This window comes from Haemaphysalis longicornis, unplaced genomic scaffold (genome assembly GCF_048455015.1).
Source record: "Haemaphysalis longicornis isolate Haplotype H1 unplaced genomic scaffold, Haemaphysalis longicornis Haplotype H1 scaffold_28, whole genome shotgun sequence".
Taxonomy (NCBI): domain Eukaryota; kingdom Metazoa; phylum Arthropoda; class Arachnida; order Ixodida; family Ixodidae; genus Haemaphysalis; species Haemaphysalis longicornis.
Window position 1 is genome coordinate 66,193 of NW_027526329.1, and position 144,179 is coordinate 210,371.

Consider the following 144,179-nt stretch of genomic DNA (forward strand, 5'->3'; position numbering starts at 1 on the left):
ACATCCCCCTCGATTTAAGGACGCACATCGAAGTGGCAAGCGTCCTACGAAAGATGCACCCCGTCTACCACAAGAATCGTCGCAAAGCCACAGCGAAAGCACTCCAGAGACCCTACAGAAACGATCAAAACTCAAGATACGTCGACGCGGCAGTGTATCCAACCCAAATAAATAAACGAGCCCATACAATAAGTGTTGTAGACTTCAAACGTTCCCACCTATCATCGGCAACGAACAAGACGGGAGACACGGACTCGGCGGAGAAGGCAGCAGTTGCGCTTGCCGTCACCACACCGCCGGAAACCAAACAGCGAATCACAGTGCTCACGGACTCGCAAGCAGTCTGCAGGAATTACCAAAAACGACGAATTTATAAAACAGCGCTTCGAATATCATGTAAGACTTTCCAAGCACGCCAAAACCCAATAGACATATACATCGTGTGGACACCGGGGCACGAGTCCCTAGAAGGTAACGCAGCGGCCGACGCCGTAGCCCGAGACCTCTCACTCCGGGCAGTTGCCTTGACGGGAACACACGTCTTGTCCGGGATGCCACACAGCCATCCAATCGCCAAACGAAGCAAATAAATCTTCAAACACCTCAGGCTTACAAGAAGAAAATACCACCTCCACATCCAAAGCTCACCAGCGAAGAATCAACACAACTACGAAGACTTCAGGCAAATTCCTTCCCACATGCCACACAATTGCATATGATGTACCCCACATTATACAGCTTCGAATGCCACTTCTGCAGCGGAACGCCCAACAGCCTACACCACATGGTGTGGGAGTGTAAGGGCGTCAAGGAACTACCGGAGGTCCTGGCGCCATCACCGGAGCACTGGGAGGCCGTGCTGACCAGCGCGGTCCTGGAGAACCAGCACGGTCTGGTGAACCGGGCTCTTCGTGCTGGGGTAGGCCATGGCATTCCAGACTAGGGACGCCAACCAAAGGGGGTGATCACCTCAAGACCAACGCAGGAGATCATCCTCCGCTCCTTTACCATTTGTAGCAAATAAACGTTTATGCTACTACTACTACCTTAACTTAAGCGGCGAAGAAGCCTAAGATTGTCGTCAGGGCCACCTCTAGAATAACTCCTCTCTTAATAGCTCCGTGAATATGTTTTCGAATAAGCATTCCGAAAATTCGCTTTAGTCGACCACAGCGCCTCACGGTAAGCCGAAACAGAAACAGGTTCACAGCACCAGCACCATGTTCACAGAGCACCAGCACCAGAACGACCACCAGGGGAACCAGCACCAGGTTCACAGAGGCAAAGTGTGTGCTGCACTGTGCCGTCGTGGTTTATTAATATGGTGTCCAATCGTGCTCACATGTACAAATTTCTATTATGTTGTGACATCAACAGCTTCATTGTTGTTTTTACGCCAGACTCTCCTGCCTTTCTGTAGTGTAGGAGGCTTTATTTACTGTACCATTCTCGTCACACGAGTGTTTGAAAAACAACTTATAGGGCTAAGCTTTCGTAAATTTTTCACGTCTGAAGGCGAAACCTCCCGAGACTACACCTGTATATGAATTCCAGAGACGTACTGTAGCGTTAAGAGTTGGAAAAGGGACGTCCTGGTGTGTTTTTACTAGCAAGCGGGCACCACCGAAGTTGCGCGCCGTTCAAAACCGGTATTGTTCCTGAACTTATACCCCTCATTACCACCCGCATCAGATATCAAGCCCCTTACATAAACCTCACCAAAACATTAGAAAATCGGCTGGATACACTAATCAGGAAAGCAACAAAACTTTCCCTAGGAATTCCCTTCAGCGCCAGCACAACGAAGCTTCTCAGCACAGGGACTCTCCATACCACCGAAGAAATTATAACCACGCAGCGTCACAACCAACTAATACGGCTAAACAGCACTCACTCGGGACGAGCTATACTCACAGAACTCGGATACCAACCAAGCCCCACCCAGGTCACTACAACCCCCATCAAGCAAGACATCCTCAAGCACATACAGGTGGCACCCATCCCACGGCACATGGACAAAGAAAGGAATCCATCTCGACGACAAATTAGAGCGGCATTTTATTCAAAGAAGGTTGTCAGAGATCCCCACCAAAAACACATATTTACGGATGCAGCCAAGAGAGGATCTATGTGTGGAATAGCCTATACGAACCTCAAAGAAGACGAATGCTCGATGCACACCAGCTGTACCACTCCGGAAGAAGCTGAAATGCTAGCCATAGCACTCGCAAGTGGCCAAACGACGACACCCACAACACTTACAAATATTTACACGGACTCCAAGAAGGCATGTCACCTACTTGCAAGCGGAATCACCTTTCCATCTGCACTGCAACTTTTAGCCACAGGAAGAGGACCGGCCAGAATTCACTGGGTACCTGGGCACACGGGATTAGCTGGGAACGAACGAGCCAATCAACTCGCCCGTGAAGCACTCATCCGGGCTCCCGCTGACCATGTATGTACCCTGAAATCTCACCCCCAACGTCGTATCAAAATGAGACAGTACCTCCACGAGAGGATGGAGTATCCACCCCCACATCCTTTGTTGGACAGAGAAGAACAAACACTACTCAGACAAGCACAAACAAACACACTACAAACTCCGGCATGGTTACACCGCCTAAGGCATGGCACCACCAGCCCACCCCCCCCAGTGCAGCCACTGCAACGCCACACTTAACCAAGAACATATATTGTGGGAATGCACTAACACCTCAGCACTCAGAACACATCACACTAAGGAGTGGCTGGCTACCGCCTGCAATCACCAAGATCAACGGGACCTGGTGGCCTTCATCCGAAGTGCTACCAGCAGCTGCCTGGACGGAGGCGGCTGACGGATGCCACCCCAACCACTGCGATAATAGACAAAAATAAAGTTTTCTCTCTCATCACTTTAATATGCATCGTAAGTAGGTTATGTAACAATGGGCACCATGGGCGCTATTTCCGAAATCAACACATCACTTTGACCTTACGCTCACATGTCATGGCACTTGCATATGCACATTGAGCATGTTTGCAGTTTGGGAATTGTGGAAAACCCGCGATCCCGACTCGGTACGCGATCAGTGCTCCGAGACCCGCGCGGCCTTTCGCGATGGCGGGGCTTGCGCAATAGCGTGGTAACTACGGCGGGCTTCGCTGGCGCCCCGGAAGGTGGCGCCGGCGCCACTTCGGCGCGCGTAGAAGCGGGGAGATCGAGGGGGCTTCTGCTGAACAGTTCTGCTCTGAAAGCGGGGAATTACTGCTGCGGCGGTCGGCGCCGCCGGGCTGCCGCTCCTAGCGAGGACGTCACGGCGTGCGGCGGGGGAGCGACCAGCGACTTCCCCTCCACCCTAGACCGACCATAGTCCACCGGTAGCGGCGGAATCGAACTACTCCGGCCGCTCGAGCAACGTATTACCCGTCGACGGCATAGAAGACGGGAGTGCTAGGGTGGTTGCCTTTGTCACCTGCCTTTCACGCCGGCGCCTTCTCCACACGGCAGCCGCGTGTGGAGAATCGTCCGAGTCAGACCTACCCACAGAGTTTTTCGTAAGGATGACAGCAAAAGCCTGCCGCAAGAAACTGCGCTAGCTCGCATCTCATTTCTGAAATTACCTTTGTTGGTCAGCATAAACTGAAATCGTAAAGCCGTAAGGCAGGAGTTCTGACAGACCACAATTAATTCTCTCTAAGCATCATAAATTGCTAGCCGTCAAAGTTTGTTTGGTACCCAAAACGGATTTATTGCCTGCTAGTGCCTAAATAGGAATCTTTCGCTCGTCGTGCAAAGGGCGCAAACGTTATTTTTCTTTTTCTCCGTACACCCCGAAGCGGGCAGAAGTAACCAACAGAGCCACGCTCACACCTTCACAGAAAAGATAGCATGCGCGCCACTGGCAAAAAGGATTTGCTACGCTCTATGAAACGGCATACATATGCCAATAGTGTTCACATGTTTTTCCCATAGCTTCGCAGTTTTTTTTTATTCTCCCATCGCCACTACCTCGCCGGCTCTCATCAAGCCGGATTAATCTAGAAAAAACGTTTCAACAAATACCCTGAATTCAATACATAATTATGGGGCGGTTTCTTCTGCGTCGAAATAAAATCCGGAGTTGTGGAGCAGTGTATTTCGTTGTATAAAACCACCAAAATTATATTCAACGAAAGGACCTTGGCATGTTTTTTGTATAAAGCACCTAGCAATATTTTCAAGGCAAGAATTGCGGCAGCTGGTTACGATTCCCGGCTCGGAACCCGCACCGCTCGGGTTCAGGCTGGCACTGGTGAAAGTGGGTGTTGAGTTTCAAATCCGTGCTAATCTTCTCCATGCAAGCGCAGAGATTCAAGCACGCAGGCGCAAGACTTTCGAGAGAGACAGAGTCAGCGAGAGAGAGAAAGACTTTAATGAGCTCTTCGTTACTCTATCGCACGCGTCATAGGCTCTGGTCCTTCTGTCGACGGCTGCTCAGGAAAAGAAAGGGTAAACAGGGGGCGCTGGTTGTTCACGCTTTCCAGGAGTGTATGTTGTTGGGTACTTATTTCTGGCCAAACGGTCGTTGAGCCTTGTAGTGTGTGGGAAAAAAAATAATTTATTTAGACTGAATATTCTTTCCCGCCTGCTTGTATTTGTCGCAGTATGATTTCCTGATTTTTTTCAGGGTTGGGTGAGGGCTGGTGAATGTTTCATAAGCGGTGCGGTAAAATTGAGTTATGTCGGAGGTGACGGAGCTGCAGTGACCTGGCGGGCTCGGTCGGTCAGCCCGCAAGCAGTTGATGGGCGAAATTGCTTCCTGTTGTAGGGCATGGGCAGGTGTCCTCACGATTGCATCTCAGCGAGTTGAATGGTAGTGTTGAAGTAGAAGGGGTGTCGTTGGTGCCACCTGCTGGACAGGAAACTACAGAATCTGCTTGAGAATCACTGATTATGACTTTGCTGGAAAAATTGCGCATTCTTCGGCGTCTGAACAGGAGGTCGCCGGATCGATGGGCATGCAAAAATTTTGACACGAGTTGAGGACTGCTACAGGCACTTTGTGCCTATAATGAGTTAATGTCACATACGGACAACGCAAATATTGTACAATGTATTGTAGTGTACTTGGTTGCACTGACCCGCTTGTCTCTGCCACAGGAACGCCATCACGGGTTGCTTCGTCGTAGCTTCTCGGTGAGTGCTAAACACGACAGAGACTGCTGCGTATTAGCGTGTTGGAGCCGTCACAACATTCCGTACGTGGTTTTTGTTAGGACAGAAACAAAAACGTGAGAATACACTAGTTCTAGAAATACAAACACTCAATTACGCAAACAACACAAGCCTTCAAAAAAAGGTAATTGCCTTTCAAATAGCACAAATGGCATTGAAAACGTGGTCTCCATAACGCGCGTAATGCACAGATTGTTGCAAAGTGTTCATAAACGACATCACAACATTTCTGGAAATCGCCCTTTTATTTTGATCGTAATTGACAAGTTCTATCAAATTTTAGAAGCAAAGCCGTGCCTCTCAATATTCAGGTACACACAGCCCGCTTGTTGTTGTGGTCCTCATCTCCAACTCACGGCTGCCCAAGAGAACGATGGTTGCAGTTTGCTTCCATTGCCGACGGGAAGCCTTTCGGGAACTTTCCTGGATATTACATTTATAACAGTCCTTGGGAATCGCGTTGGCCAAAGCTGCTAACCGTACGCACGCCGAGAAGGAAGATCTTTAAGTCTCTCAGGTTGTTCCTTGGTTGACGCCACCCACAGTAAGCTACTTTTAGTTCTCATTTTCTTCGTTAAGCAGAACATCAGGAAGACACGAATACGTTCGTGTAGGTCGTCAGCATGAACATGACCAGGGCGCCCACGAAGGATCCACCCTGCGTGGCGACGCCGTACCAGAGGAGTGAGCGGGCTCCGCCGTGCGCCATCAAGCCGGCCGCCAGGCGACTTTTGACGAACGTTGTCAGGAACACGAACATCACCCACGCCGTCACCTGAAAACATGACATTGGACCAACTGTTTGCGTGGACGGTACAAGAAATAGAGAGCAAGAGCAAGCATTAGACGTAACCGTAGCCATATAAAGCCAGGATGATGCCGAAAAAGAAATTATAGTCCTATGCACGCAGAAAACCGCTCCCGTACGCCCTCATGCGCATGCGCCAGAGAACCACGTTGGAGCTGAGTTAGAGGTAAGGAAGAAGGACCGAAAAAGAATCTTTTTCGCAGCCCGGTGCGCGCGCAGCTAGCTACTGAGTAAAGCACAGCTGAAACTATAACAGAGGGAAGGGGCTGCGGCGGTGCTGATGGAGGGGAGGGCAATGGCAAACACCGTCCGCACGTTACTTGGAATTCCTAGACCAAGCGTCATACGTACTCAGCTTACGATAAGCGCCGTCCCCAACCCAAACGGGAATGAGCGCTTCTAGGCTGTGGTGATGCCTCATCCCGGGCACAAAGCCTCAATACCACTGGCCGGGTCTACATTTTATAAGCTTCACGTCCACTTAATCTTCGTATTATCAGTATAAATTTCATAATTACATTGCATCTTCTCACGCACGAAGGTCATCACGCGTGTTTTTCTGTCCCTTTCTGTCCGTGTCCTTTTCGGCCCACACGGGAAAATGAGAAATCACCCAGCAAAACCAGAGCCAGGACGGAGTAGGCTGAAAGAAAACAGCGCCGCGTAGGACCTAGAAGATGATAAAGAAACACCAGATGACTTCTGCACCCAAATTCCGAAGCACTGTTTCAATTACGAGAAGCAGACATCACAAAGTATCAAAAGCATAGACAGCGCAAAACAACGAACACAGGAAGAAGGGCAGAAGGAGAAACTGGTCTGTTCATACCCTTCGTGTGTTTCAGTACTCTCTTTTTTGCCCTTCTGTTGTTTTGCTGTTTTCAATGTGTATGCTTTGGATAATGAACTAAGTATCCCATTCTGCCGTTTGTAACAAACTATCGCTTTGGAAATGAGCGGACTACCTAGTCAGTAGCAAAAATAACGCTCTTTCACCCACAAGATTTTGTTTTGCTGAGCGTAGCAAGTGAACCTTACATGAGAATCTTGTTGTAGCCGTAGTTGGAAATGCAAATCAACTGTTCATGTGATGCAATATTTCATATAAACACTTATGCATCTCAACCTACACGCATTTTATAACATAAAACTCTGCCAGCTGCTTGACAAATTTAAACTTTATACCCAAAGCATATTTTGTGCGTGCAAGGAAAAATAACTGGAGCCGTAGGAGGACATTTTAACAGCCACTGAGCGGATGTGGTTGAGTTTTATTGCGAATAAAGAGAGTCAGCATGCAAATGATTCTTCTGAAAAGTTCAGTAACATCTTCGTTTGCATTAAAAATTACAAAATCAAAATAAAGACAGCAGCAAATATAAAATCCCTAAGAAGCGGTGTACCTGCGAATGTATTTTAAATCCATGCAGCTAACCAAGTAAAACGAAAAAAACACCTACCCGTCGAAGTGCTTAAAGTTTGCCTAAGCAAATGGTAATCTGCCAAATTTAAATTAAATGAGGGACATATAGGTGACTTGCGAAGAAGCTTAAGGTATAAGTTGCATCACGCCTAATCAACCACCGAAGTAAAGCCGTCCACAGGCGTAGCTGGAGTATCAGATTCGACTTTAGCGTAGAATATCTCAAAACCTTCTACAAAAACATTTTTCAAGAGAACGTGGAAGACTTAGGTGCCCCCTTAAACTTGACAGAAATGCAGAAGTTTTGACTAAATTACCTTACACAAAAGCAGGAGGACACGATAAGTCGGTAAAGCGTTGCTCCAGGTAAGCCCGTAGACGGCTGTACAAGTTTGCAACAATCTAGGAATGGCGTGTTAAAATTTTTCCAGTTTACGTTTATTTCGTAAATAAGAGTCTGAATTTTAGCTCCTCTACCATCAATAAGCCTATTTCAGAGCTTTTGTTTGCCCTGCATTTTGGGGGGTGTTCGGGAGGGGGCGGTGTCGTCTGACGGCCACTGAAAACTCGAGCTTGCTGTCTTCTAACGCACTATGTGGGCACATGCGGCCCCATAATTCACCGTCTTTGATATGTAGCCACCAAGAAACGCACGTACCATAAGTGCTGCTCCGGCCAATGTTCCAACGAGTACGGGTGTGGGGCTCTCCAAGGCTAGGGTCAAAATGTAGGCGGCGCACACGAGGCCCGCAGCCGTCAGGGACACGAGACCGGTGAGGCTCTTGAGAGGAACCACGCTGGCAACGGCACACGCGATCGGATTGGCGATCACTGCCAGGTTTGTGGCGAGATGGTACGGCACCTGGCCGTACGGGAGGCTCGAGTACGTCTGCGCACAACACAGATCTTTCGTGAGCAACCCTCGAGGAGGTAAGCTTCAAGATTAGTCAATTTATCGCTTTCCGAGCGATAACATTGTAATTATCTATTTTGATCTGTTGTCACTACTATGGCGTGCAGATCTGTGTATAGCTAAGAAAAATGTGGTACTCTCGGAAGTAACCTAACCCCACTAACAGCTGCCACATATCATGGGTCTCTGCTCGACACCTAACGTTTCCCCGAATCTCAATCCCTACTCTATCGAAAAGGTATTTGCAGTTCACTTGTAAAGCGTAGCAAATATTAATAAAATAATTAGCTATGAGAATTGCGTTCACTGAATGCGGAAATTTGCCATGAAATACACATGATTTTGGTGATATAATTTTCCAAACACCCATATGGCTCAATGAGAATGCGCCAGCGTACGTTGGAAAGCGGCATATTGAGCTTGAAAGCGCGTCTTATCATCAAGACATATTTGATTACCGATTTCAGGGTAGTCACAATCAGAAATAGCAATTAGGAATGGCTGTAGAATGAAGATCATGGGCGGAATTCTTAGCTTTGTTCGTTTCATATCCGTTTTAAAGTGTTCACTCTGGACGAGCCCTGATTGACTGAAAGCAGGCGACCGGATGGGACCCAGCACAAGCAAGGAGATGTCATTGGTCAGAGGCCTTGCAAGTGCACTTACGTCATGAAATAAAGGGACGCGAAGTAAATTTTTGAAACAGACACAACTCAGAACTACGCACCATGGGTTGCGATTTTGGTTGCGTAACTCTACGTGCGCATACAATATTAACGGCCGGGATTAGGTTCATTATGCGTAAAAAATGCGTACCATGGGAACGTTTGCAAGTTGATGAGCTCTATGGGGCGGTATTGGCAAACATTTTATTTACCTGTCTTTTGTTTGAGACCTTTAATAAAAGTTTTATCCCGACCACCGGGAGTACAGCTATGCAGTGCTTTGAAATCGGCCCGGTATTCATGAATTTGAAACCCTTATTTCTTCGTCATACCTGAATGGCTAGAAGCACACCATTCCCGAGGCAGGCGATGGTGCCTTGTAGGAAGAGCGCCAGCCACCACTGCCAGCGCTTCAGTCGGTTCTGACGCTGGGCGCTCAGCGTTGAGTCCTCCCCCGAGGCACTGTTCACCGAGCTCTGACGTCGTCGTGTTGGGGTATCGGGGTCGCCATTTTTATTAGCGACGATGACAGCAGGCACCGTTCCAGAATGGCCGCCATCCTCGGTCACATATCCCCCATTTTCAGCCGCACCGTACCTTCGGCCCTTCTGGCCTCTCTTGTCGGGCACCTGCGGTTGTTCCACAAAACGGGCCACTACGTCAGTCATTTCAATAGGCTGTAGAGTTAACCAGTGACCGAGTCAATCGTCACCTGTTCTTTGGGCAAACATAACCTTACTTGAGGTGGTGGTGTTTCCATTTTGTTTCCTATATAAACTTTCTGTAGGAAAAATTTCTTAAGGGGCTGCTGATGTAGAACACACGAACGAATACCCCAACAGCATTCCCTGCATTCGTATTTTGGCGGCCATGACAAAGGCGAGCAAAACGGTCTTATTGTTATTGCGGGAACAATAGATGGTGCACACGGGAAAGATTGCACGTTGCCGCTCTGTGGCATCGCTCTGTAAAGATGCCGCTCTGTAATAGGGCGACGGAAATCTTGGAATGATTGAGTGGAGAGAGCGGGTGGAGAGAGGTGCCTTCGGGAGTACAGATAGCCAACGTTGCCAAAGAGACGTTAGTCCACGCGCGGTCCTGCACTTACCTTTACCGACACACCGGTTCGGTCGCGCGGTGTGTAGACAGCTTCCGCGACTGCCAGTGCGGGCGGAAAATGTTGAGAGAATTGGAATGACGGTGACGAAAAAGCAACGCTGGTGGGAAACAAAAGGAGCGACAGGCAGCCAATTCCGCAGCAAAAGCCAGCAAGCAGACCACTGAGACGGTTAGAGTGCTACACGCAGCTGCAACGGTGTGAGAGGGACGTGCGAGAAACACCACGGAGCTGAGCGTGCCCATTAATCCGAGCCTGAAGTTCGCAAAGAAGAGGTGCAAGATGCTCACGTGCTCCTAGAGTTCCACTAAGACATCTTCAAATAATGATCCTGTTCAATGTTTTCATTACAGGAGTCGACCGTTGCACGACATACAGTCTGGTTAGGTAGCATAATACAAAATATGAAAAACAGGGTTTTTAGGTGGCGTACCCGTAGTGTATTGAAAACGTCATTGTTATTCTTGACTTCGTCGGTGACCTGTTTTTCATCTTTGATTTCATTACAACGTTCGACAACAGGATAAAAACGACGCCCCATCGTGACGCTATTATTAGTTCTGCTGAAAACGACAAAATATTCCTTCTTTGGTTACTTCGAGGCTTACTTCAATGTTTTAAAGGATACATATGACAATTACATCGGCTCTATAGTTACAAATAAATGACAAACATGCTCTGGGATTTTGGGGATCGCCGCTCCGACAAAAAAGTGCTGTCACAGGAATTGCTTACTCCTGCTTACAGGGGACGAGGAAATATAGTGGCGCCGGAACAAACATCGCAAAACACCGTCAGCACGTCCGAGTTTATTATTAATATTCACCCTGCGCATCGCGTTATTGGCCCTCGTATATGACCGCATATTCCGTACCTTAAAGATAAAGTTCCTGTATTTATTTTGCCATTACTGACCGATCTTTTCGGTCTAACGAACGTCGAGTTGCTCACCGAGAAATATTTCAGCAGAGTGCGTTTTCTGTGCGCTACGCAGTAAAATGTCCATGGGGTGGTATGGGTTTGCGGGGTTCAGGCCAAAAGAATATTTTATAATTAATATGTCTATCGAAAGCTGCAGAGAAGCTGTCTTTGTAGCATGTATCTGGCCTCAACGATGACCACATGTTTTTTTTTTTCCCAAAACAAAAATTCTTTACAGTCCTAAATAGGATATATATGCTCCATCGCATAAGGTAGTTTCTATGAATGATTTTTTGCAATGTTCTTAATTCAGCGAATGTTACGGATATTTCGAGCATATTACAGAATATTCCACACGTTTCAGCAAATGTCGCATTTTTGTGTTTACTTTGTTTAACATCAAGAACGGAGGCGGCACTTACGTGCTTCTATAAAAAATGAATAAAAGCAATATTCCCCTCTGGGAAAGGCACTGGCTGTTTTGGGGTGGACGGCCACTTTCGAACTGCGGCACCACTGGGGCACCTAGAACAAAACACACAATGTCAGTTCGTAGGGAATCCCGCAGTTTGTTTCGGATAGCACAGGAGGGGCCGCAGTTCCAAGGCAGTAAGTCACACTAGGGCCCAAAAATGGCCAACGGCGTCAGGTGCGAAAGGGGCCACGAAGACAAAAAAAAACTTAGTTTAAATTGAAAGAGCTAGCCTTTGATAACACACTCAGCTCCGTTCCATACACGGAAGATGGTTTTTCAACCAAGGAAACGTGAGATACATAGAAAAACGTTGAAAAGTTGCGCTACAGTTACTTAATACGGGAAGGGTGAAGTAATTATGGCAGCAATAAAACATTTTTATTTGTGTGTTAATATCCCGCTCGCCGTCATGTGACATCGTTAAACGAAAGTAGACGCCCGAGTGCGATGGGCCAGTCATGTTCCATGGCGGTGACTTAGGTCGGCCGCCGCCAATCACACAAACATGATTTTGTGACGCCATCGAAACATTGCCGGAAAGTCGCTTGGGAATCGTCATTGCTTCTTATGTTTACTAAATATCTAGATTATTTGAAGTTTCCGATAAAATTGGTATTATTGTCAGGACAAAGTATCCTTTTAATTAACGAAACTTGTATTTTGTTTCATGTCCCCTTTAAATAAAAAAAAAATTAAAACCCGTTTCGCTCAACGTGAAAGCTGTCGGGAGTGCAGAGCAGTGATCCACCATAATGGGCTGGGGCGCAGTTTTTCGTTGCTGCTACCACCCATTACGCGCTTCGCCACCTGTCTTACTGCTCTCCTGACGAATTGAACGGAGGTTTGCCCAACGCATTTTAAATTTCCCGCGTTTGCAGTGCCTGTGCACCCCTGCCTAAATCAGGGCGAGCGGAACTTTTGTTCTTTTAGATGCAGGCATCTCTTGCTCTCGGCTCCGTCGTCCTTCGTCCGTCGTCCGTCTATCCACCGGCCCAGGAAGACAAAGGCAACACTGTCGCTCCAGCATCTCATGGTCGGGGCTATGTCCCTCCCTTGTTGTGGCGCCGTCTACACCCCCAATGCACATACTCGGCTCATCTCCCGCCGGCCTAGGAAGACACCGGTAACACTGTCGCTCCAGGAGCCATTAAAGGGTAAGACACCACCGGGCGTTCAGCAAGCCGAGCATGCGTAGTGGGGGTGTGGACGGCGCAACAACGACAAGGGAGGGACATAGCCCCGTCGCATCTAATAAAATTACACTATCTTCCCGTATGGGAACCCTGAGTAGTATGCGAAACAGCCATGGGCTCAACGCAATTTTCCATAGTTCCGGTAAGTTAAAAGTGTGGTAGTTACCATGGAAACCAAACTGTAAATATAACGGTAGCTACGTACCTCAACCTAACCGAAACGACCAACTTAAAATTAATGGGCACTTGAGTCGTCCCGATGGCTGTATTGCATACTACTCAGGTTCCCCTACGGGAAGATGGTGTCATTTTTTGTGCTTGATTTTCATCCCACACGTGCTGGCGCCTTACTGCGCAGTTTGGAACGCGTCATTTTTTTCTTGGACTGCCACTTTTTCTGATTACTATAGTAAAAACCAACCCAACCAGTGTCCCCAACTAAATGAACGCGGGGGCTGCCGCTTAATTACGTATATTTTTGCCTCAAATATACCTGCCGTTTTCTTTCGGCTAAACAACGGGAAGATGTATGACAAGCGTCAGCGTTTCCCGAGTTTTGAGCGGTTATGACACCTCACGCTTGTTTTTGGAAGCTTGTGTGGGACGCCGTGACGACGGCTACGCCTTGGGGCTCTACTTGGGTCCGTAATCTCGCTTCGCCGCCTGATTCCGGCGGTCGCTTAACATCGGTGAGCGTTACAGCAAGCTAGGACGAGACGGTGAGCCCGTAAAGTGCGCTGCACTTAAAGGCCCGGATATCCGCCCTTCGCTCAAAATATTGGGCGCGAACGGAAAAGAGGTTTCTCGGGGGAAAATTTTAAAGAAACGGTCATTTGTTTTCGCAGCACCTCGAACTACGAACGCAATTAGGTTCACCTGGTAGGCAGTGGCCAGCGGCCAATGGGCGAGGGCGGAGAAGGCCAGCCAGCTGATCGCCAAAATGATGCACAGTAGGGAGAGGAACACCTCGACGCTGAATCGAGGCCCGCTCCGGCTGGAAGGGTCCAAAGTTGGCGCTGCAGCTGCGTCGTCTTCCGCAATCCCGGAGCTATTGAGAGCTAGCGACGAACCGTTACCGCGCAACGCTGTCGCGTTGCCGCCGCCACTGCTGCCGACCCCCTGCACGAGGGCGATGGCAGCTGGCAGTAGACCGCTCAGCCCTTCACCCACCATGTACCTGCGATGACATCGCAATGATGGTCAGGTCAGGGGAATGGAGAAGTACACAGAAGAGAACAAACATCTATTTACATTCGGGAAATGCCGAGGTTCATGGGCATCGGCAGGGGGTGCAAAAGAGGCGCCTACCTACAACCCCCCCCCCTACAAGCCAAACTGGCACTTCCCCCCCCCTCCCCATCCTTTCCCTCTCCCTCGGCGATGAAACGGGCTTGCACCCCTCAAGACAAAATCCTCGAGACGCCCATGCCGAAGATTTTAGCGTCGTTGCTTCGTAACACTTCACGCGCGGCCCCTGTGCATTCGCTGCTCCAGGATGTACAGGTCCGCGAACAAGTAAACGGAGCACAGACCTCAGTGGCTAAGGCGTTGTGCTGCTGAGCACGAGGACGCAGGTTCGATTCCCGGCCGTGGCGGCCGTTTTTATGATGGAGGCGAAAAGCGAAAATGCCCGTGAGTACCAGATAGCGGCGCAAGGTAAAGATTCCCAAGTGGTCGAAATTAATCCATAAGAGCATTCCAGTACGGCACGCCTCATCGCCTACAATCAATCAATTAAACGGAGCATAGGAGCAGTGACCGAACTGCGTAGGTTCGCCGCGCAGGAGCGCTGTCGGTAAATAAGGAGCGACGTTCTGGGGGTACGTTCGCAGTCCTCCTGCCGCCCTATCTGATAAGTTTCATCATCGAAACCCGTCCCCTTCCCCGTGGCCCGCTGTCCTGGCACCGCGCGAGCGATGCGTCGCGTCCAGCCAATGAACACCAACGCACTTGGTAACGTCGCAATACCCAAACTCTCAAAGGCTGACCGGCGGCGACGGCAGTCAAGACGCTTGAAAGGGAGCGTTATTTATAGGGCATCGTACTCAGCGCCGAACAGGGCCAGAAAGCAGCACTACCAGCAGCATCCAATCACGTCCACTTCCCCCACTACCCGTGAGACCTGGTAGGCTGCCCTGCTCGGCTGCTCGACCTTGCAGGGCCAAAGAGCCCTCGTGGCCAGGACGCGCGCAGCAGCGGAAGCCACAGGGGTCCCGGACTAGGGACTCCTCCTAGAGTTTGTACTGGGTGCCCTTAGGGCCGCCCCTATCTCTCACTTGTACATAGTCCTATTAAATGTTTTTCATCACCACCACCACTCCGCGAAACAGGGGAAGAGCCAGTCAAAGCTTGGCTATAGTAATCCATACGAATGCATAGGCCGGATTTCTATAAAAACAAAAACAATTACAGACTTCTACTTTTTGCCCCTTGATAATCTACATGAGCTAAGCTCCTTGAATGAGTAGACTGAAAAGTAAAGAAACGCTTGCGAAAAACAAGCCGTCTTTCAACTCTGCGTTGCTGGCTGCGCATAGTACAACCACATATGCTGCAACGCATTTCTTTCCTCGTATAACGTCACCCTCCCGCTTATTTACCCGACGGTGCATACACTTTGGCGCAATGAAGCTTCAGTAACCTAACTAGCTCCATCATTTTTAGTTTCGTATCAAGTACCTGCCTGCTTAAGAATTCAGTAACTACGCTGTGTTACAACGAAAAATGAGCTACTTCAATTTCTTTTCGGAACTGCTTCCTCATCTGGGCACAGACTTTACATGGTAGTGGTATATTGTAGTTTGTTTTGTCTAAAACCAAAAAGGAAGGTGACACTGTCTGTCCATGAAATTTCAGGTGTGTGACGCACCTTTCGCGTAAATGACGGCTGTGTGCGAGGGGTAAGTGCACGCAGAGAGCGTGGAATGTGAACGGAACAATGCAAATTCCTCTGGGTGCAAACAGTTCTTGCGAAGCCTCAAGCAAGCTTTGAACTATCTTTTTATCCTTCATTCTGAGCTGCATTGATTCGCCTTCTCTCCATTGTAGGAGCCTTTCTTGTATCTAGTGTGCATACCACCGGAACGTTCCATCCTATTGTCCTTAAACGTTGAGCGTGATCCGGAGCCTTTGGCACTCAGACAACCTCATTGCTCGTGCGATCTAGGCTTCACTCGTTGATAAAGAAAATGCATAGGCTTTCAGCCAGGCGCGCTCTTAGCTAGCTAAAAGCATTCGCCCTCCCAAGTCAATCGAACAATTCTCATCGACTTAGTTCGGATCACACTGCTTTGCAGACTTACGTTGTTTATAGGTGTGACCGGAAACAGCAGTTTTTTATCCGTCCCTGCAATTCGTGTAAAAAAGAATATATAACAGTTTCTCCTATGCTTCAACGAGCGTATTCACCACAGCACGCGATGCATACCTGCATCGAAAAGAAAATTTGTCTTTACGGTCCTATTGATACATCCCCATGTACATATACATATACATATACCTACATATACGTATCAGCCAGCTGCCGGTTGAAGCCCTACAGCTGTGAACAGAAAGTGTTGAGCCACATTGAGGAGCTATGTTGCCGCACAGGTTTCTCACAAATTTAATTCATTCCTCTGGTATACTTGAGGAGCCCGTTTCACCTCTTCAGATGAAACGGGCTCAAATATACCTGCCGTTTTCTTTCGGCTAAACAACGGGAAATATTCAGGGAAACATTCTTATGCACGGAGACAAATCGCGACTGCATCGCCGTACCCGCCTTTGTCAGAAACTCGTCGCTGTCAGGAACGTTTCGAATGATGAGGAAAAACCATGTTACATTCACAAAAGCCGGGAGCTCTACCTTCATTTTACTCATGGGCTGACAGTACCCAGCAAAGTGATAAGGAAGAGCTTTGTGACCGCGCCCTGTCATCGCACAACATCCTTCTAAACACGAAATAGCCTAGAATACTCGTCCCTGAAGAAGATGATTTTAATATAAGGTGCACACTTCGTGCTCAGCTGGTGGGTAGTCACTCACAAAGATCGCAGTCCCTTTTATTGCGATAACTTAAAAAAGTTTGTTTCACTGCATACAGAATGCACGAAACAGCCTTCAGGTCTAATGATAGCACCCATTTGCGTCTCCTCGTTTTCCTAGCATGCAGGTCTGTATTCAATCTTTCGGCGTTGCTCGGGTTTGCTTTACTTAGATCTACGAAAGCAGCGTTTGTATTTTGGTAAGTGGGCACATCTTCGAACAAAGCAGCGCGATACACAAGACAGAGTAGAAAATAGTCCACAGTGCTTGTGTACGTATTTTCTTTTCTCGATCCTCTGTTTGGCGCTGTTTTGTTCAAAGCTATATTTGAGATTCACCTTTCATGCCTTCAGGCGCGGTGGCTACACATACCCAAGTGGCGTAATCTAAAATACCTCACTAGAACGTCGCGGTAATGCTACCTAACGCCCCGACAGCAATTTTGAGCAAAATAGTATGTTTCCTGTTAACTGAATCAAGGCATTCCTCATGGGTTTGTATTTGTGCACAGCAAGAAGAAACTTTTAACAGTGATGGTGGCAAAATATGTCGTCCAATTTCCAACGAATTAAGGATGTTAGGCTACGAAGACAGAATCATATCGCTCCGCTTCCAGGCAATACCACCTAATGGCCTGCGCAAAGAAGGAGATCACTTTCTGGGCTGCATGCTTATTCAACTACCTTTTTATGGTCTGCAAGTCTTCCGCAGCAACAACTGCCGGTAATTTTGATCTAGTGAATACTTTACTCGGCGTGCGTGCGGTCGCGGACTTTGCGTAGCAATTTGTACAATACAAGAGTCGGTGCGCATGTGTTGCCTGAAGAGCGGACACCTTTGTCAATTCGCATGTTCTGGGAATCATAATGAGGCTCCCTGCTTCTGAAGCGGGAATAAACACTGTCAGCCGGAAGTAAGTGCTGAAAAAACTCATTACGGTGTTTTCTCTTTAACTCTTGCTGCCTTTTTAAGGCCCAGTATGGGAAGCACTATTCATCACTTGTATACTTCTCCACGAACAAGGAATACCAGCGCGAAGAATGGATGCCTTGGCTCCACCACACCCACGCTCCGGGATACGCAACCCTCAGTCCCAGCGAAATTAGGAACGCATTGATAGAAAACACCTCACTTTCATCTTCGCGGAACTATATCCACAATAACCCGGCATTGCGCGTAATACCGCCGGGGATTTCTCTCCGGTTTAGAAGGACACGTTTAGGCCGTTTGGTGTGAAGTATAAAGTCCGGATAACAGGAGCGTAGCCAGGAAAACATTTCAGTGTCAAAATACACCCATAATTTTCCATGTGCTGCATTTCCTTTCCACCTGCTTTCGGCTGGTTTCTCAATCAGGTCATTTACACAACGCATCGATGTTTTAGAATGGAAGAAAAAAAATGGCTGATAGTTGTGACACGGAAAATCCTTCGGCCTCCAGTGTTAACAGAAATTTTTATCTAGATATTACTGCGAACGGAACAACGTACCCTCCCGCTTCACTAAAGCGAAAAAACGACCAAGATATATCAGGATTTCTTTGTTTTTATTTTGTTACTGCTGGCGCATACAACACCAAGAAAAACATTTCTAGCTACACCAAACAGGATTTTGTATCCAAATCAGTTGTTGCAGACCGCCTCACTTCGTGGTGATCGTATTTGAATTTCCAGTTCGTAACTCTTCGGGAGACAGGAGACAACCGCTTCTCGTGGTTAATGTATTTGCACCGACATAAGTTCCTAGCAATAAGGTAACGTCGCTAGGAACCTCCAGGGAGTCGACCTACTGAAAGAGTTTTACTGGCGTGATGGTTTTGGATTACGGGGTTTAGCAGGCGGAGGCTACACGTGGGCTACGCGGTGCGCCGTTGTGGAGGGTTCAGGACTAATTTCGACCACCAGGGTGTCTTTAACGTGCGCCGATGTCTCGACACGCAGACGGTTTCGCTTTTCGCCTCCATCTGAAACGTGAGCCCCGCGGCCCGGATCCAACCAACGTTCTTCAGCTGAGTAGCATGACGCTTAGCCACTCAGATACCTCGGGGCGTCGTATTATTTTCCCGACTCCTTGCCCGTTATGTCCAGGTAAGCGTCCGCGTATGAAAAAGGACTCAGCACTTTTCACGAGCCACACAGGTGCCACCCACCAGAAAAGAAACTGCGGAGGGTAGCGGGCCATGAAGGGCATGTAGAGGACCGAGCTGGTGCAGTCGACGAGCGACATGAAGAAGGCCAGCGCGATGAAGGCCACGCTGTGGTCGCCCACCGTCTTCCTCCACAGGAACACCAGCAGCACGCTCGAGGTGAGACCCACGAACAGCGTCGCGTGAACGGAAGATAGGATCTGCGACAAGCGCAAAGCTTTCAATGGCACCAAGGCCGTCTCTATAAGTTTGCTCGAGTGTACATAATACCACGGACAACGAGACATACGAAGCATAACTACCGCACAAAATCAGTAATTTTGATCTGAAAAGCTATAGATACATGTGAATGTTTCATATAACCGAATCAGTGAATGTTTTCTTTCGCTGCTGTTGCTCCAACTTTACCTCCATGGCTGAAGACATTCTATGATATCGTACACCTTCAAATCTACCCAGCAACATGCCACTCTACACTGCAACTAACCTTAACCTGTTCCCTAGTAATTACCCTTTGAGGCTGTGACCAGTCCAGATATGAGGATCCTGTGGTTTGCTTGTGTGCTTGCGTCACTAAAGGTCTAAGCTAGCTCTGAATTCTGCGCGTATAATTGCACAGTAGACGTGACGATCGTACATGGGGGCCCAAAACTGAGCTATCATGCACTAGAATAGAGTACTATGCGGACAGGTGCAGAAACACAAAGAAGCACACACATTGAGACATGTATGTTTGTAGCATAACGACGCGTTAGGTCAACGCTCGTCCATGTGGTTCACCTGGAGAATTACTCCGCTGCGCAATACAGTTTCCATTGTTTTAAAAACTGTTTCGTTTTAGCATTCAGTCGGTGCACTCTTACAAGCAATCAAGCTGCGAACCATGCAATGGAATTCGCTTATTTAATGTTTGGGTGCTGATGCTTCCCCGTACCGGGCTACATCATACTGTGCTTGAAAAGAAGCGTCCACGTAGTTTTTTAAGTGCAATACACTTCTTAAGCGACCCTGAACCTGCGTCCACCGGCGATGTCCGCGCACGTGGAGATGGGCGCGCGCAGCCTGGCCGCTGACATGGCACATACCCACGTGGGGGATTGGCCAGGAATCTCCTCGTCTTCCTTGGCAACGGGCGGAGATGGGCGCGCGCTGCCTGGCCGCTGACGTGGGACATACCCACTTGGGGGATTGGCCAAGAATCGGGCATGAGAAGGGCTAATGCACCTGCTTAAAGGAGTACTGACACGAAATTTCAAAGCTGAGATACGCTCTAGCAATCAAGTACAACGACAACACAAATAGGTGTCTGTGAATAAATGCATCTTTCTTTCTTTGTAGTTGTGTGTGTGTGTGTGATCTCTCTTTCGCGAACAGTACCGAACCGCGCAAATTCAACTCTTGCATTCGCACTTTCACATTCTTCCCCTCGGGGAAATGCGGGGAATTTTTTGTTCATTACCCCCCGCTCGCCAATCCTGTTTGAAACCCCGTAACCCTAGAACCACTATATCAGGTTTCAGAGTATCGGCACTCTTTTCTCTCATTGTTGGATCTCGCCAACAGCGAGCATTGGTCGAGCCGCGTCTCGTGACATTTGTTTACCCTTGAAGACCCATGGGCGCCGACATTTTGGTGCCTCTGTGTTGCCGCGGGCGCGCGTCCTTCAACAAATCGTGATTTTCGGAGCGCAGTGTGGCTGTATGACACCTTAGGAGTGAATTTTCAACAACCAGGCAGACTAGCGACGCCGTGCTGCTGAGAACCGGGCTGTTTCGACCGGAAAGGTTGTGGAAAGCGCGTGATTTGCTTCGCGCTGCAAAATAACGACTGTGGCTTAGCGTAACCTACAGCCACTAGTACAGCTCTGAAATTAACAGCGCGAAGGAACGGGACAACAGAGGAGTAGACAAACACAGCGCTGACTAACAACTGAAGTTTTATTGCCTCAACGATCGCCTACGAGAGTACGCGTGCGCTGTACGCAACTCCTCGGGGAGCACGCTTGCCGCGCACGTGGAAAAGTGCGCACACCTGCCTGCATGCCTGCCAGAATTTCAGCAGTGCCACGTGCTGGCTCGTTATCCTGACAGAATGAGGCGAGAAATACAAGAGGCATGGGAAATTCAGAAGCGGGAGCAAGAATGTGTCAGCATACCCTGTGTCAGCATACGTGGCATAAGAATGTGTCAGCATACGTGGCATTTTGTTTTTGTTTGTAAAAAATGTTTTGTAAAGTCTAGCGTCACGTGTCACCCTCCTTTTTTCTATTTATTGCGGCCCAGCGATAATAAAACTTAGTCAGCGCTGTGTTGGTCTACTCCTCTGTTGTCCCGTTCTTTCGCGCTGTTAATCCCAGAAATATGTACCCACTGGCCCGCCTACAATCCGTGTTACTAGTAAAGCGTAGCTTATGTAGTGTCTTGAGTGTAACCTAGAACCACCAAAAAGCTACGCTTCCGTAATCGAGCGTGACGCTGCCGCACCGGCGTCCAGGCTCGAATCCTCAGAAGTAAACACAGCTGTCATGGTTGCCAAGCGACGCCCGGACCAATTCCAGCCGTCAATGACGGCCGCAATAGGTCGAATAAAGCTGGCCACTCTGGCGTTAGGCACCAAAATGGATGGAGCTATGCGTCAGCGTTGTTACTCTTAAGCGCAGCTGATTCAGTGGCTCTACGTAACCCGTTCATCACTAATCTCGTTTCTGTTCCAGGTTTCTTCAACTTGGCTTCACTCGCTTAACTCATTCAGGTAGTGCAGCACTCGCCTTCCCGATTTTTGAATGAAGCGCGTGGCACCTGCACTTTTCTCTTCGGTTTTTGAGTGGTGCAGGAAGCGCAGGAAGGGTTCATGGCTTTTCTTGCCCTCCAAAGAAAGGAGGCGCAGAAGCCGACAAAAAAAGTGCAGGACCAATTTTGAACTGGGGGCACAGGCGCTGAAATAACCGCGAACTGGTTCAGGAAGCGCAGGCGAAATTGACTACACTTTAGGTTGATCCACAATGTTCTCGGTGTGAAACGATAGTTCTAGATAGGATTGTTCTTCAAGGTAAATCCATGCAGATCCAACACCGTGACATTAAGTTAATTGATGCTCGACAGTGCCCGTCCCTTGTTGGACGCTCCTCCGACGTCTGTTCCTGTCTTAATTTTTTTGCGCTGCACAATATGGCTCGCAAAAAATCTAATTCCTACAGCAGCTTGCGGCAATCGTGATCACTTCACACCATTTCGTAGGCAATACGTTCACTTTTGCCGTACGGGAGGGCTTGTAAGTTTACTGATCCTCATTAGAATTTTAGTTTGCAGGTGACCACATCAATGGTCAAATATAATTCGCAGCACGGGTGTATATAGCATCTAAATGAGTTCAGGATAACGTTGTTTAGCTCAGCTCAGCAGTGGAACATATTGCAGAGCGAAGGCTGTCAAAGACTAACGGCACACGGTACAATCGCTGTCCAGTGTGCTTTCCAAGTGTCTTCGTCAGCCCTGTAATGTGTTCGCCGTCTGAGCGAGCTTCTCACAGAAGATCAACACATGCATCAGAAAAAGCAACTGCCCAAAACCGTGTTCGCAAACTGCATGTGAAACGTACCCCGAGCCTGTTTCTTGCTAGCGTGTAGGCGAGCGGCCCCACGTTGGCCACCTGGATGACGATGACCAGGAGGGAACCGAGGTTCCAGCCTTCCGGAAGGCTGGGCACCAGCAGGGGCATCTGGACCCACAGCCCGTTCACGCTCACCCACGCACTGACGCCGAACAGCAGGGAGCAGGCAGAGATCACGGCTCGCGCCCAGCCGCTGGGGTCCCGCCGCCCTTGGGACGACGGCTGCTTGCCCGTGCCATGCGGGTCCTCCATGGCGACCTCGAGCTCCTCGTCGGTGTCCGGCTCCTGACTCGGCTGGCCACTTGGTTGTACTTGTAGCTTTTTTGGAGCAAGTGGGTCGCTGCAGTCGTAAATGCATCTTAACCCATGCGTCCACAACGTTGAAGGCGATACTTAATGGATCACGCATCAGCTTAACTCCTATGTTCAGTGTGTTGTATAACTGTCTTAGCCCAGTCGTTTCTTAATGTACACGCGGATATACTTTTTTATGAACTTGTTGTGTATCTTCTTATTCTTACTTCGACCGTGTACCGATATTATGGGCGGAGTACCTTAGGACCGCACAATGTCTGTCCGGGTCCATGCGCATAGCTGTTACAATCGCAAAAAAGCACACAGGCACTGCCAGTATTCGAGCCTGTGTCTCGTAGACCAGACAGAGTTCACATCTTTCACATCTTCAACCTTACACTTTGGCCAACGACCGTGAGTTAGTACGCGAGAGTCAAACGGCTTACTTCCTCGCCTGTAACGCTGCGGAGTACCTTATACCTTAAGACCTCCCAATGTCCGTCCGCGTCCATCCGTGCGCACGCCACCACGAAGAAAATTCAAGCGAAATTGTATTTAAGCCGGGAGTTGCAGTTTCATTTAGGGAATAATCAATGTGCAACTCACGGCTCATATCGAATGACAGTCGGGGCGCCAATCGGATGTCACTCGGGGGGCAACTTGGATGTTATTTGGAGTCCCCGTACTCCGCACCCTCGCCATCATCCACGGAGTGGAGACGCTGCCATTTTTTCTTGTTTATTGTTCTTTTCTTGTTTAATATGTTACTGTACGCGATCCACACTTTGTATAAACCCCCCTCCCCTTATTTATAGCCTTCGGGCCTTTAAGGGTCAATAAATGAAATGAAATGAATGTAGTGCTGCTGTTGCCCTTGCCGATTATCATGTTAGAGCCTTCGGTTATGTTCGATATCACCAAAGCGAGGAAGCCTGGATAAAATTGTTTAGAAAGCCGACTAATATCGCCGCTGTCCAAACAATAAAAACGCAGTAGACACATAAAAGTGCTCGCAGCCGTAATCCGACAACAAATTTACCAGTGCAAAGATCCAACCAGTGCCACTAAATTAAAGCGTAGCTTTGTTCTTATTTTCGCCACCCGTGTGACGCAGTTACCTGTGGTACACCATCTTTATAATTGCGATTTCAGCATTTACTACTTGCGTTTATCTGCATGGCAATGTGTTTTCGAGAATACTTGTGTTGAAAATAACCACAAGTTTCCCTACAAATATTCTCTGCGTGCCGATTCATTTCCTGCATCCTTGTGCGATTCCCACTTACACCTTCATATAGCCTGAGCATGTTAATTTCGTTTTTGTCCCAGCAACCTCCCAGCTGAGTTGTTCATAACTCCCTAACGTGTGCCTCCTGAATTGAATACTGTAAGGCTACTAAGGCTACTGCCACGTCAGACACCACGACATCGTACGGCCGTTTCATTTTAAGTGCGAATGCACTTCTTAAGCGAGCCTGAATCGTCCGCCGCCGTCGTCCGCATAGCAACAGCTGCGGGTGCGCGCGCTCCTCGTCTTCCTCCTCGTCTTCCCTAGCAACGGGGGAGATGGGCGCGCGCTACTCTCCTCCTCCTCTCTCCGCTCAGTGACTGCGGGTGTTGGGCGCCTCCTCATGGCACATACCCACGTGAGGGATTGACCAGGAATCGGGCGTGAGAAGGGCTAATGCACCCGCTTAAAGGAGTACTGACACGAAATTTCAAAGCTGAGATAACTATGTAAAACTCTTCTGCCAAGTCCGCACCGTCCTCCAGGACCCTTTTACGGTCCATTACACGGACCACAAAGCGATCCTTCTAGCAATCAAGTACAACGACAACACATCTGTGAATAAATGCATCTTTCTTTTAAGTGCGAATGCAACCGTGCATTCGCACTTACACACTCTCCCCCTCGGGGAAGTGCGAGGGAATTTTTTTGCTTTCGACGTTGAATCACCCCTCGGAAATTTTCAGCCAGAGCAATACCCCTGATACGAGCCACATCTAGTCTTGTCAGCGCAGTGAAAACTTACGTGAGCGTTGTTTGCAAAGCAGCGTTGCTTCCATTGTACTGAATAAAGTGACAGAAGGGAAACGCGCGTATTCCCTTACGTTCAGTTGAAGTGTAGCCATAGAGCTACGGCCACAAATTCGTAAACAGAACAGGTAGTTACGCTACGTGGATGCTGCGCTGCACTCGTTAGACTCAATAAATTTAAAACACCGTCTCCTTCCATGCCTGGAATGATGGCGCAAGAATGGCTGAAAAAAAGTGTGCTATTTTTGGCATTCCGATGACGCTTGTATAGCCATCCACTTTGCTCAACGCGGACATTAAGGGTCCTAACTTCAAAGAGGACATGGATCCTGATGGTACATACAGCAAAATCTACGGATTCGCATGCAGTCGGACGTCTTGACTTGTGGTGTTTGTTCGATCTTAGATAAGCAAACGCATACTTTCTTAGTGCGCTCTTCTGTTTTCGCGCCGTCCCTTCACACCTGTCATCATCCCTCGTTGATATACCTATCTTTAGCCTCGCTATAGGCTGTCGGGAAATTAAGCGGTGCCCTCCTGATCCTTCATTCAGAAGCCAGATACTTCTCGCATGTTCTTGCATGTTCCCGATCAACCCTAGGGCGTGAAAGGCTCGTAATTCCTTACTGTAAAATAAACCTCAGGATGGTGACTACACAATGTTCGCACCCAGCGGGAGTGTTCAGGCTTAAAAAATGAAAAATTCACCCCGCCATTTCCCGCTTTTACGAGAAGCGAAGGACGCTTCATTTAGGCTGGGTGAAGAAGTTTAACGGGAAGCCACAATCATTAATTGTGCATATAAAAACGCACGGCGTCTTCAGAATATAAATCAGGAACAGCTGAAATGGTCAAGGGTATCCATGGCTACTGTTTGTTTTAAATATGGCCTGTTTTTCTGTCCGTCTACAAAACCCTGCAGTCTTGAGAACCTACCTGTTGGTAACGCCGAGGTTCATGATACACGCCTGTTCTTCTGTTCCAACAAAATTCGGACCTCGCTTCTTGCTGCGCTCACGTTGTTTACCTCCAGCATTTGCCAAAAGTGTTGCCACATGTCTTCGTGAGTGGGACATACCCCTCAAAGGAAATGGTTGCAATGCGCCGTTATGTTTGAATTTTCGCAAAATTGTGTTTGCATGTCGCAGCCAGTTGCAGCCAGCTTTATGAGGCTTTCCTCGAGCCAGTACGTTTATCGCCATCGGTGCCGGTCATGATTATAGTTGTTCCAACTTGACTTGAGTTCCTCGCTGAGCATTGCATGAATATTTTCGCTTTCCACGACACCCAACACTCTGACCGTGTGGCTACGTACCCATTAAGCGGTCCTGCGTACTATAACCTCTCGATATAGGCTTTCGAAAAGTTATCCCCGCTTTCTGAACACAACTTCTGCTCCCAGCGCCTGCATCATCCTGTGTTTGTTAGCAGTAGAGTTGCTGTGGCCGACCGATCTCTACCAGCGTTTGAAGTCATCACCCTCTGGCCTCGTTACCTAATCGACCCTGCGGCATTGAGTTACTGCAAACGGTACTTCGAGTACGGATTGCCAAAGGAACGTCATTTGGGCAAGTTGGTATTGGTTAGGCATCTTGAACAGCAGTGTGGTAGACACAAACATTAGATAAATAAGATGACAGGACGACGCTGTCATCTTCTATATCTCCTGTATGAGTGTACTACCTTGCTGTTCTATATTTTAAGAGATTTTGAACAATGAAAGTTGGTCGCTTAAACAACTATTGCTTTACTAGGCTAGGTGTAATCCTTAGTTACTGGCATTATAACTTTTACAAGACTCACGTTTTGACAGCCACAACTGTTAAAAGATCATGATCAGGAGTACTTTCGCTCCCCCCCCCCCCCCGGTGTGCGGGGATGTGGTGGTTCCCGTATGTCTATGACCAGTTGACCTGTAGCTGATGATGAGGATAGTGACGACCACAACGATCGTCACGATGACGACGACGAATACGATGACAATAACGATGATGATATTTGGTTACCTATAGCTTGGCCTACGGCCGTCGTCTTCATTGCTACCACACCGCATGCACACCGAGCAAAATACAACAAAAAGTATTTTGATAGTTCCGAAGTTTCGAGGTCATATGTTAAGTCCACGAGCCACTCGAGCACCAGTAGTTTTCTGTTGTCGATGTTATAAAATGTAGGGTTGAAAGCTGTGAACTGGTCTGCTTCCCTCAGAACCAGTACATTCATTGACGCCAGACTTAAACATCAGACACACACATGTGCCTAGAGAAGATGCAAGACCTTCTGGTGCTACAAGGGAGCCGCTAGTTCAATGTGCAAACGCGCCCACTGCTACCGAAAAATAGACATTGCACGTTAAGGATGCGCAGTATCGCGATAAATATTACGACACTTCCGCCGGCCAGGCAGTGCCATGAGTGGCACAGAAGAAGTTTGGCACAAAGGGAAGGCTCTATTATTTTCAATTGCATTTCCAGATATTTTAACAGCAGGGATGTTTAAGCCGACCGTTATACATCCGTCGCCCCAAAAAACCTCGCGGAGCGATGACGTCACCTCACGTTTACATAGCGTCGCGCTCGCTTGAATAGCCTAGTGTCACCGGCGCCCGTCAAGCCGTGACGTTAAAGGAGCCATGAAGACAAAATACAAGTTGGGTTTATTAGAAAGACTGCTTAGTCCCGATAACAATGATACCAATATCATCGCAATGTTCGAACAAATAACGGAGATATTAAAGAAAACGTGTGAAGCAGTCGCGACCCCCTAGCCAATTCCCCGCAACTTTTCTATGACGTCACGGAACCTTGTTTGTGCGATTGGCGGCCGCCTAACTTACCTGTCGCGACGACAGATGACTGGACGTCTGTAATAAGGTCTCTAGTTCCATTTGACCGCATCACTTGAATGCTAACGTGCAGTTAACGCACTGAAAATTATATTTTATTGTTGGCCCGTATGACGTCACTCTTGCTCATAACACGCCACTGTGGCGCAAAATTTGAAAGTTTTTAAAGACTTCTTGCTTTTTTTTTGTTAAAAAACATCTTTTGTGGCTCTAATGGAGCTGAGTGAGATACCGAATCCTAGTTCTTTCAAATTAAACGAAGTTGTATTTTCTCTTCATGGCTCCTTTAAGGCTCGAGTAGAGACTAGAGATGTAAGTGTTCATGAAATATTGGAGTACGTGAAAAAAACGTTTTTTTTTCGTGTTTCTTTTTCAGAAAAATATTGGAAATTGAACAAAGATGATTCCGCACAGATCTTAAAAAATTCGACATACTTAGATCTCTCATCAAACGCGAAAAGTGACCATTTTTGCTGGTAATTACGCGAATTATACGAAATTACGGGCGCTGTAAAACGAAAATTAAAACGCTTATACTTCGAAACTTATGTGGGTCTGCATGGTATTTGAACCTGGGTCTTCACGAGCCAACGCATGCAAGTGTAGGAACTACAGTCCCAACCCCGTACCGGCCAAGCAGGAACGAGAAAAAACCGGATTCGTGCCGCGCGACAGGTGAATTTGAAGGCACTACAAAAACGATGCAGCAGAGAAGAGGTCTTCAATAATCGCTGGCTTTTGCCTTCAAATTACTTAAGACACTTAAGTGACCAATAAATTTGTCCTTTAACGCATGAAACAATATAATTGTTACATGCTGCGTCCCAAAAGTTCCAGCAAAGCTTCTGCTCTCAAAATCGGCGTACAAATTTACGTCAAGGCATTGATTTGAGGAAGATCTTTCAGAAAGCAATTTCAGAACTCGTACCGTGTGAAGGACATGAGCTCGTACCATGCCATCTTGTTCGCATGTAGGAATAGTGCGTTCACTATTCAGTTAAGAAAGCCTTTAAGTCACATTGAAAAGGGACCTTGAACGACCTTATCGATGACACGAATGGTACAAAATCCCGTTCAAGATAATATCACGCCACCAACAGAAGGCCAGCAGTAATCCTCAACATGTCGTTCGTGTATATAAGATGTGATTACTGATTACCAAAGTAATTATTGAATTATTAATTATTGATAGCAGTGATTAGTGACCTCAATTAGAGCTGATAAGGGGTAGTAAGATTGGTTAGTGAATATGCAATATAATTGCTAAGGTATTATCAGATGGGATAAATTAGAATAAATGAATATTATGCAGTAAGGTGGATTAAGGTAGAATAACTCAATTCGGGAGGATTAAGTGCGATTTGCACTGAGGTGCTAAGATATATACATGATACAGTAAAATAGACTTCCTGGTTTGCAACCGTTGAGCTGTGTACATAAAATGTACTTAGATGTCCCAATCGGAACTGCGGGTTACGTGCCCTCGACGGGTGACGTAATTAAGTATCACCAGGCTATTGCTTTCAAAGTACAAAGCGCGCAAGCAACTTCATTGCCCAGAGAAATTTTTGCAATCGGTCCACCCTTTTAATTCTTCTATTTCCTAGTCCGTTTGTGACCATCCTCACTTGCTAACCAGTCGCACTACTTTCCTAAACACACGTTATCACCGCCTAGAAATTAATCACGACTGTTGTGATGTTTATGTTTATTGGCTAGGAGTTTAAATGTGCCTCTTGCAGCGTCAGTTTCCACTTGAGCTTTGAGCTATCGTGGCATTCTTTGCTTTGGATGTTCAAGCATGTTTATGTGCATGCACAAATAATGCACAAAGACGATTATACAAGGAATTTGGTGGAACAGTATGTATCCACAACCATTTGTTTGCGTTGCACACACCCGATCTTCTAGAATTCCCCTACAGACATTCGCAATGATGGAGCCCCGAACGACACATGGGCATCCGCATCTTTTTCTATAACATCACGCATGTACTCCAAGTTTGCTTCCCTCTTGAAAAGCTTTCGTTTGCAACAAACGTCTTGTATGCTCAGCCGAAAACGACGACAAGGAAAATTTCTATAATTTGTCGTATTTTCGCTTCTCGTACTGTCGTCTGGTCATACTCTTGTCGTGTCGTAATTCTAATGTTCTGTCGTGTGTCGTATTCCTGTCCTGATTCTGATGTTCCGTGGTGCCGCATTACTGTCTTGTCGCGATCCTGATGTTCCATCTGTACTTTTACATGGTTTCAATGTTACTGCCCGGTATGAAGAGTAGCGTAAATGGCATTTCTGTTGTGACTACATGAATGTTTGTCGTTGAGAAAATTGACTTTCTCCTTGCGACAGAATTGCGTGTATAATAACAAATGGCTTTGTCATAACATGACTTATGTAGTCACAAGAGAGTTTTTCGTCGTACGGCAGGAATTGTTGTTAGGTTTTTGTGGTATTCCTGTGGTGATTTTAGACTGGGTAGGAGCATTTAGTTTCTTTTTTTTTAGTTTCTTCTCGAGAAGTAGAATTATCGAGGCTGAATCGTAAAGCCGGATTACATAAAAAGCCAAACAATGCTGTGCTATAAGCCGTCGCTCTACGAATAAAGGTGAGCGCTCAGTAACACTCACGAAATGGAATGCTTCTCACTTTTCCCTGCGAAGTCAGTTGCGGCCGGGCGCCACGCTTGAAGTCGTATTTCCTCCGGTCCACTACCACCGCATTTTTCCTTCTGCATAAAAAAGAGGAGTGAAACAATCAACAGAAAAATACGTCTCCCTTACTGCTTGGACGAAAAAAGTAAAAACAGCGAGTGGGGAGGGTTTTTTATGAAGCAGATATGCACAGAATGGAAGCATACAACAGTCGCTGTCTTTGTCTGCGATGCTATGCGCGTAGGCTGGAGCCACCGGGTGCCAAAAAACCAATAAAGTCAAAATACCCTCAATAAAATGGCGGCTTTGTCCCGGTAACAATGCTGCCAATTATATCGAAAGTTTCGAAACAAAATTAAATAATTCAAAAAACGTGCCTGCTCCAGTCCCAAAACGACGCATCACTCTGGACTTGGAGCAGGTCTTGGGCCAGGAAAGGGGCAAACCTTGCGTTTTCTATAGTTCGTCGGCCAGCAACAGAGTCCCCGAACCAAGGCATACATGCCCACACGCCTCACTCTAAGCCAATTGTTTTAGAGAATTCAGCTCCTGCTCTTTGTTTTTTGGTGTTAGCCTGCAAGCTTTATTTACGTTTTCTCTGCCATGGCAGTTTAGGTCACCCTGCTGCTGTCTACGGGTATCCCGCCCGACGTTTATGCTGGGATTCGGTGGTCTCTTATGAGGTACTGAAACCGTAACCCTACTCCCGAGAACCGAATATCACATTAACTCACGCCGCCATATTCACTGCCTTCTCAGACTACAACTCCATCAGCGCGTAAATCAATAAAACTGTCGTGTTGCTTTTTTAAAGCGAAGCTTTTGTGTCCTCACTGATGCCGTTGTATGTCAGTACGCCCTGAACGAAAGGCAACTTTCTTTGACGATAATGATAAATGATCGCGGCTGAAGTGAAAGCAAAAATTTGCTGAAATTCAGAGGATTATCTACTCATACGAAGCATTCTTACAGTCCCTTACAATCCCGACGGTATTAAGACAGGCAAAAAGTTCTGTACTAAATTTTCCATGGCAAATCGGGCATAAATAAAAATACGTGCATGGAACAAGTTGTTGCACGTCCGACACGCTCACAACACTTAAAAACACTTGAAGCCTTCTCTTGCACAACGGATACTTTTAACAATTATTTTCTTTTTTAGGACAATTCGCGAGTTTAGTAGGCTGCTAGCCGATATTGTGACTTCCAAGTTTCAAGTGTCTCTTTTTCTCATTCATATGCGTTATTGTCTCTTTTTTATATGGGTCCCTTAAATCTGTACCCCAGTGAAGTGCTTTTATTTGCATGTTCATTTATGTGATGTCATTATTTGTGTGTTGTATCGTAAATAAATAAATAAATAAATAAATAAATAAATAAATAAATAAATAAATAAATAAATAAATAAATAAATAAACAAAAATAACTAAATAAATAAAACTAATGAGTAAATATACATACAACAAACTTCAAGACGAAAGGTATAGAGCACAATCAGGCTGTGCCGCCGCTGCGTCGGATACGATTAACGTCAAAATATTTTTCTAATTCTGCAGATTCTTACGTTCCGAAAGTGCACATGGGTTATGCTGTGACCCGTAAGGGATGGCTCGAGATTAATTTTGTTACCACTTGGTAATCTTTACCGGGAGCCGCAATCTCAATACACACGCGCTTTGCTTTTTTTTGCCACCACAGAAAAAACAGCCGCTGCAGTCAGGATCAAACCTCTTGCGTCCACGAAGGTCACGGAAAGTAGTACCTCCAGCGATTAAGGGCTGGGGCTGTGTAATGCGGCATTTTCGTATCGCTTAAAAATGCGTAGCATTCTTGTGCAGGTACCACGCAGCTTGCTAAAAATAAAAACGCATTAAAACCTGCCAGTCTACGCTGAGGTAGGCTTCGCGTATTTAAAAAATGAAAAAAAAACGAAAGCTGCGTCTGCCGGGAATCGAACCCCGGGTCAACTGCTTGGAAGGCAGCTATGCTAACCACTATACCACCGACTCTTTTTTTTTTTTCTTTATTGACTATACCACCGACTCGGACGCTCCGCTCCACGTGACGTTCGCTGCCGGGATTGTGTCATTGTGGTGTAAGCGGACGTGCGAGGCAAATCCGAAACGAAAGTGGAAACTGAGGCCGGCCAGCTGCTAGTGACATTGTGAATGACGTGGTACGGCTGGCCAGCGGGTCTTCTCAACGGATGAGTCTACGGGCTCTGAAAACGTTTAAAATCGTTTGGGGCTTTACCCAATCTCCTGTTTAATGAAACTTTTGCGTCAGGAGTGCTTTCATTAAATTCGTACCGCGTAACACCGGTTGCGTACGCATTTTAGAGCGACTATTTTAAATTACCTAGGTCGCTGATGCCCGCAGCGCAGGTGCGATTTTTGTTATATATTGGAAGGAAAGTAGTAGTTCTTAAATTTCTCACCGTTACCTTCTGTTTGGTTTGACCGTAAACGTCTAACTACCCTAGATACTTAATTTACCTCTGTCGGTGTGTGAATCCTGTCAATAAAGGTTGAGGAGGGCAAGGGTGCCTTGGCAGCGTCAGGTACACAGAGAACACATAAGGGCGGCAACAGGTCTCAAATATTTTGTACGCATAAAAGTAATCTAAATATATACACATCGAAACGAGAAAAAACAACGAAAGAGGACAATGCAATAAAATTTACTGGGAAGGGTTCAACAATATTAAAAAAGAACGAGGTGGGGAAGGAACTGGATAAAACCGCTACGCAAGTCCCCTTCTGAACGTCATTCCTGAGCAATGCTTTTTATTTCCTTGTTTTTCTGTTGTTGTTTTTTGTTATTCATTTTGTATGGATACGATTATATTCCGTACGGCCCTTGTGTGCTCTTCTCTGCCCATTTTTTTTTTTCGCGCTGTATCGAAGCAAGAATGCAGATAACGTTACCGTACATATGGCGGCTAGCCACTTACATGGAGGTATCTCGAGTTTGTCCAGCGAATCCCATCAATCGCTTTTATTGTCTCGTAAGAGTCACACGGATCATGTGTTTCGGCTGATATCAATAGAAAGCATCGTTCTCCTCGAGCACAACAGCGCAAACGATACCAAACTCGGTTCTGCCGCTTTTCTCCGAAAAACGGGTCAGGCAAGGCAACGTCTTCCTATTCGTTTTTGCTTAGTTAATGAAGTGATCGCGCTAAATTAGCTACGCCTTTGTGAATTCCGTTCTCGTCATTGTGGTACTTGTGAATGTTAATTGGTCCCGCTAGGGCGCTCGGTTGCGCGGACACTTGCATGTAGAACACGCCGGCATGAAAAACGAATAAAAAATGCGTCGGCCGGGAATCGAACCCGGGTCAACTGCTTGGAAGGCAGCTATGCTAACCACTATACCACCGACGCCGACAATGCCAGCGCAGCTCCATGTGACGTTGCTGCGCAGTGCTGCTCATGGGTTGTTTCATTGTTGCGTTCGTGTGGGAACAAGATAACGAAAAAGAAGGCTTCAGCCACCTGCCCAATGCATTGTTGGGAATACCTAAACTGGACTTCTGTGTTTTCCAACGAGGGCGTGCAGCGGCATTGTCTGCAGTCAGATGCTAAATGCGAGCGTGCGGTACCTTGTAAAGGACAATTCGCACGAATCGAAATAGTTATGCACCTGTCCGTGGGACCAATGTAAAAACTGCCACATGAGAAAGGGGTGCGATAGTTCACGACAGTCCACATTTCACAAATTGTTCGGCATGCAAGGCAGCGCCCTCTTCTGCTCATCTTTTTATTTTCCTCCCACTGACTTCCGAGGTATTGGCCCCACTTACAGTACCCAATTCGTGAACTGAGTAGTGAATTGCCCCGCATCATCTCTGAGAAAGTCGTGTTTGCATCAAGTGCAGCTGCTCTTGTCAGATCAGCCCTTTCCTGATGAGGTCTTGGCGTAACCGATGAACCGTGTTCCCAAAAATATTAGGCGCCCCTGGAGTCTCATTGGGCCAAAGGGGGAACAGTATTGCCTCAGTAAATAAAGTGACGATACTTCCCCACACGCACCGTGTAGCCCACAGACTCAAGAAAGTCGCCGGGAGATACAACTTTAAGGTCGCTTTCTCGGCGCTAAATAAGTCTGGTGCTTTTAATGAGGCGGGGAAGTGAATGGAAACATAGAATAATGAGCAGAAAAGTACGGTGTCAGGCATGCTAAAGAACATTTTAAATGTTGAAGAGGGTAAACTATGCGATTCCTTTCTCATGTGGCAGCATTAACATTGGTCATGCGGGCAGTTGCCTCAATATTCGGCTTTGTGAACATTGTTCTTCTTTACAAGGGACCCCATGCTCACATTAGCCTCTCGGTTCAGGCAGTACCACTGCACGCCCTTGTTGGATAAGTTTTAGGTTGTAGCAGCTCAGCCGTGGCAGCCGAGGGAGCTCGTGCCGCCGGAGTAGTGCACCGCATGCCTGCAGATCCTGTCCCGAGCCGCGAGCCACAATGCACGAGTCACCCGGCTGGCAGTTGAAATCGAGACACCGAGCCGACAGCACCGCGCTCGCTCTCTGCCGCGCAGTACCACCACCGGCGCCATTTCTTGCCGTCTCCGCCGCTGTTGGCCTTCTGCTCTTCGCTCGGCACTCCTCAATAAATGAAGGCGGAACGTCTCCTCATGTCCCCGTCAAGGTATTCCCAGCAATGCATTCTGCAGGAGGCGGAAGCTTTTTTTATGTTCAATCAGAATGACACGTGTGTTAGTGTACATTCCGTGACCCTCCTTCAAATAGAGCTGGCCTTTCTTTAAAGAAAATTAAGCGAGGCGGCTATTTAGTGCCTCGGTGAGTGGAACTGATTCTTCACTTGTGTATCAGAAACGCGAAAATTCACGGAGCCCGCTGGTCCTTGCGCGGTGCGTACGCGCCTTCCATTCCCTTTGTGTTCGTTGTTTGTATAGTGCGCCAGGGGCATGGACCATGCTGATGGTTTGGTTGTTTTCGTTTCAGTAATACGAAGTTGGTAGTACGCGCTCGTCTTATGCATTTCTCCTCTCCGTCCTGTGTTCTTTCGGCCCTTTCTTTTGTCAGTATGTTTACGGAATTGCCGTCTGCAATCAATACATCGACACCAACGGCAGGGCTATGTCTGTAACTCCTGTGTAAACAAAACCTTCGCAACACACATTACAGGACAATCGGTTTACTGTGCCGAGTTTTACGAACCTGCCGTCATTATTTCCCGCTAGATGAGTTCGGGCCCATGTTCAGCCAGCATTGTGTGGCGCCTCTGTGTCTCTTGCTAAACAGCTTCGCTGGTCACCACCTTCAGTAAGTGGAGTTGCTTGCGATTCCTTTTTTCACCTTCTTTCAATACCTTGTGCGCTTTCGAACATACTCATATCCGCAACCATGCGCGCACTTAGCCAACAACTGACTGTTATGTTTTTCTAGTGCATATGATATTTCCCCTTTTGCAATTAACTGTCTTTATATCTGTCCGTTTGTACTCGAGTTCGGTACGTACCAGTGTAGGAACCCTTGATTTTTGCTGTTTCGGTTGACTGTTCTGGGGCCCTTTTGTGCTGTTTTGTTACAGATCATGTGCTACAAACATTAATGTACCCGTATTTTGTTGTTTTATACGATGGCTGCACCTTCTTTGCATAAAATGATAGCCCTTCATTGATGTGTCTAAGATTTTTTTATATATTATTTGCATAATTCTGAACTACGGTGATGTTGCTGTGTGTGCCGTGCAGAACTAAAGCATCGGTCCTACGGGCCGAGCCAGGCGATCAATTGTATCTCCTTTTGCCCATGAGCCCCTGCAAAGTGCGCTACGGTTATTAAATTAATTAAAAAAATTACTAAATACAAATAAGCGGCTTCAGTTCTTAGAACACGCGGGCAAGCTCGTGAGAAACTCTATGCAGGTGGGGACGAAACACGAGAAGCCAAATATGACGACACTACGCAGATAACAAAATTTAAAAAAAAAAACAATTATCTCTTTTTACCACGTCATTCAAAATCCTAATGGAAATAAACTTCGCGCTACAAGGACGGGACGAAAGAAGAGGAGTAGCGTGCAGTTTATTTACAATATGTCAGACCAACTATAGCCCGTCAGGATGCTAAGTCCGTGCGTTCATTGTGCGCTTCTGTGACACCGTACAAACGGTATCAACTCTATTGGCGGTCTTTTGCGAGTCGCAGGACTGTACACTCCATCAGCGGTTCATGAAGATCGCTGCAAAAGCTGGGCAGGGAATAAAAAGATCGGTGCCGCGGCCTTCATATCACGACGTTCTGCCCTGAACTAGCCAGAAACCTAGCTAACGCAATTTTTCCATCCGCCAAGGAAAGAAACGGAATGTTTATCAACGCGTCTGCAGGTATATTTTGGGATTCCATTGAAGACTTCAGTAACCACAGCATTTGTTCCCGGGAGGCACTGCCGCCTCTGAGCCACGAGCAAGAAAGGCGCCAAATTTTTGGCGGGCTTTTACGTGCCGAAGCTGCACCTGGGTTGCGGGGTGCTCTGCATGGAAAACGCTTCAGATTAATTTTTGACCACGCGGAATCGTTAACGTCTTCCGAAATCCCGATGCACGCGCGTTTTCTTTTATGGCGTCCTTCAAGAAAGCGGCCCCGCCGCCGAGAGCGAACCTGCGTCCATCCGAGAAAGTCATGGAAACCAAAACTTCCGGCTATTAAGTGGTTGGGTGATTAAACCGATCATTTAACCGGAGTTTCCTCGTGGTTAAATGCCTTAACATCGACAATTCCACAATTTTAAAGACGATAGTCTTTCTCGGGCGACTTAAACACAAAAATTTTGGTCAGTCTGTCTGTCTGTCTGTCTGTCTGTCTGTGACTCGATTCAGCCACCCGGCCAAAGTAAAACAAGGCCTGCGCAATAGTCTTATATAGTCACAGCTAAATCTACCCGTCTAAGTCCGGTGTAATGTTCATACTTGCCAACATTGGTGAAGAAGGACAAGACATTACGCAAATATGAGACAACAAATTAATACAGAAGTGATATTTACAGTTTTCCTTTTTAAAAATATCATTGATGCTTCATTTTTGCGAAAATAAATACTTCATTACCCCAGGAAAAAATTCACTCCGCCGTCGCCTGCTGTCGCCCGCGCCACTGTCGCTTCTGGCGCCATTTGAAGAAATCAACCGGCTACAGTTACGAAAGGTTGCCCTAGATAGGTTCCACGTTCTGCTTGGGCTCGTAGCTAAATCGGTTCCACGTTCTGCTTGGAACGCACGTGCAGTAGGGCAACGTGGTTCTATCAACGTTGAAGGAGGGCGCCTCGATTCGCGCGCGTCTCCGCCGTACGGCAGCGTTTGCATCGAGACACCCGCCGTGGAGCAGTGGAACGCGGTAAATTTAAGATGATTTAATGAAACCTTTGTCATCTTTACCTTGAAAGGAGCGCGACGCAAGAGGAACAACATGAGAGGGGAGCGGGAAAGAGAAGGGAGTCATTTACTTGGCAAAAGTCGATAAAGACTACCGTAATTTGTCGACATTTGCAACGAAAGGAGCAGATACGCGGCCAATTTTTTTTTTCAGTTACAAAGCATTCCGCCGTCAGCGCTGGAGCACTCGGCTAAGAACGCCAATTCCTCAAAGCATACCATGTACAGTAATGTACGTTTTACGTGCAAAAAATGGGCCGCGTATCTGTTCATGTTACGGCCAATATGGTCGAAAGACGATACTCATCTGCCGCCACTGCCAGATAAATGCCGCTCCTCCCTCCAACCCTATAATTATAAACATCTTGGTACAAAAATTGAAACCCCGTCCAGTTGTATCCAGTTGTATCAGTGCGTGCTAGTGTCTTCTTTTCCTTGGAAATTTTTCTTCTAACTTTTTCTTGTACGTTTTATTTGTTTTGTCATACTGTTTGCGGCTAAGGGTGGCGTGGCCTTCGTCAGGCAACTGGTTTGCCTCTAGCCATGTCCCCCAAGGCAATGTTTTGCGATATTGTCTTGAATAAACTTGAATAAACTGAGGGAAAAAAAAAAACTTCCCACGCTAAAAAGGTTTATAGGTTCTTCAAATACAATCTCCTTGGTCGAGGCTCTGGCGCGGCCAATTTTTGTATTTTTTATGCAAAAATTTACTTTTAATGCGTATTTTCAATTTCCTTTGGCAAAAATCAAGCAAAATAAAATAAAGCAAAATAAAGCGGCCATTTATTTTAACTAAAAGAACAGTGCAAATACCACTATGCACTGATGTTTTCCGGCAAATATACCTAATGTTCCCTTTTTGCTGAACAATGGTGACAATACCGGCATGTGCTTCCATATTTCGCCGCTAAGAAAAGAGGTAGCCTCTATAAACTGATCCCTCAAGAATGTTCTTGAAATTTCGTCAGTGTGGCGTTATCGACGGACACACACACAAAAATTTTCGATTACAGTAGCCCAAGAAGGACTATCCTCTTTAAAAAATGCGTCGGCCGGGAATCGAACCCGGGTCAACTGCTTGGAAGGCAGCTATGCTAACCACTATACCACCGACGCAGACGTTCCGGATGCAGCTCCACGCGACAGTGCCGGCGCGGATTGTCTCATTGTTGCGATCGTGAAAGCGCGAGCGAATCAAAACAAAAACAAAATTAGGCTGAGGATTCCGAAAAGCCAGCTGCTCGAGTCATTGTTCTTGTCTTACTACGTCTTGTCCCAGCGGCTCCTCAGCAGATAGCTCTAGAAACTTCGAAAATGTTTTACTACCTCAAATGGCTGAAATTCCGCGATTTACATGACTCAATAAACTCCTTTTGTTAAAGCGTACAGCTACTCTTTCTCCTCTAAATGAATGTCTTGTTTACTTCAAATTTGCGCCAGGAGTGCATTCATTAAAGAAGAAACGCCGTAACTTCGGTTACAAACGAATTTGAGAGAGGCGGTTTAAATTACTTTAGGGCGGTTACATACGCATTTTAGACCGACGGTTTTAAATTAACCGCAGCAAAAACACAACGTGTGCTATATTTCAAAAGAAAGTACTTCTTTCTAACGTGGTTGAGAAACAGCACGAAGGCGTAGGAAACCAACACAGTGAGCCCTGACCAACTCGTACACCAGCTCGCCCGGTTAGCCATAGGTCCCTAGTTCATCCTAAATATTTCACACTGACCTTCAGTTTGGTTTTAGCTTCAACGCCTGTCGTGTGGGATACCGGTCAATCAGAGATGACCGATCGAACCAAATCGACTGTGGCGAGGCAACGTCATTCTGTCGGGGTGTGAAGCCTGTCAATGGGCATGTCAGAGGAAGCAATCCCCTGTCAGCGTCAGATACGGACTCAGAAACACCCAGGAGCAGACGATGGTCTAACAACTATAATTAAACGCAGAAGAGAAATAATATTAGATAATAATATTATGCGTAGGCAAGTAAAACACACACAATTGAGGACAAGGCAATAAAATGAACTGTGCAGGGCTTATTAAATGGAGGACGGTCAAAGGAAAAAGGAAAGAGGGAACTTTATAAAAACGCCAGCAAAGTATTCTTGCCATTGTGCTTTTTCAATTATACACGCCTGCCAAGTTTCACTGTGTTTAACAAAAATGTGAATTGAAGCTTTAATATCGAAAAAATAGAAGTACCTGGCTTTTTGCGCAGGTATGTGCAGATACCACGTATTAAGCTGTTACCGTTGGTGTACACGACCAAGAATGCTTACGGTATAAAACATGCTAGTATACGCAATATAAAGGCTTCGCATTAAAAAAAATCAATGCGTCGGCCGGGAATCGAACCCGGGTCAACTGCTTGGAAGGCAGCTATGCTAACCACTATATCACCGACGCAGACGTTCCGAACTCAGCCACACTCGCCTCTGCCGGCGTGGATTGTTGCTTTGAGGCGCACAAGACGATACGAGGAGAGGAAATGTGAGAAGCAACCAACAACTAAAATAAGCCGACGACCGCATCAGACCGGATCAGCTCGAGGCGTTTCTCGTGATGTACTACGTCTTACGTCAATGAACTCCGGAAATTTTCGCAGCCGTGCGGCTGGCATTGCGGATGCCGATATGGCTCGATCAAGTCCTTTAGTTGAAGCATACGGGTGCTGTTACAAAAGACAGCCTTTCTTGCGAGCGACAGAAAATGACAATTGTCTCTCTCCGCTACTAAGATTAAACCACCCGGCCAAAGTGAAAAAAAAAGCCTAAACTAGAAGCATATACAGGCAGGTCAGTTCCAATGCACTAGCAATGCGGGCGTGACATACATGTCCACATTATTCAGCGTAAGGAAAACCTCGGGCATATTTTAGACAAAATACCTAACGGAGTGTGGGGCAGGGTTGTAAGCAAAAATGCACCTGAATTGGTTTTTACGATAGCAAATAAAAAAGCGTTAAAGCGATGTCCAAGAGCGGCGAAACAAAAGCAAACACTCAAACAATAGCCGCCCTCTAGTCACGTTCAAAACAGAACAAAAACACAAAGACGAAGAAAAAGATGTGCGTGTCCTAACATATGGCGCACGGGCAGTGAGACGCAGGTAATTTGAATTTCTTTGGACTAAACTCGACTTGGAGGAGCGGGAGGGGAAAGCGAAAGAACTTGGTGGGGGAGGGGGCAGAAGGCGAGAAGGTTACGTGGCAGTGGCCTGAGAAATCTATCGTCTCGCGGCAATCGAAGAAGGAGGAAGCAGATACGCCAGCAATTTTTTTTTTCCGTGTGTGTGAAACTTTTTCCATCCGCATTACTTTTAGTGAAGTAGAATTAAAGTTATTGAAGTACAATAAGAATCGCGTCAAACAAGTTCAGTGGCATTTTGGTCGATGGATTTAAATCGTTTAGACAAATTGACGCACCCAACAAAAAGCCAACCATTACTCGATGACGCATGCGGCCGCTCATGCGTGCTAAAAGCAGATCGTTGTAACCGCGTGGTCTCTACTACGAACTTCTCCCCTGCCATCCCTTCACCCAGCACCGCTTATACTTCAGAACTGCCCGCAATGCAGGGCTAAGTGACCACGCTAAGCAGATCGACAGCTATATGCGCAAATGGACTAGGTTCACAGGATGCACAGAAGGTGACGGCATGGAGCTGACGCTAGCGGACATACTATAGCACGGTTACAGCTTACATTCCCTGTCTCGCCATGTTTGTCCAGCGTGCCGCCTCAACCGCGCTCGTCGTCTTGACAAAAGTGTTAGAGAACGTGTGGGCCAATCACTTGATTCCGATGTCCAGCTCGTCGAACAAACAACAGCCAAACAGCCAAATCGAACAAACAATACAGAACAACGGGAAGCTCAACGTGCGTTTGTGGGCCCTAATGTAGTGGCTAGACTCATTCAAGAAACAACTACGACGAAATCTAACCCCTTCTGATGATTACGTGAATGTACAGGCCCTAGTGTGTAGGTAACTTAGTGATACCACCTTTTGCAATGTGACTGACGTTTTCTGTTAAGCGCGCACGGTGGCCACAAACCACGACGCATTGCGAACCTGGTCCTTTTAGAGCTGCCCTGAGGTCATTAAAGCTGCTGAGTTTTATAACAACAAAACAAAAACAAAAAACACAAAAACATCGTTCTGTCCCGGCAGATTGCGCGCGAGCGGTGGGAGCGGGGAAAATTGGATTGAATTGAAGAAATTTGAATTGAATTTACCATGCCACGAACGAGACGGGAGGGGCGGTTCGGGACGGTTTGGAGATGGAGACAAAAGAAATAGTTGCGTGGCAGGAGCGCAAGAAGACAATAGTCCTTGGACGACATTTGCAGGGAGCAAGCAAACATGGCATGAACGTTTAGGGGCTAAGCCCCTTCGGGACTAGGGCTGTCGTCATCTCATGTCGTCATAGTGTCACGTAGTCACAGTACTAAAACACCGGGAGACTCGTTTTCCAATGCCTCGCGCTAGAACGTAACGCGCCCTAAAACAACATACCGGGCACTCGTTTTCCAACGCCATGTAAGAGACGAAACGCGCCTGCTTTAATACATTGGCTTGACTGTTGTGGGTGCAACAAATGCCGCGGCGCCTGTTACTCTGTGGACCCTACCCTATCACCTGCGAACAGGTGCGTGTGGAATGACTATGATCAGCGGCGCTGATGTGGGAACTCGGTGAATTTCTGGAGCAAATTCTCCACCGCAGGGGAAAGGAACAAATGGTGCCGAAGGACACGATTACTACGGCCGGTAGCGTCATTCTGTTTCGTATACGATACAGAACTGAAAGCGCCTAGCATCATCTACCAGTTCACTTAAAATACTAGCGACATTCTTCCGACAAACTGTTAAAGACGGCCCGCCATTCGGTCTTCGTGATTTTGAGGCAGAGCCTTAGTAACAGCCAAGATTCCAACCCCGCAATCCTAGGTGTCTGTTTCTTTTTCTTTTTTGAGGTCAGGACATCTTTGTTAACAAATGTACCATTTTTTAAAGCGAAAGCTTTCTTAGAGGGATCAATGGCGTGCCGTTTGAAAAATAATGCGATTCTCCCGTAGACCGGTTGGTCGACGGAAAATCTCTGATGAGATCTCTGTACACACAGCGCATGCGTGTAACCGGGCTTCCATTGTGTCAAAACGATTACTTGAAAAGCGCGAGAAAGGAAGGAATAAGACAGTACACACATCGATCATGAAGAATGAGGACGATAGCATGCCTTTATCTCACAAACCACGCATTCGTATACATTTAGATGGTTCGTTGATGCGCTTACTTAGTGCGCAAAAATCTACACGTGGGTTCCTTCTTCGTTCGCGATTATGGCCTTTGAAGGTTTGGCTATCGATTGCAGTCACTTTCAGCGAAGGTTGCACGCACTTTCGGCTTTCGCGCTTCTGTGAATTTCCTTTAAAATGGGGTGGTAATTTTTTTTGTGAACAACAAGGTTTCGGCATGTTGTAGATGGCGTTCGGCTTTACGTATCCTATAACCGTGTTTAATTGACGCTTCGCGCCGTGCAGCAAAGCTGGCTGCTGTACGGTTTACGAAGTGCAAAATCGGTGCCGGGCGGCGGCGCTCGCGTCTAAGTGAGCAGAAGTTGAAAGCGAAACTCGACCCTGTTTGTGTGCTAGGTCTCCGGCACCTAGGTGTGCTTCGACCTAGGTATGCTAGGTCTCCGGTTTTAGAGGAATTCATGTCTTTTAAAATTCCCATTGTATGTTCCCTTGAATTGGTGTGCGTTCGAATCCGCATAAATCACAAAGATGTCATTGTTTGTGCATGTTATCGCCCTCCGAATGCGCCATCTAGTTTTTCCAGTGACTTTCATGATGTCTTAAGCAGCTTGCACGTGAGGTTCCCCGCTACATCAATTCTAATTCTAGGCGATTCTAACTTTCCTGTTATTTCGTGGAACAGCTCTCATTTATCGCCTGGCTCTGGCTCCTCTGAAAGCGCCTGTTTCCTTAACACATGCGCGCAATTCAATTTAACGCAGCTTGTTATGTGCCCCACTCGCATTACACATTCAAGCGCTTCAACTTTAGACTTAGTTCTAACTTCTCACCCCGATCTCGTGCAATCGCTTTCTGTTTTGCCAGGCCTCAGTGATCACGAAGCAATCGTTTTCAACCTGCCCTGCGCATCGCCCCGTAAACAAAAATGTAAAAAGCGATTCAGGGACTACAGTAGAGCTGATTACGGAGCCATTAACACCGAACTTGAACATTTCACCTCTGTTTTTCTAGAAGACTTTACCCAAAGATCTGTCAACGATAACTGGATGCTGTTTAAAAATAAAGTTGCCAAACTTGTTAACAAGTACATACCGCTACGCGAAATTGCAAGTAACAGTCAATCACCGTGGTTCACGCCAACATTGAGACGCTTGTCCAACAAAAAGAAGCGTGTTTACCGCCAAGCCAAGCGTTCTAATTCATCTGAAACATGGGAGGTTTACAAAAATGTAGCCGATGAATACGGGCGTGCTTTATCCGCGGCAAAGGAGTCCTTTTTTCAGCAAACGTTACCGTCAATTCTGCAAAACAATCCCCGCAAATTTTGGCAGGTCGTAAACGGGGGTGATAAGAAACAGATTGAACTTACCACCGACACGGACGAAATAATTCCCAGTGAACATGTTTGTACCGCCCTTAACCATGCATTTTCTTCATTCTTTACGAGCACTACTCCGACCGTCCTTCCAGGCGTTCAAGCTCGCGACTTCATTGTGATGAATTCTGTACACATTGAGTGGGCCGGCATACGCAAGTTGATCCAAAATTTAAAAATTTCGTCGTCACCAGGCGTTGATGGTATTTCTTCTAAATTTTTGAAAAACACTGACATTTATTCCTCAATTATACTGTCGAGACTTTTTGATCAGTCATTAGAAGAGGGTGTTCTCCCAGAGGACTGGAAGGTGGGAAAGGTGGTTCCCTTGTTTAAATCAGGAAACACTCATAGTCCCGGGAATTATCGCCCAATTTCACTCACCAGTGTACCATGCAAACTTCTCGAACATGTAATTTACACTCACGTCGTGAGTTTTCTTGAAAGTAACGCCTTCTTTAGCATTCACCAACACGGGTTTAGGAAATCCTATTCATGTGAGACACAGCTCTTGGCATCCACTAACGATTTATTCTCTGCCGCTGATCGTTCATCTACTGTTGATTGTGTCTTCATAGATTTTTCAAAAGCCTTTGATACCGTCTGCCACAAGTTACTTCTTCTGAAACTAAACACGCTAAATATCGATGCTAATGTCTTAAAGTGGATTGAATGTTTCTTATCTAACCGCACCCAGTTCGTAACTGCTAACGACCACTGTTCCCCGACTAGCCCTGTAACGTCCGGCGTTCCGCAAGGTTCAGTTCTTGGTCCCTTACTATTTCTTATTTTCATCAACGATTTACCTAATGACATTTTATCATCTATCAAACTATTTGCCGATGACTGTGTAATTTACCGTGAAATCCGGACTAACGCAGATAAACTTGCCCTTCAGACAGACCTGGATCACATTTCATCATGGTGCGACACATGGTTAATGAAACTAAACGTTACTAAATGCAAGGCTATGCGAATTTCCCGTTGTATTTCTCATAATGTACCGTGCGACTACACACTTAACCAAAGCAATCTCGATCTGGTTTCGTCCTACAAGTACCTTGGCGTGTATATTTCTAACAATCTCTCTTGGAACACACATGTCGACTACATTACAAATAACGCGATACGCACGTTAGGTTATCTGGGCAGAAACTTTTCTTTGGCTCCGACTAACCTTAAACTTTTGCTTTATCAAACATTAGTCCGACCCAAACTCGAGTACGCGTCATCAGTCTGGGACCCACATACTAACTGCCTAGTTGACAGCATCGAGGCGATTCAAAATCGCTCTGCCCGTTTTATCATGTCAAACTTCCATCGCACGTCCAGTGTTACCTCGATGAAAGCCAATCTTCACCTACCCACTCTCTCACTGCGGCGTAAAGTATCTCGCCTTTGCCTGTTCCATAAGATTTTTCATTCCATCCCGTCTCTTAGCAACATTCTTTTCCAGCCGCCATCGTACGTTTCCTCACGCAACGACCATCAGTTTAAAGTGGGTGTTCCCAGCGCCCGCGCGAATTTGTACTTTGAATCATTCATCCCGAAAACTGCAAATGAGTGGAACCACCTTCCAGACCCTATCGCTGCTATCACTGACGTCACTTTGTTTAAAAACTCCCTCTCTAACCATTTCGTGTAAATTCGCCATTTCAGTTACGCTGTGTTTTCTCTTGTTAGCTTTTTTTGTGTGTGTGCGCGTCATTCAAAGACTCAACCATGTTGAACATTGTTCTTACAACCACCCTGCCTCTTTTTTACATCACGCAGTCTTTCTTTTTATGGTTTTAAGACTGCCATTGTGTGCATACAATTTTGATCTGCTGTATTTCTTGATTTTTGTACCATGTATACCCGCTCCTCTCTGTAATGCTTCGGCCTTGAGAGTAAATAAATAAATAAATAAATAAATTATGTTGTTGGCGCATGCACGGGGTTTGCGCCGCGTTCAACTCGGTCGCTTATACTAGCCCGCACGTGCGACTGACACTCAGGGAGGACGGAAAGAGCTGAGCGATGATTCGCATGTTGCAGCTGCTGCTGCCGTACGTTGCTGCTCGAACCTGCCGCAATGTTCGCTCCATAGTTTTCTAATATACTTCGGAACAACTTAAGAATGACCACGGAAGTTTTCCTACGCCTCATCACCACAGCCGCCTGTTACTCCGCGCGGCGTAAAAGCTGCCTTAACGCGAATATTTTGAACGTGACACGGGGCGTTCTCGTGATTTTTCGAATTTAATATTCCTCTAAATTCCTGCAGCGACTGAAAAAAGACTAGGAGTGAAAAAAAAGAGGATGTCACACATTAAGCGCGATCTCGTTTCAAAGCGCGAGCGCGTGTTTACATCCCGGTCCGTCGCTTCGGTGGAGTGATACACTACATGAGCTATTGCCGTTCGTAACTTGCACCCGAGTATAGCACACCCTACAAGGAAGTCTGACGCAGTGCGAAGGGGAGCCGCGTTCGAGCGACCGTGCCGTCATGAACCTTAGAGCAGCGTCCCCTTTCTGCTCTTCATGGCTCGCCATCAGGCTCAAAACTTGCCTGTGGCTGCGAAAGAGACCCAATATTATTAAGAATAATGTTAATGTTATTTGCAGTTTGTTTTATTACGGTATGTTGGAAGTCTAAAATATTTATTTTTGCGATATGATTCAGAAGCTTCATGCCATACGAACAAGAAAGAAATGTTGCCGTGTTTGGTTGATTTTGGCTTCAAGAGTGAAAAGAAGCCTTGTGAGAACTCAAGCCGCGTGAGAGAGATAGGTTGGTAGCACGGAGGAAAGAACGTTTCTTTTCTTCGTGGTTAGAAATGCTTAGCTAGAAAGGTTAGGAATACGCGGAGTCGCAGATGTCCCATTGAAGAGCTATTTGAGTAATAGGGAGCCATTTGCTGAATTTAATGGTGTTTCATCGGACATATTGGAAACAGAACACGGTGTTCCGTAAGGATCAAGGCTGGGACCGCTGTTATTTTTGAAATAGGCGAATGACCTTCCAAAGATACCAGTGCACTCCAGATAGCCACGTATGCAGATTACACGAAAATATTTTTTTCCAGGAGCAGTGTAAGCGAACTCCGGTATGGACGTAAACAGATATTTAGAAATGTTGTCATACTGATTGCACTAAAATAACTAACAACTAAACGCACCGAAGGCTCCCGATGCGATGCGATACTGAACATCAATAAATAACAAGACAGATCCAGGCATTCGTATTGAATATCGGGGCAATATGATAAGCGAAGTCAGAGAACAGAGGTTCTTTAAGGTATGGTTTCATGACGGATTATCCTGGCATCCTCAGATTGAACACTTAGGCAATGAAATGTCAAGAAACATTCGCGTTCTCTATAGATTAATTGGTCTAATACCACCTTGCCTCAAAAACCAGCTTTAAAACACTTTTGTCTATTTTAGGCGTTGCTACGTAATATTAACGCGGGGAACAACAAATAAAACAAATTACCAACGGCTGCTCGCCTTACAAAAAAGATGTGGTTGAGCCTTCTTTCATAGGAATCAGTGCAACACGAAAGTGAAATGTGCTTTCACAGGAGCACTTGAATGTTTATTGTGCAACGATGGGAACATGAACATCGCTATTTATACTTCATCAGCATGGCCCCGTTAGACCAATAGACATTAGACGCCGGATCGTACGCGCCGCAGCATTGCGTAAATTCGACTGAAACCACAGGCGCTTGCAAACCGTGCGAACGAAACCGAACCGGTTGTCATCGAATCGTTTGGTGGTCACCGTACGTTGCAGCGAATGTAGCATGATTTGTAGGTCAGCAGCTGTCTTGTGGGTCTGCTTAGAGACCGAAGCCCTGCAGGCGGGTGACTTCGGCAAAGCTGCGACCACTTCGATAGTGCTCCGCGGCGTGTACGGCAGACGTTTGAGTTGAAACGACCTCAGCTTGTGGAACGCGGGAGGCACAGTTCGCAGCTTGGACTGTGAATGCGTGAACGCGTTTCGCTTCCTCCTGGCGTGTCTCTCGTCGCACTAAGCAGTTATTAGCACGACATTCGCCAGTCGGCGTCGTTGACTTTCTGTCTTACTGGAAGTTTTCTTACGCGGGGCCATCACACCTGCAGAAGTAGCACCAACTACCGGCGCTCATTAGCGTCACAACGCACTACATGGCTTCCCCTCTGCTAGACGACAGCACCACCTGAATGGATAATCCTAGAAGGAAGAATGTAAGGCGCGTTCGTAGAGCTACACAGGCGTGAGTCAGCCTAGCTGGCCGGGCGTTTGACACCTCCCGTTGCGGCCAGAGTGATCGTGGGCTGGAAACCTAGCACCACCGCGTCAGTGGAACGCTTTCTGGCGATGCCATTTCTGTGTCGGATATGACGTCCGTGAGGGCCTGCTGCACCCCGGCATAAAACTATTTCGTGTTAAGATGAGTTGTCCGTATATTCTCCAATTTCGCGGACACTGTGCGTAGTTGAGAGCGGGTCCACTATTTCTTCAGTACAGTATGCTTAAGGCTGACCAAAATTTATTATGTGAAGTTTCTACAAGTTATTTACAAACAAAACCTGCATGGCAAATATAACGACACCAGCACCATATACTCCAGATATCCCAAAATACATACACCGAAATTACGACCAAACTACCGCAGGCAGTCTTTTCTGTTTCAGCACGCCGACGTACTAAACAAAGTTGGAGACCACATTGATTAGGAATGCAGTAGCAACAAATTTCAAACACAAGTGAAACAATACTTATTAAGTGAAAATTTCTGCTTTAATGGCAAGAACTGTGGGTGTTGTTCCGACTTGTAGTTTAATGCACTGGTTTTGTAATTGGTCTATCTTTAAAACGCAATCATATATACCTCTACACTTATTATTCAATTGTACTTTACTTTACTGTTCTCTTATGCACTCTGATGTACGTTATTGTACCTTCCCCTTATTTTTCTTTATTTTCTGGTGCTCTGGTGTTGCTTGTATTTTTTATTATTCAAACATTACATTTTTCAGCTGATCAAATTTGCTTATTCACTATGCTGTACGAAAGGGGGCTGGGGCCTCTGTGAGTCTTTTGTAGCCTTTAGTCCCAGCCTGCCACATCGTACTTCTGAAAAGATGAAATCTGAATCATTGAATCTTATCACGAAACTTTCTGGTTAGCGCTTACAAAGCGACATGTGGGGAGAAGCCAGGCTAGAAACAGCAGCGGCCACTGAAGCCGCGAGTGAAGGCCGTTGTGACATCGTTTACCCATATGCGAAACAATGTTTACAAGAACTTCTATTCGAGTATCAGTCTGACGAACCTTACTCGCACGCTAATTGGGGCACAAATAAGTGCGATAGCTGGGCACGCCTCGAGTTCTGCGAGTCCATAATGCGCGATACGAGGGTTTCGATGATCATCTGCAGTTCAAGGGCGGTGATGGTGTTTTATGTAGTGGGGCGGCGCTACCTTTGTAGGCTAATGCGCTTTGTTTTGAGGGCTAGTGGTTTCTCGCTTTATTATACCAATAACGATACTTTTCACGGATGTAGTCAAGTTATTATTTTATATCGAGCGGGTTGTCGAACGGAGAAAAAATACCTGTGCCGTTGCGGTTTAGGTTCAGGTGAAATAACGTCTTTCCGCTTCAGTTCCCGTTGGACTAAATTACACTCCAAACCGGTTCGCGAACCTGTTCAGCAAGAATAATTAAACCGAACTGCGTAAAAATAAAGCTGTGTTTCAAGGGAACCGTGCCAAAAAAAAATTACGCCATCTTCCCGTGGGGAACACTGATCAGGATGCGAAGCATCGTGCCGGTTCCGTGTGGTTCCATTGTGTTGCCGTTATGTTGAGTGATCTGGTTTTTATTAGCGCCAGAGGGATTTCCGCATCCGGGTCCACACCGGTGGCAAAGGCACGCAAGTGCTGTTGTGTTACGGTGAGTTGGCGGTGGTTCTCGAGGCGCCGAAACTCGTCCATCATGTTCTTGTCGATGTTGTCTCTGTGGTAGAATCGGTACTCTCCATCAGCTTTGGTCAGGTAAAGGTTGTTGACATTGGTGCACCGGCTGAGAGCAATGTACACGCCCTCCTCTTCGCAGCTTTGTCTTCTTGTTCTTGTTCTTCTTCGGCGGTTCCCCTACGGGAAGATGACGACGGTGGTTGAACGCGGAGCTATCTCGTGATGGATTCTTTGGTTGGCCAATCCCTAGGGGCATCCTGCCACAATCAGCATCAGAGGCGCTGCGGACGGGGCTGGTTGAGCTGCAAGGCGCATGGCGCTTCCCGCCACAGCTTTCCCATGGGAAATTCAGCATCCCCCTCTAAAGTTTTCAGTTCGTCGTTTCTGTTGACGTTCAGCTTCGCGTGCCTTCGTTGTATCAGTAGCTTAATGACGTAGTTTGAATGAGTCAAGGACATAAGGCGCGTTCGTAGCACTTGCTCCTGTCCCGGATTCGTAGCGTAGTGGGAAGAGCACCGCGTACCTCCCGTTGCGGCCACAGAGTCGTGGGATCGAAGCCGGGCGCTGCTAACTATTTCTTTTTTTCATAGTGTAGTATCGCGGAGCTGTGGGTGTAAGGAGGAGAGTTGCGCATGCGCAGTGAGCGTGTGAACGGCGCCGCCATCAACGACGGAGGACCCGGCGAGCCTAAGAAATGCTCCGCATTTAAATGCACGTGTGATGCATTTTGTCTTACTCAAGTGCCAGGTAGGTCTACTCGGGACATACGTTTGTGTGCGCAGGCTTGATGCCTTGCACTTACGGGCATTTCCAGCTGCAAACCTCGTTTTTTTATTGCGCGCCTTCAGACAGTGTCAGAGTAAGATCAAACGTCTTGATGGGCACTCAGTAGAGGCACCACTTTAAATTCGTCAAGGGACAGTAGGGCACAGTTGCTCCAAGAAATTTGCCAGGTAAAGCCTACAAGGTGTAGGCCACGTTATGGCTATTTTTGGCCTACGTACGGGCTTTTATTAACTACAAAAACGCGCTCAAAAAGTTCGTTTTATCTTAACACTCGCCATGCAAATTAGCTGACATCACTTCTATAAGGATGCACTAGCAAGTTGGAAAGGGTATATCTAACGGATTCCAAGCATTCCTAATGTGTACAACCTGCTCGCCATAGGGAAAGGTGTCTATTTGATCCGCCAAGTCAGAAAACATCAGTTTTCAGCGCTGAGATAGCACGAAAACACATTTCAAACCATGGTGACGTCTCGTCGTTACTATATGCGCGCTGGTTGAGATCAGCGCATGATTTTGTCACATTAGCAGCCCAACACAGAGAAAATAAGTCAGTAGGCACATTCTAGACGGTCACATAATGGGCTACACTGGTAAAAAAGCTTCATGCAGGCATTAATAAAAACCTAATTTATGTCCGCGGCACTTTTATGGTGAAAGGTACGAAAAATATTGATTGGTTTACTGTAGAGTTTAACGCACCCACGCAGCGCAGGCGATGAGGCGCGCTGTAGAGGAGGGCTCTGTATTATTTTTGACCACCTGGGAGTCTTTAACGTGCGCCGAAATCTTGTACACACGGGCGTTTTTGCTTTTTGCCTCCACTAGAAAAGCGGCCACCGCAATTGGTAGTCGAACCCGCGTCCTCAAGGTACGAAAGATAACTATTTTCTATATCAAAAGGCAAATTTATTTTCCGACAAAGCTCTGCGGAATTCCTGAACAACCAAGGTTGAGCTGAAGATTGTGCATAATGGTACGACTTGGTACCTATACCGCGCTAATAACACGACACAAGAACAGGAGAAGGCAAAAATACAGCGCCGCAGGTGCGCCCTTTCCTGTACTTGTGTAGTGTCATTAGCTTTGTTTTGGTAGCATGCCGTAACATTGCGTACCTATATTGTTTTCTGAAGACAGGCAGCTAATTTTTTTTCTTACCTTAGTTCCTTTAAAGCTCAAAAATTGTACTCAAGCACAACCGGGCCATGAGGTCAAACCCAGAGTTATTTAGCGTAACAAGAGTCTTCCGTCGGTCCAGTGTTCGTCCAAAAGACGACGAATGCGACACTGAAGAGGCAGCAAAAGACGACTCAAAAAGTGTGATTACACGACCAAACGTACCTCTATACAGCAAGACTGGCTTCAGCAACCTGGTTTATCTTTTCCTGGTCGCTGCGATCTTCGCAACCGTAACCCACGTAACAGAGGCAAGGGCTTCCGATCTCAGCTATAGCGCCGGAGCGCGCCAGCGGAATGCGTACGCACTTTTCGTGGTGGACTGAACACCATAAATGGATGCAAGTCACTTCAGGGATTTATGCCTAATCAGCTGCTCAGTGGTTTTATCAGAGTACATGTTCGGGCTGATAAATCATGCGCGTGTTTCTCTCACCACAATTGCCGGTACGCGTCCTCGTCATACAGCAATCAAACGAGAGGTCAAACAATGGAAACAAACGTATTTTGCGTGCTGTGAACAATGGTTTGATGGAAAACGATCCCCGGCGATGCTTGCGGCGCCATCGCCCTTTGCTCCCGGCCGCAAAAAAATTATACCGCACGTTGGAAAACTACTGAACAGTACATCCACAAAGGATAACTCAACTGATGGAACTTCGCAGATTCCAAACATCCGTAGATGCGACAACAGAACTGATGAAACTTTGGACCCATCTACTGCTTTTGGTTTCCCATTTCTTCACCAATGAAACTGCTAACCAGCGCAGTGTGCACAGCAGAACACGTCATACAATGAATAAAGCATCCCAGACGACACTTATCCTGCAGAGCTGATTTCTGGCATGCGCCTTTTCCAACAGCCGTCGCTTGGCCCTTTCCACTTCCGGATACAGGGGGCATAAGCTATTTCTTCAAGGCTGTGCTTGGTCCGACCTCTCGCAGATGCTAAACAAGCTCCGAAAGAGAGAGGGGCCAACGCTGGCATACAACCAGTCTAGCGCATATCAACACGAAGTAAGAGCCCCATTTGGAAGCACTGCGCATAGCTGGAAAGCCAAAAGCCAAATATACGATTTGGGTTACTATACTTGCCATTAAGAAGAACTGCGAGTTGGGCGTGTTGGTAAAGGTTAATGTTGGCAAAAAGCGTGAACAATACTTGGACAAGGAAGAAGACAGGACGGAGGGCTCCGCCGTGTCTTCTTCCTTGTCCAAGTATTCTTCACGCTTTCCCAACATGGTAGTTTTAATTTTAGCACATGGAACTCTCATCAGGGCTTTCCAACGAGTGACGGACAAAAATAAGACCTCAATGTCGCAGGTCTTAGCCTAAGTCTTCGTCAAATAAATTCAACCGAATGGGTGAACAGATGGGACGAATCAGCCGAAATCATTTGTTTGCTAAGAGCAGAAACGCACGCACGTTGCTAATACACCTTGCTTTAAATGCTACATGTTAGCCACATATGACAGAAACTACTCTAAACCACTTCAAAAGCAAGAATCCTGCTCCGAAAAGCCGTCCATTATTTCCGGCCTAGCGAACCCCATTTCCCAACGCTCGAAAAAGGAAGAGAAAGCTTACCATTTTGAACTCGACCTTAGCCGGCAATGTAAGCTAGAAGGAGGCTTGCGCAGGTAAAACCGGATGGTTCGCACGTGCGTCGATCGTCATGGCCAGGAAGGAGAATAACAAGTAGCCTCACAAATATGAATTGCTGTAGTTCTGGATAACTGCCCGCAGAGTAGGCCGCTGCCAGTGCCGCTATCGATAGTGCCACACAGACGTTATCGAGCTGCAACGAAATACTATCGGTGTCTAGCTATTGTTGCTAAAGCGCTCACCGGAAAGTCGGCGTCACAATCGATAAGGAGGCTGACAGTTATTAAGGCTGCGAGGGCGAGCTACGGAAGAGTGTCGGCTGAAAAGCGTATAACGGCATGGTACTCGAGAAGCCATTCTATACCCCCGTTGCACATTGAAAATTAACAAGGGGAGAAGAAAGAGCCTCATTTCCGGTTCTCGTATGCAAATGGTGACTGCTGTCAAGTGTAGGCGGAGCGTTAACGTCCATACAAACAGTTGCGATAACAGGCTCTCAAGACAGATACAATATCCAGATAACAACATGGTCTATGCAGCTTGTCATTATTACAGCGGGATAAAGAAACACGGTACCACAATCCACAAAGAAGTGACGCTTGCGTGTTATTCAGTTCCGAGATAGGTATGGGTGCCGTCAAAGTACTCGCAACACGGTGTCGTAAATTTACAGCAATTTATCCTTCCGGAACCTGCCTGGCTGCATTGGTGGGTGTCTGAATGAGTCCTGCCTAATAGAGAAACTAATCATAAACTGGTAATAGCTGCCGAAAAGCCAGTAACACAAATATTTCGTGATATTCCCAAATAATTGTTCCAATTACTTATGAGGGCCCCTGTACAAGCCAGACGCATTCGGTGGAATGTGAACGTAATTACGTGTGGTGATGTGCCGCGCCCCGCCCATAAACCTACCCAAAAGATACCAAACCAGCCTTATGAAAGCTAAGCTTTCTTTACTTCACTAATGGAGACCACCCCCAATAAAATGCAGTGCAAGAGAGCCAACTTTTTCTGGTGATGATGACGATATATAGGCGAAGTGAAAGATGGTTGAAAAACGAAGCTTTTTTTGCGGAAAGCTAGTGTCTTCAAAGTCCAAATTCGAAGCCCCAAATCGAAGTTGTTACGCGTGAAACGCACTGCAGGAAGGCGACCTGACACAATGGGTTTCCGCAGAGGCCCCTCAAGCGCCTCAAGAAAACAACTCTTCCTGTGGTCGGAATCGCACCTCGGAACCTCGCGTCGTGTAGCCGCCGCCTCGCCGATCACGCCATTTCGATGTGGTCGGATTCCGGCGAAGAAAGTTTTCCGTTTCAGCTATCTTTGTCGTTTCACCAAGAGGCGCTTGATTAACGTGGACAAGTGGGAGTGTTGGTACATAGCCCAAGCAAACCAGCGTACAACAGACAAAGACGGAGAGACACACGACAAGTACAGCGCTTGACTTTTTTAGGAAGAGAATGCGTAGATTTGAGCCGAAAGAAGATTTCAAAGTAAAAAATCGCGGGTCGTGTAAACATTGTGGCACTGCAGGGATTTGAAAACAGTTCATTCTCGCCAGATCCTGGTATTCTATCCAGAAGCTACTGAGGCTTTCATCTTTAGTACATGGTAGTCATAAGAGTTTTATGCGTTTGAAAGGCGCTCTCTAAAAACAGTCTATAAATATTCACAGTTTAAGAAGCGCAACAAGTAAGAAGTGCTAACTGAAAGTCTGGAAGACACACACACGCATGAAGAAGGTAGAGCCATTGTGGGGACTCATTTTGGGCAGCATGGACGGTTCATACCCCCGGATATTCCTCCCGAAGGAGCGATTAGGTTGAACGGGAAGGGTCCGCATGACAGATCTATCATGCGACTTCCACAAACTGAACAGCCCCATAAGTAGGAAGATTTTTTATGTAACTGCACGGTTTCTGTCCACCAGAAGGAATCGCATAGCATACGGGGTGATGTCTATCCTTCTTGAGCGCCCGTTCTAAAATGTCCCGTCAGAAGAACACAGCGTCTCTAGACATCAAAAAACAATGGTCTAGAGTTTCATGCCGACTACACAAATGACAGTACACAGATCATGGTACGAAAATATCTTAGAATATAGCCACGTGCTGGTACGAATCAGCCCGCCGCTGTGCGTTGTTCAATACTCGTCGGCTGTGCGGCGAAGCCTTCACTACGTGCGCCTTTCTAGCAGACCCTCCAACCGTGCCCCCCCCCCCCCCCGTGTCGGTGACTCACACTTGCAGCCGACGATTCCAACAAGCTGCGACGTGTCTGGATCTCTGGCGCCTCGCTATCGGCGCGATTCAAACCGGCGTTGGCGGACGAGGCAGGCTTCAACCTGTCCGAAGGACACGGAAGCCCCGCGCCCGCTGCGGAAACTCCTCTCTCCCCTCTCTCCGACTCAGCGTGTGCCGCTACTACCGACTGCTCACGAAATCTGAAAACGGTGTTGTGTGCGTCTGTGCCGTTCGTTTCGTGTGCAGAATCTAGAGGGAATGCTTGTTTTGACCGTTGGCGGTTTGGGTATAAATAAGACCCCCCAAGCGCTGTAGTTCATTCCTGTTTGAGCAGTGAATCAATACTGTCACTTTGCTCGAGTCCTGTACTGTATGCTCGCCCGTTGGGGCATTGTTCTTTAGCTGCGACTCATCTCTCGCCATGAAGTAAACGAGTTAAGTTTGCATACGGCTTCTGGTCTTCTTCGAGGCAGCAACATTGGCTGGCCGCTCGCTTCACCACGCCACCACACGCATGTCGGGGGCGACGGAGCTCGGCTCGGGTACGCCTACCCGTATGCAGCAACTGGTTGTCAGCGGCGGGATGACAACGTCGCAACCACTGGTTGGCAGCGGTGGGACGGCAACTTCGTAACACCTGTAGCCAGCGGTGCGAGATCCAACACCATGGACGTGAAGGCGGCTTCGGATTTCACAGAATTCAGTGCGGGACTTTTCTTCACTGAATTTTACCAGGCTTCTGAGGATAGCTGGTAGGCCGTGTGTTTTTGCCACGTGGATTATTCGCGCAAAACAATTTTGGAGCAGTGGGAAAGCAGTACTCTAGACCGGCCATAAATTTGAAGGCGCTGAAGAAACCACAATTGTTGGAGCTTGCAAAATAGTTGCGCTTGGATGTTTTGGACGCGCTGAGAAAGCCAGAGCTAATAGAGGCCATACACGCTGTTGGGGCTGACGATGATGAGTTGTCAGAGTGCATTGAGCTGATCATTGACAGGGAGACCGCTAAACGTAAGGCTTCAGAGGCAGAGGGTAAGCGCCGGCGTGAGGAGCTCGAGAGGCAGAAACGGGAACGAGAGCATGGGGAAAAGATGCGAGGGTACGCCCTCGATATCGAGCAAATTCGAAGGGAAAGATAGAAGCTCGAAAAAAAGACTCCAACGGGAGAACAAGAACATAGAGCACAAAATTCAACTCGAGCAGAAAGAACGGAAGCCTGAGTTAGAAGTGTTGCTCGAAAAAGACCTGGTTGTCGAGGAAAGCACCGTGCCAGCGCTGCCAGTAACAGACGCTCGGTAGCGCTAGAGTGAAGTAGAATATTGGAAGAGTGGGAAAAGCAAGGGCATTTTCAATGGGAGACATTGAGGCCGAAAAACCGGAAATCCGCAAGGGGCGCTGCCATCGATTACTAGAGGGTAAATAGTGTAGTGGATACAGTCACCGCCTGCCACTCGTTGCCCGTGGGTTCGAATTCCGGCGGGTGGCCTTTTTTTTCTTTTTTCGAAGCCCATGAACACGAATAAAAGCAACTGCTCTGGGCTAAACACCACCTGATTTAATGCTTGTGGTGATTATTGGGAGCGGAAAAATCAGGAGAAATTCACAGAATTGTCTATTAATGCCTAGCGTTCTTGTTCCACTTGTGTTGAGTGTGAGTTCTTTGCAGCCCAATGTGAGTATAAGTAGCTAAAGTCGTTGGTTAATTTATTAATATTTTAAGTTTTGTTTGTTTCTTTTCTCGTTTAATGCAAATTTAATTTTATAGTGATGAAGCGCCTTATAGTTGGCTGATAATACTTTTTTTCCGAAGGTGCAGGGCGTACTGTAAAGTAAGACCATTTACGCCATTTTTTATTAACATTTCTAACGTTCTTTTGCGGGGTTTTTAGCTTATTCTTCGTTTGTGGGAGTAAATGTATAAGATGCATATTTTTGATTTTGTGAGATAATGTATGTGAAAATTTTATTTTTATTTTCGTATCTTTTGTTTTTTAAAATGCTGTCCGACAAATTATCCCCATTTACGCTATTGGAACAATTAAAGCTGCTTTCTTTTTCGACAAATCTGCATTTTTGTGGAAATGCAGGAGGTTACTGGCTGCGGAGGTACTCAGCAAAGAATGCTATTACATAGTCTTGCTCTCGGCCAAGTGGTTTAGTGGGGCGTAAGCAGGTATGACGGTTGTACGCTTTCCCCAATTGCCAATGCTTCTCTTCCCCTATCAAAGGCGCCTACTTGTAAGAGATCTGGAATATTTGACTGAACTGTTCCCAAGCAGCTTTCGCTTCTCAAAGTTGCGCTCGGAAGAAAATTCATACTCAAGACCTCGTATGACAAGCTCTCATTCGGGATAGCCTACGTTTTCTGTGGCATTCCCAACCTGCCTTCCTTCTCGCGTTGAAACAAAACAGAAGTGGAGGGAAAGGAACATTGGGCCGCGCAGCCTTTGTCGCGGCAATGGTGGCTCAGGGGACACGCGCGTTCAGGCTTTTGAGCTCTTGTGACATCCCATAGCAGACACGAGCATTTGTTTCTTCATAGACAAATACACGTCAAGCGTGATGAGTTCTACCTAATGGAGGAATAGTTTTGCAGGAGTGACGGGTCGCTCTGTTTTCCGAAATTTTTGGTTTCCTCGGTGGTGGATGGAAGAATGGCACGCCCTTCCTTATGATGACCAAGGCCTATTTTTTTTAAAATCGATGCTACAAAAGAGAGCTTAGACTCCTACTTCCACCACAATTTGATCCGTCATCGTACAAAACGTTCTTGTTAGCGGCGCAAAGTATGTGCGCGAAGGAGCGCCAATGAACGAATACGTGTTAAGAAAACATGACTTGAAAAGCACATCGACTGCATAGCGAAGTTTTTTTTCTACGTTTTGAATTGATTTCATTTATAGTTTCGTGTTTTAATTCTGTTTAAAATTATTTCTTATTTTCTGAATCATCGTTAACCGCCCCGAGGTCTCGAAGGTTGCTTCGCGATCTCCTTCCACCTTCCGGTTACAAATGCATTTGATGAGTCTCCTACACCTTATACCACTGCTTGTTTGCTTACGCCACGGCCGGGTTCAAGCGCGTGTTTCAATAAGCTTTGCGCTTCAATGCATTTGGAGCCTCTGAAGTCGCTATAAGCACGCACGCGAACAGAAAATAGGCGCACAGCCATGAAGTTCTCTCCTTTTTTAACGCCTCGCGCATTAAAAACATGCGCATACAGTTGGCTTTGCCGCGTGGCGTCTTGATGTGAGGGCATCGAGGGAGAGAGAGGGAAAATAGGAAGAAGAGGGGGGGGGGCGGATGTTCATGGGGCCGCCGCGACGTGCAGTGCCCGCGACGAAGGGCACCGAAAAATGTATGATATCGTAACGTACTACAGCTACGCTAGGAAAAAGGACATATTATCCTGACCTTAAGTGTGGTTTAGGCATCTTGTTCGTGCGCTCCATGCATATGCAAAAAAAAGCCTAGTTGTCCCGCACCGAGATTCGAACCCATGAATGGTAATTGGAAGGCGGACACTCTATCCACTGCACTACGTCCCGTCCAGTATTCCGCAGCGGCGCCCCCAGCGGATTTCCGCATTTCTGGCTTCAATTTCCCTGTGCCGCTTTTGCCACTATTACAATATTCTAGTTCACTGTATTAGCGCGAGTCGGAAGCGACCGTTGCGGACCAGCAGCGCGACAGGGTTGCTAAGAGAGATAACGAAGGCGCATTAGCTCAGACTGTCCGCACAGGCGACACAGGGCAGTGCGCATCCACTGAGTGCGATAATGTGTCGGCATTTGTTTCGGAGAGCTTGGAAGAGTGTTCGGACGCTTCAAATTCGCGGGAGGCCTTGGGGATGGCTCCCGACTTGAACGTGAACATCTCGAGACATTGTGACGTTTCGCAGGAATGCGTAAACGATGAGATTACCGAGAGTCCGCTCGAGTCCGCTGAAATGGAGGTTGTTCCTTCGGCGGTAGTGCAGAAACGAGCGACGTGGTGGACGTGGTGGCAAAGCCTGCAGCAGAGGCGGCGAATGGTTTGCACGGTTCAGTTGGGAGTAATGACGGTCTCGCCACTGAGCAAGCAGATTTCGCCCAGGCACCAGCTCAGATAGCCGACTACGAGCAACGGCCAGCCGAGCTTGTAGAGATTCAGGTGTCGCGGGCGGCTGAGCCGTCCTTTGAGACAGGGCAGCTTGGATCTAGTGTAGCCTTCACAGCCGCAAAGCAGAACGGGAACACGCTTTGGTCTTCGCATGCTGAGGCTGTCGCTGAAAGCGCGAGGGGCGTCGAAGTAGTGACTGTTGGCAACTACAACGTGTCTAAAGAGCTCCAAGCTGATGCTCCTTACGATAGGCCAACATCGGCTGAGCTAGTTGAGGTTCCGGTGTCACCTGGGGTTGAGCCGTCTTCAGATCACCGCGCCAGCCGTGCCTAGATTGGCCTTGGCAGCCGGAAAGGAGAGCGAAAGCACCCTCTGGTGTTCGCTTACCGATAGTGTCGCGAAAAAGTGCAAGACCTCCCATGTGCGCCTGCCGAGTGGCAGCACCGCACGCACGCTTTGCGCCGGGTCTCAGCGGAGACAGAGAGAGAGAGAGAGAATAAACTTTATTGTTAGAAAAAGGGTTTCGATGGACCTATTTCAGCTCAGTCGGAGTGGTTACTTATTCACAAGTTCCCATATGGTTCCCGAGCCTCCTGGCCCCTGTTGATCAGCCGAAGTTGGTCTTCCAGGGCGGGGCTGGTCAGCAAGATCTCCCATCGCTCATCCTCTACGCTGACGGAGTCAACAAGAATTGGGGGGGGCTTGAGTTTTGTGCATTCTCCGATGGTGTGTTTCAGGGTGCCTGGTTTTGAGCATAGGGGTCATTCTTTTGCGTATCTAATTGGGAACATGCGGTTCAGGAGTAGAGGGTGTGGGAAAGAGGCTGCCTGTATCTGTTGATATATTGATTGTTCTCAGCGGACCTCGGAGCGGCCGAGAACGAAAGCGCATGCCTTGCTGGAGTAGTCAAATTACAGCAGTTTTCTCCGCGCGCTCGAGATACGTCTCGGAAGAAGGCAGATGTTCTCTCGACGGGTCACAGCAGCTTTCAAATAACGGGCGAACCGAAGGTGCGAATAAAAAAGGGGATGCTCAGGGCAATGACGAGAGCTCAAATCGCAGCTCCCAGCGCAAGAAGTGTCCTGTAGACGCCTGAATTTCTCAATTGCATTGTTCTTCCTGGAGCAGGTTTCGCCCTTTATGATTACATTTCTTTATGTGTGGGACATTTCCAATTACGCGAAATGTCACCTTTCAAGTTTATGTCCTTGTCTAAAGCACTGCTTGGCTAAAACATAACTAGATCAGAAAGTCATTAGCGTATTTTATCGCAACTAAAAGCCTGGTGGAGCTTCAGTGTGGATTTGTCTTCGCGCTTGCCGGCGATACGGTTGTGCCTTCCTTTGTTGTTCTGTTGCTTGCCTGACAAAGCCAGAGACGTTCTTGGCGGGTCACTACTCGTCCAGTCACCGGCCCTGCGAAGCTCCAGCACGTTGTCGTACAGCCCAGGCCTGGAGTCAAGCATCTGCCAGGCACTTCTCTTCGAAAGCATCCCTCCGAACAACGGTTGAAGACACTTATCGATCGGGATCTCGGACCCCCGGCGGAGAAGCTGCTACGAATCAGCACGCAACTGTTCTTCGTTCAATACTCCTCGGCTGTGCGGCGAAGCCTCCACTACGTGCGCATTTCAAGCAGCCCCCCGCCACCCCCACTCCCCTGTCGGTGACTCACACTTGCAGGCTACGGCTCCTGGCATTTATGTGCATCAACGCTAGTTTACGACAACCAGTAAACGCTTTGGAAAAACTGTCAATGTCATAATAAGATTTACCGCTTTCCATAAGTGTCATAATGAGAGGGAATTTGTCAAGTTTTCTCTAATACTGCAGTCAGTACTTTCCTGTCCAGAGCCCCAAATGCCACTTTCGGACATAGTTCGCGTTTTTGTGCTTTTTCGCTCTGTCCTTTTCCATCGTTCAAAATTAGAACCTATAGTCACTGCAGCAATAGCACGTACATCCTACTCACACATTGACAAGAAGATGCGTTCGGCCTCCTCCGCGACGCGCCGAAGGTAAGTCGGGCAGTCGCGGGAGGAGAATGCATGGCGCGTGTCAATGTCCCCGCCGCTGTCGTAGTTGTGCTTCTTGCACACCCAGCAGGAGGGAGGCCTGGTGCAGCCTTCGTAGTGGTGGTCGTCGTCGCACCTGGAGCACTTTGAGTCTGATGAGCTGCAGTATTTCTCCAGATGGCCGTAGACTGAACAATTGCTGCAGCGTGGGAGGAATGTGTTATCAAAGAAACGACACCGTGTCCACGAAATGTTCAGATGAGTTTTACCCAGCAGTGCATTATATGCTTTTTTCTTGATTTGCAGTATGACTGTGTTGCCATGTTTTCCTTTCCACGAAGCCTTGACCTTTAGATCCTCCTCCGAGCAGTCGAGGTGGTTTTGCTTGACGAGACGTTGTGGGATGGAGTCTGTCTCGATGTCCTCTTCTATGCCGACTATTTTGATTTCTGGGAGCTTTGCCTTCGGGACTTTTGTCGTAAAGTGTTTTTTCAAGCTGTCATGTGTCTTGATAATTTCGTCAAGTCTGTCTATTCCTGTTTTTCAACTGGAAGAGATGACTACCCCTTCTCTTGACGGCCTGATATTAACATCCTTAAGGCCTATGTCCGCGGAGTCAATGGTCTTCTTAATTTCTTCAATTACCTTCACGGAAGGAAGGTTTGACTGCACTACAAGTGCAGTTTTCGTTTTCTCCCTTGTTACAGGTTTGTCTGGCTCAGACTTTGGGAATTCTTTCTTGGGCCATATGGGAGCTCCTGGGATAATGCCATGCGCCTCCCTGAGACCCTTGACCTCTCCTTGTGCAACTTTAAGCTCTTGGTTTGCTTCAAGCGCCATCGTCTTTACTCTGGTGTATTCTGTAAGTAGAGAGTCCAGGTCTTTGCGGACTTCTTGTTCTTGGCACTTGTTTGAGATCGACATCAAACACTTAAAGAATCTGCGATCGCTCTTCCCGAGCTTGGCCAGAAGAGAATCATCCTTGCCTGGATAATTTGTGAGTGCTTGTTGGAGGCTAGGGAAATCGTCTTCACACTTTTCAGTGCTTTTACGCATTGTCGACTGTTGTACTGGTAAGCCGCATTCAAATGCATAGCCATCTGTTGGGATTGCGTTTGTGAAGGGAAGTTTGCATCCCTGCACTTGTTCCAGGTTTTCTGATTTGTCTGTCTCGGAAAGAAGCACTTCTTTAGAATCCTCTGCAGAGTCCTAGGCAGGATGTGAAGGTTCTTCGCTCATTGTGCCTTCGCTTTTCTTTCTGTGAAGTTTTTTTCTCTGTTTGATACGCGTTTTTCTTGCATTTTTCCTTCGTTCGCGTCATCGTTCATCGGGCTTACTCGGCCTAGTAGGCCTACTGATCGTTAGCAGGTTCCTAGTTTACAGCCAAAATTGGCGGTTCCTTTTTGTTGGGAACCTTGGTTTTAACAATGCTTTGGCTACTGTTTTTGGTCCCGGAAATTTAAATCACGTTTTGAAACGTTTTTGGCAAAATCCGCTAAATTTGGTGCATTTGGTTTTTTCGGTCTATAACCGCTGGGCTGCTGTCCTTATAAAATGACTGCCTACATATAAGGGCCACGTTCTGACGTGGTTTGCACGGTTTTCTTCGTTCGATGTGCAATTTCTACGAGCAGGGCCAGAACAGCAGTTGCCTAGGTGTTGGGTAGAACTTTTTCGAGCTACATGAATGGGTTGTGAGGTGGAGTCACCTACATTCCATCTATTGTTTAGAATTTCCACGGGATGACTTTTCGTTGAGAGACTAGGGTACTTTAGCAGGTTTCGGCCAGCTGACGAAAAGTGTCGTTTTGAGCGGGAGATTTTACTCACTGGAGCTGCCTTGGGTGACAGTGGTCCTCGGTGAACTGAAGATTTTCACGGTTCACGGGCATACAGGCAGTTCTGACTGTTTTTGTGACGCAAAACATAGGCGAAAGGTTGCGGGGTACAGTCCGTTTTGGTTTGGTTGATGGGTTCGTGCGGCTTTTAGTCAATGATATTTCACTCGAGTGGCCTCCAGGTGTTGTTGAGGTTGGTATGTGATCAATTGTAGGGCACACACTTGAGAACACCATAAAAAAGGCACTGTTTCTGGGTGCGCGGACGAGCGCGGGCCAGTGGCTTCGGCTACGGTTGCCGAATGCTCACAATGCTTTAGCATCCGCCACACGGGTATTCCATTTGATCTTCCTTCCTCGTTACGTGATCCGCACCGATGCGCTGGAGAGCAGTGACACCCCTCGGAAATTCACGGTAGGTCTGTCACGACGCACTCGCGAACGCCCGGGCAGCCATGCGGGGAGCAGAAAGGTACGGAAAGTTGCAGGAACGCGCTGCAATGCTTCTCCGCCGCCGCAAAGCCGGCAAAGCCATGAAGTCCCCCGCTGCCCACTGTGCTCACGCCGGCCGGAGGGGAAGGGGTAATCGCTGCATGCGTCAACCGCGAAGACTCCGATGAGGGCCGTCAGCCGTCACACAGCACGGGCAGGCGAAAAACGACGCTACTTTCCAGCGGCCTGCAGTCGTACCGGCTACAATAACAGGCCTATGTCCACAATAAACAGAGGCACACATTCACACCTTTAGGCACGTGGATAAACCGAAGAGGGTAGCACGATTGTCCACGCCAGGACCCCGCACGAGTACAGCCTCGTTCGGCTGCCGGGGTAAGCATCGCACAGCCGTACTCCTCGTCAGGCCTAGTGGAGCCGCGGTCACGTCGAAAATACGAAGTCCGCGAACTTTGGAAAAAAGTCACTCACGAGGTATTCTCCGGTATCCCCAGATGCCGCTCGGAGAAAATAATCACTTGCAGGTGTTCTTGACCATTGTGTGGTGGATTATTCCCGTTTCCCGGCGTGAAAAACCTGGAGCCTGTACATCACCTGTCAGACTCATTCGGCCCCCTAGCGGCCGAGTGGTCGCTTGATTGCATATTTCCCATTTCCCAAGATGTCTCCTGTACGTATATGTAAATAATGGATCTGTTGGGAATCGGTTAAACGTACATGCCGAATAAAAAAAAATCACGTGTGCACATGCATACGAAGTTTTTTAGCATTTTCAATCAACAGATAGAGTGATTTCTGCTTAACTCGAACTGGAAAATCTCGAAATATTCGTTAAATCGAAACTTTTTCTTGCTGTGCCTTATAGCTGCCAGAGGCAACATTTGCCACCCTTTATCTCGAAACGCCTTTTCTGGGGATCACGGATATCTCGAAATGTTGCAAAGAGGACACAATGCAACATCCGCTGCAGGCAGCTGATAGGGTCTCGGTTAGCGCATTAGGTTGAGACGAGGCAAATGAAGAACACAGGTGTTTTCTTTTTCTGTGAGCTGCGGCCGCAATGCGCGTAGCATGCACACCGGGCACTGTCATGGCGGCATCTAGTATTTTCAGGCGATGAAATTGCCCGCTAAATTTTCAGTGAATGCCAACTATGTACAGGACTCACAGTAATGGTCTCACCATGTCACCATTGCGTACCTAATGATATTCTTTCTACCAGTCATATAGAAACAGTTACTGTTAAAATATGTGAAACCCTGGTGGAACAATGGGGGCACTGGGAGCAGGGAAGCTGTACTGTAGTTTTCAAGGTGCGCTTCCAAAGATTCACAACCAGCAGCCGTTTCGCCTACTAATCCACCGTACACTGTCTCTGAAACACCGTCTGGTGTTTTTATAAACGACCACCGTAACCAAGTGTTTCTTTCCAGACCGGCACCATTGAAGTTAATAATTTTATTCTATCCTGCCGCGTTGGCTCAGTGGAAGGAATTGTGCTGCTGATCCCGAGGACGCGAGTTCGATTCCCGGTCGAGGCAACCGATTTTCTTATGAAGGCGAAAATAAAAAAACGCCCGTGTGTACGAGATTTTGGAGCACGTTAAAGATCCCCAAGGTGGTCAAAATTAATCCGGAGCTCTCCACTACGGCACGCCTCATCGCTGCGTTGCGTCGGCGCGTTAAACCGTTCAATAAATTATTCAATCAATCAATCAATCAATCAATCAATCAATCAATCAATCAATCAATCAATCAATCAATCAATCAATCAATCAATCATCTATTTGTAGTGCTGTAAGCATGACGTGCACCAAGGATGGGATGCGTGCGAAGTACGAGTAGACGCATCCCCACGTGTTCACAACCAAGCCTGCTGGAAAACAGTGCAAGGAAGTGGTGAAGCCGAAAACCCCGCTGGACGTAAATTAGAAGAAGGTGTGCGGAGAATCGGCGTGATTAAAAAATTGAACTTTGGTGAAGATTTAAAGGTTCCGGACGGCTACGATCGGATGGCTCACCCTTTTTTTACTAGGCAATTTTTAAGACCACTTTTTTGTTTTAGCAGTCTACGTAAATAAACTGAAGCAACACAGCCGATATTGCGTTCGAAACGGCTCAATTGGTGTGACGACACTTCCCGTGCATGAAACGACATCATTATCGTGATCATCCAAGCCTGTTGCGAACTAATTTGTAGAATCCCCCCCTTCTTTATTCCAGTAGCCTCATTTATAGCCTGCTGCTCAGTTTTATCAGCTTTCAGATTGACGCAGCTTTCCCAGAAATACGGGACTTTGAAGGGAGAGTGTTGGCTGATGGGTACTGTGTCGATTGAATGGCCCGAGGAGAGGACCAATATACATGTTGTATGTCGGTAGAACCACCGCATACGTAACAGCATGGGACGCCCCGGCGGCTGAGTGTTCGGTGTCGGAGAAAGTCGCACGACAGAGTGAGTTTGGGCGCAATTGATGCAGGTTTAACGGCGTGGGAAGTGCGGGGAAGGTGGTTGAGGAATTACGACATTGGGCGGTCAGAATATGTCCAGAGCGTGCCTACAGGGGGAGATTTTTCGTTGCAAACACGTAATGTCGTCCCCTTCCATAGGTACTATGCAGGTGACATTACTAAACAAATCTTCCAGTGCGAGCAAAGCGTGAGGGAAGAAAAGCATTCACGACAAGAGTGTTTTTGTCGCCTGGAGAGTGTGTTTGCATGTTGTCGCACTACATCGAGCTCTTAAAAAGGACTGCTGTTACGTAACCAGAACTGAGGGTTCCGGAATTCTACTGTATTTTTTCCCCGCAGCATCACGTACCAGAAAACGGCTCTAAACCTCGTCACCTGACGTAAGCTAACAACCACATGCACAGACGTGACAAATGTCAATGTTCCCTAAGATGACAGACAGACAGACAATGAACTTTATTAACCCTTAGAGGACGGCATTCTAGACACGGCCCAAGATTTAACATATGCTTCTAAGAGAAGCATTTTTTTTTAATTTTTGGCCGCGTCTAGAGTGCCGTCCGACGGTATTGGAAGCACTCCACTATATCGACGTCCACCGGCGTTTTGCAACAAAATTGCCGCATCTGGCACTACATCACTCTCGATAACCCACAGCTGGGCACCCTTACCTAAACACAACTTAACATGACCCAACGGACACAAATAAATCATTTAAAACACCAAGACTAACCTAATCCATATATATTACACTTGAATTTGAAGATGAAAAACTACCAAAGCAAGAGCCGGGTGTCTTACCACCGTGCTTGGGATAAAGAACCTTGGATCATATCAAGAATAAAACTGATCCTCTACACTACAACGACGGTCACTTTGGCCGATGTTGCGTAGTCTTAAATGCTCGAATGTCGTCGCACGCACTCTAGACACTGCGTTTATCTTTTCCTGACTCTTTGTTGCAATCTCATCTTCGTTTTCCTCTATGCGGCGCGCTGTACTTCACCTAACATGCGACTCACAGTAACGGTCTCGGCATTACGTCCCTCATCCACACCTTCTTTGTTCAATTTATACAGCACCAGATACCGTTACCACTTGGAAGCCCGGATGATGAAAGTTGAAGAAGAGGTGAAAGGAGCATTGCCGCTCTCACGGAATGCTTACAGAGAGGCTCGAGACCTGGCACGCTTCCATTCAAGTGCCAAGCGCCACTGAATGCATCACGTGCATCAGACACAAACTCAGGGTCAGCAAATGTCTCGCACGTGCGAACAAAGAAGCCTGCCGGGCAGCCTTGTGACGACTAACCGATTCGGTGACGTGATGGCGACGTTTGACGATCGCTCCATCCGGGGTTCCAGACGAGTTCCGTCACCGAATTTTTTTAATCGCAGTTTTTATTTCTATTTTTTTTTTCATTTCTTAAATTGGCCACCCTACGTGCATATTCCGGGGCCACGCAGCCGACATTTATACCACGCCGGCTGAACCAGCGTGAGCGTCCTCCTCACGTAGACAATTTCATCGTTATCGTGATTATCCAAACCTTTTCCGAACTAATTTTGGGAACCCTGTCATACGTCAGGAACCCGGTAACCTGGATGCTGCCCTTTATCAGCTCTGCGGTTGACCTTTGTCCAATAATTCCGGTTTTCAGAAGCGGTTAATTTTTCGGCTGGTTGAGCGGATGCGAGATTCCGTTCGTCTTCAGGCAAAGTAGTACGCGAGCCAATGACACCACGTTGTTGGTTCTCCGGCAGAGACCATGATTGACGTACTATCCCGCAGACGGATGAGTGACGACGTGGAAACTGTCGCGGGGTTGACGGCTCTGACACCGCGGACTGCCATGTTAGCTATGCGCGGTGAAGCTCCCTGCGGCCTGGAGGTATATTTGCCACAGCAAACGCTCGAAAACAGGCAAATTGCGAGGACACTTAAGCCCTCCTTCTCATGTAGCAAAAATAGAAGCATCAGTTTCTCCAATTGCTGGACGGATATCTGATACTCATGGCTTTACCACAGCGCACGAGATCGCGCAACTGCTGCGCCGCTGGGAGAGGCAGCGGCGTGAGTGCGAAGCTACATGTAGTGCCTGCGGCAATCATTCTCTTTGATTATCATCATCATCATTGTAATATGTATTCGCGTTCTTTCTTGCCTACATTGGTACGACTAAAAGCCTCGTCCACCCACCCTTCTTACACATATATGATTAGTATTAACGTTAGGTAGACGCCTTGTTAAAACATACAGCATGCCAGCTGACGTCCAATTGATTGTACATCAAGTTCGAGACACCGGTTTACGGTGTTAGAACAGATAACGCAATGTCAGGCCTCGTAGGCAGAACCGGCCTTCGCGTGACGAGACCGACGGCGCGCGCCTTCGAAGTTCCATGATGCCCGTGCCCGAAGGGCCAGGACCGTGAGGAAAGAAGACTCCGGACGGTTGGCTGGTTGGTTGGTTGGTTGGATCCTTCAATATAGGCGCGGGGGATTGGCCAAGAAGCTGCCTGTAACGTTTAGTCTGTGGTTCGGTTTAATTTAGAGAAAATAGAATACAGTAAGAGAAAAAGATTGTGACAAAAGAATAAATCTTGCAGTATAACAGGACACTCAGGAAAAAAATCCCGAATGAAAATGAACTATGTAGCAACGTAGCCGGCCTGTCGCCGCAACAAAGGAGTGAAAGGCGAGCACAGCATTTTGTCGCGAACTCACAGGCCGGAAGCACCCAGGGAAAGAACAACGGTGGAAGATTACGGGTAGACCGATTAAACGCGTATTTAAGGCGCATGCGTCGCATCGAAGAAAAGCGCCAGCAGGCGCCGTTCTGGCGTTCGGGCCTGTTGCCAACCTCACTCTCTTCTTACCAGTAACCACTTACAGCCTAGTAACTGCGATGGTGCTGCTGTAGAATGCTGCTACAGTTTTAAGTCAGGCCGTGCATACCACTATTCTCACCACTCAGAGTTCTCACCACTATTCGCGAAATCTAAAGGACATGGTGGGACGTAGATGACACGTGTTCACAAGGGACCACATTTTAAGCCAATGCCTTTTTTTCCTTCCGCCATAGTGCCACACTTTGATATATAATCATGATTTAGACGTTCACAAGAGCTTCTCTGGTGTTTATAGCGCCTATGTATGTCTATTTTGGCGTTTGTGCCTGAATGCCTACAAGTGCCTGTAAAGGCCAATTTTCAAAAGAATATGAACTCTATATGAACACTATTTACCCTCACTTTTCTCTTCCGAGTGCAGTTTGAGATTGTTATTTATGTTACCTGAACAAACTGACTCTGTTGAACTCAGTCGGGTCCAACCTAGTCCCATCAACTCTCCTGAAACAACACCTATCAGCACTGAAATGTGACGCTCATTCTCAGTCCTGAAGAACAACTATTTTAAATCCGGAAATCTGGAGGTGGTGATAGTTGGCTGTTGTTTAGAAATTAAAGCATGTTGTCGGGCTAGTTGGTTCTTCATACTTAGGCTTAAAACTGCGCACGGAAACAACTGCAGGGCAACTGCACTCGTCTTGTCTCTTCTTTTCCCCGTCCCGTCTGTATGCGCAGTTGTACGCCAATGTATGTTTCTCTTATTTTCACAACAATTCTGACACTACGTCCCGCGTGCTTTGCGAACACATTTCTCTAACCGTGCAGTGGCATCCTGGTTACTGGCAGCATAATCAAATTCTCTATTTTCAACGCATCGGTTGAGCATGCACCACGCCGTTGTTACCAGGTCACTGCAATATTGTCACGGGATGAGGACGATGGAAAATGGCTAATCACCCAGTAAAGTTTGGTTCGTTGAAGTAGGTGAGTGGTGTCGCCCTGCAGGGTGGTGAAGGACCCGATGACGAGACGAGGCCAGTAGGTGAAGGAGGAGAAGTCTATTTACACTTATTAACAGGAGACGACGAAACATAGCACTTGACAAAACGGAAACTGAATTACAATTAAAAGGCACCGCAGCGCACAAAGGGGGGTATCGCGGCGCGATCCCTGACGGGGGCCCGGAGGCCAAAAAAGGTGCCGAACCGCCGCGCGGTTGGCGAGGAATTCGTGGGGCTCTGGCGCCCAGAAACCGCCACGGGAGCAAGTGTTCGTGCGACCGTTCTCAGTCGCAGGTCTAGACCAACTCGTTGAAGCATGCGCAAACTGGGCGCAAGCAATGCCGCCTCCCGCACAGCAGCGCACATGCCAATAAGGATCTTGACCTCCGCTCCCCCCCTAGCCGTCCCCGAAGGTCAGGATGAAAGGAAAGCCTTCCCCGACGCCGCGTAAAAGCCGCCGGCGAGGCCCATACAAAGGGTTGCGACTCGCTGGCGTCGGCGGAGGCCGCCCCAACCTTCCGCCATCGGATGGGGAGACCCAACAAGGCCACGAGAAGGGAAGGGGGTCATCGTCAAGACTGGGTTGATTGGCGCTGTCATCATTACACACCCTTTCTTCCGAGTTGGACAAAGATGTGTGTGGTGCGATTCGGGACTCGACACAGTTCATGGCCAACAAGATGTAAATACAGACTTCACATCCGACTGTCATCGTTCGTGTCATCTTTGCTGTGCCGCCACGTAACACCTTTGGTGGAGAGCCAACGAAATTGAAGAGCCAACGGCGAAGCACCAGTGCACAGCTGAATTCTCTTACGCCTTATATTTCACTCTGCCTAACAGTTCTAAACTACGCTTTTCAATAAAAAATCTCTCCGGCTGCTAAGCACATTTAGAAAAATTCTCTTCAAATGTGTGGAAGTGTGTTTGGCAGTGTTGAGACGTCTTGCCTGTACAATTCGGATAATGTCACTGCACATGAGAAAATTGCCAGATTGTACCTTACAGCCCTCATGGAAGAATATGTTAACTTAATTTATTATTTGTGTCCGCTTTTGTTGTGTCGTAATTTTATTGCGCCAATAAAACATAGACTAGTGCTTTTTTGAGTCAGTATTTCCAGCTTTCAAGACTTATTTTTCATGCATGTCTAACTACACGTGGCGCTCGAGCAACCAACAGTGGTCGTTGAACATGATTGCTGAATTACGCCATTTGACAGCCATTAGTCCAGCGAGCTATAATAGAGGAGGGCTATATTTAACTGTTGTTCAATTCGTGACATCATAAACAGTAATAAAATTTGTTTCCTATTCGTAGATAGGGGTTGCACACGTATCCGTTTGAAAATATTTGTATTCTTGAAAAACTTCATGGTGCCTCTATTTACGACGTTTGAGGCCTAAAACGTTGTTTTGCCTGCCTATTTTGGCTCCTAAAACGTACTTTTTAATGCCTACAAATTTTTTCTTCCTGCATTTGTTGTTGGTAGAGGCATGAAACATAGGTGTGACAAGTTGAGATGCGTGCGTACGATTTCGGTTCCGCACAACTGGTTGAGCCGGTTCCAGTGGATTGCGAAGCTGACTCTATTGAACGCCGTGGTGGTGGTGAGGATTATGGCCTTCTTTGGTAAAGGCCTATTGTTATTTCGGCGAAGGAGAATGCTTGTCGATTTCCGGTTTTTAATCGGGCTTGTGATAGCGGGTAGTGAATTAAGAGGGGGGGGGTGCGATGACTAAAGCATGAGGAGAGAAGCTACGAAGGAGCCTTTTTCGGTTTCGGAGTGGTCCTTGCTTGTGAGCATTAAGGTTACATGTATATATAAATAGTGCATCTTTTGTTACGGATTCTGTGGTGTGGCTTCTACGGTGAACTAAGGTATGGGAGCCTGTCGAGGTCGTGGGATAGCGTAGTACAATTGTCGTTTGCTAGACGTTTTTCACAAGCCGCGGTATTTTTAAAGTGAATCTTTATATGGCCAGGTGAAAGGAAAATCTGGTGGTGGTGTGCAAAGAGAAACCTCCTCCGGAGCAACATCACGCGCATGCGCAAAAAAATACGAGGTGTTGAGGAGGTAAAAGTAAGTGCGCGCGAAGAGTCTCTCTCGAAGTAGAGCACGGGCGCCGCGAGGTATTGCGTGACGTGAAGGGAAAATGCCGCGCACTGGCGCATGCCGGCATCGTCAACATGGCGATGGCAAACACCACCCGCACATTGCTTGGAAGTGGGTAGGCCCCGCGTCACACGCACTCCCGAGAACCATGCACCTCACGATAAGCGACACCGCGAGAGCGAACGGGAACGAGCTCATCTACGCCGTGCCGATGGTGCATAAAAGGCTTAATAGGCTTTATTCGACCATAACGAGTTGCTCATTAAGGGTAACAGAGTGGATTCCTAGAGAAGGCAAGCGTAGCAGGGGGCGGCAGAAAGTTAGATGGGCAGATGAGATCAAGAAGTTTTCAGGGACAAATTGGTCACAGTTGGCACAGGACCGGGGTAATTGGAGAATATTGGGAGAGGACTTTGCCCTGCAGTGGGCGTAGATGGGATGATGATGATGATGATGATGATGAAGCAGTTACTCAAGTGATGCACAATAACATCAGGAGGACCCAGTTGTTTGAGATAGCTGGTTAGGCAGTGGAAGTGGTAACCCGCCGCGGTGGCGCAGTGGCTAAGGCGTTGCGCTACTGAGCACGAGGTCGCGGGTTTGATTCCCCGCCGCGGCGGCCGCTTTTCTGATGGAGGCGAAAAGCAAAAACGCCCGTGTGTACGAGATTTCGGCGCACGATAAAGATCCCCGGGTGGTCAAAATTAATCCGGAGCCCTCCGCTACGGCGCGCCTCATCGCCTGCGTTGCGTCGGCGCGTTAAACCCCCACAATCAATCATCAGTGGAAGTGGTAAGCGAATATATTGTCACGAAGCCAAAGACGACGCAGTTGTGTTCAAGGAAAACACGTTTATTGGAGCGAACTTGCGCTCCCTTAACAACTCAAAGAACACACAGGCGGCGAAGCAGCAGTCAACTAAGTGACGTGTGCGGCGAGCGTCGACGATTCGGATACCGCGTCGTCTGCTCTGCACGCTTTTATCTTTCGGCGCGAGTGTTTCTCGAGCCGTCGATTTACATCCAGAACATTGTAGATCAAGGAAGATTATCCTAGGCTAGTGACGTTAGGGCGAAGGGCTCTCCACATCAGAATGAGATAACCCGTGTGGCATAAAATTAAAGAATGGCGCACGCGCTTCGCTTGAGACACAGATAACACAGCCGGGTGCGGCCGGGATGTAAAAACAAAACATAAACAAACACACGCAATGCCTAGTTCGCGGCATTACTCCCTTACTAAGAGTGCATCGACCCGATGCTAAAATAAAACGGCAGTCCGAATAAACAACAACAAAAAAGTACGTCATCTTGCCCAGTAAGGTTTCAGGCGAACCACGTAAACGACTGCGGGTCGCGTGCCTTGTTCTGATGTGCCGGAATCACCATCGTGGATCACTTCGTAGGTAAGTTGGCCAACATGTCGTAGAATACGGTAGGGTCCACTGATCTCCACTTTGTTGCTGGATGACACTTCGCCGCTGTCGCGGCCGGGCGCGCGCACGGCCACCGGAAGTTCAACGGCTCGTCTCGGAAGTCGGGCGTCTGCTACGCTTCTCAACCGCTGATAAGCGTCCCCATTGGCGCATTTTGGTATTTTTTTCTCACTTTATTGCATTTTGGCTATAAATATCGCTTTCAGATCGCCACTTATGCTATACCGAAACATGCGACGTCGATATGAAGCAGAATTTCATTGCGAAGGAGAACAAAAATGTCACTTGCGTCTTGGTTTGAGAGGAGACAACGCAGCTCCCGCGGGATTTATGCTAGAAATTTATGCTAGGGATTTATGCTAGAAAGAAAACAATGTGGGCACGGCGTCAGGCTGTAGCCGAGTTCGTGCGCCCGTTCTGTCGAAACAGTTTCCAGTAAATTGGTCACTGCAGAGCCTCCTGCCTGGTGTTGAAGCCCATTTGTCCCTTCATAATACCCTATTTACACGGGCACAGTTAACCGCGGTTAAGCGAACCGCGGTTAGACAAAACCGCAGTTTGCTGCGTTACACGACAGACGAAACTGCGGTTACGTCGCTAACCATGGTTAACGCAAACTGAGCTTGGCCACCTCAGTTCGGTCACGCTAACCGCAGTTTCCGCAGCCGCAGTGCTCAAAATTGCACAAGTCAGTTTGGATGCAAGTGGCGGCGCATCAGCGGAGGCGAAAAATTTTTTATATACAAAGAAAGTCATCCATGCATTTTCAAACCAGTCCTATTTTCACATCATCACAATCTTCAAATCCTGGCCAATACCCCAAGTGGGTATGCGCTACAAACTGCGCAGGAGGCCGCCTGGTTCTTGCTGCGGCAGGAAACAAAACATCCCCCTCGCGAGGGGCACGATCAAATACAGAGCATTTCCGGGGGCGCACGACGACAAGTAGTTTGCGTTACGTTAATGTTGTTGCACTTGTTGCTGTTGGTTGTTGTATTGTAATTAAATGAGGAGACGTAATTACGTGGTCACATGACATCATTTATTAGCAGGTGGGTATGACATCATTTATTAGCAGGTAGGTATGATTATTGTGGCGCAATGGGAAGAGCACCATGTACCTCGCGTTCCGCCCACAGGTAGTGAATGCGTTGTATCAGCAGCTTCTTGACGTAGTTTGAATGAGTCAAGGATATAAGGCGCGTTCGTAGCCCTCTATTCTGTGTCGCCTTTGTGGCGCAGTGGGTAGAGCACCATCTACCTTGCGTTCCACCCGCAGGGTCGTGGGATCGAAAGCAGGCGCCGGTAAGTATTATTTTTTATATAGTGTAGGGGGAGGGGTGCGGACGACGATGGACAACTAGAACGGGTGACATCGTGAGTTAAAGAAATGCTCTGCATTTAAAAAAAATCACCCTGCGTTCGGAAGATACTAAGGTTCTCAAATAGCGGGCGCCTCAAAGCTGTCCCCAAGACGTGCTTGCGTTCTCAGCATCGCTCTCGCAATCAGCGCGACTGCCCGTCAGCAGCGGCTCGTTTTCCGATCCGCCCGGTCAACTACGACAAAAGCCGTGCTAAATTTGTAAATTCCGCGCGTCGTCCGCCAAAAATGGATATAGCACGAAATCCTGAAGCGTTTTCAGCACTCAGAAATGATGGGCGTGCGCGTCGGTCGTGCTTGCATACACGCTGGCGCGCCTTCCCGCACGGCACTGCTAGCGGCCCGAACCAGCCCATACCACGGCAGCAACAGCTTATCGCCGCTCTTTGAAAGCAGTCTGATCGCGGAAAAAAACTTCCATTCGCGAGAAAATGGGTGTTAGTGCGGTGAAAAATTATGCTATAGATTGTAATTCGCAGTTGTAGAGATAGCGGTGGTCAAATATCTACCGCGATGCAAAGCCGAAAGTTCCCAACACCGAACTCACCTAAGCAAACCAAGCCGGTTGCGAGCTGTTGGGGAAGCCCCTCTCCTCGCCGCGTTCCGTTTGGGTCGGAAGCGAGTGCTTTAACGATGTTTTTTTTTTTTTGTCTACACTGCTTCTCTTTTGTTTTTTTATAGTGAAGTTAAAAGTGTGGTAATTTATTTTTGTTACGCTCACAATCAAGTGACCGCGGTCACCAAAGTTGCACTTTCGTGTGTAACAGCCAAAACCGCAGTTTGTGATAACCGCGGTTAAAGTTTAGCAACCACGGTTAAACTTAAATGCCACCCAACGCCGGTATAAGTCTGGCTTAGAGCGAGGGAATCTGCGTAACAAGAGCCGCAGCTTAAAAACGACACTGATATGACATTAGCGTTTCGCAGCGTATCACGCACGTCGTGGAGAATATTGTAATACTTCCAAGTGGAACGTCTTCCCAGACGACTTCTCTGGTCTGCTTGTGCAGTTGACGGCGCAACAAGCCCGCATTTTTGGCGGAATGCGCGCGTAACCAGCCCATACGTATCATGCGCTATGCTGGAACGGCAGCCATTTGCCCGACTTCCGGGACGAGCGCTCGAACTTCCGGCGGCCGCGCGCCGGAGAGCTCGAAGCGCCATCCAGCAACTCTAGTGGAGATCAGTGGTAGGGTCCAAAATATCATCGCAGAAGCTTTTCGCTGAGTCCGCGTCATCGGATGGGAGTCCAAACCCACACACTACCCCCTGGGTGGTACTCGGCGTCCAGGCGTTGGAGGTTGTAGCGGCCGGTATCCACCAGCTGCTGGTCCGTTGTACGAGCTCGAGCGAGCTGGCGGGCCTCCTTCCCCCGCTGAAGGTATCCTTGGACGTCAGCGTTGAGGTCGTCGTCTTCTACGCGCGGAAGTATGGCGTCAAGCATCGTGGTCGGCCGTCTTTCGTAGACAAGCTCGAACGGTGTCATCTGCGTAGTTTCTTGGATAGCCATGTTGTACACCAACGTGATATGTGGGAGCACTTTGTCCCAAGTCTTTTGTTGAACGTCGACGTACATGGACACCATCCCTTATGAAAATGAACTTTTCCTTTCTGTTTATTTTGTGTCTCCTGCATGTTGACTGTGTGGCCTTTCTTTTGACTTTTCCTTTGTGTTACCTCTAGGACATAAGCAGGCTGTGTACTTTTTATAGACTGCCGGATAAACAGCCATGATGTTTTACCTTTATATGTACTATGGTAAAGACAAAGTTTAAATTTCTATACGAAGATTTTTTTTCGGATGAGAGGTATAAAACTTTAAAAATGACTTGCTTTCTTCTCTTTCTGAGTTCCGCAATGCTATTGCCCATGTGTGTACTCAAGGCAAAATGAAGTCAAAAGACTTTGGCCTGTTTCCCCTGTGTTGCCTCTAGGACAAAGGCTGTAAGATAGAACTTGAATTTGCTGTCTTAATTCTTCTGTGTGCCGTAATGCTGTTGCTTATGTATGTACTGAAGGCAAAATGAAGTCAAAAGACTGACTTATTTTTCTTATAGGCGTGTGCTTCGTGCGAGGCTTCAGCGGGGAATAGATGCTATCTCAGAATTCCTCGCAGTGCGTGGACTCCAAATCTCGGCAACAAAATCAGCAGTCATCGCTTTTACGAAACGTGATGTCACACGGTACGAGCTCACGGCAATGAGGATACCAATACCTTATGTCACAAATCATAAATTTCTCGGCGTCACATTCGACAGATTGCTGACATGGACACCCCAATTCGCAGTTTGAAAGAAAAGTTCTCGTCATTTTTCAACATATTCCGAATGCTTTCCAGCAACAGTGGTGGCTGCACAGTTTACTCGCTTCTTCGTCTCTACGACGCTCTCTGCGAAGGTCTTTTACGCTACAGCCTTCCTGCGTTGTTTCCCCTCTCAGCTGCAAATCTCAAGGCTTTGGAAAGCATGCAGGCGCGCATACTCCGGGTGTGTATCGGCGTCCCAAAAACAACATCAACCCTGGGAACGTTCATTGAATGCAGACGATTGACGCCGATAGCGCTGCGCAAACAGGAACTGCTTCGGGCATGTTTGCGTTGTGTCACGAGGCAACGTCACCATCCATTGGCTGAGACTTCTGCTTCAGTTCTGCAAGACCTTTTACCGCAACATTACGAGATCCCATCTCTGCCTTCGTACCCGCTATGGTTGTTCCCACCCATAAGCATTCACACAACCATGCCAGGAGTGACGCGAAGAGCAATTGTTCCCGCTCCAGCTCTTAAGTTTTACACTCTGCAACTTCTAGACAGGAAATACATCGGCCATAAACATATATATACTGATGGCTCAGTGACAGAAGGATCTTCCACGATTGGTGTTTGGATACCTGCGTCGTGCACTACGATAACCAAAAAACTCAGTCACAGCACGTCATCAACAGTGACTGAGCTCGCCGCCATCCGTGCTGCTCTTGAATACATCACCACGCAGTCACCCAGCCAATGGGCTATCTTTACGGATTCCCGCGCGGCCCGTCAATGCCTTCAGTCTTTCCCTTCTGACCAGCTGGTTGTGGACATTCGGTTTTTACATCACCAAGCCGTGAATGCTTGCCATTTCGTCGAACTACAGTGGATACCGGCACATTGCGGGGTATCGGGTAATTCAACAGCAGACGCTGTAGCTTCCCAAGCTCACAACTGCCAAGTGCCTACTGCGGCAATACCGTTCTCTAGGAAGGATGCGGCCGCACTTGCGTGTCGTGTTGCGCGGCAGGTACAGCTTTCAATATGGATGGATCCTTCACGTCGCTATACCCAGCTTTATTCTGTCGACCCAGAATGTACTTTCAAGTTGCCCTCTAATCTCACGAAACACGACGCAGCCGTAATACACCGCATACGCCTGAACGTCGCCTACACTCGCCTTTTTCGTTTCAAGCTTCAGCAGACCAGCTCACCCTTCTGTCCGGACTGTAACTGTCCCGAAGATATTTACCATGTCGTATGTGTGTTAACGATATGACGAACCAAGACGCTCCTTGGCAGTGACTTTGGGCAGGCTACCGACATCGTGTCTTGCGTTGAGTTATGTGCTTGGCCCCTGGTCATGCGCAAAGATGGCTTCACGTGCGACGAGGGCCTTCCTAAGCTTCCTTCGCAGTTCAGGCCTAGTTCACAGACTTTAACAGTGCCGAGCATTGATTCGACATGTGCTACAGGACTGTGACCGTTACCTTGGCGCTCTCAAACTCTTAGTGGCGTCCCAGTGAACATTTCGGGGCTGTGTTCACCGTGACTACTAGGTTGGCTGTCAAAGTGTTATGACTGCTCGTGGTCGCTCCGCAGTTTCCTGAACTGTGCTCAAATTCAAAGTGAACCTTCAGCCATTGCGTGTTTACCCCTTCTTTTATTTTTAACCTGACCTTGTGATCTCATGACCACGTGTAGTCGCACCGCGGTTGCCTGAACCCTGCTAAAATTGAAAGCGAACATTTCCCGTCCGTTAGAACATTTCTCTAGTGTGTTTTAACATTTCTTTCATTTTTACCTTGAACTACTGAATTCTGTCTACAAACCGCTTGTCGTTTTTTTTTTTTTTTATTTGTGTCATTATTCACCTGACGTAGCATGTTAGGCTATCTGCTGGACAGACCTCGTCAGTACCATTAAACTGCGTCCTCAAGACTGACTTATATCTTTTGTGTTGCCTCTAGGACACTGGGAGGAAGGATAACTATTTCTTGCCTTACATTCTTTTTCTGAAGATTGTGCTTCCTCAAGTAAACATAAAATCGAGCATGTAAGCCTTAATTATACTCGAAAGGTTAAGTTTTTTGACTTGGCTAGAGATGGTAAGAAACAATGCCGATGGTTTGTGGAAATTCTGCAGCACTGTATACGTTATTTCGTGCTAGTGAGGTCTGATAAATTCGCAGAATTAATATTACCAATTGGTACGTTTGTATGAAACAGTGGCGTAAGAAGGATACATATTGAACGAGGCTGTTCGAAGTGCCTCATCCCTCCCATTACGAAAAAAAAAGTGGGAGGGAGAAGACGCAATCGTCTTGTTCAAACTTTCCGTTAGTCTGCTCGTTTGGGGGTGGTTCGCCGTCGTTCTTCGGTGATCCGTGTTGCTGTAGCGTAAGATGTCTTGCATCAGTATAGTAAAGGCCATTCTGGGGTCCGTGACTAGGTCTTCATGGGCGCCGTGTCGCAGCACAACTTGGTTTGTGAAGAACTTCGCGACTCCTTGTGCAGTCCCCCTCGGAAGAGCGGTGGTCTCTGCGTAGCGCGTCATGTAGTCTGCCGCTACGACAATCCACTTGTCGGATCGTGACATAGGAAACGGCCCCAGAAGGTCCATTCCAATCTGCTGGAAGGGCCTCGACGGGACGGCGATCGGCTGCAGAAGTCCGGCGGGTCTCGTAGGCGGCGTTTTTAGTCGCTGGCGGTCACTGCAGCTCCGGACGTAGTGGTTGATGTTGGAAGTAAGGCGGGGCCAGTAGTACTTCGCCTTGATTTTTTTCCAATTGTGCGAGCTGTGCCGAGATGTGCGGAAGACGAGTCGTCGTGGCACGCTTTCAAAATTTTGTCACGAAGATCTACAGGGATGACAAGAACATAATTCGTTCTCGTTCCGGGGCTTAAATTCTTCTTCACGAGGACGGAGTTTTTCAGGCTGAATGCAGGGAAGTTGTGTTTGAAGGCCCTGGGCACGGCGACGTTGCATCCTTGGAGGTAGTCGATCATGACGCGTAGATCGGGGTCGGCACGTTGCTGGGAGGCCAGGTCGCTCTCAGTCACGACTCCGAATAACGCGCTGTCTTCATCAGAGTCTTGTGGTGGTGGGTCGACGGGGGCGCGGGACAGGCAGTCGGGGTCGGAATGTTTCCTGCGGATTTATAGACGATTGCAACGTCAAACTTTTGCAGGCGCAAGCTCCACCGCCCAAGACGTCCAGAGGGGTCCTTCAAATTTGCGCGCCAACACAGCGCATGTTGGCCTGTCACAACCTTGAATGGTCTACCATACACGTATGGGCAAATTTTTTATATCGCCCATATAATAGCGAGGCACTCTTTCTCATAAGATGAGTAGTTTTTCTCCTCCTTCGACAGACCATGGCTTGCATAGGCAATTACATTCTCGTAACCGCTTTGCTTTTGGACGCGGACGGCACTCAAGCCTACATCACTGGGGGTAATGCCGCGAACTAGGCATTGGGTTTGTTTGTTCCATAGTGTTGGTTGCAGCGTTAATTCTCTTGGGCACTTCTTGCACAAGACAGAACTCGGGCATTAAACTTTGCAGTCGGTGGCTGGTTCTAGTTAGACTGGCTTGGCGGCTTCCAGAGCTCGTAGGGAGCATGAAGGGTGCGCACCCAGCACCTCCACCAGATGTCACAAAGCCAAAGACAACGCAGCTGTCTTGAAGGAAAACACGTTTATTGTAGCTAACTTGTGCTCCCCTTACAACTCAAAGAATACACAGGCGGTGAAGCAGCAGTCAGCGAAGGGACGTGTGCGGGCGAGCGTCGACAATTCGGATACCGCGGCGTCGGTTCTGCAGGCTTTTATCTTTCGGCGCGAGTGTTTCTCGAACCGTCGATGTACATCTAGAACATTGTAGATCAAAGAAGATTATTCGAGGCTAGTGACGTTAGCACGAAACGCTCTCCGTATCAGAATGAGATAACCCGTGCGGCATAAAAATAAAGAATGGAACATGCGCTTCGCTCGGGACACAGCCGGACGCGGCCGGGCAGTAAATACAAGACACAAACAAATAAATCCAATGCCGAGTTCACCGCAGTATCTACTTAGGACAAGTTGTGACCCCGGATCCAAACCGTAGGGCAGATATAATCAGAAGGATAATGATGGGGTAGAGTGCCTTCGGCAGGCATTCTCAAATAATGAATGGCTGCCTACCATTGTGTTTGAAGAGGAAAGTCAATGACAGGTGCATATTGCAAATGAGTTGGCGGATGCAGAAGCACAGCAAGCACACCAAAATAGAACTCTCCTGTCTATACCTAAACAAGGCAGGATGCTAACGCGATACTCTACGGAGCAAGTAAACAAGCTGCAGCCTTGCATTCGTCGTACCCGCAGAATCTCCATGAACGCCTACACAAGCTCGATCCAGAGCGCAAGTTCTGGGTCAGTCATGCTCCTTGTCTTCACCAAAGTCAAGAGACATTGCTACACATGCTGCGTCTTGGAGTAGCATTCACTCGGAAGTATCTTCACACAATCGGACGAGGGGACAGCCCAGACTGCCTTCTATGTGGTTTTCCTGAGACTATCGAACATTTGCTTTGCGCAAGTCCATAGTACTCTAGTGAGCGAAAGAACCTTGCGACAGCTTTACTACGCTTGGACACTCGCCCTCTGTCCGAATAAAAGATTTTGGGCACGTGTGCTAACAGAAAACAAAGCCTAGCCGTTAAAGCCCTGCTTACTTTTCTTGGTGACTCCTCTCTGGATTCTCGGCTCTAGGTTGCGGCAAAATTGAACAGACTGCGAAACAATGTCTGAGCAGTTTTTTTTTTGTCTTTTTCATGGCCGATAGTCATGTGCTGAAAAGTGAACTGTAGTCATCTGATTCGGCGCCCCGTTGTATGTGAGACGTTTATTGGTTTTACTGTTTTTACATAGTTCATTTGTCGCTTCCATTGTCATTTCCCATACCACCCATATTCATTCCGTTCTCTTTCTGTACCCAGTACCCTCCATCCAGAGGGAAGTAGCAGGCCCAAGATCAATTTCTCAGGCCGACCTCTTTTCCTTTTCAATAAATAGTTGCTCTCGCTCTCCCTCTCTCTCCCTCTCGAATCTCTAAATTTTACTCATGTGAATTCATGTATTAAATGTCTGGGCAGTTTTCCATGTCCAAATAAAAGGCGGAGTGAAGTACAACGTTACCTTCCTTATACGTTGAGAAATGGTCCGACATTCAAAAACTGAATATTGATCTGTTTCGGTAAAAACTGAATTTCTGAAAAATAAGTGTTTTTTTTTTCAGATTACATAGAAATCACCGCATCCCAGGTGTACATAGACAAAAAGGGAAACATAGGTAACGGGGATGAGCATTCGATTAATAGACGTCTATTATTTAACAATTGTTCTAAAAAAGAAGCAGTTGGTATAGTTTATGTAGCCTCTGGTCTACCCTCCCCTCCCCTCTCCCCTTGTAGCCATTGAGACACGGCCCCTGGATTCGATCCCTGGGGAAACCCCTCGAAACAACCCAAAAGCAAGCACCTGCTTCTTATTTGTACGTTTTACAGCACCATAGTACTTTACTGATACGGGCAATCAATGGCTTTCTCTAGCGTTCGGGAATCGTTGTCAATAGACGGAGGGGTGCATTTTTTTTTAATTTTCACATCCTTGAAATCCAACCCAAATCCAAACTCCTTCGACCATGACGGAATGGTGCAATCGTATAGACCTCGGCTTCATAACGCCATACATCCGGGTTCGATTCCTGTCACGGGAAGCGTTGGAAGTTTTCTTTAATTGTCGAACAATAAGCATCATCGTCAGAGAAAGTTGGCTTTCCTGCAGTGCGTTTTTGGCGGACGACAGATATCAGCGAAAGGATGAAATCTTCGCTTTGATTGTTTAAGGTAATATCAGAGTTCTTCAATGCCTTTCTGGTCATAAAACTTCGCCATCACGCTATGGGAGAGCTTCGTTCGCTCCCGCGCCGCGGCGCTGGTGTTGATCTGAGGTCAGCCGGGGGCTTGGTCAGAGCGTGTTTGGCAGGGAACGGACAACGGAGTGAGATAAAACAGACACTCGCCGCATTATCAGCAGTGCGCCTTCGCTATATGCGTCGTGGGCCGCTCAAATGGACTTATCATTTTGTGAGTGGCGAAAAATTTGGCGCGAACGGGCATGCTGCTACTGCGGTCCTGCCTGCCGGTCTGCCTACAGAGCAGCGGTGACCGTCCGATGCCCTCCGATCTGCGGTGGCGCCACTCGCGGTAGCCTTTGTCCCCGTTCAAAACTTGACCGGGAGTTTCATGACCAGAGAAGCAGTGAAGGACTCTGGTAATATCCAGGCAGCACAGAAAGTGTGTTCTTCCAAGACCGGCCCGTCTATGGCCGCATTCTGCAGCATGTCCGGCTAGCACCCAGGTTCTGGCCCGCACTGATCATACGTTCAACAGCCAGCATTAGGCCACCACCCCTTCTGTATTTCTCCGGTCGTCTGTGTTCAGGTACACAATGGCAGGTACCCGACTGCCAGATATTCAGTTTACTTACGCCGGCGGTGTTCAGAAAAAGAACGGCCGATGTACGGCTTTAGGGCATCCGTTTTTCCTTCGGGAAGCGGTGTGCAGCCGAAGCACAGCAAACAACCGCCCGCAGAATATTCGTATTCTTGTTGCCGTTGGTGTTCGGAAGGAGACCGCAGGAGTGCGGCTTCCGTGCATTCCGTCTTTCTACAGTGAACCGGGCTCCCGGCGGCCGGAGTACTTACAAAGAAACAATTTCGTTCCCAACGCGCGCGCCACTGTGATACGGTTTTGGCGGACTTGTGTCAGCTTGTGATGTGTTCTTATGTTAGCTAAATCACCGATTTACTTCATTGTAAGTTTTTTTTAAGAAGGATTACCCGATTTGGTGCAAAACTATTTGTATAAAGACGCACTTGAACAATTATCTTGCAATCTTGCTGCCAGCGCTATCACTATCATATGACTTTGCTTCACCACGAAGACCAGCACGGCTAAACCGAATGTCATAAACAGGTACTGTTACTAACCTTGAATCACATTAGATTCACGTGTAACAGGGGCACTAGATTGATGTCACACCGGAGACCAGTCCACCAGCACAAACCCCATGAACTGTTCTCTCCGGTGACCAAATATGCGCACTGAAATCTTCCACAACCGCCAAACGGGCGGCGTTATCACGAGCCCCCAGGTGAATCGTGCTTGCCCAAATCTGTCCAAATTCACACTGTTCTCCTGTCAAAGGTCCACCATTGAACTGTAACTGGAGTGTACGACCTCATGCTCTTATCAGTCCAATACATAAGGACGCGCAGGCACTCTGTCGCGAGCAGAGTCTTGACTATTCTCTAGTTACGAAACTCCGCTTCAGGGTCCGGGCCGTGCAAGCATCCCTGCTTCGTTGAAGCTTGTGGGGTAGTAAGTCTGTTGGCGCGGCACCTAGGGCATTGATTCATCCAAACCTTTATTGTAGGAAAGGAGAGGCCCGGAGGCCGTGCATGGGACAATGGGCAGTGAAAGGATGGGGGTAGCAAAGGTGCCTTTATTTATACCCTAAAAACATTTATACCCTAAAATTGACTTTATAAAATAAAGAAAGCGAGATATATACAGTAAAACCTTGTTTATTCGGATCTCAAGAGAGCGAAAAAAATGTCTGAATTATCAGAATGCCGAATTACCGAATAAATACCAAAATCGCACATTTTCAATTATTTTATTCTATACCTTTACTATGAGAAGAAGTCCGCGATGCCTGTTTGTTTTTTCATTTTTTTTCGGGGGGGGGGGGGGGGGGGGGCAGCTAAGCGGAAAGGACTTGTTCGCAGGCATGCGACATTCTTTAGCGCAAGCGAATAATTGCTTGGAAGATCGTAGCAAAACTGCTCTAGAACGGCGAGAGCGCCCGCGGCTTCCTTAGCGGTACGACGCATCAAGCAAAGCGTAGCACATTGCACAAGTCCTCTTCGTCGGACGCCTCATCCGCCACAGCGAGGGCATCGCTGATGATGTCGTCATCGGTCAACTGGCCGGGGGCGACAACGCCGTCATCAATTTCGACGAAGTCAGCAAACTGCACTTCGGAGGGAAGCAGGCCATCGAATTCCATATCGTCCTCCTCCTCTTCCGACGCTGCAGGCTCCGGGATGCATTCCGGGCTATCAGAAGTCTCGCGCCGCACAAATCCACTGTGACGAAAAGTGTTCGCCACAACTTTTTTTTTTATTATTGTTTATTGTTTATTGTTCAAACGCAAACGCAATACAGGAGGAGGTCCCGAAGTTCCAAAGAACTGTCCGGGGGACCTCCCATGAAAAGATATCAAACATTGCTACATTTGAAAGCAGCGACAATTATACATTGCTGAATAAAGTAACCTGATTAGTACGAAAAAACACTTCATAGACAAATTAGTTTGGACATTGTACAAGAATAATATATGTCATGAAGTTTTGAACAATACAGTCATCAACATACCGAGAGCATAATTGAAAATTCAACTGTCAACTCAAAGCTGAGGCAAAAAACTGCGTACAAACAAGAATAAGGAAGCAATGACGAATCACTCAGAAACTTAGAAAACCTGATATTTGGGGAATCCTGTGAAGTTATCCATCCGTCTGTAATAACCGAAAACTCGAAAACTCGCTTGACTTGCCTCCAGTCCAAATTAACCGGTGCGCGTGCAGTTTTGCGTCGAATTAGCGAATGTTTGTTGCCATAGGGCTAAGCACATTTTTGAATGGAGGGTGCGGGAATTAATAATTATCCGAATTTCTGAATTAACGGGTGCCGAATTAACGATAATGTATATCTTTTATTTTGGCAGGAGAACTCCACGTCGAAACATTAACTTGGGTAAGTTTTGCTCATCTTTCGACGGTTTTTTTCCTTTATACCTTACAAAAGCAACTGCTGGCACTTGGGTACTACTTCACCTTTCTGTCGACAGATCCAACGCTAGTTAATTTGCTCCGCGCCTCTCCGTGTTCTCTTTCAGCGCAGGGGACCAACCGCGCACCGAGTTTTGATAAATTTGGCATATGGGGAGTTTCTCAAATGGTGTATATTGAGTAACTGTGATCGCGATTGGGTGGTCTTGGGGTGGCACACTTTCGATATTCCGCACGCTTGCCAACACAATGCCTTAGCGCAACAATCGATTTCAAATAGCGCATCTGTCCGCGTTTCGGAGGGACGGCACGGGTATCTTTCTGGACGGCATGGATGGTCAGATCGACGCCGATGACATCCATTATCCCGTCGCGCGCCATACGTTGACAGTTGTCTAAACCTGCGGATGGACGATCCGCAACCAAGAACAATATCCTTATTTTTATAGCGTTGGGAGTTATTGCACAAGCACACAAACATTCCAGTGTTCCCTAACCATATACAGGTTTTCTGTATACCATTTCCGAGTAAAACCGATCGTTTTACTCGGCTTAGCTGCTTTGTTTGCACGCGGACTTGGTTTAGGAGTGGCGACATAATGTTATAACTGCGAAGCACTAGCTGAATGCGTGCTTTGAATACCTGGTAGTGACAGAGACGGCAGAAAAATAGACGACGGAGCCAAGAGAACGAAATAAAAGCAGCTGAGTTGGAAGGACATTTTTAATTGCGGCTGTAGATACAGCTCGAATACAAGCCCTCGGGAACAGGATACGAGCAGACACCCAAACGCCACGATGGCTTTAAGATGTAGTCGCATTTTTTGTGTCAAACCTACGACTCGTCGTCATCCATGATCCTGGCTGAGATAAACTTTCTGGCGGTTACATTCACTTTTAAGCAGTCAAATATCACATCTTGTGTTTTTCCATAAAAACACGAGTTACAGCGTTTTATGTAATCAGCCTCCTCCACTACATGCCCATGTATTGATAGCAGACCGGAAGTCACAAGCGTTTCCACCTACACGGTCACTTGCTAATTACGACACGTAAATTAAATTTACCGAAATGAGAGAATCGTCGTGGGGAATAGCGCTATGATTTTCTGCCCAAGATATCTACATCTAAAGAAGAGCTACAGAGATTATAGTTTGATTGTAAACGACATCCTTTTTGAGTTGAGAAGAACAGGCGTCTGATCGCATTAAAGAAGCCAACGTTCCTCTAATCTCAATTTCAGCGCATCCATTATCGGCCAGCTCTACTTACATTTTGTCCTATAACAGTGGTAGTGGTGCCACGCTAAATCAAAATCTGTGCTTTTCCACCACCAGCATATCAGAATCTCATCTCGCGGGGAAGTAGGCTGTACCGCAAGTCGTACTCTGCTGAGGGACCAACGAGAAAATTTCAGGAAAGAGGCATATAGCAATAATACACGCTGAAACTTCTAGTCAATGTGAATTTGTTTTACCTAATTTCTGGCAGCTCTATCATTGAGCCAATTTTCCATTTATTTCTCATTATTCGTTCACAGCAGCGCTGTGAACGTTTCAGAAGTCTCGTCTGATGCGAATACTGGGCTTGTACGGGCTGAGAACGGCTCCTGAAGGCGCACGCACGAAGTCATGGAAACTACAACGGAACACATTATACGACGTTTGACTGTTCAGGCCAAACCGTGGGGAGTTTCATCTCGTCCATTTACCAGGATAATTATCTGTTGCAGTTTTAATACAAATTACATGCAACTACCGCTTGTAAACCACTAGCAACGCCACAATCCCACCACGAAGCCGACCACGCATGTTTGTTGGATAAAACTGCAGTCCTTCCAGATTTCATTAGAGTAAAATAAGAAGTACCGTATTTTCACTCATATAACCCGCACCACAAATGCAAAAATTTCAGTGGCAGAGTCGGAGTGGGGATAATACGCGGAGTTCTTCTTTAGAGCAGCTTCACGGCAATGCGAGTTGCGCCGTGAACCTCCTACACAGTAACACTGACTAAGCTTTCCATGGTAGCGACGGCGCAAAACATACAAGGACAAGGAAGAAAAAACAAGGACGAGTGCCCTCTAACTGAATTTTATTAGTGAATAGTGCCTTTCGCCTTGTAGTCAGCGTGTTATACTTGCTAAAGGTGCAGTAGCATCGGTTCAGCCTTTCCTGTATCAAATGTGCGGGCAATACGAGAGGATTTTTGTCTTTTCTTGCGGGCTGAAAGTGGGGGTGCGGAGTACATGCAGGGGCGGGTTATACACTCAAAATACGGTATGTCAAACAGAAAATTACATGCGGTCGTTTTCTGTCGTGGTTGCGCCCTGATGAATGGGCTCATACGATGGAAAAGCAACTCAAGGAGCATTTGTAATTTATTTTGCAATAGTGTTTCCCTGATTATTTAACGGCGTTGTTGTCTAGTCATTTCAGCGGAGTCCAATGTCAGTTCGCGATTTTTATCGATGATACGCACAACAGCCACTGTGAGCTCCTGGTTCCAGCGTGGAAGCGAACACCAAATGATTTAAATTATTTTTGTATCATCTACTACGCCACGCAGGTGTACCTCCTGCGAGTAAAACCGTGATTTGAAGCTCTACACAGTATTGATTCGGGTTTCTTAATCGTTCGTGAGATTAGAGCGCCTGTTGCGCCAAGTGCGGTCTAAGCACGGTGAACAATAGAAGCGCACCTACCGTTTTGTCAATGTCAACTGCGCAGACGTGCGAATATGGACGCAGAGCGAAAACTTTCAACCGCTTCTGACGCAACCATTTGCTTGTAAAAATGAATAATAAGGGCCCCTACAGAGTCGCAACACTGCCACCTGAAGCCCACCGAGCATATGTCGAAGCGGAGAACGCGGCACGAAACGCCGTTGCCACAGCACACGGAAACGTTGCGGTCTGCGCTCGCGGAAACACCGCTACCCGTCGAAGGCCATCTGCTGGAACCGGCTCCATACGTCGTCGGAAGCAGGCGCCCGGGAGTGGGAGCCGCTGTTGTCGTTGCGGCGTTCAAGTACAGCGAACTTGATTCTAGTTCACTGTAGTTAAGGGTCATCCGCATGCAGCGACGGCGACAAGCGACGCGATAAACGTAACTCAATAGGTACAACGCACAGATGTGTGGGCGACAGCGACAGGCGAAAAAAATCAACACACTGACGCCAATGCCCCCCGTCGTCACCGCTTGTGGCTGCCGCTCCGCTGGCTTGAGGGCTGCTTCTGGCCGACCCAAAGCAAGCGACCGCTACGGCCGTCGCCTGCCGCTGTCGACGCCCCCGGCGGCCTGTGTATGAACTTTTTCGCCTGTCGCTGTCGCCAACTCGACCCGTTTGCTGTACCCATTGTGTTACGTTTTTCTCGTCGCTCGTCGCCACCGCTGCGTGTGGTTACCCCTTTCGAAGTCTGCGGCGTCGTACTCAAATGTGCTCGGAAATTTCGCCAAATAGTCGAGGCCAAGGAGCAGGACGAGATGAGGGTGACCCAAAACGCGTCATTCTGGAAACGCTGACGTACTGCTCCCTGCGCGTTTATCTTTTGCGGATTGTTCTCATAATATAATAGATTTAAAGCTATGGCGTCATGGTTTAAATTGGTTTTCACAGGTTATTCTGAAAATTAGAAGTTTTCTGTAACACCTTGTTTCGCCCGACTGAATCAGAAACGAATCGCAGACGGCAAATGTCATCTAAAGCTCTTTGCTTCAAGAAAAAAAAAGGCAAAAAAAATTGACACTACCTTAGTTTATCCTTTTCTAAGTGTGTTTTACTTTTTATCCATAAAATCACCACTTTTTGTCGTCATACCCGCTGCCTTTTAAGTGTTTTCAAACTAGCTAATTAGTTACAAGTCACGCCAATTACGTCTCCAATGCAAGTCTTCCTTCTTCCCATAACTCCCTCGGACTCAAGAAATGATGATACATGCATTAGCACACTGTTAATAGCACTGCTGAACTGTGAGGCGTGAGGTCCTAATAGAGTGATACTTGCAATGTTTCTTTTATTTTCTTTCTTCTTGTTTGTTAGTTGCGGTAAACCCTGTGTGTTGATTTCCCGTTTGAATAAATCATTGAATCGTTAGTTAACGTTCGCCCTGCGTGTTCACTCTCCAGCACATGACAGGGGAGTGTAGGTTATTCCTAAACACCCGCTACCCTTTCCTCGGCCAACCCCCATCAAGGCCAAACTTACCTTAAACAAAAGATGGAAGATCTTTCTGTCTAGCCCATCCATTAAAGGAGCCATGAAGAGAAAATACAAGTTGGTTTTATTCGAAAGATTTCGTGTTTTATAGTGCCCCCAGCGCTTGTCCGGATACAAACGGTGCTTTATTCACTGAGAAATTAAACTATTTAGGTTAAAATTTTGATTTTCCCGCTCAATCGTGCGTTTTCGTGGTCCCAAGTGACATCACTGAAACCGACCGCTCTGCAGCCTAGAGTACCTTCATTCACGCATCCGCCGTACAGGGTAGAGACACGTATACGCTGGCGCCGCCATTTTTGGTTGCTCGCTCGCCGGCGAAGCAAGTCATTGTGTCAAAACCGCGCTAAAATTATCGCCGCAACGCGGTTTACTGAAGAAGTTTGAATCATATTGTCTGTTTCGCGTTGCTAGGTCTCGTGGGAAACGAAAAGAATAACGCGCTGAGCCCGTTGGCCCAATTGCGGCGGCACGGGACCGTTCGAGGGTTGTCTCCACCCTGTACAGCGGTGTTGGTTTGTTCCCGCGTTTCTTTACGTTCCGTAACCTAGATGGCGCCACCATACCGTGGCAAGCTTTTGGTTTGTTTTTGCCCGCATTTAAACCTGGCTTGTTTTTGTTCTGGGAGAAAATATTCGTTCCCTGAAACAGTGCTCGCTCGACAAATGGGGTCACGTAAGACACCGTTGCTTGCGTCAATCGGCCAGTGTCGTCTGAGACAACCCCAAGCCCCGTAGTGCTGTGCAGCGAAACCAAGCATGCTGTGCGCAGTACGAACAGCAGAACGCATCAGTACTTCTATGTTTACATGTGCTTTCGTAACTTCCACTGTTTGTCCCATCATTCTTATTGCTTTGTAAAGAATGTGCCCTAAATTTAAGCGCAAATCGCTCGTTCGTCTAGTTTGTAAGTTCTACCTAATTTGCGTCTGCTTCTGCCAGCCTCCGCCAATCGCAGAGCTTAGCCCATGTGACGACATAGGTTCTGTTGCGGGAAATGAGCTGGTGGGTCGCATGACCATTCCCGTTTTTCCTAATTATGTAGCTTATTTGAGCGAAGTTTACGTTAAAAGTGGTGTCAGTATGATTAAAACGAGACAATCTTTTGAATGAACCAAACTTGTGTTTTCTCTTCATGGCTCCTTTAAGGAACAGCTACGGCTTATCACCAGGGGCCAGACGGCGGGATCAGTATATGGATTCACGTTGAAGGAACCACCTACATCCAGTGTGGAGTTCGTACTCAAGGCCACCGGAATTAAGTTTACCCTCGCTGTGGGAGTTCGCAAAAGAGCAGGCATAGCCCGAAAGGTTTAAACCTTACAGGAGCCCTGAACCCCCTCCCTAACAATCACCTCTGTTCTAAGGCAACTGGCCACCCTTTCGCCAATTAAAGATTTATACATACACTCTCTCTACCTCTCTCAGCGCCTTGCCCCGTCCTTTCGCGCAGTTAGAAATGGAACTCTCATGGTGACATGAACGGCCTGAAGGCAGTTGCGTAGAAGCTAGCGTCAGATTTCTCTTCAAAGCTGCCTAAATGCCCCTCGATCTACGCACCTCGACCCCTCTGCCAAGCTGTGGCGCCGTTGTGCCATCTGCACCTGCCTGTATTCCTCGCTCATGCCATGTCAGGATTCCGCTATTTCCTCATGGGGATTTTTTGCTTACAGGGCTCCGCTCAGGCTCTCCCTGTTCATCCGGCACTTTCGTCTTTCTTATTATTTTTAGCTTATGGCTTGAGACACGCACCGCATTTTGCATTGTTTAGGATTCCCTGCCGGAAGCAGCAGGTGGAATTGACAAATCCTCCGCTTAATACCGGATGTGCAGTGATGTTGGATGGAGGCGTGAAGAAAAAGCCTGTGTTATAGTTACGTGAGCGCTTACCATGGGAGCCGTACGGAAGGGTTCCCCAGTGTATCATGCGGCAACTTTCACAGTGTATTGCTTTACTTGTTAAACAGTCGCAAGGTCGAACAATGCAGAGCTCAGCTATGAAACTGAGTCATGTAGAGGTTTAAAGTTGTCTGGTCTCATTATATATTTTATTCTGCGCGCATTGATAAGAGTTACGAATACATTCATTTTTGTAATCATGCTAATATGTGCTTGTCGCTAGGTTTGCTGTTTTAACTCACTGATCCTACGTCAACGCACCAAATGTAAACACAACATAGAAAACACCCAAGCCATGAGGTGTAGTTGCTCAGTTCTCATGCCACACGCCCGAAACGCTGGTATCGTAAAATCGGAATTAAGGAAGCCAAGCATCACAGAAGCCGGGGCTGCGATAACAGCCTCTTAACTTCCCCTACGACTATCCCTCGTGTCGCTTTCACCAAATTCTTCTGATAACATGTCTCGCAGGCGCAAAAATCACGCTCAGTGACGATTATGTAGAATTTCACCATTGTGAATATCCGCACCACCGAATTTTGCGGAGAAAATAGTGCAACTAAGCGGAAAAGGTTAGCGCTCTGGTTTTTCTTTGCGTCGAATATGTATTGTCTTCACTACACGCTTTGTTCAGATTTTATGATACCACTGTTAATGACATCTGCAATATGTTGTTCAAACCTTTGCCCATTTTTCCAACGCAGCCTGTATAGTTTCTAAACTGCTCGGTGCTTTGAATTGAATTTTCTAGGTCCCGATGCGATCCACGAATTTCTGTAAATCGTTTTGCTCCCCTGTTTCTTATCGTTAGATTTTTTACGCGCCCCTTCACGCCTTACTTGTGCATCCTGCGGTAAAATTTGCATTGCTATTTGTTTGCGTCTCTCTCTCGATGTCCATCCCAAGGGCATGTAAAGTATTTGTAGATAAGTAATTATCTGTTTTTGCCACACCGATCATGCGGCCTATATCCTTGCACTGAGGCGCTTTGCATTCGAGGAGGCTCTGAGCACATCAACCGGATCTTATTGAGCAACATCGTAGAAATAACCTAGGTGCCCGCCCATTGATTGTTATGATTACGATCGCTGATTTTTTTTATTCAGTATCATTCAATGGGTTTTTTAAAACCTTTGCTAGGAGTCTAGCGGCTTCCTGAGCATGATTGGTGATATTCCGTTGAGTTTCTACATCTGAGCTGAGCTTCAGAGTCTCCGAAATGTCTACTGCACCCACATAAAAAAATGCTCAGGGTAATAAAAGTGAAGTGAAGGATTGTTTCGTACTGCTTGGCGCCAATGCTGCGTCACGTAGGATATTTACGCTGAAATTGCCTGCATACGTTTCAACGCCGCGGCTTCAAACTCGCGCGTAGAAATGCTGACTAATTTTTAAAAGGTACGTGCATTTACCTTAGCACACACACAAAATGCTGATCGCAGCTTTGACGATGTTGCTCAGAAGTAGTGCAGATGAAATGGTTCATACCACAGGGGAGTAGAAATTGATTGCCGCAAACATTACCATCGAACCAGTTGCAGCGTGGTGAGTACCGCGTCGGTTTTTCGTTAAAATAGATCCTGCAGTGATCACGCATCTCAGTTATCACGCCGCGCGGTATTTGAAGCGGTTTTTCATGTATGAAAAGGGGGGTGTCGAACCGGAACCGAACAGATATTTTTGGCGGAACTGAACCCGGACCATTATTTTTCTGGCATGCTGAATCCAAACCGGAATGTAACCGAAAAAATCAATAACCGTTACCGGTTCCATGCAAAATGGTCCCACTATCGGTTCTTGATAATGCGTGGTTCATAGTCATTCAGGTTTCTTAAGCGAAGGTTGTATTGGCTGGCTTGCGCCGTGGCGAACACCTTGCGGCAGAGCCATAAAATTTATCCACGTGCTCTAATGACGATCTGAGCATGATGATGATGCCCGTGAAGCGTTCTGCACATACCCACTCGGGGGGATTGTCCAAGGATAGTGTTGTCTCCACGCGCTCTTCAGACGCAGTTTTCTCTCGACGCTCACAGCTGGCGCGGGCGCGGGCGCACAAGGGACGCTCTGTATCACGACACCATGAAGCCAACCAGTGTTGCGCTCGCATCCCTCGACATCGCAGGTGCGGTCGCTCGCTCTCGTCGGGCAGTTCACTTTCCAGCGCGGCATGGGTAGGCCGCGCGTGGTTAGCTCAGCCATTGAAGGACGCAGACGTTCAGATAATTGCAAAGAATGATCCGCGATAACGTATAGCAAATAATTGCGCTCGGGTAAAGCTGAGCGAAATGATCGATGTTTTTTCGCATTTATTTCGGTCAGTGCCATTGAAGTTTGGCAAAAGTGTTTTTGTTTTCCTTTCGCGGCCATAGGGTTTTCAATTTTCGTCGGTTTTCTTTTCATTGAGGTCAGGCTTTTTGTGCACCCCTGTGTTTGGTGGGAAGGAGTTCGTTAATTTTCTCTCTTTATGTACCATCAACTTCGTAATCTTGCACTGAATATGTGCCCCTCAGATCACTTACAACCCTATGGACCGTTTATTCGGGGTCTCAATTCGAGGAAAGGGATGCGCACAGATATGCAAATCGTATGTTGCTGGTGGTCGCGCTCGGACTAAATATCACACCCTGGGCTGCGTGCAGGCGATATGAATTACGTCGACTTCGTTCTTGCAGGCACAGGCCTCACTGCGCCTACACAAGAATTATTCATTTAACGCAAAAGTAACGTTACTACCGCAAGAACAAATTTTAGGCAATTATCTTGTGTTATAGTTTGTATTAGGCGACTCAAAAACTAAAATTTTAACTTTGGACTTTTGTTAACCCGGTATACTTTGTTTGCACCGCAGTGGTGTCCTGTGAATCAGCACGTTTAATGAATGAAACTGTGCAGGGGCAACCATGACACCAGATTGCAGCACCGCGCTTAAGCGATAAACATCCTAAAAGTGTGTACCTGTGGCATTTTATAATCCACGGGAACTCAGAGGGCTATGTGGGGCTTTCATACCTTGATAAAAAAAAACTGCTTACACTACTTTGGCTAAAATGTTACCCGCCAATGCACTTGTGTAGTGAAGTGAATCTGACTCTAAGAGGCTTGGTATATAAGAGAGGCTGGGAAGTATTTTTACTCGTTACTAGAGAATTGGAAAATTTTCATACACTTTTTTTAAAGCCTTAGTGGAATAAAAATCGAGGTACAATTATGTTTGGTTGGGCCTGAGAGGTCAACAAAGTCACCTAAATTGGCGCCTGGCGCCATTCCTCGGCGTCATCTACTTACACGCCGTAATTGGTACGTGAAAGGGACCATGGAAACAAAATAAAGCGTGAGCTTGCTTTATTTGAAAGAATTATACCTGTGGTAACTCGCTCTACTCTATTCCACCGCAACAGGATGTTATTTTCACGAATAAAGATAAGTATAGCAAAGCCTGCAAGTTTGACTGTACGCCTACCCAGTCGAAGCAGTGGCGTAGTGCGGAAAAGCAGATTTATCAGCGGGTTATCCCTATGTTACCATTTAAGAGGTCTAATCAAACAAAGTCTGGAGGCCCCACCTAATCTCACAGTCCAAATTTTTCGAAATGGCTTTGTTCACCGGCTGACAACCATGTAAATATGTCCCTGTAACGTCACAACGATTGAGCAAGAAAGTGCCCGAAGAACGCCAACGAGATCATCTATTTTCCCCATTATATAGACCAATTGTTTAACGTTTCCACGAAAATTGACATCTTTGTGGTTGCGACAAAGCCATACCTTTTGAATGAATCAAACTTTTATTTTTTGGTCACGGTTTCCTTGACCGACAGCTTTATTTTTACGCAGTTCGGTTTAATTATTCTTGCTGAACAGGTTCGCGAACCGGTTTGGAGTGTAATTTAGTCGAATGGGAACTGAAGCGGAAAGACATTATTTCACCTGCACCCAAACCGCAATGACACAGGTATTTCTTCCCCGTTCGACACCCCGCTCGAAATAAAACATTACCTTGACTACTGATTGGCATAATAAAGTGAGCAACCACTAGCCCTCAAAGCCAAGCGTATTTGCCTACAAAGGTAGCGCCGCCCCACTACATAAAACACCACCACCGCCCTTGAACTGCAGATGATCATCGAAACCCTCGTATCGCGCAATATGGACTCGCAGCACTCGAGGCGTGCCCAGCTATCGCACTTATCGCGACGCCTAATCGAATCCAGGGCAATGGCACCTCCAGGAATCCAAGCTGCACATGACTATGCTGATAAACCACTCACCTGGAAGCTAGCGCGTACCTAGACTCGCTGGCAGGGCATCAACAACAGCTGGTGCTTCTCGCATTCCAGAGCAGACCGCACTGATCCACTTCCAGCGTAACGCGCCTGCACAGTGGCGCCAGTCAGGGTTCGGCGGCGCGGGGCGCACTCGTCGCGATTCAACACTTCGGTGGCACTTTCGTAGCGCTAGAAGTTCTTCAGCGTTGCATTCCACCTCGTTTTCGTCGTTCGGCTAGCACAGGATAAGACGAACACGAGGCGTACAAGCGCTGGCACACGCGGCGAGATTGCTGTCGTAAAAAAGTCACGGACGCGTAGCTGCTGATTCTGCCCAACAGAAGAAAAGAAAGCCTGCGCCTTATCAGTGATAACGTCCAGCACGCGTCTGCTGCCGCTGGTTTTTCGCAGGAAGGTATGAAGGTAAAAAGGCGCTCGTTTCCCCGCCGCTGAATTGCAGCCTCATTGTCGGCTCTGTCGGTAGCCAGGAGCATCAAGAATCCTAAAGGCGATAAGTGGCGACATTGCCTTGTGCTACTTGATATGCTAAGCTTCGAGAGCCAGCTCCGTTCTTCCGTCTTCGGTCCTTACATGGGTACCTTTAGTCTAATAACTGCTCTTTAAATAATTTTGCGCGTCTCTACATAATTTCAATTAATTTCGAATAAATAAAGGCTGACAACTGAGATTACCCATTCACTGTATATTTCTGTATATTTGGCGTCGTGTGCAAAACTATCACTTTTACACTGCTTGGATCACATTTTTAAAAGAAAGTGGAGCTTAGAGAACCTGTAAAGCTCTTTCAATTCAATACATTAACGCAACTACGCATGTGTACAGTTCATGTCTCAAGTAAAAAATATTTGAAAATTGCTGTGACGTCTAGAGTTCGTTCCTACAGCATCTTTTAAGGTTGTTGCCTACCGTCAAAGGTCACCAGGTTGCAAGTTCAGGGTTTTTCGCCACACAAGAAAAGTCTTGATGACAGTTTTTAAGCACTAGTTTTGTATGAGTAATTTTCTCACGACAATGCCAGTTAATGTTTACCAAACATGACGTATTATGGGCGTACACCATAGGTCGGCGTACTCACTCGTGAGTACACTCATCTGTACTCATTTGTACTCAAACTCACGAGTGAGTACGATGATGAGTGATCACACACCCAGAAAAAACAGTGAGTACGATGACGAGTGAGTACAGGGGTAAGTCCACTACTCGTGAGTACAGTACTCATGAGTACACTACTCATGAGTATGAGTACTCAAGAGTACAGTATTCATGAGTATGAGTACTCATGAGTTTGAGTACTAATGAGTATGAGTACTCATGAGTACACAGTACTCATGAGTACAGTACTCATGAGTACACAGTACTCATGAGTATACAGTACTCATGAGTACACAGTACTCATGAGTATACAGTACTCATGAGTACACAGTACTCATGAATACACAGTGCTCATGAGTATACAGTACTCATGAGTATACAGTACTCATGAGTATACAGTACTCATGAGTACACAGCACTCATGAGTACAATACTCATGAATACTGTGTAATCATGAGTACTGTGTATTCATGAGTATATGCACTCCTGAGTACAGTGGGGCAAACAAGTTTTATCACGAGCTCAAGTCCGGACGCGCGTGTACGAGTCGCAAACATTTAGCGGTGCCACTGTGCAGCTTAACTGTCAAGGATGGTAAAATTAGGCAACGAAAACTGCACCTCCCTCCTTTCCCGGTCCCTGTTTGGCGCTGTAAGCGTTTTTCGGCGGTCGCTCGCAAAGGGGTCACGGTGAAGAGGGAAAAAGGAGGGGGTGAGGGCCCGGCGGGAAACGCGGCCGCAGTTGCTCTTCTCTGATGGGACTTGTTGACTGCCGCAGTTGTTTTTGTTGCCGCGGCCTGTGAACGCGTGGCGGCTTCATTGCGCTTGCTCCCTTCCAATTGTTTTAGGGGAGAGGCGGTGGAGGCTGCTAACAACGCACGAACTAGGCGTACTGAAGTCCCTCTTTTTCGGTCTTCAGAAGTTTCCGTAGACGCATGTCACGCTGTGTAGTCGTTTCGTGAGCCGAACCGCTCATTTCAACTGTCGCAGTTAATTTACGTAACTCGCGTCAAACCGACTGCGTGGTTTGTAACGTTCGCTGTGCGTATTCAAGCGACAGTTTGGCTGATGTACGTGCGCCCATATGATTTTATTAGGCTCCCGTTTTGAAACATTTTGCTCAGGTTCGCTAGTAATGTGGTCTCGTGTAGTGCCATTTACAAGTGCCCCACCGTGCACTACGGCGTGCAGGCGCGGTGGTGGAATTTGCCTCAGAGAGAGGATTAATATCATAGCGCCTTAAGCCCACCGAGCGCTGAGGACGGCATACCTGGAGGACCTCCCCCAAGCGTACACTCCCCTAGGTAAGCCCAGGGCACCGGGGCGGGGGTCGCTTGTACCCTGATCAACCGGTGGGTATCCGGCGGTGGGGTTCGAACCCCCACCTCCCGCAGCCGAGACGGGTGCCCTAACCACTTGGCCACGGCTGCGGTATTTTGCCTCAGTAATGGAAATAAAATATCCGAGTACACCTAAGCACGTTTGTGAGTTCTGAATCATCGGACATCATAATATCCAGTTCAACACGTGCGGCGCCTTGTTTATCCTCGCATATTTCGTCGAAGAGCTCTGTCATCTTGCCGCTGGAGGAGCGTTTTGCTTTCGAATGGCTTTACTTTCGAGTGGCAACCCAATTCGCCGCTTCTCGTTTATGCCACTGAGTAATGAGGGCGCTGACGATGATGGCGAATTTCGGTGGTTGTTATTCTCCTACCTTCACTACTGTTTACAGGCGGGGCGACCACCCCTCGCTTGCAAGTTACTATACCGCCGAGTTTAAGCTCGCACTGTGAGAGGCCTCGAGAAGGAATTGTTTCGAATTGATGGACGCCACCGCCAGACGCCGCTTAAGCTCGCTTAAAGGGGCACTGACACAAAATTTTGAAGGCGAGATAACTTCGGAGATAGATTGGTGGGAACACATATACATCATCTGCAAAATATCAGCGGCGAATACAGCCTAGAACATATTTAAAATCAATTTTAAAGTGTGCGAAATGCAACCGAGCAGCCAGCAGAGGACCACGCGCAATCGACATCCCGAGGATATCGTGTAAATAAACAACATCTAAACACGTCACGAGTTTGTGTTTGCCGCTTCCGCACTGCCGGCGTTTTTCGCCGGGCTCGCCCGGCTCGCCGCTCCAATCGGAGGGCCGGAGGGCGGAGCTTCTGCTCTCGAGAACGAACGACCCGATCGTTGGCGGCGGAGGCGCCGTGATTTCGTCAGCTCATCGGGCAGCTCGCCGCGACCAAAGTTCTACAGCGATTCCAGGCGCTCTGTTTCTATTACTGTTTATTACCATTGGATGCGAAAACGCGCCGGAGGCACGAAAAGCTCACTGAGCTAGCCGCACGGTCGCTGTGCAGGCGGCGGCCACGGCCGCGAAGTGGCCCAGGCCGGCGGAGGTAGCCCGAGTGATAGCTTGTTACCGCTGCAGGAAATTGTCCCCAAGTCCCGACCATGGTGGCTTACATGAGAAAGGAGTTAATGATGCGATGGCGGGTTGCATTAAAAATTGTCATCTGCACCGCTTACGAGAGCGGCACTCGAATATCCGCCGCAGTGCTAAGCCGAACACATCTGTAGGCGGACCTGTAGGCAGACCGGCCGGCTGCTCCCAGCGCGCGTCTTGCCACCCACCGTCTCGAGCGTCGCGCGTCGTTCTTTAGCCGCGGTAGCATTTGCACTCGCAGCGCCTGCGTCACATCCACGGTCGCTTTTTAATTAAGCGCCTCACGAGATCAGTACGTGGGGGCATTTGCAGGAACTGCCGTCGATGCGGATTCGACAGTGCTACGGCGGCTCTGCTCTGTGATATCCCTCCGACGGTCACGTGGTCAGCTTTGTTCACACAAAATCCACAAAATCCATCGTTTCGCGGCACTCGCTGAAACCGAAACTGCGACTGGCCGCATTGAAAATGCCTCTAATTAAACAACCGCCGCACGCTGAAGCAAATGAGGTTTCTACAGGTTATAAGTACCTAGGTCACTAGCTACTTATCGCAACAAAAAAAACAAGATGCAAAATTTTTGTGTCAGTGCCCCTTTAAGGTCGCATCTTGGAACGTCTCGTAAAACATGTAGATTGCACATAGTACGACGTCACCGCACTTTTTGATTGATCGCTGTCAGCTTCATCCGCGTTGCTCGAGATAAGAGCTGCAGATTTCCACTGTGCAACCAACCCACCAACACGGCAATACAGTGACGTCAGTGCAAGCTATCACGTCTCCGAAAAACGCGTCTACAAACTTTGTCCTCGAGTACACAAAGCACGGCAGAGCAGTTCTACGCTGCTGTACCGGCACCAACTGAGTGCCCTGCGGCCCTCGACTGCGACCGATACCCTCTCCACCCCCCCCCCCCCCCCCGAACACACACACACACACACTGTTGGAACTGGGCCATTCTAGCTCAGTCACCACTGTTCGATTCACTTCACTTTATTTCCTTAAAGACCCCACAGAGGGGTGTTACATAAGGGGCGCGTTGTACAACATAGATACAAAAGCCACAGGTTAACAATACAGATGCATAGATGTTGCGACGTTGCCCTGCTCAGTCCGCCATCGACGCGGCGCAGAGGAGAGCGATGAAGTTGTCGAGCCGACGGTGATTTTAAGCTGCATTCATATACAATATATACAAAGCTAGCAAGAGCGTTACATGGCTCGCACAAAGGCACTTCTCAACTCAGTGACTCCGATGAAATGCCGCCGCACAGCCGCTGCTTCAGAGCTGGTTTTATACCCCCGGGGTTCCGCCGCAGCCGCGTGCAGTTCGAATCTTTCCAATCAGGACTATCACTGGCCGCAGTTTGAATCCGGCGAATGCAGGCGAAGTGATTGCGTCAGCCGAGCCACGAATGGGAAAGGGGAGGCGACTCAGCGGCGCCGTCTCCAGAGTTGTTGTTGTTGTAGTCCTTTATTAGGCGAGGGAAGGCCATGCGGCCAAAATAGGGGTAGGGGAAGGAGGGGAAGGGAGGAGTAGCCCAGCTAAAAAGATGATACACCTCCCCTGGTTGACAACGCGTCGCCCTCCTTCCTCTGCCCTCGCCTTCAACTTGATCACGGTCTCCAGAGTCTACTCGTCGCTGCGTGTCTTTTGCGGGCCGGTCGTCCCAAGCATGATTTGGTGCGGCCGTCTCGATGGGAAAAGGAGAGTAGACTCGGCGGCGCCGTGTGCCGCCAGTTGCAGCACGTCTGCCGCGGGCTGGCTGACCGAGGCGCGAATCGGGCCCACCGTCGGCGCGTCACCAGGTGCAGCAAATTTGCAGCAAATGGGTGCTCTGGGTAACCGCACACACACGAATAGAAAAATTAGTAAGATCAGACCTGTGTGGGTTTTGGCCTAGCTGTTAACGGAAATAGACACAACGACGCGTAGCGCCCGTCCTGTCCCTTTTTCGCGGCGGGACCTCACTCTTTGGCTTTTCGCGCGCTAGCCGGTTTTCACCTTTCTGTTTATCTCTTAATTTGCGGGCTGGCGGCGGTTGCGAGGGGTACGGTTGCGCAATATTCGCAGAATTCGGAACAGCGGCGGCAGCGTCTCTTTCCAGATGGTTTTAAAGACGATAGTGTTTCTTTGGCCACTTGAGCGCGACAGTGTTGGCCTGTCAGTCTGTCTGTCTGTGTCCGTCATAAAGATAATTCATTATTGCAACTTAATATCACGCCCCGCTGTACACATGGGAGCTACTGGGGTCGCCGTTAAGTAGCTTCATGTACATAATACGCCCTCTCTAGAACTGGCCAACTGCCCCGCGATTCAGCCCCCGATTCAGAACGAGAGTGCGTACGTCCCGTTTCGCTCTCTCCCGTGTACGTGCCTTCGCGCAGTGGGAAGCCCTATGACAATGCACCGTGTAAGACGTTTTCTTCTCGGGCTCCTCTGTCCTGACGTATATGTAATCTCAGTATTTCTAATTAGTTAGACATTTTATTTTTTTCTGTTTAGCCTTTCATTCGAGCCACGACCTAGCTAAGATGTTGCAGTCGACAGGATCATGATTTAAGGCCACGGGAGGACGAACGGACGAACCACCTGGACGGACCGCACCACGCCTACGAGAGTGCAGCACGCAGACATGGGGCACCGACGCACTCCACGCCAGCGGTGGTCGACACAGTGCTGACTTCAACGGAACGCTACGTCCTATGCTCTACGACGAAACAGCAGTTCGTGAGCGCACTACGATTACAAGGTCTACCATGCTCTGGCCGTAAGGACGACATCATCTTGCGTCTTCTAGAGGACAAGGAAGAACGTCGCCATCTCTCCAAACGAACGAATGTGCCAACGCTACTTCAGGCTGCCTCCGACAACAAACGGCAGAGGACCCTGCAAGCGGCGCTGTTTGAGAGCAGAAGGCGGCGTGATGAACGAGAAAGTTTTCTGAGACAACTGGCGATAGTCGGCCGCCCGTTTTCCACCGTGCCTGGACTGCACGAGATCTGAGCACAGGCAGAATGCACAACGCACGCACATGAACGAGACGACGCATGCAAAATTGTAATTGCGTGCTCACCGGACCTTTCCCAGGTAATCGCCACGATTACGGAGACGCATCGAAGGTCAGTGCATTTCTGGCGAGATTACGAACACACGTTGCTCTGCTACATCGCCCACGCGCTGATCATTCCAGCAACGAGACGCGCAACGTACGCAGGGCGCACGAGCCAGAAGGCACCACGTTCCTGGCACCCGCTCTTCCGCTACAGACGTACACGAACGGAACGCTGAGAGCAGGGAACGCAACGGAGCCGGTACGTACATTTTCCGCACGTGCACTCCCGGCGCGGGTCCACGCAACCAACAACATCGCATCCGGATTGGTAGATATGGCCACGACAAGCGAGCAAGACGCACGGCGCCCGAAATGCACCATACGTGGCGAACGACCGCACCCCAATTATAGGGGAGTTTCCTAGATAAAACGAGACGCACAGCGCACGAAACGCACCAGAAGTGACGAACGACATCCAACTTGAACCAGTGGAGCTGACCACGGAGAACGAAATGCACAACGCACGGAACGCCACCAAGCCGCAGCACACACGGAGGAGACTGCTGTTCGCGACATCCTCCGCTCCCACTGCAGGTGCTTTCCTGACTTGGCCAGCGAATGTTACAACCGCAGAAATCACCTGGCCACAAGCAACAAAAGACCCAGCGCACGCGGTTCAACCCTACCGGAAAGTACGAGCTCTCCGACACCCGCGGCTCCCGCCCGAGTCCAGCGGACGAACGACATGACATTCGTGCAAGTAGGTCCGTCAACGAGCAACGACACGGCCAGCGCATGCGGCATGTCCGAGCCAGAATTAACAAGATCACCGGCACCCGCGCTCCGATCGAGACTCACAAGACAAACACCATTTCGTACAAGAGGACGCAACCGCGAGCAAGCGTACTCGCGATAAACGGATCCTGCTTGTATGGGAGACATAGCGATTATAGCATTCTCGAAACAACGGGCAAAAGACGAGGTCTTGAGCCACGACACGGACACGGTAAGAACGGCAACGAATGAACCCGATCCAGACGAAGCATCGAATGCCCTGACGATGAAGCCACGCTTGCGACGCCGAGGAATGTGGGACCGAACGGACGGCACGAACTACGCCCGCTTCCCCACCACAACCGTTTCACTTCCGAAACAACCACGGCGACTGCGAGCACGGAGCCGCAACGACTTTGACCGATCAGCCATGTCACCCTACGAAAACGCCCCGCTACCGCACACTAAACGAAAAGCCAAACGGCTCCCGCACCATACGCAACGCACGCGTCAATTCAAGCAACGTCCTCAACGCGCCGAACCATGCCGTCCCTACACAGCGCAGCTCGCCACCGGACAAACCAGACGTCTACGCCCCCACATGCATCAAGCACGCGACGAGCTACACGAACACAATCGCCGATGGAAGCGGCGCAATCAACGCAACGCCGTAAACACTGTCAAGTTCAGGTCTGACGAAGTGAATCCCACGGCACACACACAATGAAAATCAAGTAGATTTGAAATTCACCGAAACTCAACGAGACGAACACCCTCTTAACGAAGTTTCTAGTATCTGGAACAACAAAAAACAAACGCCAGCATCGAGCATCTGTGAACAAGCGGACAGTGATCTGGATACGAACGGAAGTCAATCTACGCGAACGCTTCATTGTGCCTGGGGGCAGGCGCATTTCGGATTCAGAGCAGGATTAGGATACGTATCAGCGCGCCCGGAAACGAAAACGGACGACAAAAGCTGCCACCCGAAGACACGCAGAAAAACGCAGTTTACGGCCTAGGCCGCACCGACAAGCCCCGAGCTCCCCTGAGCCCGACCCGGCCTGAGAACAAGACGAGACGCCAGGCGCAACGCGAGTGCTTACGTCCCGTTTCGCTTTCTCACATGTACAGTGTACTTGCCTTCGCACAGTAAGTCGCCCAACGACAGTGCACCATGTCAGACGTTTCCTTCCTCTGTCCTGATTTATATGTAACCTGTGTTTTTCTAATCAATTAAACAATTTATTTTTTCTACTTACTTTCATTCGAGCTACGACCTAGCTAACAGTGCAGATAAGTTGATTATTCGTGAGTAATACAAACTGAGTACTCATGAGTACTGATTGAGTACTCATGAGTGCAGAATGAGAGTACTCATGAGTGCAGAATGAGTAGTACTCGTGAGTGCAGAATGAGTAGTACTCGCGAGTGCAGAATGAGTATTACTCATGAGTAGTACTCATGAGCAGTAGTACTCATGAGTACAGAGTGAGTACTCATGAGTGCAGATTCAGTACTCATGAGTACAGACTCAGTACGAATACTCGTGAGGACAAATGAGTTTGAGTACAAGTGAGTATACTCATGAGTACAGATTCAGTACTCATGAGTACAGATTGAGTACGAATACTCGTGAGGACAAATGAGTTTGAGTACAAGTGAGTACGATTACAAATGAGTATTTGATGAGTGAGTACGAGTGATTTTGTGACCAGACGAACTTTTTGAGTCTGAGTTTGATTGAGTACAGCGTAAATAAAAAAAATGTGATTGAGTTTGAGTGAGTTCTTTCTGTTTTGCCGACCTATGGCGTACACTGTACGAACACTAGCCGTGGTGACCCAGCGGCTAACACGTTGTGCTGCTGGTAACTCCGGGAAACCAAGGTACATCATGCATAGCACTTTTTCATGGCCGTATGCAAGACCAAATTAACATTTGCTAAGTCTGCATTTCACAGGACGATTGTACTCTCCTGATCTCAACCCCATAAGCTCAGTGGTGTTGTCTGGACTAAAAATATGCAACGAGCAACACTCTCAAAATGACGTTGCATGTATTTCAGCTTGCTTCGAGGAAACGTTATCGCAAGAATATTTCTTTCATTTTCACTTTTTGTGCTAGAAAGCCTTGCGAGCAGAAGCGATTCGCTAACAATTGGGTTGCAGAGTTCATCAATACCGAATAAAAATTTCAAGTGATGAATGAATGAATAAATGAACGAACGAACGAACGAACGAACGAACGAACGAACGAACGAACGAACGAACGAATGAATGAATGAATGAATGAATGAATGAATGAATGAATGAATGAATGAATGAGTCTCAATGTCCCAGCAAAAATTACAAAAATATGAGGAAGAGGGATTTGGGCAAAAGTGGCTCGTAGGCAACTTTAGCCTCCCAAAAAGCCTCGAGACGCACTGCGGGACGAACAAAAACAATACCATACGGCGTTACCGATTTCAGCGGATTATCCCCCCACCCTTTGCCCTACCCTCCATCACCCTTCCCACACCCCTTAACGAGCGATGGGAGACCTTGCTAACCAGCCCCGCCTTGGAAGACCAGCTCGTCGTGATCTCCAGGGGGCAGGCAGCCGCAGAAGCATATGGGTCCCGTGAAGAGGGAACCACCCCATCCGGCACGTATCGCCGCAATTTTGTGTGGCTAAATGAAGTTGCTCTCTCTCTCTCTCTCAGCGGATTAAAGGATACCACAGGTAAGATATTCACGCAGAGCGCCGGCGAAATCGAAAAAAAATACCTGCAGGAATACACTGACAACCCAAGTGTACGGTATTTCTGAAATCTGAATGCCAATAAGATGGATTGGGAACTGGATTAACATTTTGATAAATACCATAATTTAACAATGTACGTCGTTCGTGGCGTTACATTCAGACTCCGTAATTAGTTCTTGGATGCGGTATTTGCAGAAATCATGTGTTCGTGAGTTGTAACATAGAGGATGACGTTCTATAGCAGCCATAATAAACGTATAATTATGTGAAAGGAGCTAAGTTTACGTACTATTGTCTGCAGGTGCGGTAAGGTACTCCATTTTTCACACGGTGCTCCTCATCCTACGTATCTTAAAAACCAGGAGTAGCCGTCCCCTAAGGCGAAGAGCAGTAAGATACCTTAAAGTAGCGGAGCGAATGATTGAAACAAATGCCAACTTTATGTCTGCTGCTGATTGTATGCCGATCATATGTGTCTGTAATGTGGTATTTGTAGTGACGACACGGAAAAAATGATGTTGATGGCCGACACATCTTCCGGAAAGCCGCTCGTTTGATATAGATAACGATTCCTTCCACAGACACCTGACATTCTATTTTTAGACATGACCCTTTTGCAGTTTTACAAACCCAGATTAGTACAGCTATAGGTCGGGAACAGTCGCACCTTTGAGATGGTTTTAGAGATTTCAAGATCAGGGTAACCTTTACTCCCATGATGAGCAGCGCAGTCTAAAACAGGGCTAGAAGAGTATGAACGACACAAGCGCAGTGTCGTCCATACCCTTCTTGTCCTGTTTTCGCCTACGCTGACCACTATTAATGTACTCCCACTCACCGAATTCTCTTGCTTATTTTAATCTTTGCTCTTTATATTCTGGAAGAGCCGTGCCGCACAGCCATGTTAAGTTGTAATATTCCGGAAGACGCTAGAATGCGTTATGAGAAAGGCGGCAAAGTGGCTCGTAGGTTATGTTTTCATAACATATCAGAAGAGCGCTTGTTGGCATCCAAGGTGGAAGTGTAGAGCTAGTGTCTTGTGAACGCCATGTCAATAAAGGGTTACACTCTCTTGGCCGGTTACACTACCATTGTTGAGTTCGAGCTAGTGACCCTGGTTCTGGCCAAAAAGTATTCCAAGCTTCGTATCGAATGTAATTTTTATAACTGATTCCCATCCCTTTGCCTTCGGTGGACAATTAAGGTAATTCTTTTCATCTAAAACACTTGGTGTTTTCAAAAAAATCTCGTCCTATCTGTACAGGTTGTGTGGGCGCCGGCGTATACAGGTATCATGCCCACTGAGACGGCAAATGGTTCCGCCGTAGGTGGTCCTGTATTAGATGTGTGTATATATTTCTTCCACGTAACTGCGGCACGATTTCAGTGGTATCTCTTGCTCTGTCGGCGATCCAACATAACCTGGATATATTAGTTCACTTAAATTTTTTTAACGGAATTCAATGCATCTCCTCTCCCGCCAATATGACGTGGCTCTCACAGCCATGAGATGCCGCCGCCCAAAATTCAACTTGTGCTTCAACAGGTCTCGATTGGCATCAACTTCTGCTTGTCTGTTCTGTAACCAATCTGAACCACCGGAGCCTTATTTATTTCAGCGTCGCCGCTTCTCGGAAGAAAGTGAAATCGGGCTAACCTCCCCATTCGAACGCCTTGGCATTGATTTAAAAACTTCCGGACTTCTTTCATTCGGCTCCAGATGACCTGGCAAAGCAAGAAAAGAAATATACTTTCCCCTTGGTTCATTCACAAGGGCCTCCTTAAGACTCTGTGTTCAGCCGTACTTTCCTATATGCCTATCCAACCCGCCGCGGTGGCTCAGTGGCTAAGGCGTTGCGCTGCTGAGCACGAGGTCGCGGGTTCGATTCCCGGCCGCGGCGGCCGCTTTTCTGATGGAGGCGAAAAGCAAAAACGCCTGTGTGTACGAGATTTCGGCGCACGTTAAAGATCCCCAGGTGGTCAAAATTAATCCGGAGCCCTCCACTACGGCGCGCCTCATCGCCTGCGTTGCGTCGGCGCGTTAAACCCTACAATCAATCAATCAAATCAATCTATATGCCTATCCGAACCGTACGGAGTATAGTTCTTTTTTCTGCCTGTCATTGTTTTATAACTGAAAAGTACGTATTTTCAACAAATTCGCTCATTCTCAGCTCCTCACCAATATGCTCAGTGGGTGTGCGTCCTCATCTGAAGGAGATGAAGGCGAAGGACCAGAGTTTTCGGACTCTTTGGGTATCTTTAGAGAGTTTGTTTTACTGCAGGGCATAGATGAGGGGCTTTGAAGTAATGATGGGGAAAGTTGCTTAGATGAATGTGAAAATGTTCGCTTCGCGGATGAAACCCGAAAGGGGCGATGATGGGGCACCTGTATCCACGCAGTGGAAGCGGATGCGTCGTCTACGCGGAAGCCCGTCTGCCCAAGATGTCGCATCCTCGTCGGACGCAAGCCCAGGCAGGACCACAGAAAATGGTGGAAGTAGCCTCCAATATCGCTGCGCTCGCAAACGTGGTACGCGGGTATTGTAAAATAACCTCGGATGTGAGGGGGAAGCGTTTAACGGGTCACCTGATCTGAGTTGTCAGACGAGGAAGAACTTGTTACTGAACCATATCGCCGTCACCGAACCTGAAAGTTGCATCTCACTAGTACTCCTATCTACGGCGAGAAAAAATTCCAGAGCATCCTGTGGGCACACCGGTAACAAACGCTCAACTTTCAACACGCACTTTTGCACTTACGTGTTCGCATCCATCAGTTTTGCATGCTCGATTTGGATCTCCCGCCGCGTATAAAGTGAACTGTAACTGCAAAGAGCAACTGATAACAATTACTTCTTTATGAAAAGTAACGGATTACAATCACATCCTCTAAAAGAAGTCGAAAAAGTGCGCTTGAGTAGTTGATAACTTCTCGCGTTACTATTTATACAACTGCTCTTTGTTACAGTACCACTTATATACGCACACATAACACGGTATTCGTTGAAAAGTTTAGCGGTCAATTTCTTCGTTTGGCAACAATGGAAACGCCCACAGACATGGCCGATGCGCCACGGACACGGCGCAGCCTGGGCCACTGCGGCGGCACGACGAAGAAAAGGAAGACACCGGCGTGCGTCATCTGCTCCGTTCCAATCTGATTCTAAACTGTGGCGCCAACAGAGATGTTATTAATCGCACTCACAGTGAACTCGACGCAATACTTTGTGTTCAGCGGAGAGTTCGCAACGTGAAACACAGTAATGTGTTTCACAGTCGTGCTTAGCACGGACAAGTGCCGCCACCCTGCGGAGCCCGACGTAACGAGTGACGGCGCACCACGGCCTCCGCGATCGGCTGCCGGCGGCGCGCCGTTGCTCCGGCCGTCCCATTCGGCGCGTCCCCCAGCAAAAAAATGTAATGCGGCTCACTGCGCAACGTGCCGCTAGGTGGCGGTGTTAGCCGATGGTTCGGCCGCTCACACCGGCTCCTCTGAATGGCTTGGCGGAGATTGCGCGCTGGGTGCCTTCGCTGTCGTAATTCCTCTTGCCTGCCCTGCGGGCGCGCCGCCGGAAGCCGATCGCGGAGGCCGCGGGCGCACTCGCACGGTTGCATGGAGGAGAAGAGGGGTGCCTGACCTGCAGGCCGTGCGCACAACGTCGCCTAGCAACAGACGCTTGGCCACTGATATGGCGGCACGCACTTGGGTGCCTGCGTGCATTCCACGCCATTGAATACCGAGTTATGCGCCTGCCCCCTCACGTCCCTCCCGCCCCCCTAGAGGCGTTCACCGGATATGTGCCCTCCGTGGCTGATAGGGACTCATGTGGTGTTTTGGTTCTCTTTCGCTTTTTTTTCCGTTCCGTTCCCTGAACAACTTGTTATGGTCATGTCTGAGAGCAAATAGTACGTTTAGGTAACCTAAAAAAACATGCGTCTTGGTAGAGTGCTCAAACGCCAATAAGAGCTATCAGGGTACGAGGTTCCGTTCGCTTCTTGTTCGCTCTTACGTGCGTCCGCCAGGGTAGCAGCATATAATCACTGTCACTTCGGAATGCCTCATGCACAAGGGAACTGTATCGTCGCTCCTTTTAGACTGATACTGGCACAGTGAGAGGTTGGTTTTGTTTTGCAGCGCGGACAACGAATGGGGCTTTGTTTGAAATATGTGCATCGTAGAAAAATATAATTTGGGGACATGATTACCCAATACCAGACGATAACGTATGACTATTATGGCAATATAAGCGACGCGCGAATGTTAAGTATATTCTAAAGCTTCCCCTAGTTAATTATGTGCCCATTCACGCACTACAGCACGAACCAAGGAAAGTTAACGAAATCACGAAAAATAAATGGTCTGCCAGTCCGGAAGAAACGCAATAACTTGTACGGGAATGAAAAAACCCAGTGCAGCTTCGAGAATGCTAAAGACATTCGTCTAGTAGGGCCCACCAGTCCAACTATGCGAGAAATCCACTTTTATTTCGCAAGGGACGGGGAACAGGAAGGGGACCTCTAACTATCCTTGTGTGCAAATGCGGAGCAAAATCAGCGAATGAAAGTTTTAGTAATCACCTGCGCGTTCACCTTCGTTTTGTGGCGCCATCTAGGTTTAGCATACGTAAATACGGTTCTCACCGCGCCTTCTTCGTTTGCATCGGCGCCTGTCATAGGCATTTTCACTATTTTATTACGTCTCGGAGAAGTGGAGTAGGGCTTTCAAGTTTGGCACGGCAGCGTGAAGTCCTAGAATAACCTCTGACCCAAATTTAAGGTCTGTACCTGCAGATGTGATTCTGACTACTTGATTCACCTGCAGCCTTGCTGTTTATACGCCTCGAGCGCTGCCTCTAGGGGCGCTACTGAAATTCCCCTAGCGGCCCCTTTCGAAAATAGCCGCGGGAGGCTTCGGTCCGCTCCTCATTGCCGCCGATGCTTTTGCTGCGCGTTCATGTCTGAGATTCGCTGTTTGTATGCATTGTACATAAATATCTGTGTGAAGCAGTCACAGTGTTCGAAAATGGGGTGTATTTACGACAGTGTATATATTTCTGAAGAGATCTTAGTGTCGTACATTCGGTCTGTAAATGCGCGAGATGGGTGTCGCAGGCTGGCGTCCCGAAACCGGCATATGCATGCAACTGATTGCAATTCCACTGCTCTGGAATTTACTAACAGTGTCTCTGTAAGCAGCGTTTCCTCAGATGGTAATTCTACAGCTAGACACTACGATGTTGTGCGCTTACATATTCCTGCGGAGTGCTTATACCTGACAGCACGCCAGGTATGCTTGAAAATATCATATCAAAGGTATTGACCACTACCCTGTACGAGCCAATGTGGCACATGTTTCACAAACATTCTAACAAAGATGTACGATGAATAACCAGAAATATACTTCGGAATCAGCACATGACAAAAAAAATAATGGTGGGTCATCTTGTCACGAGGTGGGCTCTCGCTAACATTCCTACATTTTCCGCGCGGAGACGGGCTTGGAGAGTACTCCGCGTTTACGGCTGAATGCTTCTTCGAAACATCATCATATGAACAAGGAGCTTGCAGAATTTAGCAAAAACTGAAAACGCAAGGTGTCACCAGATACCACACTTTTCCAGCGACACCTTTTCTAGCTTGTGAACTGCTTACCCCGTATACTTAAAAAATACGACCGCCGTGTCATGAGCTGTTCGTTGAAGTTCATGTCCTTTCAGAACGTTGCCCCCGTTTACGTCCGGGTCCATCGCTTAGACGGAGCTATACCGCATATGAGCCATTGGCGTTCTTTACTTGATCCCGGATATAGAATCATTTCGACCGCGACCGACAGCATGGACCATGCCACCTATTACTCTGCGCATAAGAGAGAGAGAGAGAGAGAGAGAGAGGGAGAGAGAGAGAGAAAGAAAAAAATTACACCATCTTCCCTCATGGGAACCCTGGGGGGATGCAAAGCTGTGGAGTAGTAGCGTGTTAATTGGTTGTTAGAGTAAAGACACGTGTAGTATCGTAGTAAATGTCGTTTTTATTTATCGAGCAGTGGGGAACGTTTTGCGGCTTCTCGTTCTCGAAGCGAGGAATTCGCTGTTCGACGCTGGCGTTTCGAAGCGATCTCACGTTGCCGAACGCCATCTGGATCAGCTACTCGCCGCAGGGGTTTCAAAGCGGCTCCCCGTTCTCGAAGCGAGGGATTCGCTACTCCACGCTGCCGTTTACGTTCAGCGTCGCGAGCTCTCCTCTGTGCAGCCTTGTCTTCGGAGGCATGACACGAGCCAAGCGGTAAAGAGGAGCGGCGAGGAGGAGAGTGGCGTTATCACAGCTGGTTTGGGCTCCTGGAGTGACAGTGTTGCCAGTGTCTTCCTGAGCCGGCACCAGACGAGCCGAGCGGCGAGGAGGAGAGCGGCGTTATCACAGCTGGTGCGGAGAGGGAAACGACGAGGAGAGGTGCGGACGCCGGACTACGGAGGGTCGACTAAAAGATGCTTTGCACCTAAAACAACTTTATTTGCCCTTCTATAAATTCTTCTGCCTTGTTTGTGTACAGCAGATGAGGAATGAGTGCGACACTTCCGGTTGTTTTGAGCCCATTCCTTAAGTCTCTGGAGTTTTAAAGGGCGTCTGCTGATTAAATTGTTTATACTGCACTGAACGTGTGGCTACAAATTCTTGTTGAATTCCAATGGCAGATACAAAACACTTTTAGAGCAATCTTTTTTCTCCGTTTCGAGGAAACACGTTCCCATGACAAACGTGGAGCAACTGAGTGCTGTTCCAACGGCACATCGAGAGCGCTATCGCAGCCAAGGTCGCTCTGTTACTAGTTCACTCTAGCTCTGTGGAGCAAGAAAAGTGCTCCCTCGAAATCGGCCGAGTCAGCCGGAATCACTGAACTCGCGGGGTATCTCCTCTTATCTCGTGACGTCATCGCCGTGCGCTTCCGCTGTTACAGCGGCTAGATCCGCTGTACTCCCCGTCTACAACATCCGTGGAGATCTCTCTGGCAAATGTGCACAACGGCCACAGAAGCAAAGGGTGCGGCCTGCCTGTCACGCTGCAAGCAGCATGCGTGAGTTGCATGCCGTGTCGTGGTCATGCTTACTACTTGGGGTAAGCGATTGGGCCTGATGCCGCTAGAACTCTGAATTCGATTCTGGCCACCGCACTTGTTTATCACCAGCCATACTTGTGGGACCATTAGAATATTGTTTTAGAGCATGTCAAGCCTCTGTGCGTGCTGCCAAATACCAAAAAGTGTTTCTTTAGGCTGTATTTTTAAACGCTTCCAGTTAAAACATAGCTGCGCAAGACAGAAATGTCGATCGCTTGGTCAGACAACTGGAGCTTGTGGAATCAACCAGAGACTCTTGATCACTCTTTTGTGCTCTGGCGCGACGCGGTGTTGCTCTGACACGTTTTGCAACGGAAACTAATAGATGACATTGACATCACCCCGTACACCATTCGCTCCTTGCCATTTGAAGATGTTAATCAGGTGCGATATGACGTTTAGTTGTTCTGGGTTTGTTTAGCTAGTGGAAGTGTTGCACGACTGATCGACATGTGGAACCCCCTAGGCCGACCAAGTCTATTTTTACAGAATAGGCGGCGGCGTTCGTGCGGAGCGCTTATGCTGCGCAGAGTGATCAACCGGTGTTGCTGCCTGTTTTGAATGCCCGCGTATAGTACTTGCCATAGTTTTGAAACGGTGCCGATCTATGTTAGACTGACGTCCTTACGCTTTGCTGTCAGTTAGTGTTTGTACTGTGCGTTAATTTTCTTGTCTGACCTTTCTTAAGTTTTCATGCATTAAAGAATTAATTGTCGTTGATCCATCTTTCATAGGAATTGATAAAACATGAAAGTGAATTGCGCTTTCACAGGAGCAGTGGAATGTTTATTGTGCATCGATATAAACTTGCACATCGGTATTTATATTTAGTCGGTATGACGCCGTTAGCCGAATCAACATTACACACTGGATTACGCGCAGTGGACCATTGCGTAAATTCGATTGAAACCCCAGGCGCTCGCAAAGCTTGCGTGCGCAACCGAATGTGCAGTTAGCGAATCGTTTAGTGAAGTCACGGTCCGCTAAGCGAAAGGAGGATGATTTTTGGGTCGACAGCAGTCTTGTGGGTGTGCTTGGTGAGCGACGACCTGCTGGCGGGCGGCGTGTACGCCAGACGTTTGCGTTGCGACGAGCTCAGCTTGTGGAACGCGAGAGGGGGAGTTCGTAGCTCGGTTCGCAGAGTTCGGCGGAAGCATAGACACATCAGCTTACGCTGCTATGCGCTGCCCTATCGAGACGCCAACTATCAGCACTCATTAGCGTCATTACGCAACACTTCGCATCACCTCTCCTAGATGGCAGTACCATCTGGAAAGAAAAGTTAGAGGGAAGGACATAAAGCACACTCGTACAGCCAAGCGGGTCAGACTTTATGGCCCATGGGCGCAGCTTCACACACCTCCCGTTGCGACCAAAGTGATTGTGGGCTCGAATCCTGGCACCGCCGCTTCAAGGAAACTTTTTCTGGTTTTGCCATTTCCGTGACGAATATTACGTCGGTAAGGTTTGTGTATCCCGGAATAAAACACATTCGTGCTAAAATTCACGAAAACGGCTCGTGCCATGTCCAAATATTCCCAGTATTGCACTACTTGCGCCGCGTGGAATAACATCCGGCTGCAGTGGCGAGGCACGGAATCCACTTCCGTTGCTGTTCTTAAGTTGTGCCCGAGTATTGGTGAATAGATCGCGAAAAATTGGTGCAGGAATATGCGAATAAGAAGCGGAGCTGGCGTTCTACACGGGACTAGAGTAGGTGTCGGTTCTTCGTATGTTCCGCGTTTTTTTTTTTTTTTTGTGGTCGACTCGTACGGAATACTCATAGACGATAGATACACTTCTAAATAATCAAGTGCCTTTTTATCCATGCGCTCACCTAGAGCAATGATAAAGCTTAGCCGATAAGGTCAAAACCTCATGTCTAAGGGCTTTCCAAGGTTGGAGAGCCGATATTTCCTTTTTAATGTCAAAGAGCTGCAGGCTTCGCGTTCCCATGGTTACCGATAACCTCAAAACAGGTTGAGTAGTGGTAGCAAGGGTTACATCACTCGACCTTTCAAGAACAGGCAGTACCAACGTCTTCCACAGGAAAGGAATATGCATAATCATCACCATGTTTCCCTTATGTTAAACGTCCCATAGGCTGTTTAGGAAGACTGTGAGGGCAGTTCACTTCCCAGTGCAAAGTACTATCGCGCTCACTTTGACCTACACTGCTCATTATTATTCAAACGATTATTATGCCACAACAATGGCTATAGGCATATACGTTAGTATAAAGCTTGATTGATTAGGACGTTGTGCTGCTAATGCGTACTTGTTCTTTAAACTTGGGTACCCGACAAAAGTTGTACAAAGCGGTGAATACTTATGAGCGGTGTAGGTCATAGTGAGCGTGATAGTACGTCAACGATGGAAGCCGCGGGATCAGCTCTATCATGCAATACCCCTTTTTTAGGTTTCGTATTAAGGTCCAATGGGGTTATCATGTAGCGATAACCTAAATCTTTCAATAGTCGACCGCATCCACACCTGTTTCGAAAGAACTGGTCAATAAAACTGCTGACCTGCCTTCGACAACGCCCATTGCTACCACGCAAGAAGTATTTTTAAAGGGGTTTGTTCCGACTGAGTTCCTCCCATGTGATTGTCCCGTTTAATTTTGATCACGTGCTGTTCAGTATATCTAGGATCGCCCAGATTGCTTTGTCTTTCACCTTGGAATATACATTGAACGTATCGTGTGGCAAATTTTCAATTTTGTATGTATAATGGGTATGTTTATTTATTTATTTATTTATTTATTTATTTATTTATTTATTTATTTATTTATTTATTACAATACTCTCAGGCCCTCGAGGGCGTTGCAGAGAGGAGTGGGTCATACAAATTTTTTTAAAAAGAGTTTGATATGGCCATCTTGAACAATGAAGCTTAAGTGATGCTGGCGATCGAAGCGGTGAGGTGGTTCCATTCCGTCGCAGTTTTCGGTACAAATTAATTGAAGCACAAATTTGTACGGCAGGATGGCACTTCAACCTTGAATTTGTGGTCAATGCGTGAGGAAACATATGAAGGAACTGCAAAAAAGTCGCACTTGATGCCAGGGTTAGTAAAGTAAATTTTGTGAAAAAGGCACAACCGGACTATTTTTCTTCTTACTGAAAGGTCAGGAAGATGTAAATGCATTTTAATTGAAGATACACTGGACGTTCTCGAGTAGTTGCATACAATAAATCGGGCTGCATGGTTGTGAATGGATAAAACGGAGGTGGAAAGGAATAATAAATGCGGGTCCCAAATAGAAGAGGCATATTCTAGTTTTGATCTGACAAGGGTTTTGTACAACAGTAGTTTTAAAGGAAGAGGGGCGAGAGAAAAGTTGCGGCGCAGGAAGCCAAGCATGCGGTTAGCATTGCTGGTTACGTAATCAACATACCCGCCGCGGTGGCTCAGTGGCTAAGGCGTTGCGCTGCTCAGAACGAGGTCGCGGGTTCGATTCCCGGACGCGGCGGCCGCTTTTCTGATGGAGGCGAAAAGCAAAAACGCCCGTGTGCTCAAGATTTCGGCACACGTTAAAGATCCCCAGGTGGTCAAAATTAATCCGGAACCCTCCACTACGGCGCGTCATCGCCTGCGTTGCGTCGGCGCGTTAAACCCTACAATCAATCAATCAATACATAATCAACATGCGTCTGCCACGAGAGGTTATTACTAATATGAACACCAAGGTATTTGTAAGTATTAACAGCGTCGAGAGAGCTAATTTTTAGTAGGTAAGGGTAGGGAATGCCGTTGTTGCGGTTAGGTGTAATTCTCATAGCTTGGCATTTACGCACATTCAGTGTCATTAACCAGTCATCACACCAAGAAGAAACGCTGGTTAGGTCACTTTGAAGTACTGAGCAGTCATTAGGATTAGTTATTTCACGTTAAATTACCAGGGTATCATTACTGAAAATTTTATCAATATTTAAAGCAGCTGTATGGGGTAACATAAGCCTAACCAGGGCTGGTTGGTTGAATATACTCAGTACTTTAAGGCGCTAAACAACGAGGACCACAAGAAACACGTAGAGACAGACAAGGGCCCACTTTCGACTAAACTATTTCTGAAAGCCCTGGGTTAAATACGCTGTCATGAGAACATGACACCAACAATGTGTGCAAACCTACCCTCTTGTCCATTTAAGAACTCGATTTTTTTTAGTGACAGTGCCACCGACGCTGTACCGATTCACTTGTTTACCGCCTTATGAATGAAGTACGCTTCTACATTTTCTCTTTCTTTCTTATCTCTGACCCATTATAAAAACGTGGCCGGTTTCAAGAGCGGGGTGAACTTTGCACCTTGCTGAGTGCACCGTTTGCCGTGCTCAGCCATGCTGTTACCAGCGTTGTTCTTTACTGCCTAAGAGGGTTTGCTTTTTCTCGGTGAAACATCTGCCTGTTTGGCATATGTAATATTTTCTACAACTCAAGGGAATCTCATACACAACTCCCAAGGTGCATTGAGTGTCAAATTCAACGTGCTTCTTGGAGCACGATTGCGGCTTCCATTGTGTCCTCATAGGGTAAGTTTTCGCCAATTTCCAGGGCGCGCTGAACACAACAATAAAATCGTTACCATCATCATCATCACCAGCCTAACCACGCCCTTCGCAGGGCCAAGGCCTCTCCCATGGATTTCAAATTATCCCGGTGCTGTGCTAACTGCCACCGAATCATCCCCGCAAACTATTCGATCTCATCTGCCCATATAACCTTCTGCCACCCCCTACCGCGCTTGCCTTCTACATGGATCCACTCTGTTGCCTTAACGACCACCGGGTATCTTGCCTTGACATTACATTCCCTGCCCACGCCCATTTCTTCTTCTTAATTTCTGCTAATCTATCCTTAGCGCATTTTTGTTTCCTGACCCACACAGCTCTCTTCTTGTTTCTTAATGTTACACCTATCATCCCCCGTTTCATTGGTCGCTGAGTGGTGATCAATGTAATTTGAACCCTTTTAGTGAGCCTCCAGGTTTCTGTCCCATAGGTAAGTACCGGTAAGGAGGTGCAGCGGTGGCGCAGATGTAGAACATCCGCCTGGCGTGCAGAAGAACTATGGTACGAATCCCGGTGCCACGCAATTCCCACCGGATAAAAAAAAACGCGATTTGATGGAATTTCAGAATAAGGATTGGGGTGCGGCCTGATTCCGGTAGCCATTCCCGGTAACGCACTCCCTCCCTCACGAGAGCAGGATTGGCCACCCTGGTGTCGTAATGGCCACAACATCCCATGAACGAATTAACATTGTACCTGTGAGTAACTTTTTTCAGGTTATGTGAGATCCTGCGCCAATAAGAAATATTATGAACTTCCTTTTTTAACACAAACTTGTTTTATGCCATGGGACACAAACCTCACCTATGTCATATCTGTAACGTAAATGACATCACCAGAAAAAGTTCCCGTGACGTGGCGGTGCCAGGATGCCAGGCCACGATTAGAGTGGCCGCAACGGGAGGTGCGAAGCGCTCTGCCCAATCGGTCATAAAGTCTGACCAGCATGGCTGAATAAACACGCCTTATGTCCTTCCATATAATTTCTTGATTCAAATGGTGCTGCCATCTAGGAGAGGTGACGTGAAGTGTCGCGCCGTGACCCTAATGATCGCCAATATTTGGCCCCTCGATAGGGGAGCGTGTAGCAACCTAAGCTGCTGTGCTTATGAGTCCGCCGAACTCTGCGAACCAAGCTACAAACCTACCCCTCGCGTTCCACAAGCTGAGATCCTCCCAACGCAAGCACCTGTTCTACACGCCATCCGCCAGCATGTCGCCGCTAGCCAAACACACCCACAAGACTGCTGCCGACCCGGAAATTAAGCTCATTTTGCTATATCGGACGATGACTTCACCAAGCGATTCGATTGTAACCCGTTCGGTTTCGTTCTCACACTTTGCGAGCGCCTGTGGCTTCAATCGGACATGCGCAATGCTCCGGCGCGTGTAATCCAGTGTATAATGTTGACACGTCTAACGGTGCCATACCGACGAAATATAAATACCGATGTGCAAGCTCATATCCATGCAACATGAACATTCAACTGCGTTTTTTCTATCTTCCTTTTCAAGTCACCTCCCTTCTTTCTGTTATGATTCCAGTTGTCCAGCGCCTCAAATATTCAGTCTGTAGAGGGCACTTTATAAATAAAGGGCACAGTATAAGTACAGGGTGGTGATATCACAAGTGGCACACGACAAGTTCGTATATTTAGGGGCGAAGCTCCTCTTGCTCGGGCCCTGTCCCGTTCCTCCTTGCTGCTGTATCCGGCACATCAATGATGATTGTGGCAGGATCCCCCTAGGGATTCGCCAAACAAAGATTGGCCGAAGAGGGCAAAACGTTCAACGCGTTAGTTGCTACCCAACAAGGACGAGAGGAAGAAGAGGTTGTCGTTCGTCGCATGAGAGCTCAACACACGTACCGGGGGTACGCGACACAAGACGGTCTGCAGAAGGGGACGGCCAAGCTGGCTAAAATGTCACACACTGAAATCGCCAACTTACCAATGGAGATTCTCATCGTCCCAAACAAGCCCTACATAATCACCACAAACATCGACGTCGTCGACGGGCTTGTCAAGGGAGCGGTGGTAAGCTTGACGTGTCGAGTCTTTATATGATGTGCGGGTGAATGTTTCACGGTTTTACCGATAAGCATTTTAGCTTCGCCCCTCTCATAATCATTCATTTCGTGGAGATGGCGGGATTTTTTTCGAATGTCTTGGCGCTTATCGTATTGTAATAACTTCGATAGTTGTTGCAGTGGTTTGAGCGGTTGCAACGGGATCGGCCGCCACAGGATGGCGTTATCTATCGGTGTTCTCCATGAAGCTAGCACCTTCCATGAAGACACCGGTAGTCTCGCACGTTAAATTTGCAGAACACCGCAGCTAGAAAATAAAACACATTCTTTAACATACATAATGTCCTTGATTAGGCAACAACAACAATTCTTTCATAAGGCCATAGTGGGACCATGGCCCACGTGGCCCAGCCCGACGCCTAAAACGCCTCTTGGTTACGCTACCAGCTTGTGACATGGGCTACTGCTTTTCCTCCTGGACCCCGCGAAACCAGACATGAGTGACCGGATATCACGCGATTCCCAGAAGACAACGGCGCCTACTACTCCTAGTGACGGAGGCATGCCTCAATGATGCCTCACAAATTAAGGCCTAATTATTCCTTCCCGCTTTCCCTTTTTAACATGAAAGTGCTTTATGCCGCTGTGCAGCGAGACTTCACCGACTGCATATCCGTCAAAAGAACCACATCGACAGAAAAAGCTCCGTTGAGGCGGCGGAGCTGGGACACCAGCCAACGTTCACCCTGGTCACAACGGGAGGTGTGAAACACTCTGCCAACGTGGCTTTGAACTGAAGCCTCTAAACCCTTACGAACGCTTCTTATATACTTCCCTATAACATTCTCCATTGAAACGGTGCTGCCGTCTAGGAGTGGTCAAGCGACGTAATGCGCCATTACGCTAATGAGGGCCGATAGGTGGCGCCGCTGTGGCCCCGTGTAAGAAAACTACCATTAAGGCAGAAAGTCAATGACGCCGACTGGAGAATGGCGCGCTAATGACTGCTGTTGGGGCGACGAGAGACACGCCTGCGCGAAGCGGAACGCGTTCACGCATTCACGGTCCAAGCTGCGAAATCTGCCTCTCACGTTCCACAAGGTACGTGAGCTGGTCGCAACGAAAGCGTTTGCCGTACACGCCACGGAGCAGGACCAAAGTGGTCGCACGTTTGCCGAAGCGACCCGCCAGCAGAACGTCGCTCGCCAACCATTCCCACAAGACTGATTCCGGCCCGCAAATCATGCTCCTTTCGCTGCAGCAGTCCATGGTTTCACCAAACGATTCGCCAACAACCCATTCGATTTCATTCGCACTGTTTGCGAGCGCCTGGGGTTTCACTAGGATTTACGGAATGCTCCGGCGGGTATAATACAGGGTGTAATGTTAGCGAGTCTAACGGTGTCATACCGACGAAATATAAATAGCGACGTGCTAGTTCATATCGATGCACAATAAACGTCCAACTGCTGACATTTCAGTTCCGTGGTTTACCAATTCTTATGAAAGCGGGATCAACCACATGTTTTTAAATCGCTTACCTGTCCGGATGGTGTGGGTGCCCGTGCATACAGGTACCTTGCCCAATGGGACGGCGAATTCTCTATCTGGTTCCGCCGTAGGTGGTCCTGTATTAGACGTGTGTCCCAATTTCTCCCCGTAACTACTGCACGATTTCGGCGATACCTCTAGCTGACTGGGCGATTCAACATATCCTTGATATATGTTCACTTGAAATTTTAATGGTATGCAATGTTTATCCTTTGCTGCCAATGTGAAGCAGCGCTCACCGCCATGAGATACTGCCGCCCAAAATTGAACTTACACTTCTACAGGTCTCGATTGGCTTCAACATATGCGTGCCTTTTCTGTAACGAATGTGAATCAGCGGAGCCTTATTCATTTCAACCTCGCCGCTTCTCGGAAGAAAAATCAATCCAACATCCCCAATGCAACGCCTTGGCTTGATTTAAAAACTTCCGGGCCTCTTTCATTCGCCGCCAGCAGACTTAGCAAAGCAAGGAAAGAAATTCATTCCCCTCTTGAAGCCTTGACCAAGGCTTCCCATTATGAGCCCTACTTTCGTATATGCCTATCCCACCATTTCGGAGAGTAGTTCATTTTTTGCCTATTATCGTTTTCCAATTGAAAAGTACGGACATTCCATTAACTCATTCTCAAGTCGTGGCGAATGCACTCAGTTCGTAGGCGCTCAGCTAGAAAAGGAGAAGGAGACGAAGGAGAATGATCAGAGAAGCCGGGGTACACAAAGATTTCAGTGACGTTATATCCGTCACGGAAATGATGCTGGTACATCGAGCAAGGGAGAAACGACAGAAAAAGATCCATTGACGCGGATGATGCTGCCGTCTAGGAGAGGTGAAGCGAGATAGTGCATCATGACGCCAACAAGAGCCGACAGTTGACTCCTCAATCGGGCAGCGTCACGTGGAGCGAACATGACTGATTTGGTTGAAAGACGAATGCCAGCCTGAAGGTTAACACGTTCGCGCGTTCACGGTCCAAGCTGCGAACTCTGCTGAGCTCGTCTCAACGCTACCGTCGGCACTACACGCTACTTAGCAGGGCCGAAGTGGTTGCACCTTTGCCGAAGTGACCCGCCAACAGGACGTCTCTCACAAAGTACCCCCACAAGACAGCCGCCCAACCGCAAATTATGCTCCTTTCGCGGGAGATTTCGCTGCACATTTCCCTTTCGTGTTTTACCGATTTCTATGGTAGAGAAATCAACACGTTTTTTAGAACGTTTGTTTTGCCGCTGGGCATAGATGTGCATAGGCTATGAAGTGATAATGGGGAAATTTGATTAGATGAATATGAAAATGTTCGCTTCGCGGATGAAGCCTAAGAGGGGAAGATGAAGGGGCACCTGTATCCATGCTGTGTAAGTGGATCCGTAGTCTACGTGAGGGCCCGTCGCCCCGAAATGTCGCATCCTTGTCGGACGCAAGGACAGGCAAGACCGCAGCAAATGGTGGAAGTCGGCTACTATATCGCTGCGGCGGCGAACTGGGCACCCGGGGTTTGTAAAAGAACCTCGGAAGAGGGAAGCGTTTTCTCGTCCGCTGCCATGAAATGTCAGACGAGGCAGAACTTGTTCTTTAACCATGTCGCCACCACGGAACCTGAAAGTTCCATCTCACTAGCACTCTTATGTACGGTGAGAACATTTACAGCGCATCTTCTGGATACAACGGCAACGAACGCTCAACTTTCAAAGAACACTTTCGCGCTTAAGTGTTCATATTCATTCGTTTTCCATGCTCTATTTTGATCTCCCTTCGCGTAGGAAGCAGAACTGTTACTGAAAAGAGCAACCGATAACAATTACTTCTTTATAAAAATCGAAAAAGCGCGCTTGTGTAATCGATAACCTCTCACATTACTTTTCATATAACTTTTTTTATTACCGTCGCACACGTACACATACAACGTGGCATAAACAGCGAGGCTGCCAGTAAATAGAGTAGTGAAAATCACACGTGCACGTACTACATCAAATTGGGGTCAAGGGTTATTATAGTACTGCACGCTACTGTGTCAAATTTGAAAGTGCTGTTCCGCCTCTGCGGGACGTAATAACATAGTGAAAATGCCTATAATGGGGGCCAATGCTGACGAACAAGGCCCGGTGGGAACCGTTTTTTACGCAACCTAAACATAGATGGCGCCAACTGTTCAGTAAGCGTGTTCCACTTTCTTTTACTTCACGTCCAACTGAGAAATAGCACAATCGTGGTATTCACGAGAAGCGGGTAATAGCGGAAAGAAGACAAACACTCATAAAGTAGTCGAGGCGCCATCTCTGTTTATAAGACGACAACACGGCTCTCGTAGCGTGTTGTACATCTCCGTTGGCGCCCGTCATGGACATATTCAGAGATGTTCTTCTCCCAGAAACAAAGTGGCGCTTCGAAATTCGGCACCAGTGAAATGCGCTTTTGAGGAAAATTCGATGGATGCACAGTAAGGTGCGATTTTTCGCACACGATTTAGTAAGAGCCTGTCTATTTATGACACTCGATATTTTAAATAGGTGATCCGAAAATATACATTGCATGGGTTTTTGTCCCCTGCACCTTGTTCAGCTTCAGCAGCTGTTGTTTTTCCAAGTTTGCGTCCGTCGCCTTGCCGCGTTTCTTCGTGAACACAACTCCAGAAGTTATGTAATAGGTCATGTTTTAGCGCGAGCTACACTGGCCGAGGTTGAGCTGTTCCGCGTGGCTCCTGGAGAGCCGTGCTGCGCATGCGCGAGGAGCAATGAAGTCTCACGGCGCACAGCTGTCCCGCCAGAGCCGCCGCCGCTGCGACGGACTAGATTGTATTAAATTGGATTGAATTGGAGATCGTTTTAGCAGAAGTAAGCATGATAATAAGCTAATCCTAGACAATAGGAAACCTAAGCGTAACCACGCGAATTTTAGCTTATGCTACGTATATCCTTTGCTACGTTTACCTATGCTACGCATATCCTACGTATACCCATTGCTAATTTTTTAAATCGAACACCGGAAAACAGTAATTGAATTACAAAAGCCGCAACGGCTTAAAAAGTAATTAAAGCGTTATACTATTACACTAAAACGCAACAGATAACAAGTAACATGTTACTTTTAACGCGTAACCTAGACGTTTGTATGACTTTGTGAGCGCATGGCGCGGATTCGCTCTGGAGCTGTTGGCTACTAAACCATTGGCAGTATTCTGTGGGACAAGCTTATAAATTATCATGCGAGACGTTCAGCGGGCAGGCTGTAATGCAGTGGTAATTTAAAGTATTACGCAACAACTTCTGTGGCAGTCTATCGCTAAGAATATAACATATGCAACCCTTGCAGCTGCAAATATATATATATATATACGTATATATATATATATATATATATATATATATATATATATATATATATATATATATATATTAAAATATATATATCTTCATTATTTGTAAATGAAGTGTTTTGTTTTTCATTTTTCAATCACCAGAGCCGATGGCTTGCTTTGGATGTTCACACCACCGAGTACCGAGGGGCACACCCAAGTAACAATCAACGAGGTTTTCCACTCTGTTACCTCTAATACGCCAACATATCCTCGCCAAACTACGGGTAGTCGCGTTCAGTGAATAGAAGTAATCCACGGGCCGGAATAGGACACTTTATGCGTGCCTTCGTAAAAGTCAATGCCCTATTGGAAGTGCAAGAATTTTTATGGAGCAGCCAATTCAAATGTGTTCTACAGGAATGGGGGTCTGCGTACGGGTTTTCGTTTACTCGATGATTGACAACAAACTAAGGATGCCAGTGGCCTTAGGAGTGCCAAAACTAATTTTTATGCTCTTACACAGTCCCAGGAGGTTGGAGACGGCCATTATTTTTATTTGAAAACATTTTGTTGTACGCTTTAATTTATGGGGCATGCTTTTTTAGGATAACTCAATGCGTGGAAGAGTTCGAAATTCGGTCCCTGGAGGACTTAGGCCATTTAAATTTGTTCAGTTAGAAAGGCGCGAATAAGCACTGTCTCACAACTACCTATATTTAACAAAAAACGCTCATGTTGAATTAAAAGGGCAGATCAGCAGAGGTCGCTGAGCTCCGCCGCAGAGCGCGCTGCGTCCTCGAAGAGCAGGTGCCCAGAAACTGCTTTTGGTGCGCACCCGCTCTCTCCTGGGAAAATGCCGAAGCATGACGGGAACAGGTATTCTCCGGCAGCATTTATTTCGTACCCTTCGAAAAGCTTCCGCTTCCTGCAAGTGTTTTCTCTTTACCCGGTATCATCCAAACTGCCGACATCTGCTTTTAAAGCGAATCTTGATTGTTCTCCCTGATTGCGTGTGGCACGCGAAAACGCCCTGCAGGAAAGCCACCTACCTCTGACTATGATGATGAAAGATCGTGGGGGAAGGGAAAGAAAAAAGCGCTTCACTGACGCCAATCGAACCCGGGTCCCTTGTGTTCTGAATCCGATTTCTCCATTCCGACATGGTCGAAACTCGGTCTGAACTCAGACGACAACCAAAGAATCCATGAACAGAAAGCTTCGCGTTCATCCATGGTCATCATTTGATGGAAGGTGCATGATTTTTGCCAATGAAGGGACTGAAGTATTGGCGGCGTCCAACGTCGCCCGTGACGAAGTTTCATCCTCATTTTAGCAAATAGGCAGGGAGGAGGAGGAGAAAGAGCAGTAAACTTAATTAAGACGACGAGCCTTAGGGTCTGATGTCTGGGCACCCGCGTGCGGGTTTCCTCTAGTACGGGTTACCCTGGCCGGTGCTCACGGCCCTCTCCACCAAGCTACACTGAAAAAAAAAGGTCGGAGCTGGTCAGGCGTGCCACCCACTGCTCGTATTTAGGTTGAGGATTAGGGTTAAGGGCCGAGGTTTGTTACCACCGCCATACCAGATGGTATAAGGTGCCAGGGGGGGGGGGGGGGGAGGCAGTATTTGGAAGATGCGGGGTGGAGAGTGGGTACTTTGCATGGAGTAGGGTACTGTGGGGGTAAGAGTTTGTTTGAAGTCGTCCGAATATTGTTCTGGGTAGGTGTAGGTGTCGTGCTGGGTATTGTTGGTGCCCGTAGCGGTAGTGGGAGAGTATGTCAACGTATTTTCGCAGGGGCGTGGGCTTGTAGATGTCGTCCGCCCGTAGGTTATCTCCCTCTTGGGAAGCGGCCCGGAGTGTGCGGGGGCGGGCAGCGGCGTGTGCCAACTCATTTCCGGAGAGTGATTCGTGACCAGAAGAACAGAGAATCTGTATTTCGGGAAGTATAGCCAATGTTGGTAGGGATATTCGTCCGATCATGAAATTGCAGCATGTAGCTATAGGGAGTCGGTCAGTATGAATGTATGTTCTTCGCAAGTGGTGGCGGCTCGGGCAATAGCAAATTCTTTGGTCGTTTCTATATGTTTTGTAATGGTCACGACTGTGTTAAATTCGTTTCCGTTGGCGTCGGTCACACCGGCAGCGTGGGCAGATTGGCGGGGTATGGAGATGCGTCTGCATAGGGAATGAAGGGGGGGTGTCACACCGTGAATGGATTGCTCGTGCCCTTGGTGCTCGTCGTGCCTTGTTATAGGTCTGATTCATTTTATTAGTGGGATTTGCGCCACTTTGATGTAGTGTCGAATGGGCGCGGGGATGCGTGTCTTCTGTCTTGCTGATGTGGAATCGAATTCTCTACCCGGTTGGCTCTTCCCGTGGTGGTGAGTTGGAGGCGTGTGAATTTTGAAATTCGCTGTGGTTCTTGGATTTATTCCCTGGTTTTGTCGTCGCCCAGTTCTATCAACTTTGTTGTGGCCGCATTTGGGGGCAATCCGAGTGCTGTTTTGTAGGCTTGCCGGAACGCGAGGTTCACTTTGGCTTGTTCGGAGGGCTTTAGGGCTAGGTACGGAGCACTGTGTGCAATCCGGCTGATGAAGAAATTTAAGATTACGCGCAGAGTATCTGATCCTTGAAGGCCAAATATTCGATGAGAGAGAGAGAGAGAGGAAGAGAGAACAATCTTTATGAGACTGACGATGTCAGCCGAGTTACGCTGCCTGACTTGCTAGGCCAGATGTATGCCGTTACAATTATTATTATAACGATGAAGAAGAAGAGATGTGATTTTAAGTACTTACAAAGTCTGATCAGGAGAGAAGAGAGAAGGCGCTTTATTAAAACAAGCAGAGAGTTTTGCCGGCTTTTGGAATCGCCTGCATGCTTCTCCGCTGGGGGTAGGGGATGTAGGGAAAACAGGCCCTAGAAAGCGGTGGGCAGAAAAAAAAAAAACGCTGGCGTGGCTTGACGGGCTTGACGGACTATTTTATAGATTGCGTCACAGAATTCGCAATTTGGAAATGTGACCGATGTCCTCCAAATATGAAAACAAACTTTTTAGAACCTGACACTGCTTTGAGGGGAAAGTCCATGGTCCTGGGATGGTCTTCAAAGTTACCGGCCCTTGATCTAGGCATTCAATATCTTCAAAAAAAACGGGAACTTGGCGCCAAGTAGGCCACCCATTCTAATAAAATATTTTCAACGGTTTCTACGGAAGAACCGTTATCGCAGTACGGTTTGGCCGTCAGTCCGAGGCGAAAAAGGTTACTGGTGGTGTAGGCCGAGCTCAGTCGTAGGTGATGATATAATGTCTCCAACCTACGAGGGAGCTGTCCTGGAAGTCATGATGTCAATTCAGGGTCAGTCGCGTGCAAAAATACTTCGTTATTCAGTTCGTTGTGCCGTAGCCGGTTTCTTTCAGTTACTGCAAAGCGATGGGCCATGGTAGAAGCGTCTGTTTTTGTAAAGTACAGTTTGCGGCGTTTCCGGCAGTTAAAGCCCATACGGGCCGCTTCATCGGCTTTTTGATTTCCAATAATACCACAGTGGCCACGTAATCATTGCCATTTTATATGCCCTTAAAGAAGCAATTGTTTACATCGTACGCCACCAGCCGCATCAGTGGAGCATCTTTACAGACTCCAAAGCAGCTCTGCAAGTTTTTTCAAGGAGGAACAGGTCTTACCCTTACTATACCGCAGCCTCCGATGTCTCCTACCTTCACCACCTCGCTTGCATTGATGGACACACTATAAAATGGCAATTCTTATCAAGACTTGTGCCTTTTAGGTAAACCAATAAGGCTTTCGTAGCGCCAATAAGGCTTTCGTAGACACGTTTTCAGGAATGCCAGTGACCTAATACGTTTCTCCGTTCTGGTCCTGCGGGAGAGGCCGGCCCCAAGAGATTGCGAGAGACACTCTTTGCGTACGCAATCGCGCACAGCCGCAGATTAGGAGTTGCAAATATTCAGGCACATCACACTGTCGGCACAGTGGGGAAGTGCACTGATTGATTTTGTAACAGTAGTATCATGTGTAGCCGGCATTGAACTGCGTACGGTGGAGTACTGCTTCATCATGGTTGGATATCTTAGGTGGCATGCTAAAATTACAATGCGGGTCCACAGAGTAGATGGGTGCGTAATGATGGGATACACCTTCCCCAATCGATAGCTGCATGCTTAATGCCACACTGGATGCAAGGGCCGAAGCATCTTTCCCAGAAAATGGTGCTGGTATTTGTTGTAAACGTGGGTTCTTCGCTATGGATGCTGCAGCGTCCGCCTTCACATTAGTTCAGTAGCTGCAGCTGATGTTTTGTGGCTGAGCATGCTACTGAGGGTGGTTCGTGATGAAGGTATCCACACCGCGACAGTGTATCCCTCCAAATGGAACAAAAAAGCTTGCTCTGAAAGGGTTGAATGTCTGTCATTGGACTTCAACATAAATTTTTAGTCATACCTTTAGTGCAGTATGAACAATTTAATCAATAAATGCCCTTTACATTGCAGAGACATAAGGAATTTACTCAAAACAACTAGAAGAATCGCATTCATTCCACAGCTGCCGTACAAAACCACATTTTATTCGCAGAGGGATAGATTACATGGTGGTGGCTATGATTCAAAAAGGAAATTAAGCACAAAGTAACGGCACAGGAATATACGAATAACACGCGCGGGTGGCGTTTTACAAGGATCTAGAGCAGGCGTCTGTTCTTGTTTCGCTTGTTTTGCGGTCAATTCTCATAAAATAATCATTGACGGCAGAAACACTTCATGAAATCACGTGCCTTTTCATCCATATGCTCAGCTGGAGCAACGATAAAGCTTAACCGATAAGGTCAAAACCTCATATCAAGGGGCTTTCCAAGGATGGAGATCCGATATTTCCTTTGATATTTCGAAGAGCTGCATGGTTCGCGTCCCTAAGGTTACCGATAACCTGAAAACCGGCTTTGAGTAGTAGCAAGCGTTACATCATTTGACCTTTAAAGGACCGGCAGTACCAACGCTTTCCTCAGGAAAGGAATAATCATAATCATCCTCGTGGTTCAAAGTTCAACGTTCAACCCCACTTGTTCAACGTTCCAGGGGCTGTTACGCGGACTGTGCAGGCAGTTTACTTCCCAATGCAAAGTAGTATCGCGCTCGCTATGACCTACACTGCTCATTAGTATTAAGACGATTACATTGTCAAAACAATGACTAAGGGTATATACGTTAGTATAAAGCTTTATTTATTAGGACATGTGCTCCTAATGCGTACAGCCGGTAAAACGCTTGTCTATAACAGCGATTTCAACTTCAACCAGCTACATCCAAAAACTGCCGTAACATACTCGTTACGAACATGTCGGAGGGAAAAGCGAAGGGCTGAGACTTCAGAATTGCGCAGTAGTTTTATTCAAATCCTGCTCCGGTGGGGCAGGATAGGGCGGAGAGTACGAACGCTGTGTTATAGACAAGCCTTTTACCGGCTGTACTTAGTCTTTAAACTTGGGTGCCCGATGAAGTTTGTACAAAGCGGTGAATACTTATGATCGGTGTAGGTCATAGTAAGCGTGATAGTACGTCAACGATCGAAGCGGCGGTATAAGCTCTATACTTCAATACCCCTTTATTAGCGTTCCTATTGTTTTCCAATGGGGTTATCATGTAGCTATAACTGAAATCTTTCAATAGTCTACCGCAGCCGCGCCTAGTTCGAGAAAACTGGTCACGAAAACTGCTGACCTGGCTTCCGCAATGCCAATTGCCTTGTGTAATAAGCATGTTTAAAAGTGTTGTTAAGACTGAGTCCTCCCATGTGATTGTCCTGTTTGGTTCTGCTCACGTGGAGTTCATTATATCTAGACTCTTCCAGATTGCTTTGTGCTTTACCTTAAAATATAAATTGCGCGTGTAGTATGCCACATTTTCAATTTTATATGTACAATTTTAAAGACATTTAAATTTTAAAGACATTCGGTCATACAAGCCTTCTTAAAGGACCGTTCCTCACCTGCCAAAGCAGATGTGTGGTAGTTAATGAATTAAAGGCACATTATCGGTACATAGTGATAATTTCAGCTCTGGCAAATGAAAACGTAATTTTGCGAAGGCCTTGGCGCTTCTCGTATTGTAAAACGTTCGAAAGTTGTTTCAGTGGTTTCTGCGCTCGCAAACTGATCTGCCGCCACAAAATGGTGTTACCTATGTGTGTACTCAATGAAGGCCGATGGTGCCTTAATTGAAGGCACCTTCTGCCTTCATCAAGGCACCATTTATGTCGCAAGCGTATATGCAGAGCAGCGCAGCTAACAAACAAAACACAATCGTTAACACACATATTGTCCTTCAAAATGCAACAACGACGTCAATTCCTTCACAAGGCCAAAGTGTAACCAAGGTCCACGTGGTCCTGCCCGCCTCCTAAAGCGCCTCTTGGTTAAGCTACTAGCTCGTGACATGGGCTTGTGACGAAAGGCGTGACGCTCTTCCTCCCGAACCCCGCAAGACCAGTCAAGTGTGACCGGCTTTCTGGCGATGCACAGGAGACGACGCGAACGACTCCAAGTGACCTTTACGTCATAAATTGAGGCATAATTATTTCTTCCCGCTTTTCCTTTTGATACGACCACCAACCCTACGCCGTGCCTAAACGCGAAAGAACGGAATAAGCGTGTTTTTTCCCATTGAATCAGACAACGCGCTTGGGTTGCTAGAATGGCACTTGTTCGAATATCGCAATGCAGTGCCGTCAGATTATCAGGCGCACACAAAAAGACCAGAATTGCACTCTTCAACCCTCTGGATGGCATAAATTTGGCCCACCTACGCTATGTTCTCCCGTCATCACCAAAACTCCTATGAAGCGGACTGGTACAAGAAAACTGTTTCCTTTGCGATCCTCCAATTTAATGAGTGATCAAAATCCGTCGGAACAGAGAAAAAAATGCACATTGAGCGCAATGAGGCAAAGCAGTGTGAGTGGGGAGACGCAGGTTCGTATGTAGCAACATAATTAAAGAATGTTATTCCAATTTTTGTTGTTCGCATATTGTACGCCGAGTTCTCCGTGTGGCACCCGGTGGTTCCCTCAGACGGCGTCAAAGCACATGCAGATGCTGCTGCTGGACTTGGAAGCCACGGTGCAGACGCCCATGAAGTGCTTCTCGTTGATGCAGTAGGCCGCGCAGCGTTCCTGGCGCCCGTCGTGGCACAGCTTGCGCATGGCTGGGGGAAGCAGACGGAGAAAAAAGCGTCGCTTTCTAAAAGAAAACATTTTAGCCTCTTTTCGATGGTGATGATTGCCTCACAAGTACGTGTTGAAATATTACTCTGCAGTGAACACAACCATTAAGGAGGAAGCGTGCAGGAAAGCCCACGACCCGCCGCGTGGAAAAGGAGTCGCGTTCAATGTGAAAGCATTTATGCCACAGGTCCCTGCTAATTAACCTACACGACTCCTACTTTTGGCCTCTAAATCGCGAGACGGATGGTGTCGTTTGCTGCGCACGCAGCATGACGAAAAAATAGCGCATAAAGAGGGACAAAGACAGCAATCCATACACGAGCGCTCGCGTTTTTGTGTTCCTTTTCATCGTCCTTATTTAAGGGCCGTTTTTGGCTATATTACGCAGAACCAAATAGCCGAAGTTGAAACCTTAACTAATAAAGTAATATTTCGTTGATTATAACTTGGTTAATTCGAACTCACGCACTGGTCCCGGCACAGCCCTCTACATTTCGAAGGGAGAAAACTCCCGATAATTCGAACGCGTCGGTATCCAGAACGGATAATTCGAAATGGTATCCCCGGCTTTTCAGCCCGGAGTGATTACAACGTGTTACAAATCCAAACCGAAAAAAATTTACCAGAGAGGCAAAACAACGAAGCATAAAAACAACAGCTTGGACGCGCGCTACGCTCCTGGAACAGCTTATTTCGCTTCTACAAAAAGCGCCGCACCACCGTGCTGCGCAGCGTGCTGCGCATGAGTGAGGAGTAGTGACGTCACACGGCGCACAGAACGTTGCTTGCTACCCGGGCTCTCACACACCCCACGCGCCCAGCATCTTCGTCGACCTCCGTTCCGCACCTGGCGGCCCGGTAGACCTGATCATGCGAGTGGTGGCCGGGTGTGGAACCGATGACTCGTGCGCCGCAGCAACACCAGCGTGCGCCTGTGGAACCAGCTTAGCTCTGGGCCGAATGGTGACGCTGCTCCGGAGCCGCTTCATAAATATACGTGTGTCCCATAATGCGTGTACCGTGTGTGTGTCATTGAAGCAGCAGTAAGCATGCTAATCAAGCTAATCCTAGACAACCAGGGAAGCCAAGAATAAACAGCTGAACCTTGGCTCACGCTACGTAAATCCTGGCATAGCGCGAGCAAAGCCACTGCTAGTATTTTTTAAATTTCAGGAAAGCTTTTATGCGGCTGATTTTATGTGCACTCAAAGAATTTTATTCCTAACGAATTTAGCATTTCTGTATTCAGCATTAGGATGCGGAGATATCTGGTGACACACGGCGTCGTGTTGAGGGTGACTGTTGTGCCAGATACTTGGTGTGTGGTCTAAAAATTATAGCGGAGAAAAACACGCTACAGAAGACGCACGAAAGAACAGGCATCCGTTGTGCTTCCTCAGTGTCATTCTGTTTTACGCTTTATTTTGACATGTACGCCACAATTCGTTCAACAATGTGTTTAATGGTGTGTGCTGCCCGCCTCGAACGATTGGCGGTAATAATTTTAAGAACACTGCCTCAGCTTTGCTGCTACATGTCGCAGAAAAAACAGACAGGAAGCTCACACTAATGCGTAAAGCGTGAAGGTAGCGAAGCTGTACGCAACCTCGACGACCGTCGACGGTTTAAGTCGACGATGGCAGTCGATTTGCTTCTTGTTCGCTGCCGCAACGACCTTCACTCCATCTTTATTGCTACAACGGCGAATAAGAACCGAATCGACGAAGCAGAGCGAACGAACGGAACGCTCACACTTAAACTAGGCGCCTACAGGTGCAACGCGTTACCTATCACGCATTCTCTGTCGAGCAGTTGGTGTGATTCCTCTCCCCTAGTCACAGCCGAGTCAGCAGGCCGTTTGACGGTTGGGCACTGCTACGTCGTACCAGAACGGGTAAGACGACTGTCTCTAACACCGTTGATCTACCATACAAAGGTTCGGATCTTGCAGGTGCCGGTTATTGCGATTTTTTATACTGTTATACTGAGTTTCGCCAAACAACGGACTAAACGAATTGCTAAACAGCTTCGCTCTTAATACAAATTCCAACGAAATGAGGTTCCAGGTTTTGCGATCTCTTTCGCGTGCGTTGGAGGGTGATGAATGCAACCTTAATACGGCAACCAGCATATCTGGGAGTCACAAGGAAAGTGAACCAGCCTCACGTTCTCGTCGTTTCATTTGCAAACAGAACCGCTGCAACTAACGCGGCAAGTAGCAGGAGGTTTTAAAGAAAAGCTTTACTACTTTCGCCCAGTGGTGTCGCTGAGGATGCGAAACCTAACCTTTTGACCGGAAACACACCGCCGGCGACACACCCCTCGAAACGCATCGCGTGATTTGCCGGGCCCGCTGTCGGCTCTGCGCAGGAGCGCCGTTTTAAAGGAGCCATGAAGAGAAAATACAACTTCGTTTAATTTGAAAGAACTAGGATTCAGTATCTCACTCCGCTCCATTACAGCCACAAAAGGTGTTTTTCTAACGAAAAAAAAAAAGGCACGAAGTATATAAAAACTTTCAAATTTTGCGCCACAGTGACGTGTTATGAGAAAAAATGATGTCATACTGGCCAACAATAAAACATAATTTTCAGTGCGTTAACTTAACGTTAGCATCCAAGTGATGCGGTCAAATGGAACTAGAGGCCTCATTACAGACGTCGCGACAGTTCATTTAGGCGGCCGCCAATCGCACAAACAAGGTTCCGTGACGTCATTGAAAAGTTGCGGAATATCGGCTAGGGGGTCGCGACTGCTTCACACGTTTTCTTTAATATCTCCGTTATTTGTTCGAAGATTGCGATGATATTGGTATCATTGTTATCGGAACTAAGCAGTCTTTCTAATAAACCCAACTTTTTTTTGGTCTTCATGGCTCGTTTAAGTCGTTTAGCTCAGGTAGCCGCCGCGACGGGAGCGGCCGCTCATCAGTTCGGCAGCCGACCAAGCCCGCAGCCTCCCACACATGCGCCGGTGGGTTGTCTCAGGCTTTGTGGCTCATCTTGTGCCTCGTTCGCCGTGAGGGACGAACGCCGCGTCCACCGAGAATGAAAGTGAGGCCGGGCCTCGCACGGGAGCGGACGGCTTCGGGCCGTGGTCGGCAATACAGCTACATCGAAGGTTAACCAAGCGAAACCAAGACTCAACCAGACTAAGCCCAGCATTTGCTTTGTATATCCAAGGTTAGCTGAGGTAAGGCGCAACCATTTTTATTTCAGTCATACAAAACAATAATCGCCTTTCATCTGCACACGAGCGGAAAAGCAAACGCGCCGTGGTACTTGTCATTCACGGGGAATAACAAACATTTGACCACTTTCACTAAAAAAATAATACAAATGTATCGTTTTCATAGCGTAAGTGGTAAAATCAGTTAACCGATTTATTAAGATGGCGTACTAATTACAACGCCACATCTTATTTTGGCATTTCTCTCCCAGCTGCCCACTCCAAGGATCATTCACTAACAACCCAACTCATAAGTGCCGCCGGGAGACGGGATCCCGTTCTCTCTACGTCCGTACACCCAGTCGGGGACGCATGCGATGTCTGGTGCTCCCAGCCCTAGGGGCCGTAAAAGCAATTTCACATTGCTCTTCGTATGCGACATTAGTACCGTACGCGACAAAGCGTACTATCGGGCCGGACGTTTTCCCCACGTCTACGCCGGCTGCTGTAATATCAGCTGCAGCGCCGTGGAGCGGGCTGTTTTTAACAGCACTGAAATCTCTTCCGCAGCGTTCACCCGTAGTTTGCTGAACATAAATGTACTGAAGTACTTTGCAGTCGTTGACGACGTCTTGTCAATCAAAAACTAAGAGTATTGGGCGACAGTTAGAGGAAAACTCGTGCGAATGTTGTTGCAAGTCGGCCTGTTGTTGTGTTCTGCATGTATCTATATTAGCTCCCGGTGACTGTCATTCCAATTTCGCTGGTCTTCGTTTCTCTAGCTTGAGATGTTATTCATTTATTCATTTTTTATAGTGTTACTCCGTAAGGGCCAACAGAGGCTGGAAATATGCCATACAAACACAAGACTACACTCTTCAAGAATAGGCCGTTGGCAAAATGAACGAAATAAGTAAAACCTCCGAAAAAAATACCTATCCCTTTAGAAAGGCACAAATGAATACTTGGAAACACGTCGCTCTTAATGCGCGCAATAAAGAAGGCACACTTAAACATTCTTTGAGCGCGTACTCAGAATAATTCTGAATAACTACAAAAAATTGAGATTTCCATTAGGAATTTGGGGGGGAAAATATTCAACACATTCTCTTCCAGGCCGTCACTGTGGCTAATCCATGTCGGTCCGGGGGACAGCGTTAGATAATGGAAATTCAATAAATCCTCATCAAGGGCAGCAGCCCGTCTGCGCTCACTGCAGGGCAAAGGCTTCTCCCACAGATCTCAAATTATCCCGGCCTTGTGCTAACTGCGACCTATTTATACCGGCAAACTTCTTGATCTCCTCTGCCCACGTAACTGTCGGCCGCCCCCTGCCACGCTTGCCTTCCTTAGGGATCCACCCTGTTACCCTTAAAGACCGACGGTTATCTTGACTTCGCATTAGATAGCCTGCCCACACCCATTTCTTCTTCCTAATTTCTAATAATATGTCCTCAACACAAGTATGTTCCTTGACCCATCCGCTTTTCTGATGGAGGCGAAAAGCAAAAACGCCCGTGCGTACGAGATTTCGGCGCACGTTAAAGATCCCCAGGTGGTCAAAATTAATCCGGAGCCCTCCACTACGGCGCGCCTCATCGCCTGCGTTGCGTCGGCGCGTTAAACCCCACAATCAATCAATCCTTGACCCATACCGCTCTCGACTTGTACCTTAATCTTACGCCTATCATTTTCCGTTCCATTGGGTCGCTGAGTCACCCTTGATTTAATTTGAACCTTTTTAGTGCGCCGCCAAGTTTCTGCTCCGCAGGTGCCTGCCAGTAAGATGCAGCTGTCATACACTTTCTTCTTCAGGGCTGCCATTCATTATCTGAGAATGCCTGCCGAACACCCTGCACCCCATGCTTATCCTTCTAATTATCTCTGCCTGATGGTTGGGATCCGGAGTCACAACTTGGACTAAGTAGATATATTCGCTTATCACTCCCACTGCCACGCCACCTATCTCAAACCGCTGTGCTCTCCTGAGGCTTTTCAGCATTACTTTAGTTTTCTACATGTTACGTTTTATGCCGACGATTCTACTCTTTTATTCCATTGCGGAAAGCATGCTTTGCAATTCGTCCCCCGAGTTACTTAGCAAGGCAACGTCATCAGTAAATCTGAGGTTACTGAGGTATTCTCCATTAACACTTACTCCGATTTGTTCACAAACCAACGTTCTGAATACTTCTTGTAAACATGCTGTGAATAACATTGGAGAGATTGGGTTTCCTTGTTTGACGCCCTTCCTTATAGGTGTTTTACTGCTCTCCTTATGGAGGACAGTGGTAGCTGTGGACCCATATTAGATATACCCTAGTATTCTTACAGAATGCTCGTCTACACCCTGATTCCGTAATGCCTGAAGGACTCCTGAGGCTTCGACCGAGCCAAATGCAGGCCATATTGAATCTATGAAGGCCATTTTTAGGAGTACAGTATACTTCGCGGACTTCTCTATCACCTGATTGTACGTCTGAATACGGTCCATTGTTGAATAGCCTTTGCAGAATCCTGCTCGTTCTTTAGGTTGACTGTAATCTAAGGTGGCAGAAATTCTGTTAGCGATTACCTCAGGTAAGGACCTCGTAGACGACTGACAGTAAGCTGACCGGCCTGTAATTTTTCATTTCTTTCATGTCACCTTTCTTACGGATTAGGATGAAGTTCACGTTCTTCCAAGATTCCGATACACTCGTAGTTATTAGGAATTGCGTATACAGGTTCGCCAGTTTTTCTAGTATAATTTGCCCGCCATCTTTTATTAGGTCTTTTGTTATCTGATCCTCACTAGGCGCTTTGCCCCCTTTTATTTCTTTCAAAGCCTTCTTTACTTCTTCTGTCGTTGGTGGGATGTCTACCTCTTCTGTACTGCTTCCTCGTTCGGTAATATCCTGGGTGTGGCGGCTACTGCACAGATCTGTACAGAACTCCTCGGCTACTAAAGTAGAACACCGCTCTTACGTTCCTCAGTGGTGCGTTTTCCTGATTGCTACGTTGTTTTTGTATAGTCCCGGCGCAGCTCCCCTAGAGTCTCATGTATTAAAATCCTCACTGTTACGTGGTGGCTCAGAATACGTTCTCGGATCATTTGTCGCGATCTGACACTCCGAAGCCACCCCGGCAACATGCGCCGACCGCGCATTGTGACATTTGACAAGCTTTGGACAGGCTCGGCTACGGAACTCACTGCATAAAGCCGCACGCGGGTGGGATTCGTCACAACTAGATGGCCCTATTTTACTCTATGCTATCACCATAATCCCTGCGCTTACAACTTAAGTTTCACTTCGGAATTCCGAAAGTGCGTGTTCACCCTAAATCACCACTGCAGGAATAGCACGCGCTCTAATCGTCATCGTGCAGTTCAAGCATTGGGAACACCGTTGAACTTGCAACCGCGAACTTTGTCGTGCCTTGATGGCGTGAAGAAACCGGGAGGTGCTTTCCCTTCAGGAAAGGCCTGACGTACTAAGTGCAGTAGACGACCAGCCAGCGCGGAAGAGAGTCAACATCGCTAGGGACCTTGCAATGCCACGCGTAGTGTTTTCCAGCGATCGCAAAAAGCGGCAATCCTACATTCTCGAGTTTTTAAGGTTCCGATACCAAATTTGCGGAAATACGTGGTTGCTAGTCAAAGCTACTACACTGTTTTTCTTCATTTTCGAAGGTTTCATAACAGCTGCGTTTTCCTGGTTGTTACGTTTTGTTTTCCCGTTCCGGTGAAAAACGTATGAACGGCGTTTGACTGTATAACTATTTTATCCCTATTTGTGATGGCATTGCCTTGCTTGTCTTTTGTGCATACATCTCATTTTTCCTCATTCCAAGACGACTCTTCCCTGCTTTCAGACTGCCTCCATTTTTTACAGAATGCTCCATTCTCCCCATACTATACTTCCGTATTCCAGCTGTCTTACGCTTATTCATCAACTTCGAAAGCTCCGCTAGTTTTATACTCTCAGCTAACGCGGAGACAGTCATGCTTTTCCTTTTAGTAATTGAATCTGTCGTCTCCTGGGAAAATTTACCAGTATCCTGTGTAGCCATCGTGCCCCGACTTTTACTGCACACTCCGTGATAATGCGTGTAAGAGTGTCGCTCGCTTCCTGGGTCGTGAACTCTGCTTCCTCGGTAAGAGGTGAATATCGGTTCTGCAGCGCGATCCTGAATTCTTCAACTTTCCGTCTTACTGTTAGCTCATTGATCGCCTTCTTTCATACTACGTTGTTATGGTCCCTCCTCAAATCTAGCCTAATTCGAGAACTTACCGTACGGTGGTCCCTATACCTCATCCTTCCGAGCACTTACACATACTGCACGACGCCAGGGTTATTGCATATTATGAAGTCTATTTCATTTTTATGCTCCGCATTTTGACTCCTCCATGTCCACTTCCGGCTCTCCCGTTTGCAGAAGATATTCAGGATGCGTAGATTATTCCGTTCTGCGAACTGTTATTTTTACAACCAAGTCCATAGTTCACAACTGCCTTGTCTGCAGCCTGCTTCTTACCTACTTGAGCAGTGAAATCTCCCATAACGACGGCATACTGTGTTTTTGCTTCATCCATTGCCGATTCCACGTCTTCATAGAAGCTGTAAACTAGCTGGACGTCGTGGCTGGATGTAGGCGCGTAGCCCTGTACCACCTTGCATTGTTACCTCTTATTAAGTCTAATTACAGGACCGGCTATCCCTTTCCTTAATGCTATGGTATTGGTATATGTTGTCAGCTATGCTTTTAAATAAATATCGGCCCTTTTTCAGCTTCAGCGCGTCTTATGTCGTATGATCTGAAACAAGTTACAAAGGTGCTTTTGTTTCTGCTTAATCAGCTTGAAATCCACCAACAACGTTTAGTACAATGAATATTCTGGCAAATAAATTCGTAGAAAATGTTCTATGCCTCTATCTCGCTGATATTTTTTATAACAGATTGTTTCATGCTGTATGAGAATTCTTTGTTGCAAATGTTTTTATCTGAAACGGTTACTTCCTTGCATCAGGCATATCACTCTATGGTGAAAGGAAAACCTAAATTAGAAACACGGAAGACACCAACAAGCAGATCAAGTCGAAAGTTTCAGATAAAAACTGACTGGCTGAACTAAATCTTACAAAGCGTAGGCAAGAAGCCTGGAAGAGCGGAATCAGTCGGCTGTTGCATGGTGTAGCTAAGGCTCTTTTTTATCGGGTACCGTTAACGACTACTCCACTTATCCTTTAATCAAGCTCGACGTATGCCCACGAATAATTTTAGCACCTGTGGATCTTCAGCATGCGTTGAAATCAGAAAAGCAGCCAGAGCGGTTAATTGCTGCTGAGGCGCCATGCCAATAAGCCACCGCGTCGGGCGATGTTTCGGTAGCCCTGACATGACTTTGTGTATTGAGGAAGACGAAAGCACTCTTACTCGCAATGCTTCTTCATCACATCCTCACACGTGGTGGCTGCGCAGGCTGCCTTCTGCAGCGGCGAGAAGCTGGTCTGTTTGGGTACTCTGATTTGTCGGTGCTACGACCAAGCTGTGGCCACAAAAGGTTGTTAGGAGCCCCGGAAAAGTGTTTATTACGTCTGTACAACAGATCTGCTCAAGGTACGTGAGGGTTCTGGTTTAGAACTCCCCCCTTGTCCGCAACCTCTTTTTTTGCACTTCTTAAAGAAGAGGACAAGGACAAAAGTGGGAAACGGTCTACTAAAATGAAGGTTGTGCTCGGACGGATAGTCAAAGGCAAGCGGCTTGGACAGAAGCTGTTAGAAAATGATGCCCCTTTAATTGGAATAAATAGAAATATGCGGCAGCCACATTCAAACGGACAGTATCTAATTCGAAAGAAGCCCATAACACCCAGACGTTTGCCGCTTTCTGGAAGCCAAAAAAAAGCGCTTGCTATTCACGTTTCTACGCTCGAGGATGGATCATATGAGCATTGCAATAAAAATTCAGTCGTTCAGTCGACACAAGGGCCTGTTGAAGCTGTCGAAGAAGTCACACAGAACGTTGAATTCCCCTTTGCTTCTGTTTCTTCATATCCCTTTATTAGTCAGCTTTTAACATTGGCATCGATATTGGGACCCTGTCGAAATTGGCTGACGGGGTCTGTGACCGCCCCAAGGCCGGATGATATTACGACGTCAATGTTAGTTTTAAGGACGATAGTCTTTTGGGCTACTTGAACGTGAAAATTTTCATCTGTCGGTTTGTCTGTGTCTGTCTGTCTGTCTCCTCCTCGATTCAGCGGCCCAGCCAAAGTTAATAAGACGTTGAACAAAACGTTTATCTAGCCACACCCACTCTGAAAAATCTAAATCCGGTGGCAATATTCATAGTGGTCAATGTTGTTCAGCGAAAACCAAAGATTGCGGAAATCACACGCCAAACATCAATACATACGTGGTATTTGCAATTCTCCTTTATGAAAAATGACATGAAGGCTTGATCGTTGGGATAATAGATAAAATACTAGACACCGTAGAAATGCAAGCCGCGATGCACTCCGATAGGCAGGCAGGCAGGCTGATAGGTAGGTAGGTAATTAGGTAGCAGGCAGGCACGAAGGCAGGCAGGCAGGCAGGCAAGCAGGTAGGCAGGCAGGCAGGCAGGCAGGCAGGCAGGCAGGTAGGTAGGTAGGTAGGTAGGTAGGTAGGCAAGAGGCAGGCTGGTAGGTAGGTAGGCAGGTAGGTAGGTAGGTAGGTAGGTAGGTAGGTAGGTAGGCAGGTAGGTAGGTACATACTCAGCGGGGGGCACCCCAGAATAATTGGATATGTTGGCGCCATCTAGGAGTGGCCCTGGGCGCGCAACTGCGTGGGTTTCTTAACGCCACTGACATGTGGCGCCACCGGTCTGCCACACACACACTGGTGGTTCTGTGCGCCATTCCTATCTGCACCCAGGTTAGGAACGACTCTCGAGTTTCACTACGTCTTTCAACGCTTCCTAAAAGACGCCAAAGTACTCAAGTACGCGTAGTACTTCAGAGTACGCAAACCCATGCTCTGCATGGTTGGCAATGCGTGTGACGGTGAGGAATGTCATGGTGGCACTCACGGTGTCTGTGGTGCGAGTGCGACTATGCGGCATTATTGTGCGTTACACCCTAGCGTAACCAGAGACGGGAATACGTGTACTTCGGTGCATCATCAGTACACGCGCACAGCCAGTGACCGTTCCACGGCATAAATACAGTCATTCTTCTCTGAAAGCTATAAGGTTATACACTACCACGCGAGAGCCGTACGTTGCAGTGTCTTGGAGTTACCGACACATGGCATGCCAGCAGAGCGAACGCGGGGAAAATGAAACCTTCTTAATACCACGACGGAAATGATAGGGGAAGAGCATCACGGGTGACGATGAATCATCTAGCAGGGTCGGCAGAAGATTACCACCCTTTCGATGATATTTGCAGCGAAGCAAGCAGATACGCGGCAATTTTTTTATTTGAAAAATCATCCCAATCTTTACCAGAGGCAGTTAACACGTCTTTGGAAATTAGCTGGTTACCTCCGGAATGGCAATTTCTGAAGATAGTTGTATTTGGAAGGCTCATGTTGACATCGGGAGCCGGCTCAAGCTGGCTCATTCCGAAAAGCGCGCCGCCGCCCTTGTTGCTCTGGATATAATGAAAGCTTAAGACAGGGTAGATGTAAAAGCTCGATATCAAATCTAAAGTGTACCGAAATTACAGGATCCATTCGCTCTTCGATCGGTGCGTTTTTGACTAGA

General features: G+C 47.6%; 1 protein-coding gene and 3 non-coding genes across 13 annotated transcripts; all 4 read right to left on the minus strand.

The window, feature by feature from the left end:
- Positions 1–5,426: 5,426 nt before the first annotated feature.
- Positions 5,427–97,632, minus strand: LOC144172980 (riboflavin transporter 2-like). 10 transcript variants are annotated; one of them, XM_077701576.1, is made up of 8 exons: positions 97,357–97,632; positions 30,322–30,403; positions 22,485–22,836; positions 18,891–19,087; positions 13,592–13,892; positions 9,342–9,638; positions 8,090–8,320; positions 5,427–5,975 (listed from the first exon to the last, which is right to left on the minus strand). In XM_077701576.1, exons 3-8 carry the CDS (start codon positions 22,746–22,748, stop codon positions 5,787–5,789), a joined length of 1,479 nt encoding a protein of 492 aa, XP_077557702.1. In that variant the 5' UTR covers positions 22,749–22,836; positions 30,322–30,403; positions 97,357–97,632; the 3' UTR covers positions 5,427–5,786. The 10 variants fall into 10 exon arrangements, with proteins under 10 accessions (XP_077557702.1, XP_077557698.1, XP_077557695.1 ...); XM_077701572.1 differs by having other exon boundaries at positions 30,303–30,403; XM_077701569.1 differs by having other exon boundaries at positions 97,339–97,632.
- Trnag-ucc (transfer RNA glycine (anticodon UCC)) lies at positions 33,641–33,712 on the minus strand. Its single transcript has one exon. It is a non-coding gene; the product is annotated as a tRNA-Gly (tRNA).
- Positions 38,777–38,848, minus strand: Trnag-ucc (transfer RNA glycine (anticodon UCC)). Its single transcript has one exon. It is a non-coding gene; the product is annotated as a tRNA-Gly (tRNA).
- On the minus strand, positions 40,072–40,143 carry Trnag-ucc (transfer RNA glycine (anticodon UCC)). The gene has a single exon. It is a non-coding gene; the product is annotated as a tRNA-Gly (tRNA).
- Positions 97,633–144,179: the final 46,547 nt, after the last annotated feature.

Excerpts from the sequence above, each read along its gene's own strand:
- LOC144172980 (XM_077701567.1), bottom strand. Across the intron at positions 9,639-13,591 it reads CGCTGGCCACTGCCTACCAG|GTGCCCGACAAGAGAGGCCA; the intron begins GTGAACCTAATT and ends GAACAACCGCAG. Across the intron at positions 5,976-8,089 it reads TGGCCGGAGCAGCACTTATG|GTGACGGCGTGGGTGATGTT; the intron begins GTACGTGCGTTT and ends TCATGTTTTCAG.